This window comes from Ranitomeya imitator, chromosome 2 (genome assembly GCF_032444005.1).
Source record: "Ranitomeya imitator isolate aRanImi1 chromosome 2, aRanImi1.pri, whole genome shotgun sequence".
NCBI classification, from domain to species: domain Eukaryota; kingdom Metazoa; phylum Chordata; class Amphibia; order Anura; family Dendrobatidae; genus Ranitomeya; species Ranitomeya imitator.
This window is the reverse complement of record NC_091283.1, coordinates 378,176,859-378,321,037: the sequence shown is the minus strand read 5'-3', so window position 1 is coordinate 378,321,037 and position 144,179 is coordinate 378,176,859. Positions and strand designations below refer to the sequence as shown.

At 45.0% G+C, this 144,179-nt stretch overlaps 1 protein-coding gene across 1 annotated transcript; it reads right to left on the bottom strand.

The window, feature by feature from the left end:
- Positions 1-33,626: 33,626 nt before the first annotated feature.
- On the bottom strand, positions 33,627-139,590 carry LOC138667873 (oocyte zinc finger protein XlCOF7.1-like). The gene is made up of 4 exons (XM_069755955.1): positions 139,564-139,590; positions 139,429-139,519; positions 125,130-126,191; positions 33,627-34,240 (listed from the first exon to the last, which is right to left on the bottom strand). The coding sequence occupies exons 1-4, from the start codon at positions 139,588-139,590 to the stop codon at positions 33,627-33,629; spliced, it is 1,794 nt and encodes a 597-aa protein (XP_069612056.1).
- Positions 139,591-144,179: the final 4,589 nt, after the last annotated feature.

Genomic DNA, 144,179 nt, shown 5'->3' with positions numbered 1-144,179 from the left:
CTGGATTATGGGTTTGTAGCCATGGCAACCCCAACACGACCACATCATGCAGATTATGCAACACCAGAAAGCGAATAACTTCCTGATGTGCAGGAGCCATGCACATGGTCAGCTGGGCCCAGTACTGAGGTTTATTCTTGGCCAAAGGTGTAGCATCAATTCCTCTCAATGGAATAGGACACCGCAAAGGCTCCAAGAAAAACCCACAACGTTTAGCATAATCCAAATCCATCAGATTCAGGGCAGCGCCCGAATCCACAAACGCCATGACAGAAAACGACGACAAAGAGCATATCAAGGTAATGGACAGAAGGAATTTGGACTGTACAGTACCAATGACGGCAGACCTAGCGGACCGCTTAGTGCGCTTAGGACAATCAGAAATAGCATGAGTGGAATCACCACAGTAGAAACACAGACCATTCAGACGTCTGTATTCCTGCCGTTCAACTCTAGTCATAGTCCTATCGCACTGCATAGGCTCAGGTTTAACCTCAGGCAGTACCGCCAAATGGTGCACAGATTTACGCTCGCGCAAGCGTCGACCGATCTGAATGGCCAAAGACAAAGACTCATTCAAACCAGCAGGCATAGGAAATCCCACCATGACATCCTTAAGAGCCTCAGAGAGACCCTTTCTGAACAAAGCTGCCAGCACAGATTCATTCCACTGAGTGAGTACTGACCATTTGATAAATTTCTGACAATATACTTCTATATCATCCTGACCCTGGCACAAAGCCAGCAAATTTTTCTCAGCCTGATCCACTGAATTAGGCTCATCGTACAGCAATCCGAGCGCCAGGAAAAACGCATCGACACTACTCAATGCAGGGTCTCCTGGCGCAAGAGAAAATGCCCAGTCTTGAGGGTCGCCGCGCAAAAAAGAAATAATAATCAAAACCTGTTGAATAGGATTACCAGAAGAATGAGGTTTCAAGGCCAGAAATAGCTTACAATTATTTTTGAAACTTAGAAACTTAGTTCTATCTCCAAAAAACAAATCAGGAATAGGAATTCTTGGTTCTAACATAGATTTCTGATCAATAGTATCTTGAATTTTTTGTACATTTATAACGAGATTATCCATTGAAGAGCACAGACCCTGAATATCCATGTCCACACCTGTGTCCAGAATCACCCAAATGTCTAGGGGGAAAAAAAAAAGTGAACACAGAGCAGAAAAAAAAAAATGATGTCAGAACTTTTTCTTTCCCTCTATTGAGAATCATTAGTTGGCTCCTTGTACTGTTATGTTTGCTAATGACAGGTGTTATGAAGGCAATCCAGAAACACAGTGTGCTAGCGATCAGAGCGCACACAGTGATCTGACAAATACCCAAAAATACAAGAACGAGCTCTGAGACGTGGAAACTCTGTAGACTGCACACCTGATCCTATCCTAAACACAACTAAAAGCGGCTGTGGATTGCGCCTAACAACTACTAGGCAACTCGGCACAGCCTAAGAAACTAGCTAGCCTGAAGATAGAAAAATAGGCCTGACTTGCCCCAGAGAAATTCCCCAAAGGAAAAGGCAGCCCCCCACATATAATGACTGTGAGTAAGATGAAAAGACAAAATGTAGGGATGAAATAGATTCAGCAAAGTGGGGCCCGATATTCTAGGACAGAGCGAGGACAGTAAAGCGAACTTTGCAGTCTACAAAAAACCCTAAAGCAAAACCACGCAAAAGGGGGCAAAAAAAACCCACCGTGCCGAACTAACGGCACGGCGGTACACCCTTTGCGTCTCAGAGCTTCCAGCAAAACAAAAGACAAGCTGGACAGAAAAAAAGCAACAAAAAAACAAAAAGCACTTAGCTATACAGAGCAGCAGGTCACAGGAACAATCAGGAGAAGCTCAGATCCAACACTGAAACATTGACAAGGAGCAAGGATAGCAGCATCAGGCGGAGTTAAGTAATGAAGCAGTTAACGAGCTCACCAGAACACCTGAGGGAGGAAGCTCAGAAGCTGCAGTACCACTTGTGACCACAGGAGGGAATTCAGCCACAGTATTCACAACAGACACTGCTCATTTAAGGTCATGAATATGTGCATATTCATGGCCTTAATGAGCGGTGTCACGTGACCGCTCGTTCAGGACGAGCTGCAGTGCAGACGCCGAGACCATCGCTGGAGCAGGGTGAGTATTCAAGGCGGGCGGCGGGGGGGGCCCTGGAGCAGTGGGGGCCCTGCCAGTAGGCGTCAGTGCCAGGGCCCACCGGAGGATCCTCCGGTTCCCCGGTGGGCCAGTCCGAGCCTGGTCATATGCCTGGGGTGTTGGACTACGTCCTGAATAGCACCTGGACAGGTCATATGCCTGGGTGCCTGGGGTGTTAGATGAGGTCCTGAATAGTACCTGGACAGGTTATATGCCTGGGGTGTTAGACGAGGTCCTGAATAGTATCTGGACAGGTCCAAAGAAAAAAAAAAGGTTGTTGTCTGGACAATGCAGTAATCTGGGGCATTAAACTGAAGAGCAATGTACCTAATATGCGTGCCCTGGAGTCAGTGGGAGTGACTAAGGGAAAAGTAATAAAGTGCATCCCAATGCCCTTGAGCCAGTGGGAGCGGCTAAGGGTGAAGAAATCAAGTGCATTAACACGAAGGGCGATGTACCTATTCCCGATGCCTTTGTCCCAGTTGGGGAGGGTTAATGGTATATGTTATCAAGTGCCTGTAAAGCAATTAACAATGGCGTGGCAAGGTTATTAATCATGCCTTTGTAGACTTTTCTGCTATAGGCTTATTTCATTTACTATGTCCAAATATTACAGAAATTATATAAATTATTTAATGATCGGTTATAATGTCGATATTATATTGTGTACACTGCACTTCTCCAATGCAGGTTCTTCAGGCTCAACACTGAAATGGTCCACTGCAGGTGTTCATCCTCAACACTGCAATTCCCCTATGCCGGGTCTTCAGCCTCAACACTGACTTTCTCCAATGCAAGTTCTTCAGGCTCAACACTGAAATACTCCACTGCCAGGTGTTCATCCTTAACATTGCAATGCTCCAATGCTGGGTCTTCAGCCTCAACACTGCAATTCTCCAATGCAGGTTCTACAGGCTCAACACCAAAATGCTCCACTGCCGGGTGTTCAGCCTCAACACTACAATGCTCCAATGCTAGGTCTTCATCCTCAATACTGCAATTCTCCAATGCAGGTTCTTCAGGCTCAACACTGCAATTCACTACATAGGCAAATAATATGGGAGTACCAACTTCCTAATAATGGAAACTTTGGCTTCATGTGGCCATCCTGTACGTGGCTTCAAATGAGTATTGGGGTGTGTCTAAATTTGATGCAGGGCAGGCCTTGCATGCAATGAATAAGCAAACAGTATGGGAGTACCAACTTCCTAATAATGGGAACTTTGGTTTCAGCTTGCCATCCAGTACATCTGTTTAAAGAGTTATTGGAGTGTGTGTAAACCTTGGTGCAGGGCAGGCCTTGCTTGCAATACATAAGCAAACAGTATGGAGGTACCAACTTCCTAATAATGGGAAAAATGCTTTCAGGTGGCCATCCAGTACCTCTGTTCAAAGGGTTATTGGGGTGTGTGTAACTTTGAGGCTGGACAGGCCTTGCATTCAATGCACAGGAAAACAGTATGGGAGTACCTAATTACTAATAATGGGAATAATGGTTTCAGGTGGCCATCCTGTACATGGCTTCAAAGGGGTATTGGGGTGCGTCTAAATTTGAAGCAGGGCAGGCTTTGCATGCAATGCATAGGCAAACAATATGGGAGTACCAAATTACTAATAATGGGAATAACGCTTTCAGGTGGCCATCCAGTACGTCTGTTTAACCCCTTCACCCCCGGAGCTTTTTCCGCTTTTTCATTTTCGTTTTTTGCTCCCCTCCTTCCCAGAGCCATAACTTTTTTATTTTTTCGTCAATATGGCCATGTGAGGGCTTATTTTTTGCGGGACGAGATGTACTTTTGAACGATACCATGATTTTACCATGCCATGTAACAGAAAACGGGAATTCCAAGTGTGATGAAATTGCAAAAAAAGTGCAATCTCACACTTGTTTTTTGTTTGTTTGTTTTGCTAGGTTCACTAAATGCTAAAACTAACCTGCCATTATGATTCTCCAGGTCATTACAAGTTCATAGACACCAAACATGTCTAGGTTATTTTTTATCTAAGTGGTGAAAAAAATTTCCAAATTTTGCTAAAGAAAAAAAAAAAAAATTGAGCGATTTTCCGATACCCGTAGCGTCTCCAATTTTCGCTATCTGGGGTCAGGTGAGGGCTTATTATTTGCATGCCGAGCTGGCGTTTTTAATGATACCATTTTTGTGTAGATACGTTCTTTTGATCGCCCGTTATTGCATTTTAATGCAATGTCGCGGCGACCAAAAAAACGTAATTTTGGCGTTTTGATTTTTTTTCTCGCTACGTCATTTAGCAGTCAGGTTAATCCTTTGTTTTTATTGATAGATCGGGCGATTCTGAACGCGGCGATACCAAATATGTGTATGTTTGATTTTTTTTTTATTGTTTTATTTTGATTGGGGCGAAAGGGGGGTGATTTGAACTTTTATATATTTTTTATTTTTTTTATATTTTTAATCACTTTTTTTTTTTAATTTCAGCATGCTTCAATAGCCTCCATGGGAGGCTAGAAGCATGCATAACTCGAACGGCTCTGCTACATAGAGGTGAAGTACAGATCACCTCTATGTAGCAGAAATGCAGGGTTGCTTTGAACGCCGACCACATGGTGGCGCTCAAAGCAATCGGCCATCAACAACCATAGAGGTCTCAAGGAGACCTCTGGTTGTTATGGCGATGCACTGCTGACCCCCGATCATGTGACGGGGGTCAGCAGTGCGAGCAAATCCGGCCGCGCGGCCGGGAGCGCTAGTTAAATGCCGCTGTCAGCGCTTGACGGCGGCATTTAACTAGTTAATAGGCGCGGGCGGATCGCGATTCCGCTCGCGCTCATTGCGCGCACATGTCAGCTGTACAAAACAGCTGACATGTCGCGGCTTTGAGGTGGGCTCACCGCCGGAGCCCACCTCAAAGCAGGGGATCTGCCAGCTGACGTACTATTCCGTCAGCTGGCAGAAAGGGGTTAAAGGGTCATTGGGGTGCATGTAGCTTTGTTGCAGAGCAGGCCGTGCATGCAATGCATAAGCAAATAGTATGGGAGTACCAACTTCCTCATAATGGGAACAATGCTTTCAAGTGGCCATGCTGTACCTCTGTTCAAAGGGGTATTGGGGTGAGTCTAAATTTTGGGCAGCCCTGCACTCACTGCATTTGCAGTAACATGATAGGAGACCCACTATTTAATAATGTGAAAAACAAAGCATAACCGGCTGATGGCTCTCTAAGAATAGTGAGGTCCGACTGATGGCTCTTTAAATAGTAAAGACAGCCTGATCGCCCTATAAAAGTAGGATTTGTGACTTTCAGAGTCCCTCCTTCATAAATAAAACAGGATGTGTCTGATGAGGTGTCACACACCACATGGCCAGATAAGTTTGTAAAATGCTAAAATGACATTTCCCAGTGAATGCATTTGTCTTAGATGAAAGCAATGCTAAAGTTGAAAAACGCATAAAAAATAATAATAATAATCTTTATTATAGACTGAGCATCTCTGCAAGATAAATTGACATGCTGCGGTCTCGAAAGACACATCACATATCCATCTCTGCAGGGAAGCCGGGGGTGTCCCTGCACGCATAGTGGAGATGGGATTTCTTCAAATCCCATCCACTGTGCTGTAACATCAGGCAGCTGCGGATTGGACCCTGCGGATGTACGCAGCGTCCAACTTGCAGCATTTATTGACCGTAAGAACATACTCTTACACTATTTCTACTCTGGTGAAATTGATGCCACTTTGGTGGTGTCTATCCCTAATTATTTTAAATTTGAAGACTCCTGTTTGCGTCTCCATTTGCGGGGTTAGTTGTAGTGGAAGAGACGTCACTTCCCATTATGATGCCACTTTGTTGGGGTCTGCCACAAATTTTTGGGGAAATGTGAACACTCGTGGTTGGGTGTCCTGATTGGATCTCATTATTTGCTGGGTTGGCTGTAGTGGCAGAGATGTTGCTCCCCATTATACTATTTCTACTCTGGGGAAATTGATGCCACTTTGGTGTTATCTGCCCCTAATTATTTTAAATTTGAAGACTCATGATTGGATCTCCATCTGCAGTGTTGGCTGTAGTGGAAGACGTGTCGGTCCCTATTATACTATTTCTACTCTCGAGAAATTGATTCCACTTTGGTGTTGTCAGACCCTATTTTTTTAGATTTGAACACTTCTGGTTGTGTCTACATCTGCTGGGTTGGCTGTAGTGGAAGAGCTGTCACTTCTCATTATACGATTTGTACTCTGGTGAAATTGATGCTACTTTGGTGGTGTCTTTCTCTAATTTTTGGAAATGTGGAGAGTCCTGATTGGGTCTCTCCATTTGCTGGGTTGGCTGTAGTGGAAGAGGTGTCAATCCCCATTATACTAGTTCTACTGTATTGAAATTGATGTCACTTTGCTGGTGTCTGCCAATAATTTTTGTAAATGTGTAGACTTCTGGTTTGGTCTCCTTCATGTATGTTGCCTGTAGCAGTAGGCCTCCACCCCCCTTAGAGTCAACTACCCGTGTTACTATCCTTACATTTTTCTGACAATAGTAGTCTACAAAATTGATATTTGTGCCACCTGAGTATGGCTGAGCATAAAAGCAGGTTGAGCTGTTGCATGTGATATCAGGTCTTCCAACACAGCAGGCCTACACTGATGCCTCACCCACATCATCTTAATTTGAAGTTCAATTCAAAGCTGTAAACACTTGCCCAGACCATCATGCATGGCTGATTGCTGCCGTGCCACTCTAAATCTAAAATTTGTACTGTGGGTGAATTGAGGACACTTTTCTGGTGTCTGCCCCTAATTTGATGTGTTTTGGCAGCTTTTAGGCCCGTTTGAAGGTGTTGTGTATGCATTTGTTTTTGCCTACATTGGCGCTCGGCTGCAAAATTGGTGATTATAATCCAAGCCAAATATTGAAATATTTGCTCATCTCTAGTCACTATATGGTGGTAATATGTGGTCTTGTCACGGTGTGGTGGTATTTGTGGCTTGTATGTGGTATTATTCAGTAACTATATGGTGGTAATATGTAGTCAGCTCATGGTGTGACAGTATTTGTCACTTGTATGTGGCTTTAATGGTCATTTTAAAACATGTATGTGATTCCCTTGAAGAAAAGTAAATAAATATAACTAAAAAGAGTACAGGATATTTTAAGATATTTTTCATAAGTTGGAGTAGAGTAGGGCCCAGCCAAAAGAGTCTGCCTTGTTGTGGTGGCAGCTTAAAAAATCTTTTTGCCAAAAAAGCGGGTGGCTATATGTGTGATCTGGTGTTCAATGGGAACTTTTAATGTGTGATTGGTGAGGACATGGTGCAGAAGTGAAATTTTTCCAAGAGTGGGTTTTGGGAAGGAGGAAAGTTCAAGGGGTGGAGGTGGAGCTGTGGAGGAGCTTGGGCTCAGTCTCAAGGGGGCCCGAAAATTTTGCTACTATGGGCCCTGAAATTCCTAGTGGCAGAGATATATATAAATATGTATAATTATCAGGATGGGAGCCCCCAGTCTAAATATTTTACCAGGACCTATCAGACTCTAGTTATGCTACTGGCAAGAAAGCCTTCTGATGACTGAATATCTAGAATACAAGACTGTCTTTTGTGTCTGGCTGTACTTCAGCTTCACTAGCTAAACACTAAACATGTTATATCTTACAAATTATGCTTAAAAGGGGGCACATTCAGCTTCAGCGATAAGGACAGCATGAGCCCAGCAAAAGGTGGGATACACACTGGTCAACATTGAAGTTATAAAAATTACAAGATGCATAGACATGTTACGGATATTCAAATAATCAAATAATGGAAATTACATTTTCAAAAAAATCTTGATTTATTCAGAAATGTGTATGAGCACCAGGCACACACAAAGCCCAGCAACCATCTCATCTTCTAGAAATGACACGTCCTCCTGTTGAACTGTAGGCGATCACTGGAACCTTCAGTAGTTTAGAAATTTTTCTGTAACCAAAGCCATCAGTTTTTTTTGCATCAACAAGGTTGCAAATGTCTTGAGAAAGCTCACTGATTTTACCCATAATGAGATATTTCTTGTGTAGCAACTTGATAATGAGACACTTTTCTGTAGGCCATCTGTTGAACCAGCTGTTAGTAATTAGAAAGCAAACCTGCCACTTATTATTTTTCACTAATGGATTCAGAGGGTGTTGTGACTTTGCATGTCTTTTTATACATCTTTTTCATGTGTTCAATACTTTTTCCTTGTGTCAGTTCTCATTATTACATATAACTTAATTTATGGACGTCTATGGTTTGATTTCCTGGTCTGTATGGATTGGATGGGTTATTACCGACATCTGGTGAAAATATGCAGTCAAGAGCAGCTTTAGAAACATATTGTAGGCTGTGATCATGTGAGCAGAACATTGGCCCATTGTTCTATGAATAAATGCTTATTTTCATTTGATTTGAATCTGGACTATCTTGGTACTCAGCTTCATGGTTAGATTTACCACTGAGCACTAGTGTTGAGCGATACCTTCCGATATCGGAAAGTATCGGTATCGGATAGGATCGGCCGATATTCAAAAAATATCGGATATCGCCGATACCGATACCCGATCCCAATGCAAGTCAATGGGACCAAAATATCGGAATTAAAATAAACCCTTTCTTTCCTTGTAGGTTCATTCTACATGAAGGAAAACAACAAAGAATAATGCATGATGTATTTGGGGAGGTGGCGGAGACATTAAAGTCATAGAGGTTTAGCGCAATCAAATAGAATAGCCTTTTTTTTTTTTAAAGACGTTCGTAGTGACAAAGATATTAACTATGTAACTTTTTTTTAATTTTGTCAGATATTGATGTTTCACTATTCCACGCCCTTCCCCTTTTTTTTTTTTTACTTTTCCCACACTTTCATCTTCATCATCATCAGCATCTTTGACATCAACTTCTTCACCTTATTCATCTTCTTCTTCATCTTCTACCTATTTTTTTTTTTATTACATTCTTCATATTCATTTTCTTCAACTATTATTATTCTTCCTATTCTACTTCTTCATCATCATATTCTCATTTGTGACAGGCATTCCCGTAGTTGTTATCTATAAAAGTTTGAAGATTACACCTTCCGTTCTGCCAGTCACAAAAGTTACATTTGTCCGTGTTCAGTTTGGCCTGCAGCATCAGGCTTTATCCAGGGGCACCACGAGGAGGAACGGACTCACCCCCATACACTGCTTAGTCTTCTTCTGCATATAATTTAGATAATATCTTTTGCTCTGATATTAAGTGTTATGCTTAATGTTCTTCTGCTCTTTGTTCTGCAGCCTCTTATTCTTCTGCTTCTCGGTCTTCCATGTCGTCGTCTCCAGGGTCGTCGTCTCCAGGGTCGTCGTCTACGCCGTCATCGTCTCCGCCGTCGTCGTCGTCGTCGTCATCGGGGTGGTCTTCCGGGTCGTCGACTTTAGGGTCTTCAACTTGGAAATGTAGCAGAAGGTACAAGAAGGCTGAGAAAATGCCAAGAACCTGATGATGGAACTGGAACTCGGATGGCTACCCGAAGGTTCAAGAGCCTATGGAACTACCGAGGACCAGCTGACGTTACTGGAACCCGGTTACTAAGCAGGAGGTACCTGTGCTAAAAAGCACTACCAAGGACCGCCTGACGTTGGCGGAACTCGGATACCCAGAAGGAGGCACCTAAGCCAAACGCTCTGCCCGGCACCAGCTGACGTTACTGGAACCAGGATGGGGAGCCGAAGGTCCAAGAGCCAATGGAACTACTGAGGACCAGCTGACGTTACTGGAACCCGGTTACTAAGCAGGAGGTACCCATGCCTGAAAGCACTACCAAGGACCACCTGACGTTGGTGGAACTTGGATACCCAGAAGGAGGCACCTAAGCCAAAGGCTCTGCCCGGAACCAGCTGACGGTGCTGGAACCCGGATGCGTTGCCCCAGTGTGCAAGAGCCAATGGCACAACCGAGGACCAGCTGACGGTGCTGGAACCCGGTTACTAAGGTGTAGGTGCCTGCGCTTAAAAGCACTACCAAGGACCGCCTGACGTTGGCGGAACTCGGATACCCAGGAGGAGGCACCTAAGCCAAAGGCTCGGCCTGGAACCAGCTGACGGTGCTGGAACCAGGTGGTGGACCCGAAGGTCCACAGGAGAGGGGAGAACAGCTAGGCCGCGAGGCAGCCGCAGTTACCGAACCCCAACAGTCCTACAGGGGGAGCTTGGCCTACTGGCACTACAGAACCAGCCTTGACTACCAATTCACGCAGCCCACATAGAAGCTCCTAAACTGGAGGCACCCTGGAGTTGGCTAACCCGACCGCAACACGACGGGGCAAGCATAGGTGTCTCAGTGAGCTTGACACTACCCGGAAACAGCTGACGGTGCTGGAACCAGGCTGGGCACGAGGGAGTACCCGTGACAAAAACACTGCCGAGAACCAGCTGGCGGTGCTGGAACCCGGATGCGTTGCCCCAGTGTGCAAGAGCCAATGGCACGACCGAGGACCAGCTGACGGTGCTGGAACCCGGTTACTAAGCTGTAGGTGCCTGCGCTTAAAAGCACTACGAAGGACCGCCTGATGTCGGCGGAACTCGGATACCCAGGAGGAGGCACCTAAGCCAAAGGCTCGGCCCGGAACCAGCTGACGGTGCTGGAACCAGGATGTGGACCAGAAGGTCCACAGGAGAGGAGAGAACAGCTAGGCCGCGAGGCAGCCGCAGTTACCGAACCCCAACAGTCCTACAGGGGGAGCTTGGCCTACTGGCACTACAGAACCAGCCTTGACTACCAATTCACGCAGCCCACATAGGAAGCTCCTAAACTGGAGGCACCCTGGAGTTGGCTAACTCGACCGCAACACGACGGGGCAACGCATTGGTGTCTCAGTGAGTTTGACAGTACCCGGAAACAGCTGACGGTGCTGGAACCAGGCTGGGCACGAGGGAGTACCCGTGACAAAAACACTGCCGGGAACCAGCTGGCGGTGCTGGAACCCGGATGCGTTGCCTATTAAAGATTGTCTTCCTAGAGCCCTAACTAGCGGTGTTGGAGCAAAGGGTAAGCATGGGGAGCAGAGTGTAGGCCGAAGCCTGCACTGGAGGCAGCTTTGTGTCTGCGTTGCGTTTGCAGGACACTTTGCCGGCTACACAGTGGGGGAACAGCTGGCGTTGCTGAACCCCACTGACACATTGGCTGGTGTATTTCTCTGTGCAGCTAGCACTTCCGGGCAAAAACTAGCGGTGTTAGAGCCCAGGGGCAGCAGGAGGAGGAGAGGAGCAGAGTGTAGGCCGAAGCCTAGTTGAACCAATTTCAAAGGAAACCTTTAACCCCCCCTCAGGTGTTACAAAGTACAAGAGACACACCTTGTGCAGTATTAATGCTGCACAAGTGAAAGGTTGCTCTATTAATTTGTCTACTTGCACACGCTGAATGAAAGACGTACACAATTTAGCCCATTCTACAGTCAAACTGTAGTGGAGGCGTGACTTGTCTTTTTAAGAAGACGCAGCACAGGTTTCAAAATTTACACCTAGGTGCTGGGCGCAGATTCCTGAGCGTTGTTATTTGCTGTACAGTAGTCTGCGCTCTTGTGTTATCCCTTGGCAATGCCCTGTTAGCGCTGCCCGTCTTATGACCTCATTTCATGTTGGCCGGTGCGGTTAACGATGGCCATAAATCCCAGACCCACAGTGCCTTTTCATAAAGTCACACTGCGGTGCTGGGATTCGTGGCCTTGTGCAGTAAATATGTTCGCCGCTCACACATGTCCTTACACCTGCTTCAGACTGGGCGGCCTCAGCTGATCCCTTATCGCCTGCCACGGCCATGAGGCCGCACAGTCTGAAGAAGGTGGAAGGAGGGGAGTGAAGACAGGCGAAGATATGCACTGCTCGTGCCCATCAATCACACCCTCACAGTCATAATATATGAGACAACGAGGGGCGTTGTGTCGGGCAGGGCGGACGCACAGGCACAGCCAGCCAACCAATGATGTCAGAAGATGGGCAGCGCTAACAATGGGGGTGCTGCGTGTCATTAAAAAGGAAAGTCACACCTCAGGGACAGTGGAATGGTCTCAATGAGACACATTTAGTACGTGTTTAATTAAACGTGGGCAAGGAGAAAAAGTCAGCCACCTTGTACAAATGCAGCAGTACTGCTGTACAAGGTGGCTATTATACATAGAAACACCTGGGGGTGGGGGGCAGGCTCCCTTCAATTTCAGTTCATGTGCCTGCGTGGCGTTTGCAGGTCACGTTGCCGGCTACACAGCAGGGGGAAAAGCTGGCGGTGCTGAACCCCACTAACACATTGGCTGGTGTTCTTCTTTGTGCAGCTAGCATGTCCGGGCAAAAACTGGCGGTGTTAGAGCCCAGGGTCAGCAGGAGGAGGAGAGCAGCAGAGTGTAGGCCGAAGCCTGCACTGGTGGCAGCTTTTGGTCAGTTGTGCCAGCGTGGCTTGTGCTGGACACGATGCCGGCTACACAGCAGGGGAACAGCTGGCGGTGCTGAACCCCACTAACACATTGGCTGGTGTTTTTCTCTGTGCAGCTCGCATTTCCGGGCAAAAACTAGCGGTGTTAGAGCCCAGGGTCAGCAGGAGGAGGAGAGGAGCAGAGTGTAGGCCGAAGCCTCCACTGGTGGCAGCTTTTGGTCGGTTGTGCCAGCGTGGCTTGTGCTGGACACGATGCCGGCTACACAGCAGGGGAACAGCTGGCGGTGCTGAACCCCACTAACATATTGGCTGGTGTTCTTCTCTGTGCAGCTAGCATGTCCGGGCAAAAACTGGCGGTGTTTGAGCCCAGGGTCAGCAGGAGGAGGAGAGGAGCAGAGTGTAGGCCGAAGCCTCCACTGGTGGCAGCTTTTGGTCGGTTGTGCCAGCGTGGCTTGTGCTGGACACGATGCCGGCTACACAGCAGGGGAACAGCTGGCGGTGCTGAACCCCACTAACACATTGGCTGGTGTTCTTCTCTGTGCAGCTAGCATGTCCGGGCAAAAACTGGCGGTGTTTGAGCCCAGGGTCAGCAGGAGGAGGAGAGGAGCAGAGTGTAGGCCGAAGCCTAGTTGAACCAATTTCAAAGGTAACCTTTAACCCCCCTCAGGTGTTGCATGTTGCAAGGTACAAGAGCCACACCTTGTGCAGCATTAATGCTGCACAAGTCAAAGGTTGCTCTATTAATTTTGCTCCTTGCACACGCTGAATAAAACACGTACACTATTTAGCCCATTATACTGTCAAACAGTAGTGGAGGCGTGACTTGTCTTTTTAAGGAGACGCAGCACAGGTGTCAAAATTTACACCTAGGTGCTGGGCGCAGATTCGTGAGCGTTGTTATTTGCTGTACAGGAGTCTGCGCTATTGTGATCCCTTGGCCATGCGCTGTGAGCGCTGCCTGTCTTCTCACCTCATTTCATGTTGACCGGTGCGGTTAGCAATGGCCATGAATCCCAGACCCGCAGTGTGTTTTCAAAAAATCACACTGCGTGGCTGGGATTCGTGGCCTTGTGCAGTAAATATGTTTGCCGCTCACACATGTCCTTACACCTGCTTCAGACTGGGCGGCCTCAGCTGATCCCTTATCGCCTACCACGGCCATGAGGCCGCACAGTCTGAAGAAGGCGGAAGGAGATGAGTTAAGACAGGCGAACATATGCACTGCACATGCCCATCAATCACACCCTCGCAGCCAAAATATATGAGACAACGAGGGGGGTTGTGTCGGGCATGGCGGACGCACAGGCACAGGCAGCCAACCAATGATGTCAGAAGACGGGCAGCGCTACCAAGGGGGGTGGTGCGTGTCATTAGAAAGGAAAGTCACACTTCAGGGACAGTGGAATGGTCTCAATGAGACACATTTTGTACGTGTTGAGTTCCACGTTGGCAAGGATAAAAAGTCAGCCACCTTGTACAAATGCAGCAGTACTGCTGTACAAGGTGGCTGTTATACATAGAAACACTTTGGGGTGGGTGGCAGGGTCCCTTTAATTTCAGTTCATGTGCCTGCGTGGCGTTTGCAGGTCACGTTGCCGGCTACACAGCAGGGGAACAGCTGGCGGTGCTGAACCCCACTAACACATTGGCTGGTGTTTTTCTCTGTGCAGCTAGCACTTCCGGGCAAAAACTAGCGGTGTTTGAGCCCAGGGGCAGCAGGAGGAGGAGAGGAGCAGAGTGTAGGCCGAAGCCTGCACTGGTGGCAGCTTTTGTTCTGTTGTGCCAGCGTGGCTTGTGCTGGACACGTTGCCGACTACACAGCAGGGGAACAGCTGGCGGTGCTGAACCCCACTGACACATCAGCTAGTGTTTTTTCTGTGTAGACAACACTTCCAGGTGGCAACTGACAGTGTTGAAACCCAGGGAATCAAAGAGGAGCAGTGTGTAGGCCGAAGCCTGCAGTGGAGCAAGTTGAAAGGGAACCTTTAATCCCCCCCCCCCCAGGCATTTGTTGCTGAAAGAGCCATCTTGTACAGCAGTAATACTGCACATGGAAAATGGTGGCTCCGAAAATTATGCTCCTTGCAAACGCTGAAGTACACACTCATATAATGTGTCCCCTCACACCGTCAAACCGTCCCGGAAGTGGGACTTTCCTTTGTAATGTGACACAGCACAGCCGTCATTCCAACCCCCTTGGTGCTGTGCGCCACCTCCTCAACGTTGTTTGGTTCTGTCACGGAGCCTGCGCTGTAATGTTATCCCTTGGCCATGCACAGTTAGCGGTGCCCGTCTTCTGACATCATTTAGGTGTCAGGCTGGCAGTGCCTGTGCATCCAAGCTGCCTGAGATCCAACCTCGCAGTGTCATCTAATGTAATCCCACTGCGGGCCAGGGATCCATGGGCATGCGCAGTGCATATCATCGCCTCTCACTCACCTCCTTCCTGCTTCTTCAGACTGTGCGGCGTCACGGCCGTGGCATGCTATTAGGGATCAGCTGACGCCGCCTAGTCTGAAGAAGCGTGAAGAAGGGGAGTGAGAGGCTAGTATATGCACTGCGCATGGCCATGGATACCAGGCCCACTGTGGGATCACATTAGACGACACTGCGAGGTGGGATTTCGGGCAGCGTGTACGCTCAGGCGCAGCCAGGACGACAACAAATGATGTCAGAGGACGGGCAGCGCAAACTGTGCATGGCCAAGGGATAACATAACAGCGCAGGGTCCATGACGGAATCAAACAACGCTAAGGAGGCAGCGCACGGTGCCAAGGGGGTAGCAATGACGGCTGTGCTGCGTCACATTACAAAGGAAAGTCCCACCTCCGGGACGGTTGGACGGTGTGAGGGGACACATTACATGAGTGTGTAGTTCAGCGTTTGCAAGGAGCATAATTTCAAGAGCGACCTTTTCCTTGTGCAGTATTAGTGCTGCACAAGGTGGCTCTTTCAGTAACAAACGCCTAGGGGGGGGGGGGGGGGACAGGTCCCCTTACATTTTAGTTGTGCCAGCGTGGCGGTCGCATGACACGTTGCCAGATACACAGCTGGGGATCAACTGACGTTACTGAACCCCAATAACAGAGGAGCGACTGTTGACTGTGCAGACAGCACTTCCAGGCACCAACTGGCGGTGTTAGAGCCCAGGGACAGCAGGAGGAGCAGATTGGAGGTATTGCGGCACACACAGCTGGGGATCAGCTGACGTTACTGAACCCCAATAACAGAGGAGCGACTGTTGACTGTGCAGACAGCACTTCCAGGCACCAACTGGCGGTGTTAGAGCCCAGGGACAGCAGGAGGAGCAGATTGGAGGTATTGCCGCACACACAGCTGGGGATCAGCTGACGTTACTGAACCCCAATAACAGAGGAGCGACTGTTGACTGTGCAGACAGCACTTCCAGGCACCAACTGGCGGTGTTAGAGCCCAGGGACAGCAGGAGGAGCAGAGGAACAGAGTGTAGGCCGAAGCCTGATTGGAGCAAGTTGAAAGGGAACCTTTAACTCCCCCCCCCCCCCCCCCAAGACGTTTGTAGCTGAAAGAGCCATCTTGTGCAGCACTAAGGATGCAAAAGGAAAAGGTTGCTCTTTTAATTATGCTCCTTGCAAACACAGAAGTAAACACTAAAAATGTGTCCCCTTATACCGTAAAACCGTCCCGGAGGTGGGAATTTCCTTTGTAATGGGACGCAGCACAGCTGTCATTCCTATCCCCTTGGTGCCGTGCGCTGCCTCCTCAGCGTTGTTTTAAGCTGTCACGGAGCCTGCGCTGTTCTGTTATGCCTTGGCCATGCCCAATTTGCGCTGCCTGTCTTCTGACATAATTTGGTGTCAGGCTGTCAGTGCCTGTGCGTCCACGCTGCTCCAGATCTCACCTCGCAGTGTCGTCTATTGTAATCCCACTGCGGGCCTTGGATCCATGGACATGCACAGTGCATATCCTCGACTCTCACTCCCCTCTTCTTCAGACTGTGCGGCGTCACGGCCGTGGCATGCTATTAGGGATCAGCTGACGGCGCAGAGTCTAAAGAAGGCGGAGGGAGATGGGCGAGAGCCCGAGGTGAAGATATGCACTGCGCACGCCCATGGATCCCAGGCTCGCAGTGTGATTCAATCAGAAGACACTGCGAGGCGGGTTCTCGGGCAGCGCGGGCGCACAGGCACAGCCATCCTGACACCAAATTATGTCAGAAGACAGGCAGCGCAAACTGGCCATGGCCAAGGGATAACAGAACAGCGCAGGCTCCGTGACAGCTTAAAACAACGCTGAGGAGGCAGCGCATGGCACCAAGGGGGTAGGAATGACGGCTGTGCTGCGTCACATTATGAAGGAAAGTCCCAGCTCCGGGACGGTATAACGGTATCAGTGAACACATTTTATAAGTGTTAAGTTCTGCGTGTGCAAGGAGCTAAAATAAAAGAGCTACCTTTTCCTTGTGCAACATTACTGCTGCACAAGATGGCTCTTTCAGTAACAAACGCCGAGGGGGGGGGGGGGACAGGTTCCCTTACATTTAGGTTGTTGTGCCAGCGTGGCGGTCGCAGGACACATTGCCGGCTACACAGCTGGGGATCAGCTGACGTTACTGAAACCCAATAACACTGGGTCGTATGTTTAGACTGTGCAGCCTGCACTTCTGAGCCGCAACTGGCGGTGTTGGAGCCCAGGAATAGCAGTTCAGGTGGTAGAAAGATGAACACATCAGGAGACCTGGATGACACCCAATTACTTAATCAGGCAGAGGAGTGGCAAATTCCTGCGAGATCCAGGCCTGGTTCATTTTCAGGAAAGTAAGCCGGTCAATGTTATCGGAGGATAGTCGCATGCGACGGTCTGTTAGTACACCACCTGCGGCACTAAAGACACGTTCCGATAAGACACTAGCCACAGGGCAAGCCAGCACCTCCAATGCATACTGGCTTAGCTCTGGCCATGTATCCAGCTTAGAGACCCAAAACTTGAACGGGGAAGAGCCGTCTGGGAGTACACTAAGAGGGCAAGCCATGTAGTCTGTCACCATCTGACGGAACCGTTGCCTCCTGCTGACTGGAGCCGCCGGTGATGGTGTAGACATTTGGGGCGGGCACACAAAAGTTTGCCACAGTTGTGCCATACTTGGCTTGCCTTGGGCAGAGGCACTGCTTCTGCTCCCTCTTTGTGCAGAGCCTCCTCCTCCACTGCCTCGACGCACTGAGCTGCTTTGTAAAGCACTAGCAGCACTCCTCTCAGTTGGACTGGAGAAGATGATGGAATTCACCAGTGTGTCGTGGTACTCCCGCATTTTACGCTCCCGTGTCAACGCCGGGATGAGGTTTTGGACATTGTCATGGTAGCGAGGATCGAGGAGGGCGTACAGCCAATAATCAGGCACGTTGAGAATGTGGTCGATGCGGCGGTCGTCTCTCAGGCACTGCAACATGAACTCAACCATGTGCTGCAGACTGCCAACTGGCCCAGAAACGCTGTCCCCTGCTTGAGACATGATCTCTGCCCGCTCTTCATCACCCCACCCTCGCTGTACACACTGACCACTGGACAATGGTGGAACGCCCTCCTCTGGACGTAGCTCTTCCTCGTCCATTGACTCCTCCTCATCCTCCTCACAAAGGGTCCCCTGCCGACCCCTTTGTGAGGAACCACGTGGCGCTGACTGTCCAGAACCTGATGGAAAAGGTGACTCCTCATCCTCCACCTCTTCCACATCATCCCTTATCCCTTGCAGGGTTTCTTGAAGCAAGCAGATAAGGGGGACAGTCATGCTGACTAGTGCATCATCTGCATTTGCCATCCGCGTGGAATAATCAAAAGGACGCAAAACCTGGCAGACGTCCTTCATAGTGGCCCACTCTGTGGTTGTGAAGTCTGAGCGGCGCTGACTGCGACTTTTTTGCGCCTGATGCAGCTGGTACTCCATTACTGCTTGCTGCTGCTCACACAACCGCTCCAACATATGTAACGTGGAATTCCACCTGGTAGGTAGGTCACATATGATGCGATGTTCAGGAAGGTGAAACCGACGCTGCAGAGCAGCAATGCGGGATCTTGCCAAGCTGGAATGCCGCAAGTGAGCACACTCTAGGCGGGCCTTGTGCAGAAGTGCATCAAGATCTGGATAGTCCCTCAGAAAACTCTGCACAACCAAATTGAGCACATGTGCCAGACATGGGATGTGAGTGACGTTGCCAAGGCCTAAAGCTGCCACCAGATTTCGGCCATTGTCACACACTACCATGCCTGGCTGGAGATTCACTGGCACAAACCACACATCGCTCTCCTGCTTTAGGGCATTCCAGAGCTCCTGCACTGTGTGGCTTCGATTCCCCAACGAAACTAATTTCAAGACGGCCTGCTGACGTTTGGCCACGGCTGTGCTCATGTCAGTCATAACAGGTAAACGTTCACGGGTCCATGTGGAGGTGGACTGTGACGGATCCTGCAGTGAGGAATCTGAGGAACTGGTGTAAGAGGAGGAGTCAATACGTACAGACTGGATTCCTGCAATCCTTGGAGTGGGCAGGACACGTCCTGCGCCACTCGCACGGTCTGTACCTGGCTCAACAACATTAACCCAATGGGCAGTGACGGAAAGGTATCGCCCCTGTCCATGTTGACTGGTCCACGCATCGGTGGTGAGGTGGACCTTGCTACTGACGGCGTTCAGTAGCGCATGTTTTATTTGTCCCTCCACATGCTTGTGCAGGGCAGGGACAGCTTGCCTGCTGAAGTAAAAGCGGCTGGGCACCTGGTACTGTGGGACTGCCAATGCCATCAAGTCACGGAAGCTGTCAGTCTCCACCAGCCTGAATGAGAGCATTTCCAGGGACAGAAGTTTGGCAATGCCTGCATTCAGAGCCTGTGCTCGGGGGTGGTTTGCCGAGAATGCCGCTTTTTCTCCCATGCCTGTACTACCGATGGCTGTAGACTAGGCTGGGAGTGTGAGGATGACTGGGAACGTGGTGCTGTGGGTGGAATTACACTAGGTCTCTGGACAACAGTGCCAGAGGTTCTTCCATGGCGATCCAAGGAGGAAGCCGAACCAGCTGTGCGTGAGCTGGAGGAAGAAGCAACACGAGCTGAAGAGGTGGTAGCTGCCGCTGTTGGTTGACCTAGGTCTTCAGTGTGTTTTTGGAACTCCACTGCGTGCCTGGTCCGCACATGTTTCCACATATTTGTGGTATTGAGGTTGCTGACACTTTTACCTCTTTTTACTTTCTGATGACACAGCTTGCATTTGACAAAACAAATGTCATCTGCAACTGTGTCAAAAAAGGACCAGGCACTGCAAGTCTTGGGAGCGCCCTTTTTGGCTTTTGAAAGAGACAGGCCAAAGTGGAGGCTACAGGCTCCGCAGTCTTCCCCCTCCCTCTCCCTCTTTGGCCCCTTTTAGGGGAATCTCTTCCTCTGAGCTGCTCCCACCACCTTCCTGTTCCTCACGCCACGATGGGTCAAGGACCTCATCATCTCCACTACCCTCTGCCACCAACTGCTCCTCCTGGGTAGTCTCGGCAGCACAGTACGCACCAGAAAGCGGCACCTGAGTTTCATCATCAGATGCGTACTGCGCTGTGGTCACCGCAGGCACTGACCCACCCGCCTCTTCAGAGTCAGAGAGACAAAGCTGTTGTGCATCACTGCACACTGCCTCTTCTTCCATTTCTCCAATACTGCTTGGCTGGCCCCCTGTTTCCAAGCCAAGAGATTCAGAGAACAGAAGAAGAGACTGCTCCTGTCCTGGGCTCTCTGACTGCCTGGCCAATTTGGCAGGTGGTGAAGAGACAGATGGCTGCTCTCCAGTGGTCTGTGCCTAAGAGGATGTGGCACTAATTGAAGTCGATGCGTTAGCTGCCATCCATCCGACAACGGCTTCAATTTGATCTTCACGCAGCAGCGGTGCACGGCGCTCTCCGACAAAGCTGCGCATGAAGGACTGTTCCCTGCTGAAACTGGGTGATGGTGAGTCACCGGTGCCCGCAGCAGGCACAGAATCACCACGTCCTCTCCCTGCTCCACGCCCACGCCCACGACCCTTACTCCCTGCCCTCTTCATCTTGGTTGACAGATAAAGATAAGCAGAAAAGTACTAAGGCCTTAGTGTGCTTATTCCTGAAATGCTCCTCCTAACAGGTGTAAGAAACACTAATGTTGTAAAGTGTGGACTAGACTTTATTATTGATAAAATGTGGCCTACACAAGTGTTAAGTGGTGTTTGGTGAACTTTACTTTTTTTTTTTTTGTGCAGATCGGGCTACAGAGCGAGTTTAACTCACACGGAGACCGTGCAGACAGCCGTAAACGGCGCTGCAAGGCCCAAAAACCCTCCTCTAGGTTATCCTATCTAGTGTTTTTCCACTATTTAGCTGGAGATGGGTGGAAAGACACTAATAGGAATTTTTTAAATAATTTTTAAACAGGCTGCACTAGTTGAAAAAAATGAAAAGTTATTGAACGGTATGAGGCAGTGACAAACCCTGAGCTGAATACAACGGGCTGTCGCTGCACACAGACTACAGGGCAAGCTGCGCTCACACGGAGACCGTGCAGACAGCCGTAAACGGCGCTGCAAGGCCCAAAAACCCCCCTCTAGGTTATCCTATCTAGTGTTTTTCCACTATTTGGCTGGAGACGGGTGGAAAGACACTAATAGGAAATTTTAGAAAAAATGTGCAGCAGGCTGCACTATGAGCAAAAAAGGACAATGGATAGAACTGTGTGAGGCAGTGTGAACCCCCCCTGAGCTGAATACAACCGGGTATATGGCTGCACACAGACTACAGAGTGAGCTGCACACACACACACACTGAGACCTTGCAGAACGCTGTTAAAACAGCGCTGCAAGGCAAGAGCAAGGTGAACTGAACAGTGAACACAGCGTTTGCTAAATTAGCCTTGGAAAAGCAAAATAAAGCAATTAGCTATCTCAACTGGCCCTCAGTTAGAACACAGCGTCCTGTCCCTAACTGAAATCACAGCAGAGTGAGCGCAAAATGGCGGCAGCGTTTTTTATAGTGCAGAGTGACATCATTTCAGCAGCCAATCACAGCCTTGCCAGTACTTACATGCCCACCATGCTAAACAGGATGTGCCCACACTTCCATTCATTCCTCATTGGCTGCTGCGTTCAGTTTGAATTATGGGAACTTCCGATTCCGGTATCCGATACGCGGGAAGTATCGGAATTCGGTATCGGAATTCCGATACCGCAAGTATCGGCCGATACCCGATACTTGCGGTATCGGAATGCTCAACACTACTGAGCACCCAACTTATTTTAGCTGTTGGGTGCCTACCATAATTCACCACTGCTGAGAAATACAGGCAGATATTTATCTTTCGTGCAACACCAACACGGAGGTCAAACCTATTCTGTAGTAGGGCATTGACTACAAACATACAGCCAATGTCATTAGGAACGATCTTCAGCATAAAGAACAAGGAGTCCTAGCAGTGATGATACAGAGCCCTGATCTCAACATCATCTAGTCTGTCTGGGATAACATGAAGCAGAAGACGTGTGGTTAGTTCTCCAAGATGTTTGTTAAAACTTCCTTACTGAATTCCTTCAAAAATTGTATGCAAGTAACTAGAAGAATTTATGTCGATTTGAAGACAAAAGGCGGTCACCAAATATTGATGTGATTTAGATTTCTCTTTTATTCACCCACTTTACATTTCATTAATTGATAAAACAAAACTATTAACTCTTCTATTTTTGGAAGCTTCTTAGTTTGTAGCATTTTTCTACCCCTGCCTAAAACTTTTGTACCGTATATACTCGAGTATAAGCCGACCTGCGTATAAGCAGAGACCCCCTAATTTTGCCACAAAAAACTGGGGAAACTTAATGACTCGAGTATAAGCCTAGGGTGGAAAATGCAGCAGCTACCGGTAAATGTCAAAAATAAAAATAGATACAAATAAAAGTAAAATTAATTGAGACATCAGTAGGTTAAGTGTTTTTGAATATCCATATTGAATCAGGAGCCCCATATAATGCTCCATACAGTTCATAATGGGTCTTATATAATGCTCCACACAGTTTATGATGGGCCCCATAAGATGCTCCATATTAAAATATGCCCCATATAATGCTGAACAAATGGTGATTATGGCCCCATAAGATGCTCCATACAGACATTTGCACCACACAGTGCTGCACAAATGCTGATTATGGCCACATAAGATGCTTCATAGACACATTTGCCTGTTATGGCTGGCAATCAGGCAACACAGCGTGCAGTAATCAGCGCACATACAGAGATCTGGCAATAACCAAAAACAATAGGACGAGCTCTGAGACGTGGAATCTCTGTAGACTGCAGTACCTGATCTATCCTCACACAACTATAAGCAGCAGTGGATTGCGCCTATCACTACCTATGCAACTCGGCACTGCCTGAGGAGCTGACTAGCCTGAAGATAGAAATACAAGCCTGACTTACCTCAGAGAAATACCCCAAAGGAATAGGCAGCCCCCCACATATAATGACTGTTAGCAAGATGAAAAGACAAACGTAGGAATGAAATAGATTCAGCAAAGTGAGGCCCGATATTCTAGACAGAGCGAGGATAGCAAAGAGAACTATGCAGTCTACAAAAAACCCTAAAACGAAAACCACGCAAAGGGGCAAAAAGACCCACCGTGCCGAACTAACAGCACGGCGGTGCACCCCTTTGCTTCTCAGAGCTTCCAACAAAAGTTAATAGCAAGCTGGACAGAAAAAACAGAAAACAAACTAGAAGCACTTATCTAGCAGAGCAGCAGGCCCAAGGAAAGATGCAGTAGCTCAGATCCAACACTGGAACATTGACAAGGAGCAAGGAAGACAGACTCAGGTGGAGCTAAATAGCAAGGCAGCCAACGAGCTCACCAAAACACCTGAGGGAGGAAGCCCAGAGACTGCAATACCACTTGTGACCACAGAAGTGAATTCAGCCACAGAATTCACAACAGTACCCCCCCCTTGAGGAGGGGTCACCGAACCCTCACCAGAACCCCCAGGCCGACCAGGATGAGCCACATGAAAGGCACGAACAAGATCTGGGGCATGGACATCAGAGGCAAAAACCCAGGAATTATCTTCCTGAGCATAACCCTTCCATTTGACCAGATACTGGAGTTTCCGTCTAGAGACACGAGAATCCAAAATCTTCTCCACAATATACTCCAATTCCCCCTCCACCAAAACAGGGGCAGGAGGCTCCACAGATGGAACCATAGGTGCCACGTATCTCCTCAACAACGACCTATGGAATACATTATGTATGGAAAAGGAGTCTGGGAGGATCAGACGAAAAGACACCGGATTGAGAATCTCAGAAATCCTATACGGACCAATAAAACGAGGTTTAAATTTAGGAGAGGAAACCTTCATAGGAATATGACGAGAAGATAACCAAACCAGATCCCCAACACGAAGTCGGGGTCCCACACGGCGTCTGCGATTAGCGAAAAGCTGAGCCTTCTCCTGGGACAAGGTCAAATTGTCCACTACCTGAGTCCAGATCTGCTGCAACCTGTCCACCACAGAATCCACACCAGGACAATCCGAAGACTCAACCTGTCCTGAAGAGAAACGAGGATGGAACCCAGAATTGCAGAAAAATGGAGAGACCAAGGTAGCCGAGCTGGCCCGATTATTAAGGGCGAACTCAGCCAACGGCAAAAATGACACCCAATCATCCTGGTCAGCGGAAACAAAACATCTCAGATATGTTTCCAAGGTCTGATTGGTTCGTTCGGTCTGGCCATTAGTCTGAGGATGGAAGGCCGAGGAGAAAGATAGGTCAATGCCCATCCTACCACAAAAGGCTCGCCAGAACCTCGAGACAAACTGGGAACCTCTGTCAGAAACAATATTCTCAGGAATGCCATGTAAACGAACCACATGCTGGAAGAACAAAGGCACCAAATCAGAGGAGGAAGGCAATTTAACCAAGGGCACCAGATGGACCATTTTAGAAAAGCGATCACAGACCACCCAAATGACCGACATTTTTTGAGAAACGGGAAGGTCAGAAATGAAATCCATCGAAATATGTGTCCAAGGCCTCTTCGGAACCAGCAAGGGCAAAAGCAACCCACTGGCACGTGAACAGCAGGGCTTAGCCCTAGCACAAATTCCACAGGACTGCACAAAAGCACGCACATCCCGCGACAGAGATGGCCACCAGAAGGATCTAGCAACCAACTCCCTGGTACCAAAGATTCCTGGATGACCGGCCAGCACCGAACAATGAAGTTCAGAGATAACTTTACTAGTCCACCTATCAGGGACGAACAGTTTCTCGGCCGGACAACGATCAGGTTTATTAGCCTGAAATTTCTGCAACACTCTCCGCAAATCAGGGGAGATGGCAGACACAATGACTCCTTCCTTGAGGATACTCGCCGGCTCAGATAACCCCGGAGAGTCGGGCACAAAACTCCTAGACAGAGCATCCGCCTTCACATTTTTAGAGCCCGGAAGGTATGAAATCACAAAATCAAAACGAGCAAAAAATAACGACCAACGGGCCTGTCTAGGATTCAAGCGCTTGGCAGACTCAAGATAAGTAAGGTTCTTATGATCAGTCAAAACCACCACGCGATGCTTAGCACCCTCAAGCCAATGACGCCACTCCTCGAATGCCCACTTCATGGCCAGCAACTCTCGGTTGCCCACATCATAATTACGCTCAGCAGCAGAAAATTTCCTGGAAAAGAAAGCACATGGTTTGAACACTGAGCAACCAGAACCTCTCTGTGACAAAACCGCCCCTGCACCAATCTCAGAAGCATCAACCTCGACCTGGAACGGAAGAGAAACATCAGGTTGACACAACACAGGGGCACAGCAAAAACGACGCTTCAACTCCTGAAAAGCTTCCACGGCAGCAGAAGACCAATTAACCAAATCAGCACCCTTCTTGGTCAAATCGGTCAATGGTCTGGCAATGCTAGAAAAATTACAGATGAAGCGACGATAAAAATTAGCAAAGCCCAGGAATTTCTGCAGACTTTTTAGAGATGTCGGCTGAGTCCAATCCTGGATGGCCTGAACCTTAACCGGATCCATCTCGATAGTAGAAGGGGAAAAGATGAACCCCAAAAATGAAACTTTCTGCACACCGAAGAGACACTTTGATCCCTTCACGAACAAGGAATTAGCACGCAGTACCTGGAAAACCATTCTGACTTGCTTCACATGAGACTCCCAATCATCTGAGAAGATCAAAATGTCATCCAAGTAAACAATCAAGAATTTATCCAGATACTCACGGAAAATATCATGCATAAAAGACTGAAAAACAGATGGAGCATTGGCAAGTCCGAACGGCATCACCAGATACTCAAAATGACCCTCGGGCGTATTAAATGCCGTTTTCCATTCATCTCCCTGCCTGATTCTCACCAGATTATACGCACCACGAAGATCAATCTTAGTAAACCAACTAGCCCCCTTAATCCGAGCAAACAAGTCAGAAATCAATGGCAAGGGATACTGAAACTTAACAGTGATCTTATTAAGAAGGCGGTAATCAATACACGGTCTCAGCGAACCATCCTTCTTGGCTACAAAAAAGAACCCTGCTCCCAATGGTGACGACGATGGGCGAATATGTCCCTTCTCCAGGGACTCCTTCACATAACTGCGCATAGCGGTGTGTTCAGGTACGGACAAATTAAATAAACGACCCTTAGGGAATTTACTACCAGGAATCAAATCGATAGCACAATCACAATTCCTATGCGGAGGTAGGGCATCAGACTTGGACTCTTCAAATACATCCTGAAAGTCCGACAAGAACTCTGGGATGTCAGAAGGAATGGATGACGAAATAGACAAAAATGGAACATCACCATGTACTCCCTGACAACCCCAGCTGGTTACCGACATAGAGTTCCAATCCAATACTGGATTATGGGTTTGTAGCCATGGCAACCCCAACACGACCACATCATGCAAATTATGCAGTACCAGAAAGCGAATAACTTCCTGATGTGCAGGAGCAATGCACATGGTCAGCTGGGCCCAGTACTGAGGCTTATTCTTGGCCAAAGGTGTAGCATCAATTCCTCTCAACGGAATAGGACACCGCAAAGGCTCCAAGAAAAATCCACAACGTTTAGCATAATCCAAATCCATCAGATTCAGGGCAGCGCCTGAATCCACAAACGCCATGACAGAATACGATGACAAAGAGCACATTAAGGTAATGGACAAAAGGAATTTGGACTGTACAGTACCAATAACGGCAGAGCTATCGAACCGCCTAGTGCATTTAGGACAATTAGAAATAGCATGAGTAGAATCACCACAATAGAAACACAGTCTGTTCAGACGTCTGTGTTCTTGCCGTTCTACTTTAGTCATAGTCCTGTCGCACTGCATAGGCTCAGGTTTACTCTCAGACAATACCGCCAGATGGTGCACAGATTTACGCTCGCGCAAGCGACGACCGATCTGAATGGCCAAGGACATAGACTCATTCAAACCAGCAGGCATAGGAAATCCCACCATTACATCCTTAAGAGCTTCAGAGAGACCCTTTCTGAACAAAGCCGCTAGTGCAGATTCATTCCACAGAGTGAGTACTGACCACTTCCTAAATTTCTGACAATATACTTCTACATCATCCTGACCCTGGCATAAAGCCAGCAGATTTTTCTCAGCCTGATCCACTGAATTAGGCTCATCGTAAAGCAATCCCAGCGCCTGGAAAAATGCATCAACATTACTCAATGCAGAATCTCCTGGTGCAAGAGAAAACGCCCAGTCCTGTGGGTCGCCGCGCAAAAAAGAAATAATAATCAAAACCTGTTGAATAGGATTACCAGAAGAATGAGGTTTCAAGGCCAAAAATAGCTTACAATTATTTCTGAAGCTCAGGAACTTAGTTCTGTCACCAAAAAACAAATCAGGAATCGGAATTCTTGGTTCTAGCATCGATTTCTGATCAATAGTATCTTGAATCTTTTGTACATTTACAACGAGATTATCCATTGAGGAGCACAGAGCCTGAATATCCATGTCCACAGCTGTGTCCTGAAGCACTCTAATGTCTAGGGGAAAAAAAAGACTGAAGACAGAGCTAAGAAAAAAAAATGCTGTCAGGATTTCTTTTTTCCCTCTATTGGGAATCATTGGTTTGGCTCCTTGTACTGTTCTGGCTGGCAATCAGGCAACACAGCGTGCAGTAATCAGCGCACATACAGAGATCTGGCAATAACCAAAAACAATAGGACGAGCTCTGAGATGTGGAATCTCTGTAGACTGCAGTACCTGATCTATCCTCACACAACTATAAGCAGCAGTGGATTGCGCCTATCACTACCTATGCAACTCGGCACTGCCTGAGGAGCTGACTAGCCTGAAGATAGAAATACAAGCCTGACTTACCTCAGAGAAATACCCCAAAGGAATAGGCAGCCCCCCACATATAATGACTGTTAGCAAGATGAAAAGACAAACGTAGGAATGAAATAGATTCAGCAAAGTGAGGCCCGATATTCTAGACAGAGCGAGGATAGCAAAGAGAACTATGCAGTCTACAAAAAACCCTAAAACGAAAACCACGCAAAGGGGCAAAAAGACCCACCGTGCCGAACTAACAGCACGGCGGTGCACCCCTTTGCTTCTCAGAGCTTCCAACAAAAGTTAATAGCAAGCTGGACAGAAAAAACAGAAAACAAACTAGAAGCACTTATCTAGCAGAGCAGCAGGCCCAAGGAAAGATGCAGTAGCTCAGATCCAACACTGGAACATTGACAAGGAGCAAGGAAGACAGACTCAGGTGGAGCTAAATAGCAAGGCAGCCAACGAGCTCACCAAAACACCTGAGGGAGGAAGCCCAGAGACTGCAATACCACTTGTGACCACAGAAGTGAATTCAGCCACAGAATTCACAACATTTGCCCCCATATAATGCTAAACATTGCCCCATAAATTCTCCATAGAAATATTTGCCCCATATAACGCTGCACATGGCCCCATAAGATGCTCCATAGACTATTATACCCCATATGCTGTTGAAAAAAAAAAAAATCACATACTCACCTCTCATCACTCAGGCCCCCAGCATTTGCTATTGTCACATTTCCCCATTCCACCATCGGCGCCGCTGTGTTTTCCGCATCCTCTGCACTGAAGTTCAGGCAGAGGGCGGCACACACATACTAATCGCATCATCGCACCCTCTGACCTGAGCGTCACTGCAGAGGATGCGGAAGATGGAGCGGCGCGGACGGTGGAATGTGGGACAGGTGAATATGCCCCCGTTATACTCACCTGTTCCTGGCGCGGTCCCTGCATGTCCCTGGTTCTCCGGGCGCCGGCAGCTTCTTCCCGTATTGAGCAGTCACATGGAACCGCTCATTACAGTAATGAACATGCGGCTCCACCCCTATGGGAGTGGAGTCAGGTCCATATTCATTACTGTAATGAGCGGTACCATGTGACCGCTCAATACAGGAAGAAGCTGTCAACACCCAGAGAACCAGGCACCTGCAGGGACCATGCCAGGAGCAGGTGAGTATTATTAGACAACTGCCGCTCCCCCTCCCCTGCCGACCCCTGGGAATGACTCGAGTCTAAGCCGAGAGGGGCAATTTCAGCCTAAAAAAAAAATGGACTGAAATTTTCGTCTTATACTCGAGTATATACGGCAGATTGCTGCTTGTAAACAAAATATTTTACATACATGAAGGATATAAAAAGGTGTGTAAATTGGATTTTAGAAGTAGAAAATCTGGAGAGCAAATATAGCGCAAATAGGGTATTAACAGGTTAAAAACATGGGGTATGCTGGAAAGAGGTACGCTCACCTTGTTTTGTTGGAACTAAGCAACATGTAAATAGTATGGATCAGCTGCTTCAGGACACGGGTCCAGAGACCAAGGATAATGGTGAAACGGTGTATGTGTCCAAATCTGCTCTGCTGATAAAGATGAATGGCAGACAATATTCTTCAAAGCTTTATTTCAAACAGGTTAATAGTCAACGGGTTTCGAGGTCATGCAGGACCTCTCCATCAGGATAAAACCTTACAAAGCTTTGAATACCATCCGTCATTCATCTTCATCAGCAGCGCAGATTTGGACACATACACCCTTTTTCACCTAAACTGGATTTTATTCACTTTTCAATAAAACAAAAAAAGGCCTTTATTTCGTAAATACATTTCCCAATCATTGCTCGGTACTCTAAATTCCTTTCCTTTTTTATGTAATGTGTGACTTTACTTTGACTTCAGAAGTTTCTTGATAAATTTGTCAATAAAGAAAATCACTGCTTGTATGTGTGACTTCTCTGATGTTAATTAAAATGTGATTTGTAAGTAAGACTATCTGGACATGAATATGGCTTCCTCCCTATACGAGTTCTCTGATGTGTAACAAGACTCGCTTTATTTGCCAAACATTAACTTCATTCTGTACATGAAAAGGTTTTCCCTGCGTGAGTTCTCTGATATGAGCGAAGAGTTGTGTCGTCATTAAAACATTTACAGCAACATAGTAAAAGAAGTATGGACGTGCATAGGGATCACCACATAAAAGCCTTTATTATGAATGGCATTAGAAGACAAAAAAAGACAAAAAAATTTAAAATATTTAAAAAGCCAATAGGCCATTTATATGCAGATTAGAGGTGTCTATAGTTATATATTACCACCTCTCCTCAGATGCCTGATATACTACAGTTCACAGGATTTCTAAACAAAATCTTATATACAAAATAGATTAGTTTATACTGACATAGAATGACGAGCAAAGGAGTATGAACAATTTATAATGCCAAGATACCAAAAACAATAATTAACATATTCCTCAATTTCAATTAAAATTCATAAACCTTGAAGTGATATGCATGTCAGCGCACAAGGACTTATATTGAGCACAGATAATCATGAAAATAATAAACCAAATAGGGCAAAATAAGTATAACCAGGAACTTGTGAATGAAGCAAAAATAGAATGGAGGAGAGAAAATCCCACAGGTTTCGCCACTCAAGCTGTGACTTCTTCAGGGATAAGAATGAGTAATGGTGTCGGATAATGTCCCTTATATACACTTAAAAAATCGAATAATGAGGTAAATCATGTAATTACCAGGTGTGGGAGACAAATGGAGTAAATCAATGGGTTATATCAGACTTCGAAAATGTGAAATGCGCATGCGTGAACACAAAATATAAATAAAAGTTGATTTAATGAGTAGGTTCGAATATGCTATATTGATTGTTTGCTTGCAACACTCATTTCGCATGCCCGAACAAGAAGTGTCAAAGTTTCTAGAGTTCTAAATTCGCATGCGTGAACGAATTATCCAAAAAAGAGGGGCATGTGAAGTAACCATAATAGTCATAATTTGTTGAGAATCGGCGCATGTTTAGAAGAGTAATTATACACAATATAAGAAAGTTCAGTTGATCTATAGGGCAAGAGCACAAAGTACAATGTGAGATTTACAAAGTTATTGAAAAGCAAAGGTGGGGCATGCACAGAAGAGCTCTGCACCACTAATGATCTGTACATAGACTGCGCATGTGTAAAAAGAGAAATCCTTACATAATACATAGAATGTTCAATTAATCCATCGTGCGCGACTGCGTAGCACAAATTGTGAACATTGACGTGAAGTAAGATATGCTTAAAGAGGAACACATCAGACAACAATGAAAAATGAGAAATTTATACTGTAAGGGAATATGTCCATACAAAGTATATATGGAACATTCAGTAGATCTATAGCGCATATGATACAACATTGGTGCCGTAGTAGATAAGTGAGAGATATAAAGCAGGGGAGATCAAATATACAGTGGGGCAAAAAAGTATTTAGTCAGTCAGCAATAGTGCAAGTTCCACCACTTAAAAAGATGAGAGGCGTCTGTAATTTACATCATAGGTAGACCTCAACTAAGGGAGACAAACTGAGAAAAAAAAATCCAGAAAATCACATTGTCTGTTTTTTTAACAATTTATTTGCATATTATGGTGGAAAATAAGTATTTGGTCAGAAACAAAATTTCATCTCAATACTTTGTAATATATCCTTTGTTGGCAATGACAGAGGTCAAACGTTTTCTGTAAGTCTTCACAAGGTTGCCACACACTGTTGTTGGTATGTTGGCCCATTCCTCCATGCAGATCTCCTCTAGAGCAGTGATGTTTTTGGCTTTTCGCTTGGCAACACGGACTTTCAACTCCCTTCAAAGGTTTTCTATAGGGTTGAGATCTGGAGACTGGCTAGGCCACTCCAGGACCTTGAAATGCTTCTTACGAAGCCACTCCTTCGTTGCCCTGGCGGTGTGCTTTGGATCATTGTCATGTTGAAAGACCCAGCCACGTTTCATCTTCAATGCCCTTGCTGATGTTAGGAGGTTTGCACTCAAAATCTCACGATACATGGCCCCATTCATTTTTTCATGTACCCGGATCAGTCGTCCTGGCCCCTTTGCAGAGAAACAGCCCCAAAGCATGATGTTTCCACCACCATGCTTTACAGTAGGTATGGTGTTTGATGGATACAATTCAGTATTCTTTTTCCTCCAAACACGACAAGTTGTGTTTCTACCAAACAGTTCCAGTTTGGTTTCATCAGACCATAGGACATTCTCCCAAAACTCCTCTGGATCATCCAAATGCTCTCTAGCAAACTTCAGACAGGCCCGGACATGTACTGGCTTAAGCAGTGGGACACGTCTGGCACTGCAGGATCTGAGTCCATGGTGGCGTAGTGTGTTACTTATGGTAGGCCTTGTTACATTGGTCCCAGCTCTCTGCAGTTCATTCACTAGGTCCCCCCGCGTGGTTCTGGGATTTTTGCTCACCGTTCTTGTGATCATTCTGACCCAACGGGGTGGGATTTTGCGTGGAGCCCCAGATCGAGGGAGATTATCAGTGGTCTTGTATGTCTTCCATTTTCTAATTATTGCTCCCACTGTTGATTTCTTCACTCCAAGCTGGTTGGCTATTGCAGATTCAGTCTTCCCAGCCTGGTGCAGGGCTACAATCTTGTTTCTGGTGTCCTTTGACAGCTCTTTGGTCTTCACCATAGTGGAGTTTGGAGTCAGACTGTTTGAGGGTGTGCACAGGTGTCTTTTTATACTGATAACAAGTTTAAACAGGTGCCATTACTACAAGTAATGAGTGGAGGAAAGAGGAGACTCTTAAAGAAGAAGTTACAGGTCTGTGAGAGCCAGAAATCTTGATTGTTTGTTTCTGACCAAATACTTATTTTCCACCATAATATGCAAATAAATTGTTAAAAAAACAGACAATGTGATTTTCTGGATTTTTTTTTCTCAGTTTGTCTCCCATAGTTGAGGTCTACCTATGATGTAAATTATAGACATCTCTCATCTTTTTAAGTGGTGGAATTTGCACTATTGCTGACTGACTAAATACTTTTTTGCCCCACTGTATATATATATATATATATATATATATATATATATATATATATATATATATATATATATAAATTTGTTAATGACAAAGATGATGTGAAGGGATTAGGACGTCTCTAAATAAACCAATTTAGTTAAAAAAAAATATATGTAAGGGACATTATAATGGCATATAAATATAAGAAATATTATAGATGCAAAAATCTACCTACATCAAAGGAGGCCCAAATGTAGAGATGTAATTGTTGAAAACAGGAGAATATCAAGGTTTGTAAATTGCATTTCATCCCTTTTTGGATAATAGGCGTTAATTGGTAATTGCATGCATCTCCTGATCGTTCCTGGTGTTGTAAATGACTTGCCCTTTCATATGTAATGTATTTACTTTGACTTTAACAGATTCTGATCCATTTAAAAAGAAAAATCACTGCTTCCTTGTGTGATTTCTCTGATGGTAATGAAAATTTGATTTGTGAGTAAAACTTTCTGGACATCAAAATAGCTTCCTCCCTATAGGAGTTTTCTGATGTGGTACAAGGCTTGCTTTATTGTAAAATATTTACTACATTCTAAACTTGAAATATGTTTGTTTTTTTACTCTGTATGGGTTTTCATATGTGAGCTAAGAGTGAAGCCATCATTATAATGTTTCCCACATTTTTACATGAAAATGGCTACTCTTTTCTGTGAATTCTCAGATGTACAACCAGGTGTGATTTGCTTCTAAAACATTTCCCACACTCTGGGCATGAAAATGGTTTTTCCTTTGTGTGAATTCTCTTGTGAATAGCAAGATCTCCTTTCTGAGTAAAACATTTCCCACATTCCGAGCATGAAAATGGTTTCTCCCCAGCATGAAATCTCTGATGACAAACAAGAGTTCCTTTAAGTGCAAAATGTTTCCCACAATCAGAACATGAAAATGGTTTCTCCTTTGTGTGAATACTCTGATGTCTAACCAGGTTAGATTTGCATATAAAACATTTCCCACATTCTGAACATGAAAATGGTTTCTCCCCTGTGTGAATTCTCTTGTGTGTAACAAGATCTCCTTTCTGAGTAAAACATTTCCCACATTCTGAGCATGAAAATGGTTTCTCCCCAGTGTGAATTCTCATGTGTGTAACAAGATCTCCTTTCTGAGCAAAACATTTTCCACATTCTGAACATGGAAATGGATGCTCCCCAGTGTGAAATCTCTGATGACGGGTAAGAGTTTGTTTCTGTGTAAAACGTTTCCCACAATCAGAACATGAAAATGGTTTCTCCCCAGTGTGAATTCTCTTGTGTATAACAAGATCGTGTTTCTTAGTAAAACATTTCCGACATTCTGAACACGAAAATGGTTTCTCTCTTTTGTAAGTCCTTTCATGTTGCATATCTGTTCTGGTATTTTTACTATGCTCAACAGTCTGTGATGAATCAGAAAACAGGACTTGTTGAAAAGAATCAGTTGAAAGCTTTTTGATGTGAGGACTTGGATCTGGATCAGGGATAATGATCTGCTCTTCACATGAATCATGTGTGACGCCACGATCATCTGCTTTAAAATGTGAAGATAACAGATTTTCCTCTGAGCGTCGGCTACAGCCATCTGCCAAGAATAGCATGGATTTTAATTTTAATTCAATACCACATTTTTTACAATATTAGATATTTTAAATCAATTCTATTGAAGCATTTCTATAAATATTTTGGTAAAATTCAATTGAGTAGGAGAAAGTTGACATTAGTAGATGGCAAAGCAAGGACTATTTTATGATTATGTTTAGTCACCAAGTTGTGCACTTTCAATAGTTCACTTCTCTGAAGCTTTATCATAGGTTCAGGTTTCTTTGTGCCTTTCTGTGTAGTACTGTCTGGTGCAGGCGCAGTGAGCTTGCCCAGGAATCCCAGCCCCGCACTGTGCATAATGCATAACACACTGCGGGGCTGGGATTCCCAAGGTGGGTGGCCGCACTGGCCGCACAGGCACAGTCTGCAAGCCTGGCTGTGACGTCAGAGGGCCAGAGCTCACTGCGCCTGCACCAGACAGTACTACACAGCGCACGAGCCGGATTTCATGCAAAAACAGCATGGAGGGGCGGCGCCAGGCGCCCCTGTAGATTTGAGTGACGGCAGTGTGGCGTTTCAAGCACAGGGGTGAGGACCTGCCTCCCTGGCTAAAGACAGGTATTTTGGAGAAGTTATAAAACGCTTTATTTTGGGAATAAATACACCAAAAACTAAAAGAGCCACCTTGTTAGAATGCAGCATTACTGCTGCACAAGGTGGCTCTTTTAGTTTATAACGGCTGGAGGGGGTGACAGTGGCCATTTAATAATGCCAGACATTTAGTAGTCCCAGGGACATGAGCTATTGTTCATACGAGTCTGAACGTTGACTCTTTGTGGATTGGTTTGATATTTGTGAATTGTTGAATGGCTGTTTACCTATTATAATCAGCTCCTATAGCTTATTATGTTGCTATCTTTGGATAACAGCGACACAGGGTAATTGAACAATTGATTTTTGCTAATATATCGATTACCCATTGTAACAGTCCATGTAGCATGTTGACCTCCAAACAGTGAGGGACAAACTTTACAGATTATTTGAATACTTGAACAATGAAAGGTTGACCTCATCCCACCTTCCCCTTGACCTGTTGATGACCTGGAGGGCCCCTACACTTCTGCAGAGACGCTACAGAACAGCAGCCAGCACACCATGGCTTCATCAAGAGGAATACGAATTTAAGGCTATACTGGATGCCAGTTTAAGGGACTACGGCCGCAGCTGGAGGAATACAGATCTACTCCATTGAACATCACTGAACCCATGGAGATGTTCGGATGGTTCAAACCTGGCTTCTCCTGACACCTGGCCCAATGGAGACATTGAGAGAAGCCAGATTGGGACCAACTGGTCACCTGGCCATGTACCTGAATGGATGGTCAGATTCGGAAGCGTCACCTTCTCTCTGTGGGTGCCTGCCAAAAGCGGGGTAGTTGGGTTGGTTGGCACTGGAAGCCCTGAAGTCACAATTGATCTAATCAGAGTGAGCTAGCAGAAGGGTGAGACTAACTTGACTCATCTTCAGTATTTTCTGGGACTGTACTATATGCTATTGTCTGTTGGTGGTTCAATAAAGTATTGCCACATGGTTTCACCCCCAACTTGTGTTGTCTGACACCTTGGACTCACTGTCTGGTTTTGTCAAGTACTGAGCTGATGGAACCTTGTTCCACCTTGCTGGTAAGTACAATCACAGCAGAAACAATGTACACTATACATAAAGGCCTCATACAGACATCTGTGATTTTTCACATATGCATACTTGTTCCGGGCGTCATCAGGGTTTGTCATCCAAATTTCCATAGTGTTTGGTCAAAGTTTAATTTTTTTCCATGAGCTTTTCATCAGAGATTTTTTAATTATGGTAAAAGAAATTGCAAGGCTTCTCCTATTGATTGCAAATCATGGACATCCCATGAACTAAACACAGCTGCCATCCATGTGTTGTGCAAGATTTCATGATTTTTACAGACCCATAGACATGTATAGGCAATTTTGATTTGTCACTCAAGAACATGTGAATAACATCACTTTAATTGTGATGTATTCTGTCCATGAAAAGAACACTGGATGTTTGTATGAGGCGTAAGATTGATAGTCTACAACTAGTGTTGAGCATTCCGATACCGCAAGTATCGGGTATCGGCCGATACTTGCGGTATCGGAATTCCGATACAGAGTTCCGATACTTTTGTGGTATCGGGAATCGGTATCGGATCCATAGTGATGTGTAAAATAAAGAATTAAAATAAAAAATATTGATATATTCACCTCTCCGGCGGCCCCTGGACATCCCTGCTGGTAACCGGCAGGCTTCTTTGTTTAAAAGGAGCGCGTTTAGGACCTGAGAATGACATCGTGGCTTCTGATTGGTCGCGTGCCGCTCATGTGACCGCCACGCGACCAATCACAAGCCGCGACGTGATTCTCAGGCACTAAACTCCTCATTCTAGGAATTTAGGACCTGCGAATGACGTTGCGGCTTCTGATTGGTCGCGTGGCGGTCACATGAGCGGCACGCGACCAATCAGAAGCCGCGACGTCATTCTCAGGTCCTAAACGCGCTCATTTTCAACAAAGAAGCCTGCCGGTTACCCGCGGTGATGTCCAGGGGCCGCCGGAGAGGTGAATATATCAATATTTTTTATTTTAATTCTTTATTTTACACATTAATATGGATCCCAGGGCCTGAAGGAGAGTTTCCTCTCCTTCAGACCCTGGGAACCATCAGGATACCTTCCGATACTTGGTGTCCCATTGACTTGTATTGGTATCGGATATCGGTATCGGCGATATCCAATACTTTTCAGGTATCGGCAGATACTATCCGATACCGATACTTTCAAGTATCGGGCGGTATCGCTCAACACTATCTACAACCAATGCTGGATTAAGAACATGGATTCTCTCAGGTGAAGCATGAAATGGCGAACAAACATCTCAAAGAATCCTTTATCCTTTTCCCATAATTTTTCCCTCCCTTTCTTTAAGCCCTTGCCCCGAGCCTGTTTTCATCTTCCTGACTAGGTAAAATTTTACAATTCTGATCACGGTCACTTTATTTTGTATTAACTCTTGAACGCTTCAACTTATCCCTGTGATTCTGTGATTGTTTTTTCATGACACAGCATACTTCATGTTAGCTGTAAATTTAAGCAGATATTTCTGCATTTATTTATGAAAACATCAGAATTTGTCAAAAATAGTTAATAAACAACATTTACAGCATCATTTTTTAAACATTTCTTCTGTTAGGATGTTAGAAGGGTTAATCATTGATCTGCAATTTCTCACTTTTCCAACAAGATTTACAAAACCAGATTTTTGTAGGCATCACATCACATTTGAACTGACTTTGAGGGGCCTGTATGACAGAAAGTACCCAAAAATGACACCATTTCAAAAATTGCACCAATATACTGTAAGTGCTAAAAACGACATTTATTAACCATTCAGGTACTTCACATTAATTAAAGCAATGTGGAAAGAAAAAAACTAAAATTTTACTTTTTCCAACAAACTTAATTTTGCCCCAAATTTTCACAAGGGTAACAGGAGAAAATGGACCATATAATTTGTTGTGCAATTTCTCCCGAGTACGACGATACCCCAAAGGTGGTGGAAAACAGTTTGGGGGCACGCAGGTATGGACTGGGACTGAAATTCAGCCCTGGCATTTGAAATCACACAGGCCCATGTTGTCCCCATCCCCATGAACCAGATAGGCTATATTACTAATTTTAACCTGGATGGAGGAAAGGAAGACTTTTTACAAGGCCGATATTTCTAATAATTCCCATGGCCTGCTGGGGTAAGTGACAAAGTCAGCAACTTTGTGCTCCATCACAACTTTAACAGTATGGGTATCTTGAGAACACCAATTCTGTTAATAACGTAGCAGACAAGGAATCCCGTGACCAGACAGGCCCATCTGGCATTTGCCATTATTGCCAGATGGCTAGTCCAGCCTTGGGGGCACGGTAGGGCTCAGAATACACCATTTGATTTTTGGAATGCAAAATTGGCTGCAATAGATAGCAGACGCCATATCTAGAGATGATTGAATATTTCAATGTTCAATTTGGATTACAATCACTGAATTTGCAATATTCACCAATTAATCGAATATTCACCGAACATAACCAAACGCCATTTATGTCTATGGGATACAAAAACAAATGCATGCACAACACTTTATAACGGCCCCAAATGCTGCCAAAACACATAAAATGAGGGACAGACACCAAGAAAGTGGCCTCAATTCACCCACTGTACAAAATTGTAGCTTGGAACTGCAGCAATCAGCCAGGCATGAGGTATCGGGGTCTGGGACAGCTTTTATAGCTTTCAAATGAATGTCACAGTAAGATGAGGTGAGTGAGGGATCAGTGTAGGCCTCCTTTGCTGGGAGCCCTGATACCATATGCAACACCTCTACCTGCGATCATGCGGAGCCATACTCAGGTGGCACAAATATCAATTTTGTAGACTACCATGGTCAGAAAAATTTAGGGATAGTAACACAGGTAGTTGAGTTCAAGGAAGTGGAGGCCTGATGGTCTCAGAGGCCTACTGCTACAGGCAACACGCATGAAGGACACAACCAATAGTGGTGTCTGACAATATTTTTTTGGAATTTTGAACACTAAAGTGGCATCAATTTCACCACAGTAGAAATAGTATAATCGGGACCGACAGGTCTTCCACTACACCCAATCCATATAATTGGGACTGACACGTCTTCCACAACAGCTAACCCAGCAGATGTAGATCAACCATTACTGCTCACATTTCCACATGTTTGTGTGAACAGCAGCAGCCACACTAAAGATATCACAGAGTGCAGTTACGTGACATTAATGCATCACACTAAAAAATGCAATATCACTTAGTCTGTACGGTCTGGTGTGATTGGGGTGCAAAAGTCCTTGGAGATCCATGACTTGTTCATCTTGATGAAAGTTAGCCAGTCTACACTTATCCATCAAGACACCCAGGCCCGGATTTAGGGGTGGGCCCAAGGGGCTCGGGCCCTGGGCCACCCACCAAGCAGGGGCCTCCCAACAACATAGGGATAAATATCTCAAAACATGTAAAATACACGCCTCTTTGCTGTGAACCATTTCTAATGATAAGGGACATTTAACAAAAGAGAAACTATTGAAAGTGTAGAGACCTAGCTACGGTCCTACATCTCAGTGGCTGGAACAGAGCGGCAGAGTCATGGCACCTGACCTGCGTCAGCATCCACTGACCTGGCTAGCCTAGCCAGACTTCCTTAGTACCCTCCCTGTACCTATTGCTTAGCTTATGGCATGCGGCAGCCTTCTCCGATCCCAACAGAAGCTTCTAGGCGCTACCTATTCAGCTATATGATCGCTCTCGGATTAGATCAGGTGAGAGTTTGTTCAGCTACCTTCGAGGAAGGCGGTGGAGACACTATGTCAGCGGGAGAAGAGGATTCTCCACCGCGGAGAGCAGCAGGACTTCACTCTGGATCTTCAGTCACTGAAGAACCAGAGGTGAAGTGGGTCAGTCTTCACAGTGTCGTGGTGAGTATGATCTGTGTCTGTCCGTCTGTGTGTCTGTCTGTATATCTTTCTTGCAGCTCCTGTCTTACACAGTACCATACTGTATATACAAGTCCACACTATATCATGCATTACAGTGTGTCTGTATACTGTATGTATATAGTGTGGACCTGTTTACATTATAGTGCTGTGTATACACTTTATACAGCCCCTCAGCCTCTATTCTGTATACAGCCAGCACAGCAACAGCCTCTGATATATACAGCCCAACAGCAGCTTCTAATATATACAGCCCAGCAGTGTGTGTGTATAATATATATATATATATATATATATATATATATATATATATATATATATACACACACACACACACACACACACACACACACACACACACACACATATACACACATATACACACACGTGTAAATCCCCAACCTTACCGGCCGATGTAAGTACCACTAACAAGGCTGTCTTTAATGTTAGTACTTTATCTGATGTTGTATTTAACGGTTCAAAGGGGCTTTCTGTCAAAGCTGTCAACACTAAATTTAGATCCCATGGTGGAGGAGTAGGGGATGGAACAGAGTCAGCTCTACTACAGGCTCGGATAAACCTCATCACCCATCTATTGCTTGCCAGGTCACAGTTGAATAAGGCTGCTAAAGCTGAAATGTGTACTTTGAAGGTACTAACAGCTAATCCCAGATCTAAGCCCTTTTGCAGGAACTCCAGTATTGCCACTACCGGGACCTCCTCTTCCCGTATTGGCCCTGAGCTCGAGAGGAATTTCTTCCATATTGGATATTTCCGGAACAGAGATTCAGAGAAGGCTTCAGGTACCAACCTTACAGCACATGAGTGAAGGACCTTCCCGCATGTCAGCACCGGACACAGATTTCCTTTTCTTTGATATTAAGGTAAACACATCTTGTTAATCACAGTCCTGTATGGGGAACCTTGTTTATGACATTTCCCAGTATTTTAACTATTTATGGCTTCATATAGGTGAACTTAGCGCAAATATCACATATAGTTTTCTTTCATTAACCACTTCTGGGACGATTGGGAGTGATCTTGTCCATATATTTGCTGCTTATTCACCTGGAGCAACTAAGCAGCGCCGTATGGTTCATTTTTAGACATACAGGTCCTTCTCAAAAAATTAGCATATAGTGTTAAATTTCATTATTTACCATAATGTAATGATTACAATTAAACTTTCATATATTATAGATTCATTATCCACCAACTGAAATTTGTCAGGTCTTTTATTGTTTTAATACTGATGATTTTGGCATACAACTCCTGATAACCCAAAAAACCTGTCTCAATAAATTAGCATATCAAGAAAAGGTTCTCTAAACGACCTATTACCCTAATCTTCTGAATCAACTAATTAACTCTAAACACATGCAAAAGATAATGAGGCTTTTATAAACTCCCTGCCTGGTTCATTACTCAAAACCCCCATCATGGGTAAGACTAGCGACCTGACAGATGTCAAGAAGGCCATCATTGACACCCTCAAGCAAGAGGGTAAGACCCACAAATTTCTCAACAAATAGGCTGTTCCCAGAGTGCTGTATCAAGGCACCTCAACGGTAAGTCTGTTGGAAGGAAACAATGTGGCAGAAAACGTTGTACAACGAGAAGAGGAGACCGGACCCTGAGGAAGATTGTGGAGAAGGACCGATTCCAGACCTTGGGGAACCTGAGGAAGCAGTGGACTGAGTCTGGTGTGGAAACATCCAGAGCCACCGTGCACAGGCGTGTGCAGGAAATGGGCTACAGGTGCCGCATTCCCCAGGTAAAGCCACTTTTGAACCATAAACAGCGGCAGAGGCGCCTGACCTGGGCTACAGAGAAGCAGCACTGGACTGTTGCTAAGTGGTCCCAAGTACTTTTTTCTGATGAAAGCAAATTTTGCATGTCATTCGGAAATCAAGGTGCCAGAGTCTGGAGGAAGACTGGGGAGAAGGAAATGCCAAAATGCCTGAAGTCCAGTGTCAAGTACCCACAGTCAGTGATGGTGTGGGGTGCCATGTCAGCTGCTGGTGTTGGTCCACTGTGTTTCATCAAGGGCAGGGTCAATGCAGCTAGCTATCAGGAGATTTTGGAGCACTTCATGCTTCCATCGGCTGAAATGCTTTATGGAGATGAAGATTTCATTTTTCAGCACGACCTGGCACCTGCTCACAGTGCCAAAACCACTGGTAAATGGTTTACTGACCATGGTATTACTGTGCTCAATTGGCCTGCCAACTCTCCTGACCTGAACCCCATAGAGAATCTGTGGGATATTGTGAAGAGAAAGTTGAGAGACGCAAGACCCAACACTCTGGATGAGCTTAAGGCTGCTATTGAAGCATCCTGGGCCTCCATAACATCTCAGCAGTGTCACAGGCTGATTGCCTCCATGCCACGCCGCATTGAAGCAGTCATTTCTGCCAAAGGATTCCCGACCAAGTATTGAGTGCATAACTGAACATTATTATTTGATGGTTTTTTTGTTTGTTATTAAAAAACACTTTTATTTGATTGGATGGGTGAAATATGCTAATTTATTGAGACAGGTTTTTTGGGTTATCAGGAGTTGTATGCCAAAATCATCAGTATTAAAACAATAAAAGACCTGACAAATTTCAGTTGGTGGATAATGAATCTATAATATATGAAAGTTTAATTGTAATCATTACATTATGGTAAATAATGAAATTTAACACTATATGCTAATTTTTTGAGAAGGACCGGTAGTTTTTAGAATAGTGTCACTTTTGGGCATCTGTCATATAGGCCCCTCAAAATCCCTTCAAAAGTGAAGTGGTCCCCTATCAAAAAAAAAAAAAGGTTTCCAAATTTTGTTGTAAAAATGAGAAATCGCTGCTCATCGGTTAACCCTTGTAACTTATTAAAAAAATAATATGTTTCAAAAATTGTGCTGATGTAAAGTGAGAAATGTTAACTATTATGATTGATTTAATAGCATAAAAATTAAATTTTAAAAATGTGAAGTTTTCTCCAAAATTTAAATTTTTTCACAATTAAACGCAAGTTAGATACATTTTACCACCATCATGAAGTACAATATGTCATGACAAAATATTCTCAGAATCAGTGGGATCCATTGAAGTATTCCAGAGTTATGACCTCACAAAGTGACAGTGGTCAGAATTGTAAAAATTGGCCTGGTCAGGCTTCGGGGCGAAAGAGTTAATAGTGCACCTTAACAGGCCTGAATAATTACAAGGAAACAAACAGTTCCTTTCTAGTGGCCAGTGTTGTGGTCATATGTATCCTGGGACTCTTTATGGGGGGGTGGAAGGAGGACCAGGTTGAGGATTCTGAGGCCCAGCCTCTTGGCTACTGAGACTGGACCATGTGAAAGACTTGGTGGTGCTGCTTTTCAACACACGGAGCCTTTGTCTGCTATCCAACCCACAACATCCTCACACTTGTCTGGGTTCGACAGTCGTTACCGAATTTTGACAGGAGGCTAGAACGAGATACAGTCACCTTCTGATCTGTCACACAACCTTGGCGGGCACCACTATGTCTACATCCCTTAACATCACCCTTTCCCACATTGAATTAGTTCTGTAAAAAAACAATTCCAGGCTTTATTTTTCACAAATACTCACAGAGGTGTTATGTACAAATTCTGTGTATCTAGCAATGTGTGGGTATTTTTTTTTCAGATATCAGCTTTATTACATAAGGCAACAGCAGACTCTGGAAAATTACAGGTACAAGGGGCATTCATTAAAGACTTCCCCTTACCCACTTATATTTATCACAGGAAGATGAAACTGTACAAGCGTAATGATATAAGTTTGTATAGGTTGCGTGCCAATTTGCAGCTTAGAACCAGTAATGGTCTTGATTTTACAAGTGCTGAAGTGGTGTGAGGATTGATAATGGACCCAATGGAATACAGAGCAGTCCATTTACTTGAAATGCCACACCCCAAAAGACATTTGATGAGATGAAAGAGGTTAATGGTGATGATTCCCCATCATATGATGTAGTCAAGAACTGGCATCGTCAATTCAAATGTGGTCGGACTTCGGTGCAAAGAGCTGCAATTCCAGGGCGACCCCACTCTGCCATTGATGAACACACCATCCAGCAAGTGGAGGTCACCATTTCGGAAAATTGCTGTGTAACCATTCACCATCTAGCCCAAAATGTCAAGATTAGTGTGGGGTCCATGGAAAACATAATCTAAGACCATTTTCACAAGCATAAGGTATCCGCTCACTGGGTTCCCTAGCTGCTCACACATTTCCAGAAGCAGGAATGAGTCAAATGCTCTCAGGCTCCATTGACAATGTGCCATGGAAACCAGGAGGACTTTTTCAACAGATCACACAGTATGAAAGCTGGGTCCGGTGATTTGATCTTGAAACTAAAGTCCAGTCGATGCAATGGAAGAATCATGACTCACCGCCTCCATACAAGGCACACGCCCAACCCTTGGCAGGCAAGGTCATGCTCACAGTATTTTAGAACCAGCACGGAGTAGTATTGATGGATTTCCTAGCAAAGGATACATGATCACTTGGGAATACTATGCTTCACTGCTGCATAAATTACAGGAGGTCATCAAACCAAGAGACGTGGCATGCTCTCCAAAAGTGTTCGCCTTCTACAAGACAATGCACCAGTTCACAACTCGCATGTTGCCAAAATGGAAGCATGCTCCTGTGTCTTTGAAATTGTACTGCATTCCTCTTATTTACCCGACCTCGAACCATCAGACTTCCACCTTTTCCCAACAATTAAGTTATTTTTGAAGGGCTAGCATTTTTCAGATTATGAGACTCTGATTTCTGATGTCACAATGTGGCTTTTAGAGCAACCTGTCAACTAAAAGCAAGTATGTGTCCCTAGGTAGACAAGGATTAATTATTTCAAATTCCATCTTTTAAATTACAGATTTTTAATTACTATGAATTAGACTAGAATTGGACTGGAATTGACTGGAAAGTAAAGGAATAGAAAACTACTATAATGTTTCAGCTTCTTTTAACATTCACCCCAATACTACTTTATTTCTTCCTATCTCCTGTAATCCCTCCACCCAGTAAGGAACTAGTCACTTTTTCCTCCATCCTCCCTAGCCACCTCACCTCCACCACAGAACTGTTCCTTCACGTACAATCCTTTTTCTCTAGACAAATACATAATGTCCTATCCTGCTCCCACCTTCTAACGCTCTGTCTGCTGCTCCTCATTGCTGGCGACATATCCCCTAATCCTGGCCCTCCTCAACACATCCCCACACTCATTTCTAATCCCCTGCCATGATCCTCTACACGTCTTCGCAACCACAGTAACCTCATACCCATTCATCCAGCCCCCACTCCCCGGGCCCCCTATCTGGAACACTATAGAACGCACGCTCTGTCTGCAATAAACTGTCATTTATCCATGACCTCTTTATAAATAAACTCTCCTTCCTCGGCATCACTAAAACCTGGCTCACCCCCTCCGACAGCCTTTCCAGCAGCACTATCCTATGGTGGATTCCACCTCTTTCACACCCCTCACCCCAGCAACAAATGTGGTGGAGGGGTTGGCTTGCTCCTGTCTGATACCTGCTCCTTTACCCAAATTCCACTACCACCCTCCGCTACTCTTTTCTAGTTTGAGGTGTACTCCATCTGCATCTATTCCCTCTCCAACCTGCAGCTGGCTGTCATCTGCCGCCCCTCCCCCAGAACTAGCCATCTCCCGCTTTCTTGACCACTTCACCACCTGGCTATTTCATTTCCTCTCAGCCGACATCCCCACTATCATCATGGGTGACTTCTATATCCCCATTGACACTTCCACCTCATCCGCCTCTAAACTTTTATCGCTCATTGCCTCCTTTGGTCTCACTCAATGGTCATCTGCAGCCACCCATAAAGATGGCCACACATTGGACCTCATCTTCACCCTCCTGACTAACTCATCCCTCCCCCTGTCTGACCACAACCTACTGACATTTTCTTCCCTCTCCCCTCCTAGTGCGCAACCTCCACCCCACAAACTTTCTCACTCTTGCAGAAATCTCAAACACCTCAATCTGCACTCACTCTCTGAGTCCCTTCTCCCGCTTAGATACATAGCTTCCTTCCATGACAGATGCTGCTGACACTTTATAACACCACAATAACAGCAACATGCGATTCGGCTGCCCCGCTCATGCATAGCAAAACTCGTAGAATCAACAGGCAGCCCTGGCTAACCAGCCTGACCAATGAACTGAGATGGGCTTCCAGGGTCGCTGAATGGAGATGGAAGAGATTTCATTCAGCTGAGCACTTCACTGCATACAAGCAGTCCCTCACCAGCTTCAAGTCCACGCTCACTGCCTCAAAACAAACTTACTTCTCATCTCATATCCTCCCTGACTCACAACCCTAAACAGCTCTTCAACACTTTCAATTATCAACTCCCCCAGCATCTCATCCCTCCCCTCATTTCTGCTGAAGAATGCCTCTTTCTTTAAGCAGAAGATTGCTAACATCAGACATAGCTTTGGCCCGCAGCCCCCATCGCCCCTCTTCTTGACTTTTTAGCCCTGTTCCAAAGCCAGTTTCTCCACCATAACAGAAGATCAGCTCTCCATCCTTCTGTCAAGATCACATCTCACCACTTACACGCTCGACCGGCTCCCGTCCCACCTCATCCCTAACCTCGCAAAGTCTTCATCCCAACCCTAACACAACTCTTCAAACTCTCACAAACTGTCTTCCCCTCATCCTTCAAACACGCATCAATCACACCTATCCTCAAAACACCCTTCCTCAATCCATCATCTGTGTCCAGCTATCACCTGATATCTCTTCTCCCCTATGCCTCAAAACTACTGGAACAGCATGTCCATCTTGAACTGTCCTCCCACCTCTCCTCCTGCTCCCCATTTGACCAGTTACAATCTGGCTTCCGACCACATCACTCAACTGAAACTGCCCCAACTAAAGTGACCAATGACCTACTAACCACCAAGAGCAAGTGACACTACTGTCCTCCTCCTCCTGGACCTGTCTTCTGCCTTTGGCACTGTGGACCACTCCCTCCTGTTACAGATTCTCTCATCTTTTGGCATCACAGACTTGGCCCTATCTTGGATCTCATCATCTCTAACAGACCGTACATTGTTGTGAATTCTGCTCCTGGGCTCCCTCCGGTGGTTGTAAGTGGCACTTTCGTGAGTTCTGCTCTTGGGCTCCCTCTTGTGGTTTCAAGTGGTATGGCTGCTCCTTGGAGTTAGCTGTATTCAGCTGCCTCCACTTATCGTCTCCTCTCTCGCCTATTTAAGCCTGGCTGTTCCTTCAGCTAGTGCCACTTGTAAATGGTTCCTGGTTGGATTCAGATCTCTGGAGTTCCCTGTTATCCTGACCAGTTCAGCAAAGCTAAGTTTTTGCTTACTTTTTCTGTCCATAGTTTGTGGACTTATCCATTCTGTGCTTTCTTTGTTTGTCCAGCATTTTCAGTTTGAATTGTTTTCTGTCTTGCTGGAAGCTCTGGGAAGCAGAGTGACCCTCCACACCTTTAGTCAGGTGTGGAGATTTTTTGTTTACTCTGCGTGGATTTTTGTAGTGTTTTATACTGAACGCACAGTGTTCCATCCTGTCCTATCTATCAAGCTAGACTGGCCTCCTGTGCTCATCCTGGTTTCATTCTGTGTATGTCTTTTTCCTCTCCACTCACAGTCATTATTTGTGGGGGGCTAATCTATCCTTTGGGGATTTTCTCTGAGGCAAGATAGTTTCCCTGCTTCTGTCTTCAGGGGTAGTTAGCTCTTAGGCTGTGACGAGATGCCTAGGGAGAGTTAGGAGCATTCCACGGCTGCTTCTAGTGTTGTGTTGAGCTTAGGGTCTGCGGTCAGTACAGTTACCACTTCCCTCAGAGCTCGTTCCATGTTGCTCCTAGACCACCGCATCATAACAGTACAAGTGGCCAAAAATAAATTAATTGCATCTCAAAAGAAGGAAAAGAAAGTTCTGAACCATTTTTTTTTCTGTGCTCTAGTTTGTCTTTTTTTTTCCTCTTGATATCTGGGTGGTTCAGGATATATGCTTTGGCATGGATGTTCAAGGTTTGTTTTCTCATGTGGATCAACTTGCTGCAAGAGTACAGAGCATCCGGGACTATGTTGTCCAGACTCCGGCTTTAGAGCCTAGAATTCCTACTCCTGATTTGTTTTTTTGAGGACAGATCCAAGTTTTTGAACTTTAAAAATAACTGCAGATTGTTTTTTGCTTTCAAATCCCGTTCTTCTGGTGATCCCATTCAACAGGTAAAAATCATCATATCCTTGCTGTGGGGTGACCCTCAAGACTGGGCTTTTTCTCGTGAAGCAGGGGATCCGGCATTATTGAATGTTGATGCATTTTTTCAAGCGCTCGGATTATTGTACGACGAACCTAATTCTGTGGATCATGCAGAAAAAACCCTGTTAGCCCTGTGTCAAGGTCAGGAAGAGGCAGAGTTATACTGCCAGAACTTTAGAAAATGGTCTGTGCTCACTAAATGGAATGAAGAGGCTCTGGCTGCTATTTTCAGAAAGGGTCTTTCTGAAGCCCTTAAAGATGTTATGGTGGGCTTTCCTACGCCTGCCGGTTTGAGCGAATCTATGTCTCTAGCCATTCAGATCGATCGGCGTCTGCGCGAGCGCAAAGCTGTGCACCATATGGCAGTATCCTCTGAGCAAAGTCCTGAACCTATGCAATGTGATAGGATTTTGACTAGAATAGAACGGCAGGAATTCAGACGTCAGAATAGGCTGTGTTTCTACTGTGGTGATTCTGCTCATGTTATCTCTGATTGCTTTAAGCGTACTAAGAGAGTCGCTAGGTCTGTTACCATTCGTACTATACAGCCTAAATTTCTCTTATCTGTAACCCTGATTTGCTCATTGTCGTCCTTTTCTGTCATGGCATTTGTGGATTCAGGCGCTGCCCTGAACTTAATGGACTTAGAATTCGCCAGGCGCTGTGGTTTTTCCTTGCAGCCTTTGCAGAGCCCTATTCCCTTGAGGGGTCTTGATGCTACACCCCTGGCCAAGAATAATCCTCAGTACTGGACACAGATGACTATGTACATGGCTCCAGCACATCAGGAAGATTGCCGTTTTCTGGTGTTGCATAACCTGCATGATGTTGTTGTACTAGGTTTCCCATGGTTACAGGAACATAATCCGGTGCTGGATTGGAAAACTATGACTGTGACTAGTTGGGGTTGTCAAGGGGTACATAGTGACATTCCTTTGATGTCAATTTCCTCTTCCCCCTCTCCTGAGGTTCCTGAGTTTTTGTCAGATTTCCTGGATGTATTTGATGAGCCCAATTCCAGTTCCCTTCCTCCGCACAGGGACTGTGATTGTGCTATTAACTTGATTCCTGGTTGCAAGTTCCCTAAGGGCCGACTTTTCAATCTGTCTGTGCCGGAGCATGCCGCCATGCGGAGTTATGTTAAGGAGTCTTTGGAGAAGGGGCATATTCGGCCCTCTTCATCACCTTTGGGAGCGGGTTTCTTTTTTGTTGCTAAGAAGGATGGCTCCTTGAGACCCTGTATTGATTATCGTCTTCTTAATAAAATCACGGTCAAATTCCAATACCCCTTGCTTACGGATTTGTTTGCTCAGATTAAGGGGGCTAGGTGGTTTACTAAGATTGACCTCCGAGGGGCATATAATCTTGTTCGTATTAAAACAGGGTGACGAATGGAAAACTGCATTTAATACGCCCGAAGGCCATTTTGAATATCTTGTGATGCCATTTGGGCTTTCTAATGCTCCATCTGTGTTCCAGTCTTTCATGCATGATATTTTCCGCAATTATCTTGATAAATTCATGGTCGTATATTTGGATGATATTTTGATTTTTTCCGATGATTGGGAGTCTCATGTGAAGCAGGTCAGGATGGTGTTCCAGATCCTTCGTGATAATGCTTTATTTGTGAAGGGGTCTAAGTGCCTATTCGGAGTTCAGAAGGTCTCTTTTTTGGGTTTTATTTTTGGGCTTTGCTAATTTTTATCGCCGTTTCATTGCCAACTTTTCCAGTGTGGTTAAGCCCCTTACTGATTTGACGAAAAAAGGCGCTGATGTAACGAATTGGTCCTCAGAGGCTGTTGAGGCCTTTCAGGAGCTTAAATGCTGATTTACTTCTGCCCCTGTGTTGCGTCAGCCGGATGTTTCTCTTCCTTTTCAGGTTGAGGTCAACGCTTCTGAGATTGGGACAGGGGCTGTTTTGTCTCAGAGGGAATCTGATGGTTCTTTGATGAAACCGTGTGCTTTTTTTTCCAGAAAGTTTTCGCCTGCAGAACGCAATTATGATGTCGGCAATCAGGAGTTGTTGGCTATGAAGTGGGCGTTTGAGGAGTGGCGACATTGGCTTGAAGGAGCTAAACACCGTGTTGTGGTCCTGACCGATCATAAGAATCTGATTTACCTCGAGTCGGCCAAGCGGCTGAATCCTAGACAGGCTCGATGGTCCCTGTTTTTCTCCCGTTTTGATTTTGTGGTCTCGTATCTTCCGGGATCTAAGAATGTTAAGGCTGATGCCCTCTCTAGGAGTTTTTCGCCTGATTCTCCTGGAGTCCTTGAGCCGGTTGGCATTCTTAAGGAGGGGGTGATTCTTTCTGCTATCTCCCCTGATTTGCGGCGGGTGCTTCAGGAATTTCAGGCTGATAGGCCTGACCGCTGTCCAGTGGGGAAGCTGTTCGTTCCTGATAGATGGACAAGTAAGGTTATTTCTGAGGTTCATTGTTCAGTGTTGGCTGGTCATCCTGGGATTTTTGGTACCAGAGATTTGGTTGCTAGGTCCTTTTGGTGGCCTTCCTTGTCACGCGATGTGCGTGCTTTTGTGCAGTCCTGTGGGACTTGCGCCCGGGCCAAGCCTTGCTGTTCCCGCGCTAGTGGGTTGCTTTTGCCTTTGCCGGTCCCTGAGAGGCCCTGGACGCATATTTCCATGGATTTTATTTCGGATCTTCCTGTTTCCCAGAAGATGTCTGTTATCTGGGTTGTTTGTGACCGGTTCTCTAATATGGTCCATCTGGTACCTTTGCCTAAGTTGCCTTCCTCCTCGGATCTGGTTCCATTATTTTTTCAGCATGTGGTTCGTTTGCATGGCATTCCGGAGAATATTGTGTATGACAGAGGTTCTCAGTTTGTCTCTAGATTTTGGCGGGCCTTTTGTGCTAGGATGGGCATTGATTTGTCTTTTTCTTCGGCGCTTCATCCTCAGACTAATGGCCAAACTGAGCGAACTAATCAGACCTTGGAGACCTATTTGAGATGCTTTGTGTCTGCTGATCAGGATGATTGGGTGTCTTTCTTGCCGTTGGCCGAGTTTGCCCTTAATAAATCGGGCTAGTTCGGCTACTTTGGTTTCACCTTTCTTTTGTAATTTTGGTTTTCATCCTCGTTTCTCTTCTGGGCAGGTTGAGCCTTCTGATTGTCCTGGTGTTGATTGTGTGGTGGACAGGCTGCAGCAGATTTGGACTCATGTGGTGGACAATTTGACGTTGTCTCAGGAAAGGGCTCAACGTTTTGCTAACCGCCGTCGGTGTGTTGGTCCCCGGCTTCGTGTGGGGGATTTGGTTTGGTTGTCTTCTCGTCATGTTCCTATGAAGGTTTCCTCCCCTAAGTTTAAGCCTCGGTTTATTGGTCCTTATAAAATTTCTGAAATTATTAATCCGGTGTCTTTTTGTTTGGCTCTTCCTGCCTCTTTTGCCATTCACAATGTTTTCCATAGATCTTTGTTACGGAGATATGTGGTGCCCGTTGTTCCCTCGGCTGACCCTCCTGCCCCGGTGTTGGTTGAGGGGGAGTTGGAATATGAGGTTGAGAAGATTTTGGATTCTCGTTTTTCGAGGCGGAGGTTTCAGTATCTTGTCAAGTGGAAGGGGTATGGCCAGGAGGATAATTCTTGGGTTGTTGCCTCCGATGTCCATGCCACCGATTTGGTTTGTGCTTTTCATTTGGCTCGTCCTGAACGGCCTGGGGGCTCTGGTGAGGGTTCGGTGACCCCTCCTCAAGGGGGGGGGTACTGTTGTGAATTCTGCTCCTGGGCTCCCTCCGGTGGTTGTTGTAAGTGGCACTTTTGTGAGTTCTGCTCTTGGGCTCCCTCTTGTGGTTTCAAGTGGTATGGCTGCTCCTTGGAGTTTCGATATATGAATAAGAGGGTGCTCGACTGTACTGTAGAGGTGCCAGGAGAAAAAATCAACTATTATATTAAAATAGAAACTCCGGCACACAATAAAAATGCATATATTAAATTGTTCATCAATTTTATTCCAAAGGAAAAATGGTTGGTGGGTTCCACATGCAAAAGAAACTTTAAACAGCTTATATGTAGTCTCAACGTTTCGGCATATAATTTTAAAGCCTTTTTCAAGAGATCTGTAACATACATAAGCAAATATATAGTTGAAACACAACTTGAAATGGCATGACATCAACAACATAACAATGAAAAGAATTATACATAAAATATGCATAGCTCCGTATAATTATGAGCGCAATCTGTAGCCACCAACATATACAAATTCATTTTAACTAAATAATATATTGTTGTCTGACATAGATTAGAAATGGTAAAACTAAAGAGGAAAAGAAAAAATAATAATAATGAAAAAACAATAGGTAGCATGAATTTCTCCCATAAAACAAGTGAAAAACATCAAAAATTGCGAAGAGAAAAAAAAAAAATTCAAAGAAAAAATTGCAAAGAAACAATTGCAAAGGAAAAGTAGCGAAGAAAAAATTGGACCTGATGAAAATATCGAAGAGAAAATAGCCTCTAAAGAGCAGTATAAAAGGAAAAAATCCCTTTATCTCTGTGAAAAAAATAAAAAATGGAAAAAATAATTAAGCGTCATATGATGTGGAATAATATAGAGCAACGGCACCCCATGGTAAACTGATGCACTGACCTGTATATACTCAAGGGGAGGTAGTAAAAAGAAACTATATGTATTACCAGCACCTCCTAATAAATCTATATGGACACCACTTTTGTGTTTTAGGTAAATAAAAAAAGTTCTTACTTATAAGTATATAAAGCAAGGGTGGAACTCCCACTGTAAAAACAAAAAAAGGGAACTTAGAAAAAGTAACACGATACATCAACTCCCACTGAAACAGTAGGGGAGCCTGTAAAGGGATATTACCATAGCAGAAAGACGCCGCTTATGAGTCCGGTGTGGAGGTCCGGGAGAAGTCTGTGACCGCTCAATGTGGAGGTGAGAGTGTGAGGTATACTGCTGGTTTTTATAGACCCGGTAAATTAAAACAGGTGTGTCACCTCAGTGCATGAAGCTGAGTGCACCGAGGCTCTGAAAGAGCCAAAATATACCGAAGGGAGCCGAATGCCCAAAGAATCACGCATGCGCCGTGTGATAGCGTCCTGATCTTAGTTGCCGCCCGTGTGCTGAAAGAAAAAGAAAAAAATGTGTGAAATGCAGGTAATCTCGCTGCATAGATTAATGACACAACATGACATGAAAACACACGAACCATATGCCAAGAGAAAAAGAAAGAATACTATAAAAAATACTATAAAAAAGGGAAACAAAGAAAGAAAAAATGGAAAGACAATAGATCGTTATCACGGTTATGGTGATGACATATGAAAAATTCTCATATTTAAGGAAAAAATCCTATAAAGACTGGAAATATTCGCTAAAGCTTGAAAAAGGAACCCTTAGTCCATACTACTGACGGGTTCCTGAGTAAATAGAAACAGGGAACCACTAGATCAAGTACTGTAACAGTATAATAACTATTACATTTTTTTATGTTACAACATTAAACCATTTATTATTACAATACAACCAGTTTTATCCTATATCATACACGGGTTATATCATATATGAGATATTATAGTCTATCTGAAATATTATATAAGAGATATCATAAGGGAAAGAAAAACCTAATATGACACCTCATACTCCCTATTAAGTCCTAAAGGAGTAAGGGTTTGGAGCGTGTGGATCCAAAAGGATTCCCGCTCTTTCAACTTCTTGATCCTATCTCCCCCTCTTCTGGCTAGTGGCACATGTTCTATCACTTGATATCTCAGTTGGGCCACCGTATGGTTATTCTGTATGAAATGAGCCGGAATTGGAAGTAGAGTTTTACAACATCTAATAGTTGATTTATGTTGTGAGATGCGGTCTCGGATATGTTGGGTAGTTTCACCAACATATCCGAGACTGCACGGACATTTAATTAAGTACATAACGAACGTAGTGTTACATGTGAAGTGACCTTTAATTGAAAAGCTCTTCCCTGAGCGAGGATGTGTAAAGGAATCCCCTTTAATTATATTGGAACACTGGAGACAACCCAAACAAGGAAAAGTTCCATTCCGGGGTGTGGAGAAAACGCTCTGTGTTAATTCTCTCTTGGAGGAACCCACATCTGCTCTAACCAATTTATCTCTTATACTTGGACATCTCTTGTTGCTAATAATTGGTATGGAGTTAAACTCCTTAATATGTGGATAAGCCTTTTTGAGAATGTCCCAATGTCGAGTCACACATGTGTTGATGAGATTATTAAAGGGATGATAAGTATTCACAAAAGCTAACCGGGAAGCATTCTGATCCCTCTGAGATCGTGTAGTATATACAGAATATGAGGTGGATAGCCCCTACTGAGAAACTTTAAATCCATTTCTTTATGTCTCATACGACTAACCTCTGGTTTGGATACTATTCTTTCAACACGATCATGTTGAGATTTAGGTAAAGATTTTTTAATATGTTGTGGGTGACAGCTGTCATACCTAAGCAAGCTATTACGGTCAGTGGGCTTGACATATAAATCTGTCTCTAAGAATCCCTCACTATTCACATTCACCATGGTATCTAAGAAATTCATAGAAGATCTACTATGAGAGATAGAGAATGTAAGGCCTGGTAAACTGGAATTGAGATCCTGATGAAATGCGACAAGGGTTTCGATGTCACCCGTCCATATTAAAAAGACGTCATCTATGTATCTGCGCCAATAACTTACTGATGACTGAAAGCTAGGGTGTGAATAAACATACGCCTTTTCAAAGCTATCCATAAAAATGTTGGCATATGGGGGTGCCATATTGGACCCCATGGCAGTCCCCCTCTTTTGAATAAAAAATTGATCCTCAAAAATGAAAAAGTTTTTAGTTAGAATTAATGTAAGTATATCCCTACAAAAATCTCGTTGATGATGAGAAAAATTTATATGCTCAGTAAGGAAGGACATAACCGCTCTTATACCATCCTCGTGGTTGATACTCGTGTACAGGCTATTCACATCCATGGTCACCAATAGGCAACCTTCGGATATGGGTCCTAAGTCCCGAAGGGACTTCAGAAAGTCGGAGGTGTCCTTCAAATATGATTTAATGAGGGGGATAAGGGGGGACAATATTTTCTCCAGTGTAATAGCAAGTGGAGACAATAGAGAATTAGTAGAGGCAACTATAGGTTGTCCAGGAGGACGCGAAGGAGGTTTGTGAATCTTGGGGAGGGTATACAAGACAGGTAAAACAGGATGTTGATTGAGTAAATAATTGCCCAATTTCTCATCAATTATTCCCAATGTCAGATAATGAGTTATAAATTTCTTTATCTCCCTCGCTATCTCAAAAGACGGATTACTGTTAACCAATTGGTAAGTATCTACATCACCAAGCTGTGTATATATCTCCCACTGACCGTAATAGCTTGCTTAGGTATGACAAATTCACATTAAACAGAATTTAACTAGGGATGAACATAATGCTTTAATCGCCCTAAGAAATAATAAAACGACTAATAATAAAACCGGCGGACAAGGGGGGCTCAATAGTGGTATTAGACCGGGACTATTATATACAGGAGATATATACACAGCTTGGTGATGTAGATACTTACCAATTGGTTAACAGTAATCCGTCTTTTGAGATAGCGAGGGAGATAAAGAAATTTATAACTCATTATCTGACATTGGGAATAATTGATGAGAAATTGGGCAATTATTTACTCAATCAACATCCTGTTTTACCTGTCTTGTATACCCTCCCCAAGATTCACAAACCTCCTTCGCGTCCTCCTGGACAACCTATAGTTGCCTCTACTAATTCTCTATTGTCTCCACTTGCTATTACACTGGAGAAAATATTGTCCCCCCTTATCCCCCTCATTAAATCATATTTGAAGGACACCTCCGACTTTCTGAAGTCCCTTCGGGACTTAGGACCCATATCCGAAGGTTGCCTATTGGTGACCATGGATGTGAATAGCCTGTACACGAGTATCAACCACGAGGATGGTATAAGAGCGGTTATGTCCTTCCTTACTGAGCATACAAATTTTTCTCATCATCAACGAGATTTTTGTAGGTATATAGTTACATGAATTCTAACTAAAAACTTTTTCATTTTTGAGGATCAGTTTTTTATTCAAAAGAGGGGGACTGCCATGGGGTCCAATATGGCACCCCCATATGCCAACATTTTTATGGATAGCTTTGAAAAGGCGTATGTTTATTCACACCCTAGCTTTCAGTCATCAGTAAGTTATTGGTGCAGATACATAGATGACGTCTTTTTAATATGGACGGGTGACATCGAAACCCTTGTCGCATTTCATCAGGATCTCAATCCCAGTTTACCAGGCCTTACATTCTCTATCTCTCATAGTAGATCTTCTATGAATTTCTTAGATACCATGGTGAATGTGAATAGTGAGGGATTCTTAGAGACAGATTTATATGTCAAGCCCACTGACCGTAATAGCTTGCTTAGGTATGACAGCTGTCACCCACAACATATTAAAAAATCTTTACCTAAATCTCAACATGATCGTGTTGAAAGAATAGTATCCAAACCAGAGGTTAGTCGTATGAGACATAAAGAAATGGATTTAAAGTTTCTCAGTAGGGGCTATCCACCTCATATTCTGTATATACTACACGATCTCAGAGGGATCAGAATGCTTCCCGGTTAGCTTTTGTGAATACTTATCATCCCTTTAATAATCTCATCAACACATGTGTGACTCGACATTGGGACATTCTCAAAAAGGCTTATCCACATATTAAGGAGTTTAACTCCATACCAATTATTAGCAACAAGAGATGTCCAAGTATAAGAGATAAATTGGTTAGAGCAGATGTGGGTTCCTCCAAGAGAGAATTAACACAGAGAGTTTTCTCCACACCCCGGAATGGAACTTTTCCTTGTTTGGGTTGTCTCCAGTGTTCCAATATAATTAAAGGGGATTCCTTTACACATCCTCGCTCAGGGAAGAGCTTTTCAATTAAAGGTCACTTCACATGTAACACTACGTTCGTTATGTACTTAATTAAATGTCCGTGCAGTCTCGGATATGTTGGTGAAACTACCCAACATATCCGAGACCGCATCTCACAACATAAATCAACTATTAGATGTTGTAAAACTACTTCCAATTCCGGCTCATTTCATACAGAATAACCATACGGTGGCCCAACTGAGATATCAAGTGATAGAACATGTGCCACTAGCCAGAAGAGGGGGAGATAGGATCAAGAAGTTGAAAGAGCGGGAATCCTTTTGGATCCACACGCTCCAAACCCTTACTCCTTTAGGACTTAATAGGGAGTATGAGGTGTCATATTAGGTTTTTCTTTCCCTTATGATATCTCTTATATAATATTTCAGATAGACTATAATATCTCATATATGATATAACCCGTGTATGATATAGGATAAAACTGGTTGTATTGTAATAAATGGTTTAATGTTGTAACATAAAAAAATGTAATAGTTATTATACTGTTACAGTACTTGATCTAGTGGTTCTCTGTTTCTATTTACTCAGGAACCCGTCAGTAGTATGGACTAAGGGTTCCTTTTTCAAGCTTTAGCGAATATTTCCAGTCTTTATAGGATTTTTTCCTTAAATATGAGAATTTTTCATATGTCATCACCATAACAGTGATAACGATCTATTGTCTTTCCATTTTTTCTTTCTTTGTTTCCCTTTTTTATAGTATTTTTTATAGTATTTTTTATAGTATTCTTTCTTTTTCTCTTGGCATATGGTTCGTGTGTTTTCATGTCATGTTGTGTCATTAATCTATGCAGCGAGATTACCTGCATTTCACACATTTTTTTCTTTTTCTTTCAGCACACGGGCGGCAACTAAGATTAGGACGCTATCACACGGCGCATGCGTGATTCTTTGGGCATTCGGCTCCCTTCGGTATATTTCGGCTCTTTCAGAGCCTCGGTGCACTCAGCTTCATGCACTGAGCTGACACACCTGTTTTAATTTACCGGGTCTATAAAAACCAGCAGTATACCTCACACTCTCACCTCCACATTGAGCGGTCACAGACTGCTCCCGGACCTCCACACCGGACTCATAAGCGGCGTCTTTCTGCTATGGTAATATCCCTTTACAGGCTCCCCTACTGTCTCAGTGGGAGTTGATGTATCGTGTTACTTTTTCTAAGTTCCCTTTTTTTGTTTTTACAGTGGGAGTTCCACCCTTGCTTTATATACTTATAAGTAAGAACTTTTTTTATTTACCTAAAACACAAAAGTGGTGTCCATATAGATTTATTAGGAGGTGCTGGTAATACATATAGCTTCTTTTTACTACCTCCCCTTGAGTATATACATGTCAGTGCATCAGTTTACCATGGGGTGCCGTTGCTCTATATTATTCCACATCATATGACGCTTAATTATTTTTTCCATTTTTTATTTTTTTCACAGAGATAAAGGGATTTTTTCCTTTTATACTGCTCTTTAGAGGCTATTTTCTCTTCGATATTTTCATCAGGTCCAATTTTTTCTTCGCTACTTTTCCTTTGCAATTGTTTCTTTGCAATTTTTTCTTTGAATTTTTTTTTTTTCTCTTCGCAATTTTTGATGTTTTTCACTTGTTTTATGGGAGAAATTCATGCTACCTATTGTTTTTTCATTATTATTATTTTTTTCTTTTCCTCTTTAGTTTTACCATTTCTAATCTATGTCAGACAACAATATATTATTTAGTTAAAATGAATTTGTATATGTTGGTGGCTACAGATTGCGCTCATAATTATACGGAGCTATGCATATTTTATGTATAATTCTTTTCATTGTTATGTTGTTGATGTCATGCCATTTCAAGTTGTGTTTCAACTATATATTTGCTTATGTATGTTACAGATCTCTTGAAAAAGGCTTTAAAATTATATGCCGAAACGTTGAGACTACATATAAGCTGTTTAAAGTTTCTTTTGCATGTGGAACCCACCAACCATTTTTCCTTTGGAATAAAATTGATGAACAATTTAATATACGCATTTTTATTGTGTGCCGGAGTTTCTATTTTAAGATAATGCTCCTTGGAGTTATCTGTATTCAGCTGCCTCCACTTATCGTCTCCTCTCTCGCCTATTTAAGCCTGGCTGTTCCTTCAGCTAGTGCCACTTGTAAATGGTTCCTGGTTGGATTCACATCTCTTTGGAGTTCCCTGTTATCCTGACCAGTTCAGCAAAGCTAAGTTTTTGCTTACTTTTTCTGTCCATAGTTTGTGGACTTATCCATTCTGTGCTTTCTTTGTTTGTCCAGCATTTTCAGTTTGAATTGTTTTCTGTCTTGCTGGAGGCTCTGAGAAGCAGAGTGACCCTCCACACCTTTAGTCAGGTGTGGAGATTTTTTGTTTACTCTGCGTGGAATTTTGTAGTGTTTTATACTGACCGCACAGTGTTCCATCCTGTCCGATCTATCAAGCTAGACTGGCCTCCTGTGCTCATCCTGGTTTCATTCTGTGTATGTCTTTTTCCTCTCCACTCACAGTCATTATTTGTGGGGGGCTAATCTATCCTTTGGGGATTTTCTCTGAGGCAAGATAGTTTCCCTTCTTCTGTCTTCAGGGGTAGTTAGCTCTTAGGCTGTGACGAGATGCCTAGGGAGAGTTAGGAGCATTCCACGGCTGCTTCTAGTGTTGTGTTGAGCTTAGGGTCTGCGGTCAGTACAGTTACCACTTCCCTCAGTGCTCGTTCCTTGTTGCACCTAGACCACCGCATCATAACAGGACATTCAGTGTCTCCCTCTCCCACACCATCTCCTCATCTCGCCCCCTGTCTGTGGATGTTACCTAAGGCTCAGTTCTAGGACCCCTACTCTTTTCCATCTACACCTTCGGCCTGGGACAGCTCATAGAATCCCACGGTTTACAATATCTCTACGCTGATGACACGCAGATCTACCTATCTGGACCCAACCTCACTAACTTACTGACCAAAATCCCACAATGCCTGTCTGGCATTTCATCCTTCTTTTTGGCTCGTTATCTAAAACTGAACATGGACAAAACAGAATTCATCATCTTTCCCCCACCTCACTCTACCCCTTCACCCGATCTATCCATCAATGTCAATGGCTGCTCACTTTCCCCGGTCCCACATGCTCTGTGCCTCGGGGTGATCCTTGACTCTACCCTCTCTTCCAAGCCACATATCCAAGCCCTTGCCTCCTCTTGCTGATTCCAACTCAAAAACATTTCCTGGATCCGTGCATTTCTTGACCATGAAACCACAAAAACACTAGTACATGCCCTTATCTCCTGCCTTGACTACTGCAACCTCCTATTCTCTGGCCTCCCCTCTAGCACTCTGGCACCACTCCAATCCATCCTAAATTCTGCTGCCCGACTAACCCTCCTGTCTCCCCGTTACTCCCCAGCCTCTCCTCTCTACCAGGGCCTTCACTGGTTTCCTATTGCCCAGAGGCTAGAGTTCAAAACACTAACAATGACATACAAAACCATTCACAACCCGACTCCTCCATACATCTGTGACATGGTCACCCGGTACCTACCTGTTGTGAATTCTGCTCTTGGGTTCCCTCCAGTGGTTGTTAGTGGGAATGCAGTTGTCTCTGACTCACAGCCCTGGCCAGGTGTATCGGATGATTACAATTCTGACTGGGATATTTAGGTGTGCAGGATCCTTTAGCCCTTGCCAGTTGTCAATGTTCTTTGTGAAGTATTGGATCTCTTTCTGGCTTCTCCTGCTGGCTGCCAAATTCAGCAAAGATAAGGGTTTTGTTTTTGCATCTGTGGCACACTACTGTGTGCTTGTTTCAGTTTATTCCTGCTCTGTTTGTAGGATTCACTGGAGTTGCAGATATACGCTCCTACATCTTAAGTTAAATGTAGGAAGTTTTTTAGTATATTCTGCTGTGGATTTTTTGAAGGGTTTTTTAATACTGACCGCACAGAACTCTGTCCTATCCTGTCCTATCTAGCTAGAGTGGCCTCCTGTGCTAAATCCTGTTTTTTCTGCCTGTGTATGTTTTTTCCCTCTCCGACTCACCGCCAATATTTGTGGGGGGCTGTCTATCCTTTGGGGATTTTCTCTGAGGCAAGATAGGAAAACTATTTCCATCTTTAGGGCTATTTAGTCCTCCGGCTGTGATGAGGTGTCTAGGTGTGTTAGGTACACTCCACAGCTACTTCTAGTTGCGGTGTTAAGTTCAGGTTTGCGGTCAGTATAGTGGCCACTTTCTCCAGTGAAAGTTCTCATGCTGCTCCAAGGCCACCATATCATAACACCTACCTAAACACAACCTTGGATCTTCTCATGATCTCCTTCTCTACTCCTCTCACATCTCTTCCTCCCACAACTGCATCCAAGACTTCTCCCGTGCTTCCCCTATACTCTGGAACTCTCTACCCCAACACATCAGGCTCTCGCCTACCACGGAAACCTTCAAAAGTAACCTGAAGACCCACCTCTTCCGACAAGCCTACAACCTGCAGTGATCCCCAGTCTACTGAACCGCCGCATGACCAGCTCTACCCATCCCCTGTAGACTGTGAGCCCTCACAGGCAGGGTCTTCTCTCCTCCTGTACTTGTGTGTGCCTTGTTTTACTTATGTTTATTGTACTTGTCTATATTTGCCCCGTTCACATGTAAAGCGCCATGGAATAAGTGGTGCTATAAAAATGAATAATATTATTATTATTATTATTATTATTAACAACTGTGCCAAGTTTCATTGCACTCAGTCCCTTGTAAATAGACACATTTTCATATCTCAGCAGGCTTTGCGCCAGTTGCAAAACTGCTAGAAAAATATACTGTATTTATTTAACCTATAGAAAATTTGCATTTTTTATATCGCCTTTATGACACACGCCAACAGCAGAGTAAGGAAAATTATTGGCACTGATAAATAGTGACGTTTTCATATATATGCAGGTTTGCGCCAGATATTAGCTATTTCAGCAATAGTGAGGAACGTTATTTAGCAATTATTTTTTAAAAAAAGATGTTAACTACATACTGGCACTGACGAATATTATTCCACTGTAAAAAAAAAAAATGTTTTATATGCAGGAATATTATGTAGCGCCAAAAAAAAAAATTGTTTAGTATATGCTGGTACTAAATATTAATATTTGGCTCTAAAAAGAGCCGTTTTGTATCAAGGTTGGAGAAGAGTGGAGTATCAGTCTGGAAGAAGAGTGGAGAGGCACACAATCCAAACTGCTTGAGGTCTAGTGTGTTTCCACAATCAGTGATGGTATGGGGAGCCATGCCATCTGCTGGTGTAGGTCCACAGTGTTTTATCAAGACCAAAGTCAGCGCAGCCATCTACCAGAAATTTTAGAGCACTTCATGCTTCCCTCTACCGATAAACTTTTGGAGATAGAAATTCCATTCTCCAGCAGGACTTGGCACCTGCCCACACTCCCAAAAGTACCAATACCTGGTTTAAAAACAACAGTATTACTGTTCTTGATTGGCCAGCAAACTCGCCTAACCTTAACCCCATAGAGAATCTATGGGGAATTTTCAAGAAGATGATGAGACACCAAACCCAACAATGCAGATGAGCTGAAGGCTGCCATCAAAGCAACTTGGGCTTCCATAACACCTCAGCAGGGCCACAGGCTGATCGCCTCCATGCACACCGCATTGATGCAGTAATTGATGGAAAAGGATCCCCGACCAAGTATTGAGTGCATAGACTGAACATACATTTCAATAAGCCAAGATTTCGGATTTTAAAATCATTTTACAAGCTGGTGTGAAAGTATTTTAACCCCTTTCTGACCTTGGACGGGATAGTACGTCCAAGGTCAGAACCCCCCACTTTGATGCGGGCTAAGTGGCCCCACTTTGATGCGGCTACATGGCTGCCTATGCAGCATCAATAGCAAAAAGATCTAATGTTAAAAATAATTAAAAAAAAAAAAAAAAAGCATTATATTCTCACCTTCCGGTGCCTTTCCCGCTCCTCGCGACGCTCCGGTCTCAAGAATGCATCGCGGTCTCGCCAGATGATAACGTAGTGGTTTCGTGAGACTGCTATGTCATCATCTCACGAGACCACAATGCATTCTTGGAACCGGAGGGTTGCGAGGAGCATCGCTAAACGCCTGGCCTGGATCCGGGGGCCGCCGGAAGGCGAGTATATAACTTTTATTTTATTTTTTATTTTTTTTAACAGGGATATGGTGCCCGCTGTGTTATATACTGCGTGGGCTGTGCTATATACTATGTGGCTGCGCTATATTCTACGTTGGCTGGGATATATACTACGTGGCCTGGCAATATACTACGTGGCCTGTGCTATATACACTGCGTGGGTTGTGTTATATGCTATGTGGGCTGTTATATACTACGTGGCTGTGTTATATGCTACGTGGCTGCTATATGCTACATGGCCTGTGTTATATGCTATGTGGCTGTGCTATATGCTACATGGCCTGTTATATACTACTGGGGCTGTGTTATATGCTACGTGGGCTGTGCTATATTTCTCTGCTGTATCTGTGCATCATGAATCGTGGTATGTGTTAAAGAGGGGGGCCCACTGAGACTATCCCCAGGGGCCCTCAAAAACCTGGAGCAGGCTCTGGCTTCACCGATTGTTCGCGGTCAGCAAGGCGTGACCAATCAGCGACAGGCGCAGTCCGGCCGTGAATTGGCGGGGAATTTGAACCACGCTTCGCTAATTGGTCGTGCCCGGCCGGCCAAATCCTGTGTATAAATTGAATTATTCTGAAAACTTCATAAATAAACTACATACATATTCTAGAATACCCGATGCGTTATATTAGTCACTAGATGGTGGCCCGATTCTATGAGTTTCACTTTTTACATTGAAGAACTGAAATAAATTAACTTTTTGACATTTTAATTTTGTCAGAAGCATCTGTATGTTTGAATTAGGAGGGGAAGACACCAGTTGTTAGTGACAGGTTGAAGAGGTGGGTTAGGCTTGGGATGCAGATTGTGGTAAGGTTTGGAATGAGGTGGGACATTATTGGATCAAGCTCACATGTTGTGAGGCAAAGTCTTCAGCCGAGATGAGAGAGGGGGAGCTGGTGGATGTAGTAAACAATTTAAAGTATTTAATAGCCATTTAGATTTGTGAGACTGGTATGATATGAGAGATTAGAAGTAGGTTTGTTTTGCTGCAGTGAGCAATTGTGTAGCATTTTTACAACTTCTGTTACATGAGGGGCTATTCCACTGCCTTTGTTTGGCAGCTGCACAGTGGTACGCTTTGTAAATGCAGATCAGAAAAAACATGTGCTCCAGTAGATGGCAAGCACTGCATCAAGTGGCCTTTTCTCTTCCTCCACCTTAACATCACACACAGTACAGTCCTCAGAGGGGGCACCCCAATTACCCTCGTTTCCCCCACGTTACAAATCTCCAACTGCCCAACTGACTGTAGGGAACCACCATTGGCAGAGTCTGCAGATCTGTTCACACTTTCTATGCCATGGCCATTGGAAGTGTACTCCAAAGAAAGTCAAGAAGATGAAATCATCCGCACCGATGCCTAACTTTTTTTTCAGTTTGATCCATGGCCGGACAAAGTAGAGTCTGAGCAGAATCCAAACTCTCGTCAGACATTAACCCCGGGGGTGGAGGTGATAATGATGAGACTCAGATGCTTGAGGCACCCACGGACTGTACTGTGCAGAGTTATGCAACCATATCAATCAATGCATCCTCAGCCCCAACTCTGTCAGTTGCCAGCAGCATTCATGGGTCTGCAGTTGCCTAGCTTGGGTCTTTATTTTAGACCACTAAAAATTACACAAATCACATTATCTGCCAACTTTGTTAACAACGACAGAGTAGAGCTTAAAAAAAAAAAAATTTGACTACTACATGCATGAAATGACACATGATCGATTAACATGCATTAATCTGAGAATCTTACTGTGCTAAAATGCAGACTAGCAGGCCTCGTCATCCACCGTCCACCCAAGCAACAGCATCTTCTGATTCTTCCTCCTCCCTTTTCTCAGCAAGTGTTGTCACAAAGGTCTCCAGCTGCAGAACCTCCACTTTTTTCCCGCTACAGTCGGGTGGAGTGAGAGCCCATAAGCTGATATGGAAGTGGACACGCCTGCTGTTTTTACTGATCTTGAATACAAAGCACACCCAGTCTCTCTCAATCCACCATAACATCTCCGCCTGCACTTCTCTCACTTGTCCAGCTGCTTGTCATGTCACCCCACTCCACCCTCTGTCAGCACAGCAGCCAGCCCTCATTTGTACAGTTGTGCTCATGTAGATTGTTTCCTCCTACACATTGCAAAGAGAAGACCTTGAAATTTCACCATCTTCAATCTACTACTAATAATAGCTTTTATTTCTATAGTGTGACAGCATGGGAAACACTGGCGTGGTGGTTCAGATCAGCGGTAACGTTACCGCAGGTAGATCGTTACCGCCATCCGTGCACTATGGGGTCATGCTGTCAGATGTTGGCGTGACTTCGTGGTGATACTTTGGCCCAAAGCTTATCACAGTTCAGCGGGCATGAGCTAATGGGAGACAACTTATTCCATCAGGCTAGTCTGCTGTCACTGATAACAGTGATGGCAGGAGCCGCTGATGGTAAAGTAGTTTCTCATCAGCCAACGCCTGTGTTCAAGGTTTTAAAAAGGAAAAACACCCACGTAAAATAATGAAATACGTATTCAAATAAAAATAAGAAACATTATACTCACCTAACACTCAATCACCGATGCCCAGGTCTCCTATACAAAAAAAAAAAAAAAAAAAAAATCATACTCACTTGTCCGCAGTTGTCCAATTAATCCTGAGTGTACCACGGTGTTCTCACATGTATTACAGTCACATCTGGAGATGTGACTGCTCTAACCGGCCGCTGGCAATACGCTGACAGGAGCGTAATCACTACCACAGTGTACAGCGCTGAGCTGCAGTGAGAGGTCACAAGAGTTCATCAGCTGATGAAGTCCAGTAAACTTTCTCACCGCAGCTCAGTGCTATACACTAAAGGAACGATTACTTCCTGTGTATGAGAGCAGTCACATCAGTCTCTCTCTCTCTCTCTCAAAGTCAATCAAGATTGTCATCGGACATTATGGATTATCATCTTCTCGGCGGACAGGTGAGGAATATTGTGGTTTATTATTTTATTTCTTGCTATATGAGACATTGGCTTCAATGAATTAGGCGTTCAGGGAGTATGGTTTAATATAGATTCAATAAAAGGAGTGTGTCATTTCAGTTAAAGAAATTTATTCTGGGTGTGTGTTTTTTATAATATCACTATGGGGTTAGTAATGGGGAGGTCTTATAGATGCCTCTCCATTACTAACCTATGGGCTTGATGTCACCTGACAATACAAAGGTGACATCAGCCCCCCAACCATTACCCCACTTGCCACAGCTACAGGGTGAGTGGGAAGAGCAAGGCTAAGCGCCAGATTTGACGCATCTTATAGATGTGCCTTTTCTGGGGTGGCTGAGAGCTGCTGTTTTTAGTCTGGGAGGGGCCAATATCCACGGCCCCTTCCTAGGCTATTAACAGCCCCCTGCTCTCTGCTTAGCCTTTGCTGGTTACTAATTATAAGGGGACCCTACATCTTTTGTTTTTGGGGTATCCCATTTTAATAGCCAGTAAAGGCTACCAGTGATGAGGGAGCATACTCGCCAAAAATTGGTGCTTGCACGAGCATTGAAGAGCTCGACGAGTATTTCTGTCATTGCTCGGCGGGAGCTCGGGTCACTGCCCTGCATTTTTAGCACTCTATAAAGAGTCAATAAACATGCGGGGATTGTCTGCCACACAATAATGCTGCAGCCATGTTGAATGTGGCATTAAAGCGATTGGCTGTCTGCACAGCATCATCAGGTCTATATCAGAGCTGACTCTGCCATGCTTGTGAAAGTCTGTTCCGGAATCAGGCAGTGTAGGGAGAGTTGCTGCTGAGCTAGGGATAGATTTATTTGCTTTGTACTTAGTGTGGGTATACCATAAATAATACACGTATCCATCTAAAGTATGAGGGCTAAAAGCTGCATAGATATCAGCGCTAGGCAGGCAGGCAGTGTACGTGGCAGAATTCAGTGCATATAGCAAGAGGGTCCATTCCAGTTAGGCCTACTGCTGTTGCTTCCTATTACAGATATTTGTAGATGCAGCTCCAGATATCAGGGGCTAGGAATAATTTTTTGGGGATCTTAAACCTTATTATTTGCTTTTAAAGCAATCCAGAGAACACCATTTTTCTGTTCCATTTGCTTGTTCGCACAGACAGATCCTTTCCATATTACAACGCTAAAAATCCAGCTATTTTAAACTGGGGTTAGTCCTTCACACAGATCACATATCAGTGCATTGAAAATTGTGCCATTTCAGGCCTACATTTAATTTTTTTGCAGTGTCTTACCCAAGATAATGTCATTAGTTTGCTGGAGAAAAAATAGCTACCTACAGGTCAGATATTTTAAACTGTGGTTTAAAGCCATTTGTAGTGAATGTGGAAAATATTGTCTTCTATTTAAAATGGGCAAGGCACGTGGCAAGGGATGGGGAATTGTACATGATGGTGATGGTACATGCAAAGGCAGAGGCCGTGGGCAAGCTGAATGTGTGCCACGAAAAACACCCACATCTTCTCGCTCGACCTTCCTGTCCCAATTACTAGGGGTTGCAGCAGCACACTACTATTGTACCCAGAGCAGTGTCAAAAGGTTGTTGGCTGGATAGCGGATAATGCTTTCAGTCACTTTATTATTATTATAGTGCAGCGCCCCAGAGACCTGGTCGTTGCAGTAATGTCGCTCTGCCACTAAGGGGAGTGATGGTACGTCTGATGGCACTAAAGAAGTTCACCTGACCAGGTATCACCAGCACACATTATACTTCACATTCCGGCCACTAGGGGGAGCAAAAGCTTCTATTTATTAGGCCACTCCTCACACTGGTAAAACTGGGGGTTGGATAGGAAGTTAGTCAGAAGCTGACTGGGTTTTGTCCAGGCAACATCCCGTGGCAGGGGGTGTTGCGGGGAAGATTCAGGGGGGTCCCTGTCAGGCGTGGGAACCTGGCAGGTACCTAGCGACAAGGCAGAACGTTACGAAGCCGCGCCTGCACTACCTTGCGGCGGCATCTAAAAAAAGGACACGAAGCGAAGGATATTGTGGACAGTGAGAAAGGAGAGCCAGTAGGAGTCGTGCCCGGAGAACGGCAACATCCTAATGAGATGCGTAGCCGGTGCCCGGAACACCGGGGAACTAACTGACTTTATGCCTTACTTCAAATACCGCAGGACAGTTAATTATAGGTCGGCTGTCTACCTTACATCACCTAAGCAGAAATAGGGGGCAACCGTGGAGAGGGGTGTCGCTAGGGTCCCGGAAGAGGTCTGAGCCTACCCATCAAACGGGTGCATCCTAGCCATAACAAACCTGGGGGACGGAGAATAGAAAGAACGAGAATAGAAGTTGTGAGGACTATCCCGAATGCTCAGCAGGGAAGCACTACAACACACATGCGCTAGTGGTAGGCAACGATTTCCACCTGCAAAGGGAACTCTGGATGTGCCTTCGGACCGGCCGGTCTCAGACAGCCCTGTTGACAGTGCTCTGGATTGAGGATCCTGAAGTCATCAGTAAAGAGGTAAAGAGACTGCAACCCTGTGTCCTCGTTATTGACTGCACCTCATACCATCGCTACCAACACTACTGGGAAGCCCTGGGGACATAACTTCCCACAGGTGAAGTATACCATCTAGCTGCCATCACATCACCCCAGTGGACCCCAAGCAGCGTCGGTCACCCTGACCGAATACCACAGGTGGCGTCACGATACCTTGACAGACTTGTATCACCTTTTATTGGACGCCCCTTAGCAGGGTCATGGACCGGGTCCAGCCACCGTGACAACCCTTGAGCCTGACAGAGAGGACCGGTACCGAGTAACCCGCGGCCCTGCGTCTGGGGGCACTCCAATAGCGTCATACAGTATATTCCATGGCGCTTTACATGTGAGGAGGGGTATACATAATAAAAACAGGTACAATAATCTTGAACAATACAAGTCACAACTGGTACAGGAGGAGAGAGGACCCTGCCCGCGAGGGCTCACAATCTACAAGGGATGGGTGAGGATAGAGCTGGTCGTGCAGTGGTTTGGTCGATCGGTGGTTACTGCAGGTTGTAGGCTTGCCGGAGGAGGTAGGTCTTCAGGTGCTTTTTGAAGGTTTCGTTGGTAGGTGAGAGTGATATGTTGTGGTAGAGAGTTCCAGAGTAGGGTTGATGCGCGAGAGAAATCTTGTATGCGATTGTGGGAAGAGGAGATAAGAGGGGAGTAGAGGAGGAAATCTTGTGAGGATCGGAGGTTGCCTGCAGGAAAGTACCAGGAGACGAGGTCACAGATGTATGGAGGAGACAGGTTGTGGATGGCTTTGTATGTCATGGTTAGGCTTTTGTACTGGAGTCTCTTGGTAATGGGGAACCAGTGAAGGGATTGACAGAGGGGAGAGGCCAGGGAATGGCGGGGGGGACAGGTGGATTAGTGGGGCAGCTGAGTTTAGAATAGATTGAAGGAGTGCGAGAGTGTTAGAGGGGAGGCCACAGAGCAGGAGGGTACAGTAGTCGAGGTGGGAGATGATGCCATCACCACCACCCTGTCTTCCACATGGTCAAGTCTCATGAGCCGTGAGCCTGGACCGCATATTCCTCACCCTAATCCTCCTTCCTCCCACGATGCCGAGTGCTTGAAGACAACTGATCCCACACTTCGAAGAGCTGTACACTTTTCCATTTATAGGTTCGTGCCTCTCGCCTAAAGCGGGGCAAGAGGAGATCGTATGTAGCAACGCCCAAATATTTAAAGCAGCCACGGTCACACAATGGTGATGGTGGGAAAGTGTCACAAGAGGTGGACAATGAGACAATTGCCAGAAAGTCAGGAAGAGGACCAGGGTGTGGAAGTGGAAGAAGAGGTGGTGGATGATATAGTAATTGACCCAACCTGGCAGGAGGACATGCAAGGTAGGACAGCAGCACACAGGGGAAGGGAGGCATAGTACCCCAACATGCAGGAGGAAGCAGTGCGGTGGCCGTTGCCAGTCCAACTGTTAGGTCTTCCTGAGTCTGGTTGTTTTTTAAAGACTCTGCCGATAACCAAAAAAGGCCATTTGCATCACTTGCCAGGCCTGCATCAGCAGGGTTACCTGCCTGACTTTGTGGGCCAAACCCCAGGCTCCAGAAACAGTGTCTGCGGGTGACACCACTGCTTCTTCTGTTATGCGTGCAAGCCAATCCCCTGTCCTTGGTGCATGCAAAGATGCCTCCTGCCCTGCACCTGTCATTGCACACAGTCAACTAGCACCATCAGCAAGCAAGTCCACGTCCTTGTTCCAGTGCAGCATTCACTTATCCATACCCCAATCCTTGGAACACAAGCCAAATATGCAGCCAACGCCACACAGAACACGCTACTAAGTTCACACATTTTGCAACTGCTTGCGCTCCAAATGTTGCCTTTTAGGCTCGTGGAAACGGAAGCTTTCCACAGCCTGATGGCGACAGCCGTCCCTTGGTCCTCGGACCCCAGCCGCCACCATTTCTCCCGGTGTGCCGTCCATGCATTACACAAGCACGTGTCAAATAATATCAGCTGTGCCCGCAACAATGCAGTTACTGAGAAAGTCCACCTAACCACGGACACGTGGACAAGTGCTTGACGGTACATCTTGCTGATGGCACACTGGATTAACAGTGCCAGCCGGGACCCAGCCATACTTTGGGATGGAACACATCCTCCTGATGCTGAGGATTGCGGGCCCATTCTCTATCAGGGTTGCCCCCACAGTCTACAGCTCTTGCACCTCCTCCTCTTCAGCCTCCATCTCCGAAATGACCACATCAGTCACAAGCTGGGAGCACTGCCTCAGCCAAGCGGCAACAGGCTGTAATGAAGCTAATATGCTTAGGTGACAAACTGCACTATGCTGAAGAGTTGTGGACAGCTCTGAAAGAGCAGGCAGATCTGTGGCTGACACCGCTGAACCTACAGCCAGGCATGTTAGTGTGTGACAATGGCTGGGAACCTGAGGCGAGGGGAGCTCACGCACACACAATGCCTTGCCCGTATGCTTAACCTTGTGGTTCAGCGGTTTCTAAAAACCTACCCGGAACTGCTGGATCTGCTTGTCAAAGTGCGCCACCTGTGTGCCCATTTTAGAAAGTCAGCTACAGCTTCCGCCTCCCTTGCTTTACTTCAGCAGTGTTTGCAGCTTCTCGCTCACTGACTGGTGTTTGATGTCCCTACGCATTACAACTCTACACTGCAGATGTTGGAAAGCATTTGTGAGCAGAAGAGGGCAGTTGTTGACTGCCAGCATCAACAAGGCCATCGGTATTCAGTTCAGACTCCTCACTAGACCTCAGGACTGGACATGGATGTCAGACATATGTACCATGCTCCAAAACTTCGAGGACTCCACCAAGATGATGAGCAGTGATGACTCCATAATTGGCATCACCATCCAGCTTCTCTGTGTTCTGAAATGCTCTCTGCTCACAATCAAAGAGGATGCATTGCAAGCGGAGCACGATGAGATGGAGCAAGGAATCATACAGTGTGATTACACACAGCCCAGCCTCATCTCATCCCAAATGTGCATTGGGTGACAATGAGGAGGAAGAACAGGAGCTAGTTTCATGCGCTATAGACGGTACTACCTGCACAACTGTCTTACCGTCTTTTCAGTGTGGATGGCCGTGGAGGAAGAGAGCTTGGCCAGTTGTCCTCTTGGTGAGGACATGGAAGTCTTGCCTGCTAGCAGTCTGGCTCGCATGACTGAGTTTATGTTACTCTTCCTTTCCTGTGATGCTTGCGTTCTCCAAAGTTTGGGTGACAGGCATTACTGGTTGGTGACACTTCTAGACCCACAAGGAGAAACAGGGGAAGGAGAACTTTGTATACAAGTATAGCTTTGCATCTCTTATTCCAGAGGTGGACAGGTCTACTTAAATGAGGCAGTACCATAATGCCGTTGTTGATGAATTATTAAAAAAAATTCCCATCTTCAAATGCTGGCGGCAAAGGTCACACTTCGTTGGAAAACCAAGGAGTACAGGCGAGAGAAACAACTCTGTGGAGAAACGGGGTCAGTCGGTGCTCTTGTCTGCTGGCCCGGCTGTCTTTAGCAAGACTGCATGGACCATGGTTCATACCACTAAATGCTTGCTCTATCTCCCAGTGGGCAATAAACTACACAGACAACACAGGGTTAAGGTAAAACAGTGTGGCAATACTTTATAGAACCACAACACACCATAGCAAGCAGAACAATCTCAGCAACTACACCCTGCACATAACAGGGCCTCACCCTTCCGCTGACTCACCAAGATAATGGTAGATGTTATGTCAGAGCTCCCAGGGTCGCTACTCCGTCTGTGTTATGCATGCAGAGAGGAGATAATGACAAGCGTAAGGAGAGATCTAAGAGCAGTCCTGTGTTCTTGCAGCTGGGTCCGATGCACCCTCAGCTGAGATCCTGAAGAGAGTCCGGTTAGTAGCTTGGTGTTACTTCAGCTCTAATGATGTGATCTCTGAGTATTTTATACCCAAGGCATGCAAGCTATTTTTAGAATTACCCAGTGTCCTTCAGTCCAACATCAAGATAAGGTAAACAATGGTGATGAGATCATGTAGCATTACTTGACCATTCAATCTATTTGCACAGTCTTTCCCACTCTGCTTTAGAAGTCACCAAGCTGGTTCCAGAATTCAATGCACAATTAGCATATCAGCACACATCAATAAACAAAGAAACACACACTATGTACAAGTCACTATTACAGACTTACACAGTATGTTAAATGGTATATCAGTTTGCATGTCTGTCTTCCTGAACCACCAGACATAAGCACTTAAATCCACAAGCCAATATACAGATGAAAAGTCAGTTCTTATTGGTTTGTAAAAACATAGCTGTTTGGGCAATTAAGATATACTCTGGTTTCTTCACAAACTCCAATCCAGCAGAGGCATGGGAACACTGGCACAGTTCTGGGAGAGTTTTCTCAGACCCTCTCCTCGAACAGGACCTGAGGCACGGGGCACTCTCACAAGGAATGCAATGTTTTGGAAGATGATGAGGGAGTACCTTGGTGACCGTATCAATGTCCTCCATGATTCCTCTGTGCCTTATAATTATTGGGTATCCAAGCTGGACATGTGGCATTAACTAGCTCTCTACACCTTGGAGGACCTTGCCTGCTGTTGTGAATTCTGTGGCTGAATTCACTCCTGTGGTCACAAGTGGTACTGCAGCTTCTGGGATTCCTCCCTCAGGTGTTCTGGTGAGCTCGTTGGCTGCCTTGTTATTTAACTCCACCTGATTCTGTCTTCCTTGCTCCTTGTCAATGTTCCAGTGTTGGATCTGTGCTTCTGGATCTTTCCTGTGGCCTGCTGCTCTGCTTAGATAAGTGCTTCTTTGCTTTTGTTGCTGTTTTTTCTGTCCAGCTTATCTTTTCGTTTTTGCTGGAAGCTCTGAGACGCAAAGGGTGTACCGCCGTGCCGTTAGTTCGGCACGGTGGGTCTTTTTGCCCCCTTTGCGTGGTTTTTTGTTTTAGGGTTTTTTGTAGACTGCAGAGTTCTCTTTGCTATCCTCGCTCTATCTAGAATATCGGGCCTCACTTTGCTGAATCTATTTCATCCCTACGTTTTGTCTTTTCATCTTGCTAACAGTCATTATATGTGGGGGGCTGCCTTTTCCTTTGGGGTATTTCTCTGAGGCAAGTCAGGCTTGTATTTCTATCTTCAGGCTAGTCAGTTCCTCAGGCTGTGCCGAGTTGCATAGGTAGTGTCAGGCGCAATCCACAGCTGCCTTTAGTTGTGTTTAGGATAGGTTCAGGTATTGCGGTCTACAGAGATTCCACGTCTCAGAGCTCGTTCTATTGTTTTTGGGTTATTGTCAGATCTCTGTATGTGCTCTGATTACTGGCACACTGTGTTACTGGATTGCTTCCATAACAGCCTGCCCTGCCACTAGCATTTTGTCAGAGCAGGTTTTTAATTTCGCTGGTGGAATTAGAACCGAGAATCAATCTGCCTGTCAACTGAAAAATCTATACATGCAAAAAAAAGAGGGAATAATTCAGCTCACCTCAAAGTTCCCAGTGGAGCGCAGAAATTGAAGCAAGGACCGCGTCTCCGCCAGATGCTGTGAAGAGCACTTTAGAATGAGGAGATCCAGCTTCAGGAAGTAAAATCCAAATGTTTTATGTTGTGAATTCTGCTCTTGGGTTCCCTCCAGTGGTTGTAGGTGGGAATGCAGTTGTCTCTGAGTCGCAGTCCTGGCCAGGTGTATCTGCTGATTGCAGTTCTGACTGGGATATTTAGTTGTGCAGGGTTCATTAGTCCTTTCCAGTTGTCAATGTTTCTTGTGAAGTGTTGGATCACTTTCTGGCTTCTCCTGCTTAGCTGCCAATTCAGCAAAGATAAGTGTCTGGTTTTGTTTCTGTGGCACACATGCAGTGTGCTTATATTCTGTGCTATTCTTTTGTTTTTCTCTTGTCCAGCTTAGACTATGTCAGTGTTTTCTCAGTCTTATTGGATTCTCTGGAGTTGCAGATATACGCTCCACATCTTTAGTTAGATGGTGGAGATTTTGTATTTTCTGCTGTGGATATTTTTGGAAGGATTTTTAATACTGACCGCTTAGTATCCTGTCCTATCCTTTCCTATTTAGCTAGTGTGTGCCTCATTTGCTAAATCCTGTTTCCTGCCTGTGTGTGTCTTTTCCTCTACTACTCACAGTCAATATTTTTGGGGGGCTGCCTATCCTTTGAGGTTCTGCTCTGAAGCAAGGTAAAAATTCCCATTTCCATCTATAGGGGTATTTAGTCCTCCGGCTGTGTCGAGGTGTCTAGGTTTTGTTAGGCACACCCCACGGCTACTTCTAGTTGCTGTGTTAAGATTAGGGTTTACGGTCGGTATAGTTACCACCTACTCCAGTGAAAGTTTTCATGCTTCTCCAAGGTCACCTGATCATAACAGTTTTATTTCGATCAAATATACAATAGTAACATGACTGCTATGTACATCGGAGCCGGTATGCCCAGCTGGGATTACCGGAGGAAGATTGCCCGGAGAGGACCTGAACGCATTTTGAACACCATGTGTTCATACAATACAAATATTTTCCTCACTTTTTATTGAATGTTTCAGATTTTTTTCTGATTTTATAAAATTTTACTTGTATTTCCAATCACGAATCGGAATGTGCCATATTGGTGCCGAATTTATATTTGGCGATCGTTTTTTGAACAAATTAGCTCGTCATTAGTAATGTACTTATCACCTCTCAGCGGTCTCATCACACAAGATGCCATCATTGAAGTAGATTCTATGATATTCAATAAACCTTATCACTTAGTCACAGTTTCCCTGACATAATTATTAATGATTTGCAATATAATTACTTCAAACAGCTGCAAGTCTGACACTAAAGTGCCTCTTTCCTTTACTACATCTTTCATCGGGTTCTCAGTCATATACAGTTTTCTTCAAGGTTTTGGAGTGAACTCTGGAATATTACAAGCCAAGCTCAATCTTCAATCATAGGTTAAATTGAATGAGTCAAGAACTGGTGAAGCTCAAGACTTATGGAAAAGGTCACTGTAATGGGATTTTCCATTATTTCATGTGTCTTCTCTTTAGCCACTAATTCTAAATGCAGGTGCTTCTCACAAAATTAGATCATAAAAAAGTTAAATTTCAGTTCAATACAAAAAGTAAAACTCATATTGTAGAGTCATTAAAAACAGAGTGATCTATTTCAAGTGTTGATGATTACGGCTTACAGCCAATGAAAACCCAAAAGTCATTATCTCAGTTAATTTGAATAATTAACAGAAATTGGGGGGAGATTCACAAGGAGTGGACTGCTGCTGGAGTCATTGCTTCAAGAGCCAACCACACCACGTATCCAGGACATGGGTTACAAGTGTTGCATTCCTTGTGTCAAGACACTCATGACCAATAGACAACGCCATAAGGGTATGTGCACACGTATTCTTGAGGTCTGTGGATTTTTCCGCAGCGGATTTGTGAAAACCGCAGGTAAAAGGCACTGCGTTTCACCTGCGGATTTCCTGCGGAATTACCGCGGTTTTTGTTCAGATTCCACTGCGGTTTTACACCTGCGGTTTTATATTATGGAGCAGGAGTAAAACCGCTGTGGATTCCGCACAAAGAATTGACATGCTGCGGAATGTAAAGCTGCGGAAACACTGCGGATCCGCAGCAAAATCCGCAGAGTGTGAACATAGCCTAAGAGTTCAAAACAGCTGACATGTTCCAACTTTGATGCGGGCTCACCGCCGGAGCCCACATCAAAGCGGGGGTACTGCCATCGGACATACTATTCCGTCATATGGCAGAAAAGGGTTAAAATCATTTTTCAAGCTGGTGTTCTAAAGTATTTTAATTTATTGAGATAATGACTTGGGTTTTCATTGGCTGTAAGCCATAATCATCAACATTAACAGAAATAAACACTTGAAATAGATCACTCTCTTTGTAATGACTATATAATATACAAGTTTCACTTTTTGTATTGAAGAACTGAAATAAATTAACTTTTCGATGATATTCTAATTTTGTGAGAAGCACCTGTAGTTTCTCTAGAAGTTCCTCTGTTACTTTGGAGTTCAGCATGCATCAAAATAATAGAATACACAACACTAACATTAACTACCCCCATAAAGTTTTGTTTTGTTTTTTTACGATGTTGCCCAGGTACCCTGTTAATATCTGTATTTCCTGTTCTAAGTGGAACAACATGTCACTGATCGCTGACCACAGCGGTAACCAATGTTTCGTTGCTGCTGCCAGATATTATCTCGGCCTACTGCCATTACTTTTATTTTTTTAAGTTTTCTGTATGCGACCATGTAATGCTGTTTAATTTACTATATGGAAATACTAAGATTTAATAAGCTGGAGGGACGCATTGTTAACATATTTGCCAAAAAGCAAAATGGAATTAAAGTGTCTCCTGTGGCCTGTGATTGGGTGCAGAAACCACATTTGTGGCATCAACCATGGATTTTTATTTTTGCTTGTTGTAAGAAGACAGCATTTCAACTTTACCAATACAAATAAATGCAAAACAAGTTTTCAAAACTTGTGTCACATTTGTAGCATCCAGTGGCTCAAAAGAATTTGTGACTTCTGTCAAGTTAGCAGTTACTACTCACCTGTGCTGTCATCTGGAGGAATCTCCTCATTTCTCTGCTCATCGCCCCTCACATATGTCTCTGTAGTATCAATATGGGTCAGATCTTCACCCTGAAACCAATATTGTAAAAGTCACAGATGGAGAAGTCACATCTATGATCAGCTCTAATCCTGCCATCTCCACCGTTCTAATTAGACCAGTATAAAACATATAATACTGGTGGATAAAATAAGACTGAACACATGACCTTCACAGCCGGTCTACATATCATAGAGTCACGCCCGCAGGTGGAGCATGTGGTTAGTGGACTCACTGAGCCACGAGGCCGAGTCTGCTTAGGAAGAGGCATAGCTAAGCAGCTACTAGGAGCTCCTGAAGGTGAAGACAGACTGAGCTACAGGTAGCCACTAGGTATCATTCCCAGGCAGACATCGGTACTGCAGCTGCCGATCCCATGTGGTCGGGTTCGCTGGACAAGGGGACGTGACCGGAGTCACTGACGAGAAGGCTTCGAAGACAGACAAATTGGGTCATGAAGATAACTGCATGTGTGAACAAGACACTATCAGGAAACAGTTTGGTAGCTGGCCGCAATAGGACTAGGGACTATAGATTCAGGACTGGCAGCACAGAGACCAGGGGTCCAGTTCAGGTGCTGCCAACGCAGTTTCAGAAATCAGATATGGATAATACCGAAGAGGCCACAAAATAAAGAACACACTATACTGTACTAATGGAATGACAAGGGAAAGTGAATAATTTTAACATGCCAAGGACGGGGGACCTGACAACATACAGCTGCACACACCAACCCAGTTAGCACTAAACTATAGGGGTTGTCAGGCACTTCCCTATTGTGGAAGGTTAATTTTATACCTATTTTCTGGGGGCTTTTGACTATGTGCGCCTGCTGCTTCTCTAAGAGCAGGGGAGCGCGTGCATAAGGCATGCTGCCGGGAATTGCACCCACACAGGAAGCAGTGAGAACAACGAAAGCTGGGAAGGCAACAATGCATCCACGGCAGTGAGCATGTCGGCGTCCCTGCATGGGAGGGGAAGGGAAGCCATGCAGGGGCGACTGCATTAGCATTGAAATAGGGGATATTTAATGGCACCTTCTTTCCATCTACCTGATGATCCTTGGGAAGATTGGGATTTTCTTGTTCACAGTCCTGTGGAAGAAGAGGACTGGAACATCTCTCTGGTGTTGAACTTTTACTGGATAGATCTGGAGGAAACACAGAGGGACTGAATTCATTCTTTACATACAGATAATTATAGGCCGTGTGTATTTAGTCCTATTACCTGGTGATGTGGGGGGCTGGGGAACCTCCATCATGACGTCCTTGTCCTTCTAAATACTCCCGTTCCTCCATGGAGAAATAGATGGCGACATCCTGACACCTTTTAGAAACTTGACACAAACAATAATAAGAATGATGTAATGTGACATCAAAAGTCTCTCACCTCTTCAGTAAGCTAGAAGAGATCTTTAGGGTGCAGTGTAATATCCTCTCCATCATCTTGATGGGTCAGTTAGGAAAATTCTCTTAGGGCTCATACTCACTTGAGCAAAACTCGGATGAGTCTCGCATGTTAATACCCGGCGCTGCTGTTGGCACTCAGATCGGAGCGTATGGCCGCATACTAGTACATGCAGCCGTACACTCCGCTCCTCTGTGCCAGGTGCAGTGCCGGGTATTGCCATGCAAGACTCATCCGAGTTTTGCGCAAGTGAGTATGAGCCCTTATACAGAAAATCTGCACTGAGAGGATCCAATTTTGTAGGAACCTGAATGAAAAAATAAAAAATGAAATCATACAAAACCTAGAAGTGAACCTAGGTTTTCCTGCAGTCAGGGCAAAAATTCAGTTTGGTGCCCACTCCTACATACAGAAAAAGTAGTTTGAGAAAATCATATACAAGTGGTCACATGATGACCACTGGTATCTGCAAGCAGAGCCAAACACTGACAGTGCATATATTTCAAACTTTTAGGATTTCCACACTAGGGTGATGGTATTTTCTTAGTGATGAGCGAGCATACTCGGTACTTGCCCGAGCATCGCTGTACTCGCCGAGCATTTCTGGGATTGTTCGGGTCCACGCCCTGCATGTTTGGTGCTCTTTAGAGCGCCAATCAACATGCAGGGATTGTGTGGAATGCACCTTAATGCCGCAGCCATGTTGGTTGTGGCATTACAGCGACTGGCTGGCCACACAGCATCATCATGTCTATATCAGACCTGGTGCCGCCATGCTCGTCGCATTCCGCTCCAGAATCAGATAATGTAGGGAGAGGTGCTGCAGAGATAGGGTCAGATTTGGTGGTTTCAAAGTTAGTGCGGGTATATCATAATTGAATACACAAATCCAGCTAAATCAACAGTTCTTCTAAGGACTAATTACAGGGTATATAGATTGCAGTGCTAGGTAGGCAGGGAGTGTATGTGGGTATATACATATCAGTGCAAGGCATGCAGGCATATACAGGGTGGGCAATTTATATGGATACACCTAAATAAAATGGGAATGCTTGGTGATATCAAATTCCTGTTTGTGGCACATTAGTATATGGGAGGGAGAAAACTTTTCAAGATGGGTGATGACCATGGCGGCCTTTTGAAGTCGGCCATTTTGGATCCAACTTTAATTTTTCAATGGTAAGAGGGACATGTGACATCAAACTTGAGAATTTCACAAGAAAAATAGTGTGCTTTGTTTTAACGTAACTTTATTCTTTCATGAGTTATTTACAAGTTTCTCTGTTTACAGCTATTGACATGTCGCAGAGATTAACACGTGAGGAGCGGATAGAAATTGTGTTGATGTCTGGTGAACGCAGTACCCTGGTTATTGCAGCAGATTTCAATGGAAGACACCCTATGAGACCACCCATCTCCCATGCTACAGTTAGCATACTGCTTGCCAAATTTCATGAAACAGGTTCAGTGTTGGATTTGCCAAAATTTGGACGTGAAAGCTGTTACTAATGAAGAAAAATCAGTGGCTGAAGATGCACTGAAGATGGCATGTTCCCTGAGTTTTTCCAGCAAGATGGTGCACCACCACATTAAGGGTGACAGGTCCCAGCATTCCTATATGAACAGTTTCCTGGAAAGTGGATTGGTCGTCGTGAGCCAGATGAATGGCCACCATGGTCTCCCAATCTTACACCCTTAGACTTTAATCTTTGGGGTCATATAAAGGCAATTGTCTATGTTGTGAAGATACGAGATGTGCAGCATCTGAAACAACGGATACTAGAAGCCTGTGCTAGCATTTCTTCTGCGGTGTTGCTATCAGAGCGTCAAGAGTGTGAGAAGAGGGTTGCATTGACAATCCAACACAATGGGCAGCACTTAGAAAATGTGTTCAAAGTGGACATAAACTTGTAAAATAACTAATGAAAGAATAAAGTTACGTTAAAACCAAGCAAACTATTGTTTTTCTTGTGAAATTCTCAATAAGTTTGATGGGTCACATGACCCTCTTCCCATTGGAAAAAAGTTGGATCCAAAATGTCCAGCTTCAAAATGGCTGCCATGGTCATCACCCATTTTGAAAAGTTTTCTTCCTTTCATATACTAGTGTCCCACAAACAGGAAGTTGACATCAACCATTCCCATTTTATCTAAGTGTATCCATATAAATGGCGCACCCTCTAGATATCACTGCTAGTCAGGCAGGCAGTGTATGTGGCATAATTCACTGCATACATCAAGAGGGTCCATTCCATTACTGTCTGCTGCTGTTGCTTATTACATATATTGACCGTATATACCATAGCCCAGGTATCAATGGCCAGAAATAATTTTTTTGGCATCTTATTCCTGATTATTTTATTAAAAAGCAATCCAGAGCACACTTTTTTTTCTTTATTTGCTTGTTGACACCTCAAAATACAGCCAGATCCTTTTCATACTACCGTGTATACAGCTGTTTTATACAGGTTTGCCCGTCCCAGTGATCACATCTGAGTGCGCATTAAAATCTGCCGTATTTGTGGTACTATCAAAAAAATTTTGGGAGTGTCTTATACAATTTCTTGACCCCGTTTTGCTGCCAAAAAATATTTAGCTGCAAATACACTGGGTTTTGTCCACCACAGAGATCGCATATCATTGCGGTCAAAATTGTGCCATTTCAGGCCTCCATAGAATTGTTTTTGTTGTGTCTTAGCCTACTTAAAGGGACTCTGTCACCTGAATTTGGCGGGACTGGTTTTGGGTCATATGGGTGGAGTTTTCAGGTGTTTGATTCACCCTTTCCTTACCCGCTGGCTGCATGCTGGCTGCAATATTGGATTGAAGTTCATTCTCTGTCCTCCGTAGTACACGCCTGCGCAAGGCAAGATTGCTTTGCGCAGGCGTGTACTATGGAGGACAGAGAATGAACTTCAATCCAATATTGCGGCCAGCATGCAGCCAGCAGGTAAGGAAAGGGTGAATCAAACACCCATAAACTCCGCCCATATGACCCAAAAACAGTCCCGCCAAATTCAGGTGACAGGTTCCCTTTAATGACAATTTTGCTGGCAAAAAAAAAAAAAGAAAATGCAGGCCACATTTTACAGTCTGGAATCTCCGTCACATGCCTCATCTATCTGTTGGTTAAAGATTGTGGCATTTCAGGCCTCAATTCAACAGGTTTTTTTGCTGTGTGTTAGTGTAGGAAGCTGGGGCCAGGGCTGTTGTCATGGCCGACAGTAATCCCTGTATCATCCGCTGGCCCCTTCCTTTCCCAATACCTCAGTGCTGCTCCTCTACGCCATCTGGGTTCTCCCGGTATAGGGTTATTTCCTCTGCAGATTGTTCCACAAATAAAAGTCACAGCCCGGCTTCACTTTAACTTCAACTCTTACTAAGCACAACATCATCCAGGGCACAATCAATCACAGCAATTGGCAACGTTTTCCCTTGCCTCTTCTTTCTGTTGCTAAGCCTGTCCCCGGGATGGACAGTATGTTCCAGTCCCTCAGTGTCCTCAAGGTCCAGAACTTCTTCTGCTCTTCTCTGCCATCTCGTCCCGCTCCTAAGAATAGCGTCCCATGCAAAAATCTGCCACATGTTGGATTACTTGCTCCCACTCTGCTTAGCCTTCTTTCTCAATGCTACAGCCCCAGTCACTCTGCGTGGGCTAGCTCTGCTGCAGCTGTACTTTCTTCTGTGCTCTGGGCCCCGGGATACTAGATGCTGGGCCCCACTCTTCAAGAATGTCTCATGGCACGGTATATTCCTGGGCTAGATGGCTGTAGTGTGCTACAAAGGCGCCCTGGCACCAACTAACTAAAACCGGCAAGACCTCACTTATTTATCCCACCGTGCCCCTCCTACAGTTAACTATTCGCTATCCCAACCACCTCTCAACTATAAGGCTACCATGCAGTGCCTAGTTAATACAGTGAATGGTAATACATATGAGATGTAGCAGTACCAATATTACAAACAATGGTAATACACAGTGGTGTAGCAGTACCAAAACATAATAACATTTAACGTAAGGACCTGTTGAGAAGGAAAGTCAAGAAGGAACATTCTCTTCCTCCCCCTTACGTTGCCCTAGTTCTTGACACTATTTTCCTGTAAAAAAAATAAAAATACAGGCCACATATTTTACAGTCTAGTATCTCCTTAACAGGCCTCATCTGTTGGCTACAAGTTCTGGCATTTGAGGCCTCCATTCAACGCCCCCAGAAGAATTCATCGAAACGCGCGTAGGGGTTGGCTTAGGTCTCGTGCTCTCCTTTGTGGTAAATATGTATTGAGTTTCTCCATGTTTTATAAATCAATCCATATTGCTCTAGGTACATTATCCGGGTGTTTCTTCAGGATTTAAGTACCATATGCAGGGTGAAGCCCCTGGTACTACTACCTGTAGCCCTTTAAATAGTCCTATTGCATGCGGGCTTGGTATATTTATACATTCAGCACTGTTCATATGGGAGGTTTTCTTTTAGGTTTTTCATACATATACCCATTACCACCAAGTGGATTTAGATTATACGGAGCCAGCGTTTGGCCCATTCTATATGTATGGTTTGCACGTGACTTGAATTTTTTGATCGGAGGCACTTGTTTTCATCATGTTTGGATTGTGTATACTAGCTTCAGGCTTTTTATTGTTGTAATATAAATAAATTGTAAACTTTTTGAACCGTACATTCATTGTGGCCTGTCTTAAATTCTTTGGGAGATCTTTGTGTTTATCATGTTCAAATGTGTTCTTTTGATCTATTTATTGACTAATACGTATACCCAAAATAGTATTTAGGTAAACAGGCGGTGTAGCTTGCTTCATGGGTGACGTACGCTGCTGGGTATCACCAAATTCTACTAGGCCCAAAAGGATTTCCTGGACTAGATGCCGTTAAAAATAGTACTTAGGTAAACAGGCGGTGGGTGGCTGGGCTGCTCTGCTGACTAGTAGACACTGAAGCTTTGTAGCAGACCTCTGAATCCCAGGCCATAGTATGAGTAAACAACTCTGCAGATGACCCCACCCACCTGGAATTGACGATGGCAACGTCATGTAAAACTCAGCAAGGGGACTAAATAAAGAGCCTCCATTTTTTTCGAAAAATTCGGCCACAGACACCACTTAAGTGGAATCAATTTTGACAGAGTTTTTTTTAAAACGATTGGTGAGGAAAGTTTCAAAAATCATCAAGCTTTTAGTCTCCCCAGGATGACACAGGGAGAGAAAAGTCCTTGCGGATCCAGGATTTGTTCATCTTGATGAACTTTAGTCTGTCTACATTGTCACTGGACAGCCGCGTGCGCTTATCTGTCAGCTCCAACCAGGTTCAAAATGTGAGCCATACAAGGCACGTGTGTGACATTGCCCCGGTGAAGGGATGCACCCAGGTTTGCAGCATTGTCGCACACAGCCTTCCCTGGCTGCAGGTTGAGTGGAGAAAACCATTGATGGAACTCGGTCTCCAGAGCTGACCACAACTCCTCAGCTGTGTGACTCACATTTCAATGTAAACACTGCCTGATGCCGTTGAGCCCTGGTGACAGCATAGTGAGGAGGTTTGCAGGATTCCTTCTGCGCAGTTACAACGCGGGTGGCATTACCAGACAGGCTTTAGGTGCAGGTGGAGGACCGAGAGGAGGTTGAGGAGGCAGAAGCAGTGGAGGAACTTCTATATACAGAGGATCAACGAGCAACTCGTGGGGATGGCAAGACTTGGACAGCAGCCCCTTCTCGTGATGTCGCCGTAGTTACCCAGTGCCCAGTCACTGACATGTAATGCCCCTGTCCATGTCTACTCATCCAAGTGTTTGTAGTGAAATGCACCCTGTCACACACAGAGTTTTTCAAGGAAGCGGTGATGTTGTGTGCGACATGCTGGTGTAGCGCAGGCACAGCTTTCTTTGAGAAGTAGTGGCGACTGGGCATCTGTACTGTGGCACTGCGACGGACATAAGGTCTCGAAAATCCTCTGTGTCCACCAGGGGGAAAGGCAGCATTTCTGTAGCCAACAGCTTGCTGATGGAGAAATTCAACCTCTTAGCTTTGTCATGGCTAAGAGGAAATGGTGTTTTACTTGTCCACATCTGAGGGACTGAGGGCTGGCTGCCGTGTTTAGTTGAGTAGGGTGTCCCCGGCAAACTGCTGGTCTGTGAGGAAGGTGCAGGCGGAGATGTTATGTTGCCTTGATCAAAATGTGGTGTCGATGTCGGAGAGCGTTCAACACCAACAGGCGTTTCCACTTGCAAATGTCCTGACGACCTGCCAATCACACTGGCTGTTGCGGGTAAAGAGGTGGAAGGTCTGCATCCAAAACCATGTGTGACTGCTGTCCCCACAGTCACAGAGGATGAAGAGGATGCGGATGCACTTGATGGGGCAGACTGTGGTTGACCCGGCCCACTAGGCCGCATTGTAGCACAGTGAGCTTCCCACTGCAACTTATGCCTCATATCCATGTGACGGTTCATGCATGAAGTACTCAAGCTAGTCATTTTTTGTCCTCTACTGAGATTTTGTTGACAAATCTTACAGACAACATGAGTTGATGAGGGTCATCCTTTGCGATGTCAAAAAATGCCCAGGCTATGCAAGGCTTAGAGCCCGTGCGACCTGAAGAGCCACCACGACTTCAGATCTGAGGCACAGTTGGGGTTGAGGATGCAGTTGTTGACGTGCTTCCAGTACTCCGTCTATGTCCAGGAAGGTGCAAAGTTACCTCATCGTTAGACTCGTCACTAGCATCCTCCTCCACCTCCTCTGCTGACCTCATGGACTGGCGGACTGGGGGTTGACAGTAAGTGGGGTCTGCAACCTCATCAACATCATCCTGTGTGTTCTCACACCCGTCCTCAGAGCCAACCTCTTCCTGCCCTGACCGAAAAGTCAAGTTTTCGTTCCAATCAGGTATCTCAGACTCATCATCATCTTCCTCATTGTCTCCACCAACAGGAGTTACAGTTTGGGAACGAGGGTCTACATTATGCTCAGAACCTTCTTCATCTGGTCCTGGATCCGACTCACAAAGATTCTGGGCATCAGTGTAGATCATTTCCTCGTGTGGATTCACAGAAGCTCTGGAGCAGACCTCTGATTCCCAGGCTACAGTATGCGTAAACAGCTCTACAAACTCAACCATGTGTGTTAGCCCATGCCCAGACGTGCAGCTGGAGACTTGGGAGCTGTGAGGAAGCAAGTGCGATTGGGGTGACAACTGAGGACTGGAGTAGTTGTGATGTTGAAGTTGACATGGAGGAGAGCACACTTGAAAGAGCACTTGATATCCGTTCAAGCACATGTTGTTTTTGTGCCTCATCTGGAATTTTTGGCGATGCTTGTAGCAATGGTCGTAAGAAAGGTATCATATCAGTCTGTCCATGAAAAGAAGTAGACATCTTACTTTGGCTGGAAGATGGTCTTTCTTCTGCAGATGTTACTGTTGCTTTACCACCTACCCCACGGACACAACCTTTTTTTCCCCCTTTCCAACACGCCTATTCTTCCCCTTTCCACCAGCAGCAGGCCTTTTGCCACTCATTTTAGTGCTTAACTAATTGGCAACTCTGTATCTGTAGTTGTTGGGACAACAACCGATGGATGAAAACTGAGCAGAACTGAGTGGCCAAACTGTGGTACTAGGCCAAAACTAATAACTGGATTAGATGCAGTAAAAATAGAGATACACAGGCGGTGTAGTTAGTTTCACAGGCGGCTACTCTGCTGACGTGCAGACACTGCTCCTAGGCCCAAAAGGATTGGCTGAGCTAGATTACACCAAATGCTGTGACAAACACTTGCACAGCACTAGCACAGACCTGCCTGGCAAACAGTGTTATGAACTGCTGTAACCTACCCTGAAAAAGGGCTGATGTTACAGCTAGTCCCGACTCCCTAAACCTATCTCTCTGAAAATTCGCTCCAAAAAAAACAAACAAAAAACCCCAAAAAAACACAACACACTCTTAGACTGTATAGCGCCCACAGCAGCAGCGGTTCTGTCTAACACTAAGCTGCAGCAGTGAGGAAATGGTGGTGACGGGGCAAATGGCTGGTTCTTATAGGGTAAGGACATGTGACATACACAGCCAGTGACACATGCCCTTGCTTGTGTGCATTACATGCACATTGCTGTGTGTGTGTGCACTGCTGATAGGCTGAGAGACAGCCCCACCCCACTTTAAATGCGGGGGAAAAAAAATGGAGATCGGCGTTATTTCAGCACAGATCTATCCCCCGCCCACTATACACTGAAACAGTCTATTAACAATGATAACAGTTTTAATGTGCAAATCAAGTTAGGCTTTTGGTGAACGAACAGTTATCAAACAGAAACTCGAACAGACGAATTTTAAGCAAATTGTTCGCGTTCGAACGATTCGAACACCGCCCAAAACAGCTTGAATTTGAAATTGGCGAACAGTTCGACTCGAACATCGCTCATCTCTACATATTAACTATTTCTTTCTACCCTGACAGGTGGGCTGAGCAGTGAGGGACATTCAGCAGACCACCGGGAACACAGGGCCTAGCAGTGGCGTATCTAGGGGGGGGGGCAGCCGGGGCATGTGCCCCGGGCGCAGCCGGCAGGGGGGGCGCAGTTGGGCCGCCTGATTCGGCGGTCCGCAGTGTCTCCCCCGGCGGCGGCATTCTGCCGCCCCCGATCTGGGAGTCAGCTGTTCTCTGTGCCGACTGTCAAGCTGACAGCCGACACAGAGAAGCTGCAGAGCGGAGGCTCCCAACGTGTGCAAAGGTGGAGGGGAGCCCCCGCAGAGTGGCTGCGGCAGGCAGGGAGAAATCCCTGCAGCTCCGCTGCCCAGCGATCTGTTTTCCTGCTTCCTCTCACACAGACGCGCCGCTGGATGACGTCATCATTCAGCGGTCGGCTGTGTCAGAGGAAGGCGATGAGATGCTGCGGCAGAGCGCTAGGAGAGGTGAGTGTGTGAGTGTGTGAGTGTGTGAAGGGGGGAGGAGAGAGCAATGATGGGGATGGTGGAGGAGGAGAGGGCAATGATGGGGCTGATGGGGAGAGAGCAATGATGCGGATGGTGGAGGAGAGGGCAATGATGGGGCTGATGGGGAGAGAGCAATGATGGGGATGGTGGAGGAGAGGGCAATGATGGGGCTGATGGGGGGCATATGTCCTTGGGTGGGGGGGGGTGGCGCGGAAATGAATTCTTGCCCTGGGTGCCAGAAACCCTAGATACACCTCTGGGACCTAGCCCCAAATCCAGGACAGACCCTCTGTATCTGGGACGGTTGGGACCTACGGGTTTATTCTTTGTTCATTCATTCCTAGTTGTAGCAGCAAAAACTTTACATTTTAACAGAAACTTCACTATGTGAGGTCTTGTTTTGGGGCGTCTGTAAATTTGTGTTCACACGTGTAAATGCTGTGTTTTTTCTCTCTATTCCATGTTTTCTGCAGATGTCCATATTGAACTACGCAGTAAGTCTCCTCCGGTTATTGGATTTTTATCCATTTTCCCTTTTATTAGCAGCAGCGGATTGAGACTATGTGCACACATTGCGGATTAGGCTTAGGAATTTCTGGTGCGGATTCTGCCTCTCCTGGCAGCAAAAAAAGCACCTGCGGATATGTCCCGTTTTGTGTGCGTTTTTGCTGCATTTTTTACTCCTGCGGTTTTCTATAATGGAATGGGTACAAAAACGCTGCAGATTCACAAAAAAGAAGTGACATGCTACTTCTTTTAAACCGCAGCGGATTTTCCACAAAGTGTGCACAACATTTTTTTTTTCTCATTGATTTACATTGTACTGTAAATCAATTGCGGATCTGCAGCGTTTCTGCACCTCAAAAAGCGCTGTGGATCCGCAGAGAATCCGCAACGTGTGCACATACCTTAACGTGTTTTTTGTTTTTTTGTTTTTTTAATACTACAGAAATGCTTCACAGTGTATCTTTTTTTTAATTTTTTTTATTTTACATACATATTTTTTCAGGCTAGATTCTAAACTATAGAGAGAAAAAAAAAATTACCAAATATGCACAGTTCAGCCACGTCTTCAGATGTACAGGGGGTCGGCGTCATGAAATCAATTCCAATTTGCTTAGACAGACATGCGTTTTTAGTGCATTTCCGCAGCAGAAAATCATCAAGAACACAGGTAAATCCGCACATGATTGTATCAGTAAAGTTTTGACAAAGTCATAACAGGAAGAATCAAAAACATGAAATGCCAGAAAGATAAAAAATGCAATGAAAAAACCCACAAATAACCTAAATTACCTAACAGGTACAGAAATAATGCAGAAAAAATAATAAAAAAAAATAAAAATAAAAAAAACACACCAAAACATCATAGTGTGAATGCAGCCTGAAGATGCTGCTGAACTGTGCGCAGTAATCAGAGAATATTGTTAGTAAGCCGTGTGGACAACACACACTGAACAGAGTCATGTGTGTACGGGGCAGAGCAGCATGTGTATGAGGTGCACTGAGCGGGGTAATTTGTGTGCATGGTCTATGTAAAGAGCAGAGACACATAAGCATGGAGTGGAGCCACATGTGCATGACGTGCGGAGCAGAGCTGGGTGTGCATGTCGTACATTTGGAGAGACGCTACACATGTACGGCGTGTGTACAGAGAGCTGTGCATGTATGATGAATAGCCGCGCATGCACAGTGTGAGTACGGAGCAGAGCTGCACATGTACAAATGGAGCAACACAGATACACCTACCTTGTGTCAGCATTGAGGGGGTTACTGGCCAGTAATGGGGAATCTCCAGCACCTACCTCCACCTGCAGAGCCGCACACCACATATATGGCTGTTCTGTGCGCACAGGAACCGTGATGAGGTCACAGGTGAGGAGGAGTCAGGGGTCACATGATCAGGGGCCTCAGCGTATGCTAAGAATGGAGCGGAGTTGTACATGTAGGATGAGGAGTCGCGCATGTACAACGCATGCATATGGCATGGAGCTATGTGAGAATGGAGAGGAGTGAGCGTATGTGTACACTGCGCATGTGTAAAGAGATGGAAAAACTGCCCACGATCCCCCGTGAATATAATGTAATTTGCTGTGATTGATAGTGATGAGCGAGTGCACTCGTCACTTTGGTTTTCCGAGCATACTTGGGTGTTCTTCGAGTATTTATGGTGTGCTCGTAAATTATGTTTCAATCCCCGCAGTTGCATGATTTGCGTCTGCTAGACAGCCTGAATACATGAGGGGATTCCCTAATAAACAAGCAATCTCGACATGTATTCAGGCTGTCTAGCAGCCACAAATCATGCAGCTGCGGCGACTGAAACATAATCTCTGAGCACGCCCTAAATACTTGGAGACCACCTGAGTGTAAGGGGTGCACAAGGACTAGCTGTGCCCACTTTCCCTGACCCATGTTTTTACATCCATGACAAGCTGGCATAATTCATACGCTATGCTGTGAACTGTATAATGCTGCTATACGTATTGTAATATGTTATGTGTATTATAAGATTGCTAATGCCATGTACATACAGTGGGGCAAAAAAGTATTTAGTCAGTCAGCAATAGTGCAAGTTCCACCACTTAAAAAGATGAGAGGCGTCTGTAATTTACATCATAGGTAGACCTCAACTATGGGAGACAAACTGAGAAAAAAAAATCCAGAAAATCACATTGTCTGTTTTTTTATAATTTTTTTTGTATATTATGGTGGAAAATAAGTATTTGGTCAGAAACAAACAATCAAGATTTCTGGCTCTCACAGACCTGTAACTTCTTCTTTAAGAGTCTCCTCTTTCCTCCACTCATTACCTGTAGTAATGGCACCTGTTTAAACTTGTTATCAGTATAAAAAGACACCTGTGCACACCCTCAAACAGTCTGACTCCAAACTCCACTATGGTGAAGACCAAAGAGCTGTTAAAGGACACCAGAAACAAAATTGTAGCCCTGCACCAGGCTGGGAAGACTGAATTTGCAATAGCCAACCAGCTTGGAGTGAAGAAATCAACAGTGGGAGCAATAATTAGAAAATGGAAGACATACAAGACCACTGATAATCTCCCTCGATCTGGGGCTCCACGCAAAATCCCACCCCGTGGGGTCAGAATAATCACAAGAACGGTGAGCAAAAATCCCAGAACCACGCGGGGGGACCTAGTGAATGAACTGCAGAGAGCTGGGACCAATGTAACAAGGCCTACCATAAGTAACACACTACGCCACCATGGACTCAGATCCTGCAGTGCCAGACGTGTCCCACTGCTTAAGCCAGTACATGTCCGGGCCCGTCTGAAATTTGCTAGAGAGCATTTGGATGATCCAGAGGAGTTTTGGGAGAATGTCCTATGGTCTGATGAAACCAAACTGGAACTGTTTGGTAGAAACACAACTTGTCGTGTTTGGAGGAAAAAGAATACTGAGTTGCATCCATCAAACACCATACCTACTGTAAAGCATGGTGGTGGAAACATCATGCTTTGGGGCTGTTTCTCTGCAAAGGGGCCAGGACGACTGATCCGGGTACATGAAAGAATGAATGGGGCCATGTATCGTAAGATTTTGAGTGCAAACCTCCTTCCATCAGCAAGGGCATTGAAGATGAAACGTGGCTGGTCTTTCAACATGACAATGATCCAAAGCACACCGCCAGGGCAACGAAGGAGTGGCTTCGTAAGAAGCATTTCAAGGTCCTGGAGTGGCCTAGCCAGTCTCCAGATCTCAACCCTATAGAAAACCTTTGGAGGGAGTTGAAAGTCCGTGTTGCCAAGCGAAAAGCCAAAAACATCACTGCTCTAGAGGAGATCTGCATGGATGAATGGGCCAACATACCAACAACATTGTGTGGCAACCTTGTGAAGACTTACAGAAATCGTTTGACCTCTGTCATTGCCAACAAAGGATATATTACAAAGTATTGAGATGAAATTTTGTTTCTGACCAAATACTTATTTTCCACCATAATATGCAAATAAAATGTTAAAAAAACAGACAATGTGATTTTCTGGATTTTTTTTTTCTCAGTTTGTCTCCCATAGTTGAGGTCTACCTATGATGTAAATTACAGACGCCTCTCATCTTTTTAAGTGGTGGAACTTGCACTATTGCTGACTGACTAAATACTTTTTTGCCCCACTGTATGTTATTGTCTAGGGAAAGTGTAGTTTTCAGATTAGCCCACTAGAGGGGGGCACGATAGTATAAGACAGCAATAGGATAGGATGATAAGAACTAGTTAACTAGGAGGGGCCAACTTAAAGGGAGTCTGTCACCTGAATTTGGAGGGAACAATCTTCAACCATAGAGGCGGGGTTTTCGGGTGTTTGATTCACCCTTTCCTTACCCACTGGCTGTATGCTGGCTGCAATATTGGATTGAAGTTCATTCTCTGTCCTCCGTAGTACATGCCTGCACAAGGTAATCTTGCCTTGCGCAGGCGTGTACTATGGAGAACAGAGAATGAACTTCAATCCAATATTGCAGCCAGCATGCAGCCGGCGGGTAAGGAAAGGGTGAATTAAACACCCGAAAACCCAGCCTCTATGGCTGAAGATTGTTCCCTCCAAATTCAGGTGACAGAGTCCCTTTAATGTGTAGAGAGCTTCCTGCATTTAGTCAGACTCAGAAGGGCCTCAGAGCCCATGCAGGGCAGTTGAGCCACGTAACGTTCTTTAAGTAAAGGAGCCCAGCTCATGCAGGGCCTAAGAGTAAGGGTATGTGCACACTTTGTGGATTTTTCTGCACTGATTTTGGTAAATCTGCATGAAATCCGCACTGCAGATTTACTGCGGAATTACCACGGTTTTTCAGCGGTTTTTGTGCGGATTCCACCTGCGGTTTTACCCCTGCGGATTCCTATTATGGAGCAGGTGTAAATCGCTGCGGAATCCGCACAAAGAATTGACATGCTGTGGAATAAACAACGCAGCGTTTCTGCGCGGTATTTTCCGCAGCATGTGCACTGCGGATTTTGTTTTCCATAGGTTTACATGGTACTGTAAACTCATGGAAAACTGCTGCAAATCCGCAGCGGCCAATCCGCTGCTGATCCGCAGCAAAATCCGCAACGTGTGCACATACCCTAACGATTGCCATTGAAGCAGAGGAATACAGGGCAGCTTTGTCATGATGGTGGTCATCTGTGAAACAGACCAGGAACTTCTACAGTTAGTCAAACTGGTCAGACCAAATGCTGCGGTACCAGGGACAACAATGCGACCCGCAGGTATTCCTAAAGAAGAGAGGGACAGCACAGGGACAGAAAATTACGTGTCTTGTAAAGTAACTTGTGCTGTACCTAAATGTGAACTGGACGAGCTGAGAAAGGAACTGAGTAAAACCGTTTGTTTTAAGTTGGAAATTGACTATGTCTCTCTTTATCTGGAATCTCAAGAAAGAAACTCCCAGCGAAACAGAGAGGACTAAGATGGACAGGAAAGTGGACAAAAAGGTACACTACCACTGGGAATTTGTGTGCCCGTGATGGAGGGCCAGGGTGTGCTTAAGCAGTAGTGTTGAGCGATACCGTCCGATATTTGAAAGTAACTGTATCGGATGGTATCGGCCGATATCCGAAAAATATCGGATATCGCCGATACCGATATCCGATACCAATACAAGTCAATGGGAGACAAATATCGGAAGGTATCCTCTATGGTTCCCAGGGTCTGAAGGAGAGGAAACTCTCCTTCAGGCCCTGGGATCCATATTCATGTGTAAAATAAAGAATAAAAATAAAAAATATTGATATACTTACCCTCGGACGCGCCCTGGTTGTAACCGCTGCAACCGCCATGATTCCCTTCCTAAGAATGAGCGCGTAAAGGACCTTTGATGAAGTCGCGGCTTGTGACTGGTCGCGTGACCGCTCATGTGACCGCTCACGCAACCAATCACAAGCCGCGACGTCATCGAAGGTCCTTCACGCGCTCATTCTTAGGAACAGAAGCATGGCGGTTGCAGCGGTTACAACCAGGGCGCATCCGAGGGTAAGTATATCAATATTTTTTATTTTTATTCTTTATTTTACACATCAATCTTCATCCCAATACCGATTCCCGATATCGCAAAAATATCGGAACTCGGTATCGGAATTCCGATACCGCAAATATCGGCCGATACCCGATACTTGCGGTATCGGAATGCTCAACACTATTAAGCAGTCACCATTTAAAGCCAAGACTACAGCCCTGGCCCCCATTACACTTTTCGTAGTTCGACAGGATCCGGTAACCTTGCAGTGTGCGGATGCCTTTAACACGATAAAGAAATGCGCCTTTAGGCTGCCGTCACACTAGCAGTATTTCGTCAGTATTTTACATCATTATTTGTAAGCCAAAACCAGGAGTGGGTGATAAATGCAGAAGTGGTGCATATGTCTATTATACTTTTCCTCTATTTGTTCCACTCCTGGTTTTGGCTTACAAATACTGATGTAAAATACTGACCAAACACCGCTAGTGTGATGGCAGCCTTAAAGTGACTGATCTCCTGTATGTGACCCATACCCTGGATGTGACTGATACCCTGATTGTGATAAAGATGGCAACTCTGAATATGGTGGAAAATGGTGCAAAGATGGAGGACAACTTTAACCCTACCCTTCGTGGGCATCCAGACCTGAAAAGGGCACGAAATTCTGTCTGGCAGAGTCAGCGGCCTAATGGTGGGCGCAATGGAGGAGAAGAAGGCCTCGCCCCTTGCAACAGATCACAGAGAAATGGGTGGAGCAGCCAAAAGCGGCTCAACCCTGGAACAGGTGGGCACCATTACGAGGTACAGCTTCGGCAGCGATGAATCACTCGTGCACCCATTGTTGTTGCGGAGTAGGATGCATTGAGTGGAGATGGCAGCGGGAGGAAGAAAGGACCCGACCCGGAGGGATGAGGGGATTCGCTGACGATGTCTGGACTAACAGATTGCCCGTGCCTGTGGAGGAGTGGTGGCTGCCGGAGCCGAAGCGACATCACCTCGTACAGGAGAAGGCTGGTGAAATGGAAATCGAGACTGCTCCAGAGAAGCCCACTCCAGAAATGGAGAAGTCTGAGTTGGAGAACAGGTCCATGCTTGATGGCACCTTGTCCCTCGGTCGGTCCCATTTCCATCAAGAGACTTTCCGTCCCCTGGACAGGCCACGTGGATCGCAGGGGTAATTGAGCACAAAAAGGAGCGGGAGAAGGAGGTATGGTCAGAGCTGCACCAACCAAGAGGGGGAGCCATGGCCGTACGACGCACCAGCAAGCAGCTGGTCTATACTGACACAGACCATGGATATGGTTTCATCTGTGAGGTGGGCACCAATGCGAATGTCTATGTATGTGAATGCTGCCTCAGTTATGTACGGGAGGCCCGAGAGGGAAGGAGACTGGGTTAATTTCTTTGAGGATGGCCCTCAGGGGTACTTCACCTTGGCCGTTGGCTTGCACCAGGAAGATAATCTGGTACTCTATGCGGGCCTGGAACAGGCATAATCAGCCCCCTGTTCCCTGGCCATTGCACGGCCAAGTTCTGCCCCTCTCCTGTCACTGCGGCAGGAGAACACAACCCCTGCAGGATCATCTATTGGAGCACGGGCGCAGAGCCCGATGTGGAATGGAGTGACATAGGACGTGTGTCACTGAAGTGATGTCTGAACTTTAGAAAGGAAAATAGTGCTTGTTGCACAGTATAAGAATGGGACTGTTCTGCAGGCCAAGGAGCCCTGGAGCACCCCGAAGCCGGGTGTAGTGTGACCGGTCCGGATCACGGTTAAAACGTTGACTATGTGTTGTTTCCCCTACCTATCCCAATTCTTTTGTGCTTGTTGCGCTTCCCCTGCTGGATTGCAGGAATTTAACCCTATGGGAGTTATGGGTCCATTGACTGAACAAAGACCGTGTGTGGTTGTTGAGCTTGCAACACACTTGTGCTTAAAGGGCCTTACTCCATGTAAAGGAGAAAGAGGGAAGACCCCCAAGAACTGAGGACCTGATGGGAAGTTCCAGATGATTTAATATGGACTGTGTTAATGTGCTTGAGTCCCCAAATATAAAAGGGATAGGAGCCATATTGGCTTATGGTGCCAGTTGAGGGACTGTCACTAAGCACCTGTTTAGAATTGCCATGGGAAAATGGACTTTATTGTGGAGCAAAAAGACTTTCTCCAACCACAAGTAGTTTTTCTATGACAATAGACTACATGTTTTTTAATGGATTCTTATATGGGACAAAGACTTTTTGTGGCAGGTGATCTCTAGCACACTATGCTTAGCTGAAAGACATCCTACCTCATTTAATTGTTTGCCTCCCTGCATGGAGTATTATATTGTACATATTAAAGTTATATCCAACAGCACTACATGGTCGGGGACAACGATATTTAAAAGAGTAAGGGGTGCACAAGGACTAGCTGTGCCCACTTTCCCTGACCCATGTTTTTACGTCCATGACAAGCTTGTATAATTAATATGTTATGCTGTGAACTGTATAATGCTGCTATATTGTATATAACTGTTAAAAGTTATGTGTATTATGAGATTGCTAATGCCATGTACATATGTTATTGTCTAGGGAAAGTGTAGTATTCAGATTAGCCCACTAGAGTGGAGCACAATACAGTAAGACAGCAATAGCATAGGATGATAGGATATAGTTAAATAGGAGGGGCCATCTGTGTTAGGTGTAGAGAGCTTCCTGCGTTTATTCAGATGGGCCTCAGAGCCCGTGCAGGGTAGTTGAGCCATGTAATGTTCTTTAAGTAAAGGAGCCCAGCTCGTCAATGGCCTAGGAGTAACACTTGCTGGTGAAGCAGAGGAATACAGGGCATCTTAGTCATGATGGCGGTCATCTACTTAGGAAGACGCCTGCGTGTCTGGGGCAAAATGGATCGGGAACTCCTACAGCTAGTCAGACTGGTCAGACTAAATGCTGCGGTATCGGGGACAGCGGTGCGACCCGGAGGTATTCCTAAAGAAGAGAGGGACAGCACTGGGACAGAAAATGACATGTCTTGTGAAATAACTTGTGCTGTACCTAAATGTGAACTGGACAAGCTGAGAAAGGAACTGAGTAAAACCGTTTGCTTTAAGTTGGAACTTGATTCTGTCTCCCTTTATCTGGAATCTCAAGAAAGAAACTGCCAGTGAATCAGAGAATACCCAGATGGACAGGAAAGTGGACAAAAAGGAACTGTGACTTGTGTTAATGATATTGGTGACAATGTGTGTAGTTTGCTAGTGAAGATATTATCTTTAACCGTTTGGAATTATCCCAGATTGGGAGGGGCTAAATTGACAGTTTCCAGTCAGGGAGTCCTATAGAGCTTTGAGGGCCTTAGAGAAAGAACCTAAGGTCCAGTGTGAGCCACATACTGGTGTGTCCCAAAATGTAGAGCAGACCGTGGCAGAGATAGTGATATCCAGAGTAAAAGTGAGAGAAGGAGTGATTTGTCGGAAACCGGTCCTGGGAAAGGACATCAAACAGTAAGGCCCAGAGGTTATCGCTCCTGAAGATAACAGGCCCAGACAGCACTGAGTACACAAGATGAGTAGAGTTCCCTGGGCGGGAGTTCCAGAGGGTCAGTATCAGAGAAGATAATTACAGGCCATACTGGCACCATAGCTCCTCTAAGGGGAAATGAGAAGTGGAACCACGAGTGGAGTAAAGGGCCCATTCTAAACAGGACTATAGTGTCGAGCTGGGTTGTGGTGAAGTAGTGGAAAATGGTACCAAGTAAAGAGAAACAGTGAGAACAGAAGACAAGGGAGAGTAAAGAGGCAGGAATCTGTGTATGGAAAATGATCTGTGTTGAAAGAAATGTTCACCAAGATATGTACCTGCTATCTCCTGTATACAAACCTCCCCATGTTAATGTTCAGTAAAAACTTTATTTTTTACTGGTGGTCTCCCTAATTGAACTGTCCAACACCTGGTCCTGGCAAACCAGCAACATCGGATACATGTGGCCAGCACGGGTGTAATGCCCTCACAGCACAAGTCCACACCACCAGCCAGAACTCTCACACCTCCATATATCTCGAGATCTTATGAACTCAGACCCCAGAAGGTCCCACACAACCCTGGAAGTGGTCCCCAACCAACCCTGAAGTTGTCCCCAACCCTGGGAGCACACTTATTGATACTTGGGTGGATTGCATTGTGGGTGTAGAATGGGACAAGAACAGGAGAGAGGGGTATATCCAGGCCCAGCTGAATGGACTAACTGGAGAAGAGTTTACACAGTAGATGACTCAGGGACTGGTGGTCTACTTTGACCTTGGAAGGGGCTTTGGCTTCTTTATGGAGAGCACCTGGGACAAAGGTTTATGTAAATGCTAGGTCTCTTCTCCGCTGTCCCAGTCTACAGCCCAGAGAACGGGTCCAATTCTTGAATGAGGATGGGCCACTGGGGTGCTTTGGATTTGTTTTTTTGGGTTCTTCTGGATATCATCAGGAGGCCTGCGGCAGTGCAGCATCAACGAGAGATGTCAGTTCATAGGACCGTAATCCGAGAGGAGAGAACGTAGCATATTCAGATTCGTGTTCAGATTCCCAAGCTTTTTTCCTAAAAATCTGCAAAACTCAGCCAAAGTTCAGTAAATGACAGAATTCACTAAGGTCTCTTTCAAACGTCATTGTTTTCAGAAGCAGCACAGGTTGCAAAATGTCCCGCACACATACACTCTGATAACATCGCTGTGTCAACATTGTGACACCTACCAGAGCCTGGGAATCAGCAGTACTTTACATGCTGTTCATAAGTGCTGAAGAAGACAGCTCACATCACTGTCTCCTGCTAGTGCTGTGATCAGCACTAGCATGGGACAATGATGAGAGTTGTATTCAACTGTTAACAGTGATAGAAGGCGGTGGCTAATTTAAGTTTTCATCAGCCACCGCCTGAACTGTAAATAAATCTAAAAAAAAAAGACATGGGCTTTGCCTGTATTTTTGATAACCAGTCAGGCAAAACTGACTATTTTTAGGCTGGGAAGACAATATCCATGGCCCCTTACCAGCCTGACAAAACCAACCCCCAGCTGTCAGCTTCAGCTTGGCTGGCTGTCAAAAATAGGGGGATCCCATGTCAATTTATTAAATTAATTAAAACACAGCGTGGGGACCCTTGATTCTTGATAACCAGCCTTGCTAATGTTAACAGCTAAGGCTTGCAGCCCGCAGCTGTCAGTTTTGCCTGGCTGCTTATCAAAAATACAGGGGAACTCACATAATTTTTTTTAAATTAATTATTTATAGTGCAATTGATGGGCCAATTGATGCCACTTGTCCTGGTATCTGTACCCAAGTGTAGCTGTTTTGGCAGCCCTTTGTCCCCTCAGAAGTCATTGGTGTTCGGGTATGTTCGGCGAACATCATGACGTTTGCCAATCCAAACAGAATTTTGAAGGGTTTGCTAATCTCTAACCTTGACTCCCTGGTCCAGAGGCTCATGTGAGGAATTATAGTGGAGGGAAAGACCATCGGAATACGGAAGGTAGTAGCCAATACAGCCATGGTATGTGTGGCTAGGGTGCCAATTCCATTATGTACACACAAGGAGAATGGAGGCCAAGGAGAACTAGGTCTGAAAATCAATGATTGGGAACCTGTTTTTGAGAAGAAGGAATGGAGAGAGAGCTGGATAATACCATGCTGTGCCAGTTGTATTTAATAAGAGCAACAGTTCGAGCTTTCTGCAGGCCAAGGTTACAACAGGTTAGTGACCCATTTGTCTTGGACTCCTCCACAGTTATGGCCAAAGTTTTTATTCCCCCCCTTGTTTAGTTCCTTGCGCTTCTTGCAAATTCCCCTGCCGGATTAAGAGACACTGCAGCCACTGAAGGTAATCGCATCCTCAGTCAAGAACTCAACCTCATTCAGTGTGTACTTCATCCTTAAGGGACTATGCGTATGTTCCTGCCTCAAGGATAGGAGAGGAGTTAAAGGACTGTAATAGGCTGTGCCCTTGCACAAGGGAGCTACTCTTAGGCCGGGGTCACACTAGAGTGGAATACGGACGAGCAAGAGGCGCAAAAACAATGCATTGCACACGGACCAATGTTTCTCTATGGGGCAGCCGTATTTATCCTCCCCGTGAGGAAGACAGCACTACTGTGGTACCTGAACTCCTGGGGTGCCACAGGTACATGCAGTATCTATGAAAGGAAAGACAAGACCAAGCTCCCCTATAAGCACTATCCACTGCAAGTATTGTGGGAAAAGACATGAGAGAAAAACACCAAGGTTACTTACTGGTAGCCGGTTTTTCCGGAGCCCATGACAGCACACCTGAGAGAGGGATCCGCCCAGTCGGGACAGGAAACCTACTGAAATAAAAGGGCGGTACCTCTCCCTCGCTTCAGTTGGTTTTCAGAGCATGAGAGGCCCCCTTGGTTAGTACACATGGCAATCTACCACCACATCATAATAATAACAAAAAACACCCAGCTAAAAGTGCGCACCAAAGGGTGAAAAAAGAAGGGAGGAAATATACAGGTGCTGTCATGGGCTCCGGAAAAACCGGCTACCAGTAAGTAACCTTGGTGTTTTCCCGTCTCCCATGACAGCACACCTGAGAGATTTTTGGAGAAAGAAACACCTTAGGGAGGGACCACCACTTGTAGCACCCTTCTACCAAAGGTAATGTCAGTTGAAGAGGACAGATCTAGTCGGTAGTGTCTAAAGAAGGTAGACGGTAAGGACCAGGTAGCGGCCTTACAAATTTGATCAATCGATACCTCTGCCTTTTCTGCCCAGAAAGTAGCCACAGCTCTGGTGGAGTGAGCCTTGATGCCTTCAGGGATCGGGGCACCATGAGAAGCACAGGATAAGGAAATGGCCTCCCTAATCCACCTAGCAATAGTACCCTTGGACACCCCATATCCCTTCCTGCTACCCTGGAAGGCTACAAATAGGGACTGATCCTTCCTCCACTGACTGGTCAAAGATATGTACTGCAAAATAGCTCTTCTTACATCCAGTGTATGAAATTTCTCTTCCCCTGGGTTCTTGGGATTATCACAAAAAGAGGGTAATACAATTTCTTGACTTCTATGGAACTTAAGTACTATTTTCGGCAGATATGCCGGATCTGGTCTGAGTACTACTCTGTCATCAAATATTTGCGTGTAAGGAGGGGAGATAGACAGGGCTTGCAAGTCACTCACCCTACGGGCTGATGTCAACGCTACCAGAAGCACTGTTTTAAGAGTGAGTATTTTTACCAATGATTCCTGCAAAGGTTCAAATGGACTTCTAGTTAGAGCCTCTAACACCAGATTCAAATCCCACGGAGAAACCCTCTGAATTACCACTGGTCTAGACCTACTACAAGATTTTATAAAGCGGGACACCCACCTATTGGAGGCCAGATTACAATTATACAAGGCTCCTAATGCCGACACTTGAACTTTGAGCATATTAGTTGCCAACCCTAGTTGTAAACCCGCTTGTAAAAACTCTAAAATAGTACCTACAGGAGCCTCGTCCCCCAAAGGTTGCCCTGAAAAATCCAGAAACTTTTTCCATGTTCTACCATATATTCTCGATGTGACTGGTTTTCTACTTTTCAACAGGGTGGAGACTAACCCTGGTGAAAACCCCTGCCTACTCAGTAATGACCTTTCAAATTCCAGGCTGCAAGATGGAAACCCTTCACCTGAGAGTGGCATATTGGACCCTGGGTAAGCAGGTCCGAAATTTCTGGTAGAATCCATGGATCGGTTATTGACATCTGTCTTAGGAGGGAAAACCAAGGTCTTTTTGCCTTTCTCAATGTCATTACAGGGTGTTGAATTGCTGACTCCACAAGATTTTGAATTTTGACCAATTTGTTTTCTGGTAGGAGACAAAGCTGACGCCTGGAGTCCAGAACTAAGCCCAGAAAGGACTGAACTAGCTCCGGCGTTAACCTTGATTTGGTGAGATTTATTTTCCACCCCAACACCTCTAGCATTGCCGTGACCTCTTTTATTTGTGCCAGGCAGTGTGCTGCTGAATTCCCTATTATAAGGAAGTCATCTAGATACGGAACTATAACCACGTTCCGAGAGCGGAGGAAGGACATGACCTCTGACATTAGCTTGGTAAATATTCTTGGCGCTATTGACAGGCCGAATGGGAGGGCAGCCTATTGATAGTGCCTGAGACTTCCTTGGACATAAACTGCTACTCTTAGAAATTTTTGGTAGTCCCGATGGATTGGGACATGGTAGTTGGCGTCCTTTAAGTCTATAGCAGCCATGAAGCAATTTGGGAACAAGAGTTTTATCGCTGTATTTACAGACTCCAGTTTGAAGGAGCAGTTTACTACCGACTGATTGAGATTTTTTAAATGGACAATGGTTCTTAGTGACCCGTCCGGTTTTCGTATCAAAAAAAGAGGGGAATAAAAACCTTTTCCCTCCTCTTCCCCCGGGACTTCTACCAGAACTCGCTTTGACACCAGCTCCAATACCTCTGCTTCCAAGGCTAGCTGTTCTTTCGGGGTTTTTCTTTGGGATGTTAAAACAAAAGTCTGTCGCGGTGGATAAACAAAATCTATTTTTAGGCCGTCTTTGACAACCTTCAGAGTCCAATGACTGGGAAATGTTTATCCAGGCTGGGAAAAAGGATGAAAGCCTTCCCCCCACCTCTGGCCTGGTGTCATTGGGAGGGCTTTTTTGCTGATGTCGAGGGACCTTTAAACATATATCCAGATCCTTTTCTGTCTCTGGAGTCCCAATTCCTCCTATCTGCCGGGGGGTGGAGGGGCGGCCCCTACTAAATTTGCCCCTCCGAAAATAAGGTCTTCTAATGTGCACTGGAAAGCGAGGAAAACCCTTTTTCCTATCCCTTGCTTTCTCCAAAATATCTTCTAGTTTTTGACCAAAGAGGAAATGGCCGTCACATGGTTTGGAACAAAGTCTATTCTTTGAAGGTAAGTCGCCCGGGCACCCCTTCAACCAGAGAGCACGTCTAGCCGCATTGGATAAACTTGCTGCTCTAGCCGCCAGCCTCTTGGAGTCTGCCAAAGAATCTGCTATAAAGGCTGCTGCTCATTTAGCCATAGTTACATTGGTTAAAATCTCTTCCCTTGGAGCTTTAGATTTCAATTGCTCCTCTATCTGCTGTAGCTAGACAGTAAGAGAGCGCGCAACACAACCCCCTGCGGTCGCTTCCCAGGTGTGTCTTAGGAACCCATCTGCCTTTTTGTCTAAGGGATCCATTAACACGCCAGAGTCTTCTAAGGGAAGGGATAATGTTTTAGTTGATCTAGCTACCGCACCATCGATTTTTGGAACCTTATCCCACATCTCCGAATCTTTCTCCTCAAAGGGTTAACGTCTTTTAGAAGCCGAGGATAGATTACCCGATTTCTCCGGCTTCTTCCATTCCTTCTCTATAAGGGCTTTCACTTTGGAGTTAACTGGGAAAGTATGCTTTCTCTTTTCCTCTAAACCCCAAACATAATGTCCTCCAGGGATTTGGCCGCTTTTTCATCTTTTAGGCCCATTGAAGCTCTGACGGCTTTTATTAGCTTATCCGTGTTCTGTTAGAAAGCACGGACGGCCCCCAACATCGCTATCTGAAAAGGAGCCAGAGGACATAGAAGAGGAGGAGCAGGGAGATAATGGTTGCTCCTGACATTCCGCGTCAGAATGAGAAAACTCGGAAACAGAAACCGGTTCTGGGTTTTTACTACCCTTTTTCTGAAGGGCTGCTTCCAGGACGTCCCTCCTGACAGCACCACCAGGAGGTTGTCCTTCTTATCCTTGATAGGGACAGGAAACACAGAAGAGGTTAAATAGCCCCTCCCCACCTCCACCCCTCGGTGTTTTTCCTGTCCCTATCAGGGACAGATGCAGAGGAGAGTGGCACGGCTTACCGTGCTGAAGATTCCAGGTAACTGGTTGAGCAGAGCTCCCGGAGCGGCCTCATCCCTCATCCCGAGGGCTCTGAGCAGGCTGAGCAGGTTTCTGCATGACAGCACTGATACCGCTGGAGGTCCCTCAGCGCCGGTTGAGCTATGCTCCCGACTCCGGTGCATCCCTCTTCAGAGGGCTCTGCACCTTCTTGCTGCACCCGGATACCGGCAGTGATCCACCCAACTCACGCCAGGGAGCGCGCCGGGTTGGGCCTGCGGGGAGCGTCCTGGTCTGGTAGGAGACAAAGCTGACGCCTGGAGTCCAGAACTAAGCCCAGAAAGGACTGAACTAGCTCCGGCGTTAACCTTGATTTGGTGAGATTTATTTTCCACCCCAACACCTCTAGCATTGCCGTGACCTCTTTTATTTGTGCCAGGCAGTGTGCTGCTGAATTCCCTATTATAAGGAAGTCATCTAGATACGGAACTATAACCACGTTCCGAGAGCGGAGGAAGGACATGACCTCTGACATTAGCTTGGTAAATATTCTTGGCGCTATTGACAGGCCGAATGGGAGGGCAGCCTATTGATAGTGCCTGAGACTTCCTTGGACATAAACTGCTACTCTTAGAAATTTTTGGTAGTCCCGATGGATTGGGACATGGTAGTTGGCATCCTTTAAGTCTATAGCTGCCATGAAGCAATTTGGGAACAAGAGTTTTATCGCTGTATTTACAGACTCCAGTTTGAAGGAGCAGTTTACTACCGACTGATTGAGATTTTTTAAATGGACAATGGTTCTTAGTGACCCGTCCGGTTTTCGTATCAAAAAAAGAGGGGAATAAAAACCTTTTCCCTCCTCTTCCCCCGGGACTTCTACCAGAACTCGCTTTGACACCAGCTCCAATACCTCTGCTTCCAAGGCTAGCTGTTCTTTCGGGGTTTTTCTTTGGGATGTTAAAACAAAAGTCTGTCGCGGTGGATAAACAAAATCTATTTTTAGGCCGTCTTTGACAACCTTCAGAGTCCAATGACTGGGAAATGTTTATCCAGGCTGGGAAAAAGGATGAAAGCCTTCCCCCCACCTCTGGCCTGGCGTCATTGGGAGGGCTTTTTTGCTGATGTCGAGGGACCTTTAAACATATATCCAGATCCTTTTCTGTCTCTGGAGTCCCAATTCCTCCTATCTGCCGGGGGGTGGAGGGGCGGCCCCTATTAAATTTGCCCCTCCGAAAATAAGGTCTTCTAATGTGCACTGGAAAGCGAGGAAAACCCTTTTTCCTATCCCTTGCTTTCTCCAAAATATCTTCTAGTTTTTGACCAAAGAGGAAATGGCCGTCACATGGTATGGAACAAAGTCTATTCTTTGAAGGTAAGTCGCCCGGGCACCCCTTCAACCAGAGAGCACGTCTAGCCGCATTGGATAAACTTGCTGCTCTAGCCGCCAGCCTATTGGAGTCTGCCAAAGAATCTGCTATAAAGGCTGCTGCTCCTTTAGTCATAGCTACATTGGTTAAAATCTCTTCCCTTGGAGCTTTAGATTTCAATTGCTCCTCTATCTGCTGTAGCCAGACAGTAAGAGAGCGCGCAACACAACCCCCTGCGGTCGCTTCCCAGGTGTGTCTTAGGAACCCATCTGCCTTTTTGTCTAAGGGATCCATTAACACGCCAGAGTCTTCTAAGGGAAGGGATAATGTTTTAGTTGATCTAGCTAACGCACCATCGATTTTTGGAACCTTATCCCACATCTCCGAATCTTTCTCCTCAAAGGGTTAACGTCTTTTAGAAGCCGAGGATAGATTACCCGATTTCTCCGGCTTCTTCCATTCCTTCTCTATAAGGGCTTTCACTTTGGAGTTAACTGGGAAAGTATGCTTTCTCTTTTCCTCTAAACCCCAAACATAATGTCCTCCAGGGATTTGGCCGCTTTTTCATCTCTTAGGCCCATTGAAGCTCTGACGGCTTTTATTAGCTTATCCGTGTTCTGTTAGAAAGCACGGACGGCCCCCAACATCGCTATCTGAAGAGGAGCCAGAGGACATAGAAGAGGAGGAGCAGGGAGATAATGGTTGCTCCTGACATTCCGCGTCAGAATGAGAAAACTCGGAAACAGAAACCGGTTCTGGGTTTTTACTACCCTTTTTCTGAAGGGCTGCTTCCAGGACGTCCCTCCTGACAGCACCACCAGGAGGTTGTCCTTCTTATCCTTGATAGGGACAGGAAACACAGAAGAGGTTAAATAGCCCCTCCCCACCTCCACCCCTCAGTGTTTTTCCTGTCCCTATCAGGGACAGACGCAGAGGAGAGTGGCACGGCTTACCGTGCTGAAGATTCCAGGTAACTGGTTGAGCAGAGCTCCCGGAGCGGCCTCATCCCTCATCCTGAGGGCTCTGAGCAGGCGGAGCAGGTCTCTGCATGACAGCACTGATACCGCTGGAGGTCCCTCAGCGCCGGTTGAGCTATGCTCCCGACTCTGGTGCATCCCTCTTCAGAGGGCTCTGCACCTTCTTGCTGCACCCGGATACCGGCAGTGATCCACCCAACTCACGCCAGGGAGCGCGCCGGGTTGGGCCTGCGGGGAGCGTCCTGGTCGGCGCTCAGAGAGCGTGCCGCGCCATCGGGGCGCGTCGCGTCATCGGGGCGCGCCGCGTCTCTGGGGACGCGCTGTGTCACTGGGGCGTGCCGTGCCGGCGGGTGCACGGCGTCTCGGGGCGTGCCGCTTTAGCGCTGCAATCACCAATGAGTTCCAGTGGCGTTCCTGAACAGCTGAGGCCTCGGGGACGCCGGAAGTTGGTGTCGGGCTGTATCATACAGCCGAACAGTCCCGCAGTGATCACCGGCAGCTGAGCTCGGAAGGAGGATGAATCAGATGTTCTGAAGACAGGTGAGATACCTATTTAATCACGAACATCTGACTGCACACTGATCCTAGAGAGATGGAGGGTGCAGATCGTCCAGAGATCCTGTCCTCAGAGCTCGCCCCTGTTCATGTAAGTTATACATAGGGGGTCTTTATCACATTGCAACACAAAGCTATAGGGCCTCTCTGTATCTATTCCAGGAGGCATCCAAGCGCCCAGCGTCAGGCCAAAAGCGCAGGACAAGTAAATGCCCTCTGTGCTCCAATAGGCTACCAGAGGGGCATGGAAAGAAAGTATGTGATAAATGCATGGCAGGACTGCTGGAAGGAGAACAGGCTTTCCTTCTAGATAATATTAAAACTATGATCAGAGAGGAAGTACAGTCCACAGTATCAGCGCTGTTGCCAGTCGACCCTCCCCGTCCTAAGAGACCTAGGTGGGATCAGGATCTTAGTTCAGAAGAAGGGGAGCTTTCAGCTTACTCCGTATCCGATTCCATGGAGGGAGAATCCTCTTCAAATATCCTCCCAGAGGAAAAGAAGAGGTATCTATTTGCCTCTGAACACACAGAGACACTACTACAGGCTGTCAGAGATACCATGAAGGTAGAGGAAGCTACAGAACCCCTTACAGTCCAAGACGAAATGTTTGGGGGGCTCAGAGCTCGTAGGAGCAGAGTGTTTCCCGTAAATTGCCATATTCAGGAAATGATCTTGGAAGAATGGAGCGATGTGGGGAAAAAACGGATAGTACCAAGGGATTTCAAATATCGTCTGCCCTTTGACCCAGAGGAGACCAAGATCTGGGAATCCGTTCCTAAAGTGGATATACCTGTAGCTAAGGTCTTGAAAAAGACCGCCATCCCTTTTGAAGACTCCTCGGGCCTTAAAGATCCGATGGACAAAAGATCTGAAGATCTTCTCAAAAAGGCCTGGGAAGCTTCAGCCGCTGTCATGAAAACCAATATTGCAGCCACTTCTGTAGCCAGGTCAATGTCTCTGTGGGTAGAGAAACTAGAGACCCAAATTAACAATAAAACTCCTAGAGACGAGATCCTAAAATCTTTACCACTCTTGAAGATAGCAACAGACTTTATGGCCGATGCTTCGGCAGAGTCAGTGCGGTTTGCTGCAAGAAACAATGCCCTGTCTAATGCGGCAAGAAGAGCTCTATGGCTCAGATCATGGTCTGGCGACACACAATCAAAAAATAAGCTGTGTTCAATACCCTTCTCTGGCTTTCATGTCTTCGGTCCAGTATTGAACGAATTGCTTGAAAAAGCAGCGGACAAGAAAAAGGGTTTCCCGGAAGAGAAACCGAAAAACATACCGTCCTTTCGTAGGTCTCGATTTCATCCCAGGCAAGACTATAGAGGAAAAGGGAAGGGCGGAAGATGGAGCTACCCGAAGGGTGGTAGAGGCAGGGGTGCCTTTCAGGACCAGAAATCAAGAACTAATAAACAATGACGCCAACTTAGTGGGTGGAAGGCTTCAACACTTCCTACAGGGTTGGCAAAACATTACTCGGAACCCATGGATCCTAAGTTTGATAGAACATGGGTACAAGATACAGTTCAACCAAACACCTCACAAAAGGTTTTGCCTAACTCAGACCCAGTCTTTATCGGTTCAGCAGAGACTTCTAAAGGATATTCAGGAACTTATCCAGATAAAAGCCGTCATTCCGGTACCCCATGCTCAGAGGTTCAGAGGACATTATTCGAGTCTGTTCTCCATAAAAAAACCAAGCGGAGAATTTCGTACTATCATAAACCTGAAACCCTTAAATCGGTCAGTCACTTACAAACGATTCAAAATGGAATCCCTCAAAACTGCAATACCTCTGATCCAGAAAGGTTCAGTAATGAGCACATTAGATCTAAAAAGCGCCTATTACCAGGTTCCCATCTCCGCCTCACACCAACAGTACCTCAGATTCGCCATAAAAGACCAGGGCCAAATTCTACACTATCAGTTCACATGCCTGCCATTCGGCATCTCGTCAGCTCCCAGAGTTTTCACCAAACTCATGGCAGAGGTAATGGCATTCTTGAGAGAGAAAGGAATACTCACCGTCCCCTATCTCGACAACATACTACTAATAGCAGACTCTCCACAACAGATGGAAGAGGACTTATCAACAACTCTTTCACTCCTGGAAGAGCTAGGATGGCTTATAAACTTCAAAAAGTCAAACCTCAAACCCGAAACAAAGAAATCCTTTCTCGGGGTAATCCTAGACTCGGTTCAGGAACATATGTACCTCCCACATCACAAGCAGGAGTCATTCAAAAAAGAAATTCAAAAATTTCAAAAGCAAAAACAAACATCCATAAGGAAGGCCATGCGGGTATTGGGCTTGATGACTGTTATATTCTGGTGGTTAGAACAAATAGTGGACCTGATAGTTAGAGCACCAGAAAAGACCTGATAGCACATTAATACAGGACAAGCTCTGGGAAGTGGAACCTCTGCTGACCGCAATCCCTAATACTATCACGTACACTAGAAATAGCCGTGGAGCGCACCTATCATGACCTAGGCGCCTCGTCACAGCCTCAGAACTAGCTAGCCCTAGAGATAGGAAAAATAAGCCTATCTTGCCTCAGAGAAGATTCCCCAAAGGAAAAGGCAGCCTCCCACATATATTGACTGTGAGTAAGATGAAATCACAAACACAGAGATGAAATAGATTTAGCAAAGAGAGGCCCGACTTACTAAACAGACAGAAGATAGGAAAGGTCACTTTGCAGTCAGCACAAAACCCTAAAAAAGCCACACAGAGAGTGCAGGGAAAAATACCTCTGCGCTCCAGAGCTTCCAGCAAGCAAGGCAAAATTCACATAAGCATGCTGGACAGAAAAAATAGCAAACAAGAAAAAAGCAAGCAAAACTTAGCTTCAGCTGGAGAAAACAGGTAACCAGGAAGATCCAGGAGCGAACTAGACCAATGCTACAACATTGACAGCTGGCATCGGACAAGCATCCAAGTGGAGTTAAATAGATCATCCCACTAATGAATTAGCCTCGTCACCTGTGGAAGGAAACTCAGAAACACCCACAGGCATCAGAGAAAGTCCATGGACAGAACCAGCCAAAGTACCATTCATGACCACAGGAGGGAGCCCGAAAACAGAATTCACAACAGTACCCCCCCCCTTGAGGAGGGGTCACCGAACCCTCACGAGAGCCCCCAGGCCGACCAGGATGAGCCAAATGAAAGGCACGAACCAGATCGGCCGCATGAACATCAGAGGCAAAAACCCAGGAATTATCCTCCTGACCATAACCCTTCCACTTGACCAAGTACTGGAGTTTCCGTCTCGAAATACGAGAATCCAAAATCTTCTCCACCACATACTCCAACTCCCCCTCAACCAACACCGGAGCAGGAGGGTCAACGGATGGAACCACAGGCGCCACGTATCTCCGCAACAACGACCTATGGAACACATTATGGATGGCAAAAGAATCTGGAAGGGCCAAACGAAATGACACAGGATTGATAACCTCAGAAATTTTATACGGACCAATGAAACGAGGCTTAAACTTAGGAGAGGAAACCTTCATAGGAACATAACGAGACGACAACCAAACCAAATCCCCAACACGAAGTCGGGGACCCACACAGCGCCGGCGGTTAGCGAAACGTTGAGCCTTCTCCTGGGACAATGTCAAATTGTCCGCTACATGAGTCCAAATCTGCTGCAACCTATTCACCACAGTATCTACACCAGGACAGTCCGAAGACTCAACCTGCCCTGAAGAGAAACGAGGATGGAAACCAGAATTGCAGAAAAACGGCGAAACCAAAGTAGCCGAGCTGGCCCGATTATTAAGGGCAAACTCAGCCAACGGCAAAAAGGACACCCAATCATCCTGATCAGCAGAAACAAAACATCTCAGATATGTTTCCAACGTCTGATTAGTTCGTTCGGTTTGGCCATTTGTCTGAGGATGGAAAGCCGAGGAAAAAGACAAATCAATGCCCATCCTAGCACAAAAGGATCGCCAAAACCTCGAAACAAACTGAGAACCTCTGTCCGAAACGATGTTCTCCGGAAAGCCATGTAAACGAACCACATGCTGGAAAAACAATGGCACCAAATCAGAGGAGGAAGGCAATTTAGACAAGGGTACCAAATGGACCATCTTAGAAAAGCGATCACAAACCACCCAAATGACCGACATCTTTTGAGAGACGGGGAGATCCGAAATAAAATCCATAGAAATATGCGTCCAGGGCCTCTTCGGGACCGGCAAGGGCAAAAGCAACCCACTGGCATGAGAACAACAGGGCTTAGCCCGAGCACAAGTCCCACAGGACTGCACAAAAGAACGCACATCCCGTGACAAAGAAGGCCACCAAAAGGATCTAGCCACCAAATCTCTGGTACCAAAGATTCCAGGATGCCCAGCCAACACCGAACAATGAAGCTCAGAGATAACTCTGCTAGTCCATTTATCAGGGACAAACAGTTTCTCTGCTGGGCAACGGTCAGGTCTATCAGCCTGAAATTTTTGCAGCACCCGCCGCAAATCAGGGGAGATGGCAGACAAAATTATCCCCTCTTTGAGAATACCTGCCGGCTCAGAAACAGCCGGAGAGTCAGGCACAAAACTCCTTGACAGGGCATCAGCCTTCACATTCTTAGAGCCCGGAAGGTACGAAACCACAAAATCAAAACGGGAGAAAAATAATGCCCATCGAGCCTGTCTCGGATTCAACCGTCTGGCAGACTCAAGATAAGTCAAATTTTTGTGATCTGTCAAGACCACCACGCGATGCTTGGCTCCTTCAAGCCAATGACGCCACTCCTCGAATGCCCACTTCATGGCCAACAATTCTCGATTACCAACATCATAATTAAGCTCAGCAGGCGAAAACTTTCTAGAAAAGAAAGCACATGGCTTCATTCCGAGCCATCAGAACTTCTTTGCGACAAAACAGCCCCTGCTCCAATCTCAGAGGCATCAACCTCAACCTGAAACGGGAGCGAAACATCTGGCTGGCACAACACAGGGGCAGAAGAAAAACGACGCTTCAATTCCTGAAAAGCATCCACGGCCGCAGAAGACCAATTGACCACATCAGCACCCTTCTTGGTCAAATCAGTCAACGGTTTAGCAACACTAGAAAAATTAGCGATGAAGCGACGATAAAAATTAGCAAAGCCCAGGAACTTTTGCAGGCTCTTCACAGATGTCGGCTGAGTCCAATCATGAATGGCCTGGACTTTAACAGGGTCCATCTCGACAGTAGAAGGGGAAAAAATGAACCCCAAAAATGAAACCTTCTGAACTCCATAGAGACACTTTGACCCCTTCACAAACAAGGAATTAGCACGAAGGACCTGGAACACCATTCTGACCTGCTTCACATGAGACTCCCAATCATCCGAAAAGACCAAAATATCATCCAAATACACAATCAGGAATTTATCCAGGTACTCTCGGAAAATGTCATGCATAAAGGACTGAAATACTGATGGAGCATTGGAAAGCCCGAATGGCATCACCAGGTACTCAAAATGGCCCTCGGGCGTATTAAATGCTGTTTTCCATTCATCGCCCCGTTTAATACGCACAAGATTATACGCCCCTCGAAGGTCTATCTTGGTAAATCAACTAGCCCCTTTAATACGAGCGAACAAGTCGGAGAGCAACGGCAAAGGATACTGAAATTTGACAGTAATTTTATTAAGAAGGCGGTAATCAATACAAGGTCTCAAAGAACCATCCTTCTTGGCCACAAAAAAGAACCCTGCTCCCAACGGTGATGACGATGGGCGAATATGGCCTTTCTCCAAGGATTCCTTTATATAACTCCGCATAGCGGCGTGTTCTGGCACAGATAAATTGAACAATCGGCCCTTAGGAAACTTACTACCAGGAATCAAATTAATTGCACAATCGCAATCCCTATGAGGAGGTAGGGCACTGGCTTTGGGCTCATCAAATACATCCTGATAATCCGACAAAAACTCCGGAACTTCAGAAGGAGTAGAAGACGAAATTGACAAAAATGGAACATCACCATGTACCCCCTGGCAACCCCAGCTGGACACAGACATAGATTTCCAGTCCAATACTGGATTATGGACCTGTAGCCATGGTAACCCTAAAACGACCACATCATGCAGATTATGTAACACCAAAAAATGGATATCCTCCTGATGTGCAGGAGCCATGCACATGGTCAATTGGGTCCAGTACTGAGGCTTATTCTTGGCCAAAGGCGTAGCATCAATTCCTCTCAATGGAATAGGATGCTGCAAGGGCTCCAAGAAAAAACCACAGCGCCTAGCATACTCCAAGTCCATCAAATTCAGGGCAGCGCCTGAATCCACAAATGCCATAACAGAGTAGGAAGACAAAGAACAAATCAGTGTAACGGACAATAAAAATTTTGACTGTACCGTACCAATGGTGGCAGACCTAGCGAACCGCTTAGTGCGCTTAGGACAATCAGAGATCGCATGAGTGGAATCACCACAGTAAAAACACAGCCCATTCCGACGTCTGTGTTCCTGCCGTTCAGTTCTGGTCAAAGTCCTATCACACTGCATAGGCTCAGGCCCATGCTCAGATAGTACCGCCAAATGGTGCACAGTTTTACGCTCACGCAAGCGCCGATCGATCTGAATGGCCAAGGACATAGACTCATTCAGACCAGCAGGCATGGGAAATCCCACCATGACATCTTTAAGGGCTTCAGAGAGACCCTTTCTGAAAATTGCTGCCAGGGCACATTCATTCCACTGAGTGAGCACAGACCACTTTCTAAACTTCTGACAATATATCTCTGCTTCATCCTGACCCTGACACAGAGCCAGCAAGATTTTCTCTGCCTGATCCACTGAATTAGGTTCGTCATAAAGCAATCCGAGCGCCAGGAAAAACGCATCCACATCGCGCAATGCCGGATCTCCTGGCGCAAGGGAAAATGCCCAGTCTTGAGGGTCACCACGCAACAAAGAAATAATGATCCTTACTTGTTGAGCAGGATCACCTGAGGAGCGAGGTTTCAAAGCTAGAAACAATTTACAATTATTTTTGAAATTCAAGAACTTAGATCTATCACCAAAAAACAAATCAGGAATTGAAATCCTAGGCTCTGACATCGGATTCTGAACCACAAAATCTTGAATGTTTTGTACCCTTGTAGTGAGATTATCCATCCAAGAGGACAGACCTTGAATGTCCATGTCTACACCTGTGTTCTGAACCACCCAGAGGTAAAGGGGAAAAGTGAGACAGAACACGCTGCAAAGAAAAAAAAATGGTCTCAGACTATTCACTTATCCCTCTGTTGAGATGCATCAATACTTTTGGCCAGCTGTACTGTTATATTCTGGTGGTTAGAACAAATAGTGGACCTGATAGTTAGAGCACCAGAAAAGACCTGATAGCACATTAATACAGGACAAGCTCTGGGAAGTGGAACCTCTGCTGACCGCAATCCCTAATCCTATCACGTACACTAGAAATAGCCGTGGAGCGCTCCTATCATGACCTAGGCGCCTCGTCACAGCCTCAGAAATAGCTAGCTCTAGAGATAGGAAAAATAAGCCTATCTTGCCTCAGAGAAAATTCCCCAAAGGAAAAGGCAGCCCCCCACATATATTGACTGTGAGTAAGATGAAATCACAAACACAGAGATGAAATAGATTTAGCAAAGAGAGGCCCGACTTACTAAACAGACAGAAGATAGGAAAGGTCACTTTGCAGTCAGCACAAAACCCTAAAAAAGCCACACAGAGAGTGCAGGGAAAAATACCTTCCGCACCGACTAACGGAGCGGAGGCACCCCTCTGCGCTCCAGAGCTTCCAGCAAGCAAGGCAAAATTCACATAAGCATGCTGGACAGAAAAAATAGCAAACAAGAAAAAAGCAAGCAAAACTTAGCTTCAGCTGGAGAAAACAGGTAACCAGGAAGATCCAGGAGCGAACTAGACCAATGCTACAACATTGACAGCTGGCATCGGACAAGCATCCAAGTGGAGTTAAATAGATCATCCCACTAATGAATTAGCCTCGTCACCTGTGGAAGGAAACTCAGAAACACCCACAGGCATCAGAGAAAGTCCATGGACAGAACCAGCCGAAGTACCATTCATGACCAAAGGAGGGAGCCCGAAAACAGAATTCACAACAGATGACCTCTTGTATTTCCAGCGTCCAGTGGAGCCAATATCACTCAAGACCCCTGCAGAAAGAAATCCTCTCACTTTGGGACGGCAGATACGTGACCCTGGACAACAAGATACGTCTGTCACCAGATACAAAGAATTCACTGACATGGTGGACCATAACCAGAAATCTCGAAAAAGGAAGGCCTTGGAGAACATCTCCGTGTATAAACATCACTACAGATGCAAGTCACAGCGGCTGGGGAGCCCACATAGAAGAGAGTTACTCCCAGGGAACTTGGCCTGTATCCGTGCAAAGCAGGTCCTCAAATTACAGAGAACTCAGGGCAGTCTGGGAGGCCTTAAAGGCATTCCAGGGAAAGTTAATAGACCGACACATCCGTATTTTCTCAGACAACTCAACAACAGTAGCCTTTCTTCTGCACCAAGGAGGTCCAAAGCATCATCACCTACAAGATCTATCAGACACGATATTCTCTTGGGCAGAACAGACAGTCAGGTCGATAACGGTGGTTCACCTGAAGGGAACCCAAAACCAGATAGCCGACTTCCTAAGCAGACAGAAATTATGTCCCACAGAATGGTCCTTAAACGAAGAAATCTTCCTCCAGATAACCCAACGTTGGGGATTCCCGGAAGTAGATCTATTCGCCTCAAGGAAGAACGCAAAAACAGGGAAATTCTTCTCACTAAACCCAGGAGACAGGCCATCAGGAATAGATGCACTGGCTCAGAACTGAGACATGAAATTGGCTTATGCTTTTCCTCCATTGGCCCTAATACCGAGAGTACTGAGGAAGATTCAGGAGAGCCAGATATCAGTTATCTTAATAGCCCCTTACTGGCCCAAAAGGAGCTGGTTCTCTCTACTAAAGAAGATGTCCTGCGAAGATCCAATCCATCTACCAGTCGTACCGGACCTTTTGTCTCAAGGGCCCCTAGTCCATCAGAACCCAGGCCTACTACAGTTAGCAGCATGGATCCTGAAAAAGAGATCCTAAGATCAAAAGGTCTTTCAGAGCCAGTCATTGCTACCATTCAAAATAGTAGGAAACCTGTAACTTCTGCAATATACAGGAAGATATGGAAAAAGTTCTGCTCTCAGAGTCCAGTTCCCGTATCGGTCTCTCACGGTCCGGATATTCCGAAAATTCTAGATTTTCTCCAGTTGGGGTTTGATAAAGGACTGAGGCCTAGTACTCTGAAGGTACAGATCTCAGCCCTCAGTTCCTTCACGTCCAGCTAGCCTCTCATCCATTGATAGTGAGGTTCGTCAAGGCCATTCAGAGACTTAGGCCTACAATTCGCAGTACAGTGCCTCCCTGGGATCTAAACCTGGTCTTGAATGAACTCTGTAAAGAACCATATGAGCCACTAGCTAAAGAAAACCTGAGAGCCATAACCCTTAAAGCTCTCTTCCTGGTGGCAATAACGTCAGCACGACGCGTTGGTGAGATCCAATCTTTCTCTATTAAACATCCATACTTAAAGGTTCTGGATGACTGTATCATCCTTAAATTAGATCCCGGGTTCCTTCCTAAAGTGGTTTCGGACTTCCACAGAAGTCAAGAAATTGTCTTGCCTACATTCTGCCAGAACTTCTCTAATGAAAAAGAGCGTTCTCTTCACGCTTTGGACGTAAAAAGGACAATTCCACACTATCTAGAGATCACAGATAGTTGGAGAATCGACTCTAACCTCTTCGTTCAGATGACCGGGAAGAATAAAGGGAAGAAAGCATCCAAAGCTACTCTAGCGAGATGGATTAAATCTACCATCACGGCAGCTTACATCTCGGCAGGAAGAACTCCTCCAGAAGGCCTCAAGGCGCATTCATTGAGAGCAATCTCGGCCTCATGGGCAGAAAGCGCTGGGGCTTCTATGGACCAAATATGCAGAGCTGCAACATGGTCGAGGTCAAATACCTTTTGTAGACATTATAAGTTAGACGTAACTGTGAATCAACAGACTACATTTGGGAGGAAAGTCCTCCAGGCTGTAATCCCGCCCTAAAAAATTAAGGAGTGATTTGGTATTCCTCCTGGTGGTGCTGTCAGGAGGGACGTCCTGGAAAGTAGGAATTAGTCCTACCAGTAAGTATGTTTCCAGGCGTCCATCATGACAGCACCCCTTATATACCCTCCCTTGAGTTCCTGTCTGATATGTGATATAAACATGTGTAGAAGGAATTTCAATAAAATAGAGTTGCATCCATCCTGGTGTGGTACTTGGAAAATCACTGAGGGGTGGAGGTGGGGAGGGGCTATTTAACCTCTTCTGTGTTTCCTGTCCCTGTCAAGGATAAGAAGGACAACCTCCTGGTGGTGCTGTCATGATGGACGCCTGGAAGCATACTTACCGGTAGGACTAATTCCTACTTTTTACAGAGCCTTCTACTTCCGCTCTGATTATTTCCCTAAAGGTACCTTCACACATAACGATATCGTTAACGATATCGTTGCTTTTTGTGACGTAGCAACGATATCGTTAAGGAAATCGTTATGTGTGACAGCGACCAACGATCAGGCCCCTGCTGGGAAATCGTTGGTCGCTGAACAAAGTCCAGAACTTTATTTCGTCGCTGGATCTCCCGTGGACATCGCTGGATCGGCGTGTGTGACACCGATCCAGCGATGTCTTCACTGGTAACCAGGGTAAACATCGGGTAACTAAGCGCAGGGCCGCGCTTAGTAACCCGATGTTTACCCTGGTTACCAGCGTAAAAGTAAAAAAAAACAAACACTACATACTTACCTACCGCTGTCTGTTCCCGGCGCTCAGCTTCTCTGCACTCCTCCTGTACTGGCTGTGAGCGTCGGTCAGCCGGAAAGCAGAGCGGTGACGTCACCGCTCTGCTTTCCGGCCGCTGTGCTCACAGCCAGTACAGGAGGAGTGCAGAGAAGCAGAGCGCCGGGGACAGACAGCGGTAGGTAAGTATGTAGTGTATCCGTTATGCTCCTCTCCCCCTCCTGTATACTGCCGGGAAGCATGCATTGCCTCCGGCGTTCGTTCCATGGGCGCCGCCATCTTAGATCCGGTGCGCCGCTCTGACGTCACGCAGGCACGCCCATTCCCAGCATGCCTTGCACGCAATGTCAGCCGCGCACCCGGAAGTCGCCCAGAGGGGGAGAGAGCGGCGTGGCAGACACAGAATGGCCCCAAGAGTCTGGACTGCGCTGGTCCGACGCCCACACGTGCGCAAGAGCCCGCAGGACCTGCGAACGGCGCTACCCTCACCTGAAGGCCGACATACAGGCGCCCTGCCTGCGCTTCCAGCGCCGGGACAGGAGTGGGTAAGTGGAAATCCTCGATCAAGATACTGCCGTGATTCAGCACAAGGGTTCCCATCAGGACAGCAAACCCAACTGAAGCGAGGGAGAGGTACCGCCCTTTTATTTCAGTAGGTTTCCTGTCACCTCTCTCAGGTGTGCTGTCATGGGAGACGGGAAAAAACAAGTGTCCAGCATATGGGGAAACCTGCAAGTCATGTGGCAAGCAGAACCATTTTTCAGCTGTCTGCAGGCTGGGAACAGGCAAACAGTACAGACAGCTCCACACTGACACCAGACACTGACAGTGCAGAGGACATTACATGGCTACAACTGCAGCCAAGAAAGTCAGTCATCAGGCAGCCGGCAGTCAAGAATGCCAAGCAGCTTTATGCAACATTCTTGTTGGCTGAGAAGCCCATTAGATTTCAGCTGGATTGTGGAGCAAGCTGTAATATCATTCCATGTGCTCTGCTGAACAAACACGTTTCGATTGAACCAACTGACAAGGTACTGGTGATGTACAACAAAAGGGTTCTGAAACCGATGGGGACATGTAAGCTCAAAATACAGAACCCATGTAACAGAAAGAGTTATAGAGTTGTATTACCATGTTGCGTGGTGGTAACCATGTACCGATATTGGGAGTAAAAGCAGTTCAGGTAATGGACTTAATAAAAGTACAGTCTCAGAACATTATGTCTGTTGAAGTTTCCCAGAATATACAAGATACCACACTAAACGCAGAGAGCAATTTGGATATTCAGAAAAGAAAAACAAAGTATGCTGATTTATTTGAAGGTGATGGGTGCTTTAAAGGTAACTATAGCCTAGAAATTGACAACACCGTGCAGCCTACCAGACTACCTACAAGAAGAGTGCCTGCAGCTTTAATGCAACCACTGAAAATAGAATTGCAAGATTTACAAAGAAGAGGCATGATAGCACCAGTCCATAAGAGCTCAGATTGGATCAGCGGCTCGGTCATAGTGCAGAAGCCATCAGGCAAGTTAAGAATATGCATTGATCCCAAGCCACTCAACAAGACGCTAAAAAGATATCATTACCCAATGCCGACATTAGATGATGTTCTACTAGATCTATCAAAGGCTAAAATATTTTCTGTATGTGATGTAAAAAAATGGATTTTGGCATGTGGAAGTGGCTAAAGAATCAAGTTTACGAACAACATTTTCTTCACCATTTGGACGCTTTAAATGGCTGAGAATGCCCATGGGACTAAAACCTGCTCCAGAGGTGTTACAGCAGAAATTGATGGAGGCTTTGGAAGGAGTTCCTGGAGTAAAAACAATAGCAGATGATATCCTAATAGTGGGAGAAGGTGAAGATATGGAATCTGTAACAAAGGATCACGATCAGAAGAGGATACAATTTTTGACAGATGCAGAGAAAGTCAAATAAAGCTGAACATTCACAAACTAAAAATGACAGAAGTTGCATACATTGGCCATCGTCTGACTTCAAACGGTGTAAAAGTCGATCTTGAAAAGGTAAGAGCGATATAAGAGTTGCCTCACCCTACTGATGTTTGTGGAGTACAGCGATTTTTGGGCATGATAAATTCTCTCTCCAAATATTGCAGACATTTGTCAGACATGTGTGAGTCACTGTGACAGTTAACCCACAAAGATGTACTCTGGGAATGGACAGAATGCCAGGAAACTGCTTTCCGATCAGTAAAGAAGGCTATTGCAGATGAAGCAACCCAAAAGTATTTAGATCCAGAGCGAGAAGTGGTGGTACAATGTGATGCTTCAGAAAAAGGCCTTAGAGCTACATTAATGCACAACAAACAGCCACTCACATTTGCAAGCAGAGCCCTTACACCAACAGAGCGCGGATTTGCTCAGATTGAGAGGGAACTACTGGCTGTGGTATTTGGGATGGAGAAGTTTTACGAGTACACCTATGGTCGACGGGTAACAGTACAGTCAGATCACAAACCTTTGGAGAGTATTACAAAGAAACCATTACTAAATGCCCCAAAGAGACTACAGCGCATGCTGTTACGACTTCAAAGGGGGTTGAATTGTTGCAGGGCACAGGTGTGAGAACAGTGATTAAAAAACTCAAGGCCCATTTTGTCAGGTATGGCTTTCCAGATATCTTTTTCTTGGAAACTGTGGTGCAGTTTACTTTGAAAGAGTTCAAAGCTTTCAGCAAGAAATGGGAATTTGAACACCAGACGTCTTCTCCAAGATATCCTCAGAGTAATGGGAAAGCAGAGTCAGCAGTAAAAACTGCAAAAAAAACTCATGCAGAAAGCAAAACAGGTAGGTATGGAGGTATATCTGTCTATACTGGATCATAGAAACACACCCACCCAAGGCCTAGACAGCAGTCCGGCACAGAGGCTCATGAGTAGGTGAACAAAGACACTCTTACCAACTGCTAGTCATCTGTTAAAGCCAAAGTTGTTGGGAAACAAAGTTAAATTACAGAAGAATCAAGATAGGCAAGTTATCTATTACAATAAATCCGTAAAGTATCTGTCTGAGCTCCAGAGAAATGACAACATTCGGCTGCAACCAATCAGGACCATTGACAAATACTGGCAAAAGGCAATGGTTGCCCAGAAACTAGGACCTCGGTCCTACAAAATTGTAACAGAGGAAGGAAGAAGACAAAGGAGGAATCGTAGATATCTGGGGAAAACCCAAGAAAGAGTGGATTCATGGCCTTTTGAACAGTATCCGGACACCCAAGAAAATGAGCTAGCAAGTACAAGTCAAGTACCAACAGTGACAGCTGACCATCAGGGTGAGGATTTGGGCCAGAGACAGGCAATATCAGAAGGCATATTAACAGAATCAGAAGAACTACAAGATGTAGACAATGACACATCTTATGTTACTATAGTTGGCAGAATTCTCAGAAAGCTGGCACACCTCAAGGATTATATCTAACTGGACTTATTATTTTAGATCTCCAACTTGGTCATGTTATCCATTGTTTTATTAGTTTTCATTGTTCTTCCAGTTAAGAGAAAGGATGTAGCAATATGCTATATGATCACTTGGCCCCTAGGGCTCTCATGTAATGGAGGATGACACAGCATGTAATAAACAGCCTGTAATTACCAACACAGTGTGATCCATGACCGGAAGCAACTAACAGAATAGATACATGTCACCAAATCTGTATTATCACCCACTCCTGGTTATGGTTTACAACGGAGGTAAAATACTGAATATGTAAGCATGGCCTTATTTTGTATATAAGCACTTCTCCTGTCTTGTTGTTGGACAGGCTTCATTGCACTTCTGAATTGTCATTATTGGTTTGTTTTTTATATTCTTATGGCCAAACAAAAATAAATCTTGGAAAACCTGTTTAAATTCACTACCCCAAGTAATCGTCTGTCCACGGGATATGGGATAACTTACCAACCTCTGGGACCTCCATAATCTTGAGAACCAGAGCTCTGAAGAGCACCATGTAAATAGAGCTGTGGTTGATCTGGCACACTGCGGCGCTATTCACATGTGGCTCCTCATATAACTCCTTTAAAGCACTACGCCAGCATGTTTTTTTATTGCACGGCTGGAGTGGTACTTTAAATGGAAGTCCGCTGCCCCATCTCATACTCGCCTTCCGCTGCCTCATTTGTTTCCATCGTTGCTCCAGTTTGTCTCCTGTAAAAAGTGACCTGCTCGCAGCTCTAGTGTTTCATGGAGCCGTGCAGAGGTCACTTTTCAGTACAAGTCTATGAGAGCCTCATTCTGGCCTTTTTCCGGGTCTCATAGCCTTGTATTGAGAGCTTGTGATGTAACTTCTGACTTCTGGCTGTCAGAAGCTGCGCTTACAAAATGGCACCGTGGGATCGGAGTGGTGCTGAAAAGCAGCGAAGACACCGGAGGTTGAGGATATCACTGAGGTTAGGTGGCTTACACTTGAAGTGCCACTCCAGCTCTGAAAAAAGAAAAAACATGCTAGAGTAAGTAAATAAAAATCCACTGATCGGGGGTGGGACGTGTCATAGTATGTGGGCTGGTGGGATTTTTGTGGCAGGGCTGCTTTTTTGCCCCAGTCCGGCCCTGCTGTCTGGGTTTTACATAAAGCAGAAGTTCTGTGGTTAGTTCAAGATTTATGGAAAAATTTCCTTGCTGAATTCCTTCAAAAATTGTATGTAAGTGTACCTAGAAGAAATGACCTTTTGATGTCATTTTGACGACAAAAGCTAAATAAGGTTGTGATATAGTTTTCTTTTTTGTTCGACTCACTCTGCATTTTAACAATTGCTAACAAACTAACACTATTTTGGAAGCTTCTTAGTTTATAGCATTTTTTCCACCCTTGTCTAAAACTTTTGCAGATTGCTGTATGTAAACAAATTATGTTACACACATGTGAGGATATAAAAGGTGTATAAATTGTATTTGATTTTTGATAAGATTTTTATTGATAATTACATACATTTCCTAATCATCAATCAATAGCTCTAAATTACTTTTCCTTTCTTATTTAATGTCCCACAAGCATGTGGTTCATGGGCCCGCTATGACACGGAGTCGGGCTTACTTAGGAGGGGGCATAGCTAAGCAACTGCCTGGTGTCCACTGGAGCTCCTGATGATGGAGTCAGGCTTGAGCTGCAGATAGCCAATAGGTACCACTCTTAGGCAGCCCCCGATACTGCACCTACTGACTACAGGAGGCAGGTTTGCGGACACAGAAAGGACTTGCAAGTACTGGCAAGACAGTACACAGAGTCTGTTCAGACTGCACAAGTTCTAGATCCTTTGGCAGAACGGATACTGATGCAGTCATAAACAGGGCTAGATTCGGATACTGGAACAGGCTCTGACAGTATGGATTCTGAACACCAACGAGGCTTCAGGTTCCGTCCCCTGGCCAAACAAGCACCACGAGATCAGGATCACATTAAACTACACAGTATACTAGGACAGGGGACCTGGCAAAACACACTTTCACACACAATATACAAAGAACTACAGTGATTGCTCAGGTACCACCCTACTGGGGAGGGAGCCTTTTATACGTGATGCTTCCTAGTTATTGGCTGGGGACATTGTTAAATTACGTGCGCTGCCCTTACGTGCACTGTTCTGAAGCCTGTGCAGGTTGAAAAGAAAGCAGGAGACGTAGAGGTCACCTCGTGGCCCAGGGAGGTATGTTGGTATCCCTGGATGGATTAGGGAAGGGGAACCATTCAGGGGCACCAGCATTGATGTTACACATAATATATGACTTTACTTTGACTTTAGCAGTGTCTTGATGAATTTATCAACAAAAAGAAAAATCGCTGCCACCATGTGTGATCTCCGATTTTAAGGATAATGTGAGTAAACGTTCTGGACGTGAATATGGCTTCCTCCCTATACGAGTTCTCTGAAGTGTAACAAGACTCACTTTATTTGTAAAACGTTTACTACATTCTGTACATGAAAATATTGTTTTCCCCTGTGTGAGTTCTCTGATATAAGCGAAGAGTGAAGCAGTTATTAAAACATTTACAACAACATAGAAAAAGTAGTATGGACACGTATAGGGATCACCACATAAAATCCTTTATTATGAATGGCATTTAAAAAAAAAAATACAAAATTTAAAAACATTTAAAAACACAATAGGCCATTTACATGCAGATTAGATGTGTCTATAGTTAGATTACCGCCTATCCTCAGATGCCTGATATATTACAGTTTACAGGATATCAAGCAAAGAAAATCTTATATATAAAAAAAAAAATAGAAGGTGAATTTATACTGATCTAGAATGACAAGCAAAGGAATATGCACAATTTGTAATGCCACAATACAAAAAAAAAATTGTGAAAAACAAATATACATCAATTTTAATTAAAAAAAGCACTCAAGTGATATGCATATCAGCACACAAGGACCTATACTAACTACAGATAACGGTGAAAATAAATTAAAATGGGAAAAATATGTATAACAAAGAACTTGAGGAATGAGGCAAAAAAATAGACTGAGGAAAGGAAAACCCCATGCGTTTCACCACACAAGTTGCAGCTTCCTCAGGGGTAAGAATGAGTAATGGTGACAGATAATGTCCCTTATATACACTTAAAGGTAATAGAATGGAAAGGTAAATGATTACCAAGAGTCGGAGACAGAGTAAAACAATGGATTATATCAGGTCCCGAAATGTGTAATGCGCCTGTGTGAACATTAAATATAAATAAAATTGATTTAAAATTGCCACTGCGCAGGCATGCTATGTTGATACAGTTTAATTGAAATATTCATTGCATATGCGCAGACAAAAAGTGTCAAAGTTTCTAGAGTTATCAAAGAGTATTCCTGAGCGAAACATTTATCAAAAAGAGCTGGGCATGCACAAAAATGTGGACTGCTCGTAATTTGTACACAAGCAGCTCACGCATGCAAGAATAATCACACAAAATATAGGAATGTTCAGTTAATCTGCAGCACATGCACTCAAAGTACTATGTGAGTGACAAAAGTTATGCAAAAGAGAAGACGCAGTATGTGAAGAAGAGCTCTGAGCCACTAATGATTTGTAAGTAGAGTGCAGATGTGTCATAAGATAAACTCTTACATAATATGTAGAATGCTCAATTATTCCATAGCACAGATTACAAATCAAACACTCATGTGAAGAAATATATATGTTTAAAGTGGAAAATGCTTTTAAAAAAAAGGAGGATATAAAACTTATGTAAATTGGATTTCATTTGCTTTTCAACATCAGATGTTTATTGGTAATTGCATATATTTTCTAATCATTATTCTATGCTATAATTTGCTTTCCATTTCTTATGTAATGCATGGCTTTACTTTGACCATATTAATTTCATTAGTTTTTGATGAATTTGTCAATAAAATAGAAAATTGCTGCATCCATGTGGGATTTCTCTGATGTTAATAAAAATATGATTTGTAAGTAAAACATTCTGGACATTAAAATGGCTTAGGAGTTCTACGATGGGCAACAAGACTTGCTTTGTTTGTAAAATGTTTACTACATTCTGAATGTGAACATTTTTTTATTTTTTTTTTACCTTGTACGATGTCGTTTCTTATGTTTCCTAAGAGTGGAGCTATCACTGAAACATTTCCCACATTCTGGACAAGAAAATGGTTTCTCCCCTGTGTGAACTCGCTTATGTCTAATCAGGTGCCATTTGTTTCTAAAATATTTCCCACAGTCTGGACATGGAAATGGTTTCTCCCCTGTGTGAATTCTCAGATGTCTATTCAGGTGCGATTTGGTTCCAAAACATTTCCCACAGACTGGACATGAAAACGGTTTCTCCCCTGTGTGAATTCTCCAATGTACAAGCAGGTATGATTTGTTGTTAAAACATTTTCCACAGTCTGTACATGAAAATGGCTTCTCACCTGTGTGAATTCTCATATGTCTAACCAGATCTCTTTTCTGTTTAAAACATTTCCCACAATTGGAACATGAAAATGGATTTTCTTTTGCGTGGATTCTCTCATGTCTAATCAGGTGCAATTTCTTTGCAAAACATTTCTCACATTCTAGACATAAATATGGTTTCTCCCTTTTGTGAAGTGTCTGATGTTTAGCAAGATTTGCTTTCTGAGAAAAACATTTCCTACATTCTGAACATGAAAATGGCTTCTCACCTGTATGAATAATCTCATGTGTAACCAGCTTTGATTTGCTTTTAAAACATTTCCCGCATTCTGGACATAAATTTAATTTCTTCATTTTGTGAAGTCTCTGATGTTTAACAAGATTTGCTTTCTGAGAAAAACATTTACTACATTCTGAACATGAAAATGGCTTCTCGCCTGTGTGAGTTCTCTGATGTCTAACCAGCTTTGATTTGCTTATAAAACATTTCCCACATTCTGAACATGAAAATAATTTCTCCCCTGTGCTAGTTCTTTGATGTTGAACATCCATTCTGATATTTTTTCTAAGCTTTACAGTCTGTGATGAATCAGAAGACAGGACTTGTTGCAAAGGAATAGTTGAAAGATTTTTGGTGTGAAGACTTGGAGGTGTATCCGGGATAATGATCTGCTCTTCATTCGAATCTGGTGTGACACCATGATCTTCTGCTTTACAATGGGAAAATAACAGATGTTCCTCTGAGCTTCTGCTACAGCCATCTGGAAATAATAAAATGGTATTTTTATTCAGTAACAGAATATTATTTCTTACAATATTAGATAACCTGGTCCGTGGTCCTGGGCACCCAATTAAAGGGGAAAGGTCTTTAAAGGGTTATAAAGTTTGTATTCGTGATGCCGTCTATGGTTCTTGGTCAGAGGGGACCGACACTGCTTAAATGGGTCCTCTGGGGCGATGTTACTGCAGCATAGATGGTAACGCTTCCCACAGGTGAAGCGGGGTCCCCAGGGCTCCCAGTGTGCTGGGCGGAGATGGTGTATGCCGGCAAATAAATGGAGGACACAGTTGTAACATCTTTACCTGGTTTACTGGTTGAATTAGGCCACAGTCCAGGGTACCAGCAACAGGTGGTGATGTGGTCTGGCCTGCTTGGAGGCAATGGTGATCCCTCTCCTAGGTGAGGTGCGTAAGCCTCTGATCCTCACTCACATTCCAACCCTTCAGGTTATCTTCCTTTCTTGGAACTGCAGCTCACAGGTCTGCTGCACAGCCCCACTAGTACTTATCACTGCTCTCTTCCACTTTCTGCCAGGAGCTGCAGACTCCCACGTCTGCTCAGCTACACACCTCTCTTACCAGCTCCACCTAGCTAATGTTCCTCGACAAGCTCCCCTCTGGCAATCTCTGTCCTACTCTCTTCCCTTCCAAGGACTGCACCACTTTTTTGTGCATGCACGGCCCCTCTGCTCTCTGTCCTCACTCTTCCACTGTCTCTCCAGACTTCCTTCTCGCCTGGTCTCACTGGACCAACTGTCTCTCCAGACTGAACTAACTCCTCCTCCAGACCAGAATAATTAAAGCTGGGGAAACTCCCCTGAATCCGGGTTCAGAGCTCCCCCTTCTGGCCTGGATTCAGAATGTGTTGTATGTAGGTGCGTTACCTGATAAAGGGAATCCTCCTTGCCTCCAAGCATGATATTGCCCTCCCCGAAAGGAAGGCAACATCACTGTAACAACCGGTTACCTGGGGTGTTAAACATTTCTATACATATTGAGGTAAAATGGAATAGAATTACAGTCAAAGCACATGAGCTAGGGCTTTGGAATAAGAACAGTGCTGTATGTTGTGAATTCAGCTTTTGGGCTCCCTCCGGTGGTTGTAGAGGGTAATGCAGTTGTGCCTGGATTGCAGGAGTGGACAGGTGTATCTACTAATTGCAAAACTGACTGGGGTATATAGCTTTGCAGGATCCTTTAGTCAGTGCCAGTTGTTCATTGTTCTTGAAGGAGTCACTTCCCTGCTGGCCTCTCCAGTTTGCTGTGCTTTTCTACAAAGATAAGTCCGGCTTGGTTTTTGCTGTCCACCTGCTGTGGACCTTATAGCTCTGTGCATTTTCATGTTTTTGTCTTGTCCAGTTTTGTCTGTGGGGGATTTTTGCAGCCTAGCTGTTTCTCTGGAGATGCAGATGTGCCCCCCATGTCTTTAGTCAGATGTGGTGATCCGTATTTTCTGCGGTGGATATTTTCTGGTGTTTTTATGCTGACCGCGTGGTGCTCTGTTCTATTCTTTCTTTTTAGCTAGTATGGCCTCCTATGCTAAAATCTGATTTCATATCTGCGTATGTTATTTCCCTCTCCTCTCACAGTCAATATTTGTGGGGGGGCTATCTATCCTTTGGGGATTTTCTCTGAGGCAAGATAGGTTTCCTGTTGCTGTCTTTAGGGGTAGTTAGATCTTAGGCTGTGTCGAGGGGTCTAGGGAGTGTTAGGTACCCCCCACGGCTACTTCTAGTTGCGCTGCTAGGTTCAGGGTTTGCGGTCCGTACAGGGACCACCTTCTCCAGAGTCCGTCTCATGCTGCTCCTAGGCCACCAGATCATAACAGCTGTAGTACCAAATATGCTTTTTTTTTGCAAGGTAAAGAGTGGAAGATAAGTGTTTGTGGTTTGGGTTTTGCCTGGCTTGTTACTTGACCTGACTTATGGATTCTCTCCTAATCTGTCTCTCTAGCTGTAGCTACTCTACATAATGTGACTTCTCTTTTGCCTGCCTTACTTGGACTTGAACTGGTGCTATTAATCTTAACTTAATAATAATGATAATCTTTATTTTTATATAGCGCTAACATATTCCGCAGCACTTTACAGGTTGCACACATCGCTGTCCCCGTTGGGGCTCACAATCTAAATTCCCTATCAGTATGTCTTTAGAATGTGGGAGGAAACCGGAGTACCCGGAGGAAACCCACTTTAACTTGCATCCATCCTGCTTCTCTCTGCTTAGCAAGGACATGAATAGAACAGACAGACATCTGTATGAGGCCTAAAATGAAGAGTGTGACCAGTGGGGGTCATGGAATCTCTAAGGTGAAGTATGAAGTGGTTGAAGGAATGAAATCTCACAAAGTATGCTTTATCCTCTTGATGACAAGGCAATTTTTCAATCTTTCGTTTTTCCTTCCCCTTCTTTAAAGTCATATATCTTTTATTTTTTTTCATGGACATCGCCATATGGAGACTTGTTATTAAGAGGAACAAAAATTACACCATACTTTTTATCATTTAATGCATAAGAAAATATTCCAAAAAAAATTCCAAAATTGTGAAAAAAAATACAGATGTAGAATTGTGTTTTCTAAGTTTTGCTTTTACAGCATTTATTGTGCTGTAAAAGTGACTGGCATGATTTTTATTTGAGTGGTGGAAAAAAATCCAGAAATGTACTAGAAATTAGAGCAGCACTGAGGGCAGCACTGTGGCTCAGTGGTTATTACTGCAGCCTTGCAGTGCTGGGGTCCTGGGTTCAAATTCCACCAAGGACATCTGCAAGGAGTTTGTATGTTCTTCCAGTGTTTGCGTGGGTTTCCTCCGGGTTCTCCGGTTTCCTCCCACACTCCAAAAAACATACTGATAGGGAATTTAGATTGGGAACCCCAATGGGGACAGCGATGATAATGTATGTAAAGCACTTCTGAATAAGATAGTGATAAATAAGCAATGCATAATAAGTAAAGAAAAAAAAAACCTGTAAAGCTGGAATTCTGGCTTTTCAATTTCTTCTCTCGAAGGAGTTTACCAATTGGGTTAAATAAAGTTATATTTTGATAGATCAGACTTTTATAGGTACAACAATATCAAATGTGTTTTTTATTCAAATTATTTCTTTACTTTCATAGGAAAGGCATTTTGTTATATATATTTCAAAGTAGTTTTAACAACTATTTCTTTGCCTTTTTAGGGAACTTGAAACTGTGATCATATGATTGCTTGTACTTGGTATGGAAATACCTCAGTATTCAAGAATAGTAAAAATCAGTCATGGCCGGCATGGGGGCCATGAGCGTGGTCATACCAATCCACAGGAACCCCACAATTAAGCAAGTTGATAAGCGCCACCTGGATCATGGGCTGTACTGACAACTAACTCCTGACCCAGCATCACGTGACATAGGCTTTACAAGGACATTCAATGATGGTGGAACTGGCGAATGCTGACATTGCACCAGAGCATAATCCTGAACTCAAGGTTCATTTATCTGACTTTCTAGAATTTAGTAATTCACTGAATCTTTGCTTATAGGAGAATAAAAAGTTACCAACAGTATTTACTTAAATTTATCTTGGCCACTGCCTTTTTTAGTGGTTACTAGCTGCATAATTTATTCTTTGTATCCTTTGAGTCCTGTTTCTGTGGCCCTTTGTAAAAGGAGGGGTAATGTCATGTACTTATCACTAGTGTTGAGCAATACCTTCCGATATCAGGAAATATCAGATCGGATCGGACCGATACCCCAAAAATATCGGATATCGCCGATTCCGATACCGGAAACCAATGCGAGACAATGGGACAAAAACATCGGAATGAAAATAAACCCCTTCTTTCCTTGTAGGTTTATTCTTCGTTGTTTTTCTTAAATGTAGAATTATGTAGAATGTATTGGGGAAGGTGGAGGAGACATTAAAGCCAAAGAGGTTTAGCCCAATCAAATGGAATAGCAGGAGTTAATTTTTTTTTTTTTTTTAGATGTTCGGAGTTACAAAGATATTGACTATGTTAAGCTTTTTTATATTTTGTCAGATATTTATGTTTCACTACTTCCATGATCATCACCTTCTTTTTTACTTCTCCCACACTTTCTCCTTCATCATCCTCAGCAGCAGCATCTTTTTCATCAAATTCTTCTTCACCTTATTCCTCCTCTTCTTCACCTTCTTCCTATTTTTTACATTCTTCATATTCTTCTTATTCAACTATTATTCTTCTTCATATTCTACTTCTTCATGTTCTTCATATTCTTCTTCATCATATTTTTATTTGTGACAGGCATTCCTGTAGTTATCTATAAAAGTTTGAAGATTACACCTTCCATTCTGCCTGTCACAAAAGATTTACAACAGAATTTGCCCACGTTCAGATTTGCCTGCAGCAGCAGGTTTTTTCCAGGGCCCCACGAGGAGTAACGGACTCCCCGCCACACACTGCTTAGTTGTCTTCTGCTTATAGTTTAGATAATATCTTTTGCTCTGATTTTTAGTCTTGCGCTTAATGTTCTTCTGCTTTTTGTTCTGCAGCTTCTTGTTCTTCTGCTTCTTGCTCTTCTGTCTCTTGTTCTTCTGTATTTTGGTGGTTGTCTTCTTATTCTTTGTCCTTTTGGTCATTTTCTTCAGGGTCATCTTCTTGGTCTTCTTCGGGGTGGTCTTTAGGGTCGTCATCAGGGAGATCCAGAGTGATTACCAAAAAACATTTCAAAAAGCTTGAACTTGGAAATGTAGCAGAAGGTACAAGAAGGCTGAGGAACTGCCGAGAACCAGCTGACGGTACTGGAACCCGGATGGGTAGCCGAAGGTACAAGAGCCAATGGAACTACTGAGGACCAGCTGATGGTACTGGAACCTGGTTACTAAGCAGGAGGTACCCGTTCCAGAAAGCACTACCAAGGACCACCAGACGTTGGTGGAACTCAGATACCGAGAAGGAGGCACCTAAGCCAAAGGCTCTGCCTGGAACCAGCTGACGGTACTGGAACCCTGGGAGACCTAGTCAAGATTGACTTCCAAAAAACCAGCTAATGGTGCTGGAACTCAGATAAGCAGCAGATGGTCCACATGAAAAAAAAATTGCAAGGCTGCGGGCTGGCCGGGAGTTACCGAAAACCCACAGTCCTACAGGGGGAGCTTGTCCTATTGGCACTACGGAACCAGCCTTGATTGCCAGAGCCCGCAGCCCACATAGGAAGCACCTAAACTGCAGACACCATAGAGACGGCTAACTCGACCGCAACCCGACAGGACAACGTATTGGAAGCAAAGTGACCTTGACGCTACTCGGAAACAGCTGGCGTGCTGTAACCAGGCTGGGCAGGAGGGAGTACCCATGCTAAAGACACTTCTGAGCAGCAAATGGCGGTGTTGGAGCCCAGGGTCAATGCTAAAAACCGAGTGGAGGCAGAGGCGTAATTGGAGCAAGTTTAATATCTCTTGTAGTGAGTGTGGACGGAGCAGGAGAAATTGCCGGATACACAGCAGGGGATCAGCTGACGTTACTGAACCCCAATAACACAGCAGCAAGTGTTGACTGTGCAGACGGCACTTCTGAGCAGCAACTGGCGGTGTTGGAGCCCAGGGATTACAGTTCAGGTGGTAGAAACATGAACACAACAAGAGACCTGGATACTGTTACCAACCTATTATTTAATCTGGAAGAGGACTGGCAAATTCCTTCGAGATCCAGGCCTTGTTCATTTTCAGAAAAGTAAGCCGGTCAACGTTATCGGAGGATAGTCGCATGTGACGGTCTGTTAGTACACCACCTGCGGCACTAAAGACACGTTCCGATAATACACTAGCAGCAGGGCAAGCCAGCACCTCCAATGCATACTGGCTAAGCTCTGGCCAGGTATCCAGCTTAGACCCAAAACTTGAAGGGGGGGGGGGAAGAGCCATGTGGGAGTACACTGAGAGGGCAAGACATGTAGTCTGTCACCATCTGACGGAAACGTTGCCTCATCCTGACTGAAGCCATCTGTGATGGTGTAGACATTTGTGGCGGGGACACAAAACTTTGCCACATTTGGGTCATACTGGTCTTGCCTTGTGCTGAGGGACTGCTTCTGCTCCCTCTTTGTGCAGAGCTTCCTCCACTGCCTCGACGCACTGAGCTGCTTTATAAAGCACTAGCAGCACTGCTCTCAGTTGGAATGGAGAACATGATGGAATGCACCAGTGTGTCTTGGTACTCCCGCCTTTTACGCTCCTGGTTCAGCGGTGTTATGAGGCTTTGTAAGTTGTCCCGATAGCGAGGATCTAGGAGGGTGTACACCCAATAATCAGCCATGTTGAGAATGTGGGCGATGTGGCGGTCGTTTCTCAGGCACTGCAGCATGAAATCAACCATGTGCTGCAGACTGCCAACTGGCCAAGAAACGCTGTCCCCTGCTTGAGGTGTCATCTCTGCCTGCTCTGCATCACCCCACCCTCGCTCTACATACTGACTACTAGAGCATTGTGTAACTCCCTCCTCTGGACAGATATCTTCCTCCTCCATTGACTCATCCTCATCACAAAGTGTCCACTGCCTAGGCCTTTGTGAGGAACAACATGGCGCAGACTGTCCAGAAGCAGATGGCATTTGTGACTCTTCATCCTCCACCTCTTCCACAACCTTCTCCCTTAGTGCTTGCAGTGTTTTTTCAAGCAGGCAGATAAGGGGGATAGTCATGCTGACTAGTGCATCATCTGCACTCGCCATCCGCGTGGAATCATCAAAGGCACGCAAAACGTGGCAGATGTCCTTCATAGAGGCCCACTCAGTGGTGGTGAAGTGTGAACGGTGTGCAGTGCGACTTGTTTGCGCCTGATGCAGCTTGTACTCCACTACTGCTGCCTGCTGCTCACACAACCGCTCCAACCTATGTAATGTGGAATTCCACCTGGTGAGTAGGTCACATATGATGCGATGTTCCGGAAGGTGGAATCGGTGCTGCAGAGCTGCAATGCGCGATCTTGCCATGCTGGAACGCCGCAAGTGAGCACACTCTAGGTGGACCTTGTGCAGCAGTGCATCAAGATCTGGATAGTCCCTCAAAAAAACTCTGCACGACCAAGTTGAGCACATGTGCCAGACATGGGATGTGAGTGAGGTTGCCTAGGCCCAGAGCTGCCACCAGATTTCGGCCATTGTCACACACTACCATGCCTGGTGGAGATTCGCTGGCACAAACTACACATCGTTCTCCTGCTTGATGGCATTCCAGAGCTCCTGCACTGTGTGGCTTCGATTCCCCAAAGAAATTAATTTCAATATGGCCTGTCGATGTTTTGCCATGGCTGTGCTCATATCTGTCGTAACAGGTAAGCGTTCACGTGTCCATGTGGAGGTAGACTGACGGCTCCTGCAGCGCTGATTCAGAGGAACTGGAGTATGAGGAGGTGTCAATGTGTACATACTGGATTCCTGCAATCCTTGGAGTTGGCCGAACACATACAGCCCCACTCAAGATCTGTACCCAGATCCACAACATTTACCCAATGGGCAGTGAGGGAAGGGTATCGTTCCTGTCCATGGTTACTGGTCCACGCATCGGTGGTCAGGTGGACTTTGCTACTGACGGCGTTCAGTAGCGCATGTTTAATTTTTCCCTCCACATGCTTTTTCAGGGCAGGGACGACTTGCCTGCTGAAATAAAAGCGTCTGGGCATGCTGTATTGTGAGACTGGCAATGCCATGAAGTTACGGAAGGTGTCAGTCTCCACCAGCCAGAATGAGAGCATTTCAAGGGACAGTAGTTTTGCAATGCCAGCATTCAGAGCCTGTGCTCAGGGGTGGTTTGCCGAGTATGGGCACCTTTTCTCCCATGCCTGTGCTACCGATGGCTGTAGACTGGCCTGGGAGTGTTAGGATGACAGATAACATGGTGCTGTGGGTGGAATTACACTGTCTCTGTACAACAGTGCCAGAGGTTCTTCCATGGCGATCCTGTGAGGAAGCCGAACCAGCTGTGTGTGAGCTGGAGGAAGAGGCTACAACACGAGCTGAAGAGGTGGTAGGTGGCGCTGTAGGTTGGCCTAGGTCTTCAGTGTGTCTTTGTAACTCCACCATGTGCTTGGTCCGCACATGTTTCCACATATTTGTGGTATTGAGGTTGCTGAAACTTTTCCCTCTTTTCACTTTCTGATTACACAGCTTGCATTTGACAAAGCAAATGTCATCTGCAACGGTGTCAAAAAAGGACCAGACACTGCAAGTCTTGGGAGCACCCGTTTTGGGTTTTGGAAGAGGCATGCTCCTAATGGTGCCGAAGTGGAGGCTACAGGCAACTCAGTCTGCCCCCTCCCTCTCCCTCCTTTTTGGGCCATTCAGGGAATCTCTTCCTCAGAGCTGCTCCCACCACCTTCCTGTACCTCACGCCATGATGGGTCTAGGACCTCATCATCTACACTACCCTCTTCCAACAACTGCTTCTCCTGGGTAGTCTCGGCAGCACAGTACACACCAGAAAGTGACACCTGAGTCTCCATCAGATGCGTACTGAGGTGTGCTGACCGTAGGCACTGGCCCACCTGCCTCTTCAGATTCAGAGAGACAAAGCCGTTGGCATCACTGCATACTGCCTCTTCTTCAATTTCTCAAATGCTGCTTGGCTGGCCCCCTCTTTCCAAGCCAAGAGATTTAGAGAACAGAAGTAGAGATGGCTCCTGTCCAGGGCTCTCTGACTGCCTGGGCAATTTGGCAGGTGGTGAAGAGACTGATGAGTGCTCTTCAGCGCTCTGGACCTGAGAGGACGTGGCACTAATTGAAGTTGAATAAATAAGGCAGCACACTGTAGCGCTAAAACATGCAAACATGAAAGTTGAACTGCATTGCTGCACTAGAAATATGAAAAAAATGAGAGTGTTTAGCGCATAAATTGGCCAATTGATGTGTACCTGGTAGCCACATTAGGGCATCTCTCTTATACCAGGTCCTACACTTATTTGACTGTGTACGAGCTGGTGACTCTAGGTTCAGCACCTGTTCACACTTGATCTATGTTTGGATGTGACGGTCAGTTTTTTTAAATTTGTATTCACTAGCCTTCTGACCGAGCACTCCGCCTCCTAGCCACAGGTGTTTTAATCGCAGCAGGTCCATTACCCCTCCACAGAGAAAGAGAAATTTAGTCTAAGAAGAGGTTTCACAGGTACCCATTCAGATGAAGACATTTATTCTCAGCGAGGAAAGGAAAGTGTAGGACCTGGTATAAGAGAGATGCCCTAATGTGGCTACCAGGTACACATGAATTGGCCAATTTATGCGCTAAATGCTCTCATTGTTTCATATTTCTAGTGCAGCAATGCAGTTCAACTTTCATGTTTCATCTTTGCATGTTTTAGCGCTACAGTGTGCTGCCTTATTTATTTAACTGTGTACGAGTTGGTGACTCTAGGTTCAGCACCTGTTCACAGTTGATCTATGTTTGGATGTGATGGTCAGTTTTTTGAAATTTAAATTTACTAATTAAAGTCGATGTGTTAGCTGGCATCCATCCGACAACGGCTTCAATTTGTTCGTCCCACAGCAGTGGGGTACGGCGAACTCCTACAAAACTGTGCATAAAGGACTGTTCCCTTGTAAAACTTGGGGATGGTTATTCACTGGTGCCCGCAGCAGGCACAGAATCCCCACGTCCTCCCCCTGCAGAAACTCCACGCCCACGACCACGTGACTTGCTCCCTGCCTTCTTCATCTTGGTAGACTGAAAGATAAGCAGAAAAGTACTAAGGGCTTAAGGCCCCTTCACATTTAGCGACGCTGCAGCGATACCGACAACGATCCGAATCGCTGCAGCGTCGCTGTTTGGTCGCTGGAGAGCTGTCACACAGACCGCTCTCCAGCGACCAACGATGCCGGTAACCAGGGTAAACATCGGGTAACTAAGCGCAGGGCCGCGCTTAGTAACCCGATGTTTACCCTGGTTACCATGCTAAAAGTTAAAAAAAAACAAACACTAGATACTTGCCTACAGCCGTCTGTCCTCCAGCGCTGCGCTCTGCTTCTCTGCTCTCCTCCTGTACTGTCTGGGAGCCGGAAAGCAGAGCGGTGACGTCACCGCTCTGCTTTCCGGCTCACAGCCAGTACAGGAGGAGTGCAGAGCACAGCGCTGGAGGACAGACAGCGGTAGGTAAGTATCTAGTGTTTGTTTTTTTTTACTTTTAGCATGGTAACCAGGGTAAACATCGGGTTACTAAGCGCGGCCCTGCGCTTAGTTACCCGATGTTTACCCTGGTTACCAGTGAAGACATCGCTGGATCGGTGTCACACACGCCGATCCAGCGATGTCTCCAGAGAGTCCAGCGACGAAATAAAGTTCTGGACTTTATTCAGCAACCAACGATCTCCCAGCAGGGGCCTGATCGTTGGTCGCTGTCACACATAACGATTTCATTAACGATATCGTTGCTACGTCACAAATAGCAACGATATCGTTAACAATATCGTTATGTGTGAAGGTACCTTTAGTGTGCTTATTCCTGAACAGCTGCTAACAGGTATAAGAAACACTAATTTTATAAAGTGTGGAATAGACTTTAATAAGAGCTAATGTGGCCTACACAACTGTAAAGTGGAGTGTTTGGTGAACTTTATTAACGTTTTGTTAACCTTTTGTAGTTATTACAATGCAGGAAGGTAACCTACAATGCAATAGATGAGGCTCCAAAAAATAGGCTAATACTAATGTGGCTGGGGCTGCAGGGCACAAGGCTGCAGAAAGGCTCCTGTATCTACTCCTATATAGTGTTTGCACGCAATCAAGCTGGATACGAATGGAAACACGCTAATAGGAGAAATCAGGAAAAATGTGCAGCAGCACTAATGCAAAAAAGGACAATAAAACAGTATGAGGCAGTGACGCACGCTGAGCGGACTACAACCAGATGTGGCTGCAGAACAGACTACAGCGTGAGCTGCAATCACACACAGAGACCTTGCAGACAGCCGTGAACAGCGCTGCAAGGCCAAAAAAAAAAGCTTCTCACACAGCGGTTGCTACAGTAGCCTGGGTAAAGAACAATGAAGCAAATCGCTATCTCAAACTGTCCCCTCAGTCAGCACAGCAGCGTCCTGTCCCTAACTGAATTCACAGCAGAGTGAACCCAAAATGGTGGCGGCGGCTTTTATAGTGCATCATGACATCATTTTAGCAGCCAATCACAGCCATGCCATTAGTTACATGCATAACAGGATGTGCCCACACTGCATTATGGGAACTTCCGATTCCAGTATTCGATATTGCAAAAGTATCGGAACTCAGTATCAGAACTCCGATACCCAATATTTGCAGTATCAGAATGCTCAACACTACTTATCACTTCTGAGTAGTTTCATCAACCCAGATGCCATCATGGCAGCAGATTCTACAATTGTCCAATCCCAGTTTCCCTTACATATCTGTCATTATTGATTTACAAAGTGAATACTTTTGGGGACAGAATATATTGATCTTTATTCACAGCAAGCTGCTAGTATTTAGTGGTGAGACTTGATAAGTCTGCTGGCTTTGGTTGTTCTACTACTTTGCTTTCTTCTCTTTTTCCTTCTGAACAAAAATATTAAAACAAATGCCTTAGGCTAGGCTCAGATTGCGTTAGCGCAATCCGCTAGCGCTAGACGCTAAACGGATTGCACTAACGCAATGTGATATAAAGGGGTCGCGTTAAATGTCTCCGCTCTCGCAGATCTCCGATCTGCGAGAGCGGGGAACGGACCGCGGGCGCACCTCGGACGCTGCAAGCAGCGTCCGCGGCGCGCCACAAAACACTGGCACACGCTAACGCGTGCCGAAAATGGCACGTGCTAGTGATGCGCGTCCCCATTGCTGTTAATGGGCACGCTAACGGACGCGTTGCACGGCGTTAATTTCGCCGTGCAACGCTGTCCGTTAGCGCGGTCCCATTAACGCAATGGGAACCTAGCCTTAACTTGTTCCTTCGACCCTACAGACCAAGCTATGGACCATTAGTTGATCATTATGCCTGTCATATTATCCAAGAGACCATTGTCCGCATCCGTGATATTCCACCTGGAAAGATCATCATCATTCAACAGAATCTAAGAAAAAAGGTTCTATCATTGGAACATTTCATCAAGTTGGCTGACATCTAGGTGTGCAAAAATCATTGGATTTTCTTTGTTAACATTTCTGTTGGCCTAGGTTAGCTTGAGAAGTTAAGGACTTTGTGGTGGCATGTTTTACTTTTACACAGTACAAAAGTTCTCACCTCAAACCTGCCAGCTTGTTATCTTCTGTGTCTACTTCATCATGGTCCCTTATTATGGACTTTCTAACAGGTTTCTCCAGCTTTACTGATTAGTTAGTTGAATGTTTGGAGACAGTTTCAGCAGAATTGGTGCACTTTCTTCTTCCTTTTGGTTTTCCAACAGTTGCAAGTCTGATATTTAAGTGCATCTTTCCTTTTCTACATCTCTCATCGGTATCTGATCGTCATATATAGTTTGCTTCATGGTTTTGGACTGTGAATTATTGCAAACCAAGCTCGATGTGGAGTCAAAATTGAAATTCAAGTGAGTCAATCCATATCGGACTAGAAACAAGGATGGCACAACTCAAGACATATGAAAAAAAGGTCACTGTAATACGATTCTCCATTATTTCATGTGTCTCCTCTTCAGCCACTAATTCTAAATCTTTTCTCTAAGAGTTCCTCTGTTCTTTGTAGTTCAACGTGCACCAAAATAAATGCAGCACACTTACCTTATCGATCCCAGAAAGCTTTCCTTCCTATGTTGACAGGTGTCCTACCAATATCTACATTTCTTCCTCTCGGTGTAATGACACGTCACTGACCACTGACCAAAATCGTTGACTGAAAAGTCTCTGCTGCAGTTATTTAGTATTATCCTTGCTCATTGCCATTACTTGTAATTGTGGTTTTGTGTATGCGATGATCTAATGCTTTTGAATTTAACAAATCTAAATAAATGCATAATTTTAATATGGCAGAGGGAAGCATTGATAATATATTTGCCGAAAAGCAAAATAAAATTCAAGTGTCTCTTGGGGCCCATGATTGGGTACAGAAACCACATGTGTTGATCAAGCATGAAATTTATTTTTCCAAGCTGTAAGAATAATATGGCATTTCAATTTTACCAATAAAAATGCATAAAAACAGTTTTCAAAAATCAGTGTCCCACACTCAAAATCATCACATAATTGTAGCATCCAATAACACAAAAGAATTTGTGACTTCTCTGCAATTAGTGGTCACTACTCACCAGTGCGGTTATCTGGAGGAATCTCCTCTGTACACCGCTCATCACCTCTCATATATGTCTCTGTAGTATTACTATGGGTCAGATCTTCACCCTGTAATAAATATTGTAAAAGTCACAGACAGATGGAGAAGTTACATCTATGATCAGCTCTAATCCGGCCATCTCCACCAGGCTCATTACACAAGTATACAAGTGGTCAAAATTGTTGGTATCCCTAGTTTAATTACAGAAAAACCCACAATGGTCACAGAAATGACTTGAATCTGACAAAAGTAATAAGTTTAAAATCTATGAAAATGAACAAATGAAAAAGTCAGACATTGCTTTTCAACCATGCTTCCACAAAATTAAGAAAAAAAAATAAAACTCATGAAATAGGATTGGACAAAAATGATGGTACCCTTAACTTAATATTTTGTTGCACAACCTTGAGGCAATCACTACAATCAAACTATTCCTGTAACTGTCAATGAGACTTCTGCACCTCTTGACAGGTATTTTGGCCCACCCCTCAAGGGCAAATTGCTCCAGTTGTCTCGTGTGTGAAGGTTGCCTTTTCTAGATGGCATGTTTCAGCTCTTTCCAAAGATGCTCAATAGGATTTAGGTCAGGTCTCACAGAAGGCCACTTCAGAATAGTCCAATGTTCTCCTCTTAGCCATTCTTGGGTGTTTTCAGCTGTGTGCTTTGGGTCATTATCCTGTTGCAAGACCCATGACCTGTGACTGAGACCAAGCTTTTTGACACTGGGCAGAACATTTATCTCTAGAATCCCTTGATAGTCTTGAGATTTCATTGTACCCTGTACAGATTCTAGACACCCTGTGCCAGATGCAGCAAAGAAGCCCCAGAACATAACAGAGCCTCCTCCATGTTTCACAGTAGGGACAGTCTCCTTTTCTTGACATGCTTCATTTTTCCATCTGTGAACATAGAGCTGATGTGCCTTGCCAAAAAGTTCAATTTTTGTCTCATCTGTCCATAGGACATTCTCCCAGAAGCTTTGTGGCTTGTCAACATGAAGTTTGGCAAATTCCTGTCTGGCTTTTTTAGGATTTTTTTTTTTTTTCAACAATTGTGTCCTTCTTGGTCGTCTCTCATGAAGTTCACTTTGGCTCAGACAACGACGGATAGTGCGATCTGACAAAGATGTTCCTTGAGCTTGAAGTTCACTTTTAATCTGTTTAGAAGTTTTTTTCTGGGCTCTTTTGTTACCATTCGTATTATCAATTTCTTTGATTTGTCATCAATTTTCCTCATTTCTGTCCAGGCCTGTTTCATGAGTTTTATTATTTTTTTTTAATTCTGTGTAAGCATGGCTGAAAAGCAACGTCTGACTTTCATTTGTTCATTTTCATAGATCTTTTATTTATTATTACTTTTGTCAGATTCAAGTTATTTCTGTGACCATTGTGGGTCTTTCTGTCATTATACGAGAGGTACCAACAATTTTGACCACTTGTGTATAAAACATATAATACTGGTGGATAAAAGACTGTACACAAGACCTTCACAGCCTTCTACACATCATAGGTTGAGATTGCACGATACCTTCTCTTCATCTACCTTTTGATCCTCAGGAACATTGGGATTTTCTTGTTTACAGTCCTGTGGAAGAAGACTGTGACATCTCTCTGGTGTTGTCCTCTCACTGGATAGAACTGGAGGAAACACATACAGGGGCTGAATTCATTCTTTTCATACAGATAATTATAGGCTGTGTGTATTTAGTCCTGTCTATTACCTGGTGATGTGAGGGGCTGGGGAACCTCCATCATGACGTCCTTGTACAGATCTCTGTCCTTCTAAAAACTTCCACTCATCCATGGAGAAATAGATGGCGACATCCTAACAAGTTATATGAACCTGACACATGCAATAAGAAGAATTATTTAATGTGAAGTCATCAGAATCTCTCACCTCTCCAATAAGCCGGACTAGGACAACATGGTGACGTGTAATATCCTCTCCACCATCTTGTCCCAGTCCCTATCCATCCTTGATGGGTCAAACAAGAACATTCTCTTATATAGAAAATCTCCACTGAAATGATCAGCTATTTTATGGACCTGAATGAAAAAAAAAAAAAGTAAAATCATACAAGGCCTAAGAGGAAACTTTTGATGAGATATCAGAATTAAAGGTTGACTGGACCCGTGGATGACCGGGTTCAGCCAGACTTTTTTTTTTAAACCCCTTAATGACCAAAGCTTTTTTAGGTTTTGCGCTTTCATTTTTCACTCCCCTCCTTCCCAGAGCTAAAACTTATTTATTTTTCTATCAATATGGCCATGTGAGGGCTTATTATTTGCGGGACGAGTTGCACTTTTGAACAACATCATTAGTTTTACCTTGTCGTGTACTAGAGAATGGGAAAAATATTCCAAAATTGCAAAAAATAGAATTAGACTTACTGGTAATTCGGTTTCTAGGAACTTTCCACGACGGCATACAGACGTTGTCTCTTTGCCCTGATGGGGAACAGGAAATAAGGAGAGGTTAAAAGGCCCTCCCACTTACCAGTGACTTATAACTGAAAACCATAGCACTGGTTTACCTTGGAATCCCAGATTTTTTATCCAGTAATATAGGGAGGGAACTAGCACTGTCATGGATGGTTCCTAGAAACCGAATTACCGGTAAGTCTAATCCTATTTTCTCTAGTCACCTTCCACGACAGTATACGGAGGAATCCCAACTAATTTGACGCTAGGGAGGGACAACGGCCTGGAGAACTTTACGGCTGAAGACTAAATCTTTGTTGGGCAATATGTCCAATCTATAATGCTTGGAGAAAGTATGTAACAAAGACCATGTAGCTGCCCTGCAGATCTGTTCTGCAGATGCACCTGCTCTTTCTGCCCAGGAGACTGAAGGGGATGTAGTTGAGTGGGCCTTGATCCCTACTGGGGGAGTTTTGTCTTGAGCAAGATATGCTTCTGCTATAGCTCTTTTAATACAGTTAGAAATAGTGCTTTTCACTACTTTTTTCCCCTTTATTCTGTCCAGAGAGATGGACAAATAGATTTTGGTTGATTCTGCAAGAGCTGGTTTGCTCTAAATAATGTAGTACAATACGTCTGACATCAAGAGTATGGAATCTTTCTTCTTTTGTATTTGCTGTATTTTGGCAGAAAGAAGGTAGAACAATTTCCTGAGAGTGGTGGAATTCGGAGACTACCTTTGGAAGAAAGGAAGGGTCGAGACAAAGTACTATGGAGTCATCCCTAATAGACAAGTAGGGCTCTCTTATTCATAGGGCTTGAAGTTCTCCTACTCTTCTTTCCGTGGTTATAGCATTAGCCACCAGAAAGATTGTTTTGTAAACAAGATTTTGCGGAGAACAAGAGGATAAGGGCTCAAATGGTGGACCTGTAAGCCCCTGTAGTACTAAGTTAAGGTCCCATAAGGGAACCACCAATTGTGTTTATGGGTTCATTCTGCAGGCTGACGTCATGAACCTCTTAATCCAGCGATGACCTGCCAGATCCTGGTCGAAAATGGAACTGAGGATGGAGACCTGGACCTTTAATGTACTAGGCTTGAGGCCTATCTCTAAGCCTTTCCGTAGAAAATCTAGAATTTGCGACAAATTTGGACAGAGGGGATCTGGTAGATTAGGGAGGCAGAAAGATAAAAATTTCTTCCAGACTTTATTGTGTATAGCGTTGGTTACTGGTTTTCTTGATCTCTGATGTGTAGCAACTACTGGGTCCGATAGCCCTTTAGCTCTCAGCACCTGGGCTTCAGTAACCATGCCACTAGATTCCATTTCTGGGGATCCAGGCGATGAATGGGTCCTTGCAAGAGCAGTTTGTTCTCTACTGGCAATTGGATTGGGCCGTCTACCTGTAGATCGATGATCAGGTTGTACCAACTCCTTTTTGGCCACAACGGGGCTACTAATATAGTCGGAGTTTGTTCTTCTCGGATTTTTTGTAAAACCTTCGCCAAAATCGGAACTGGTGGAAACGCGTAGGCCAGGTGAAAATTCCACTTCTGGGCTAGAGCATCTACTCCCCTAAAGCCGTCACTGGGATTTAGGGAGAAGAAGGCTTCGACCTGGGTGTTTTGACGAGATGCAAAGAGGTAGATTTCCGGCAGACTCCACATGTCTACAAGCATCTTGAAGCTTCGACTGTTCAGGCTCCATTCTCCTGGCTGTATATCCTGGTGACTCAGATAGTCTGCCTTCTATGGACTTCTGTCAGATAGTAGGTATTTCTCTGCCCAGGAGCTTATTCGGGTGGAGACATTTTTTAAGTTGTTGAACTTTGTAGTGTCCTGATGTCTGACATGAACAACCGCAGTCATATTGTCCGAATATACTCGAACATGTCCCATGATAAGTTGTCCTGCTGCTAGAAGGGCCTCCTCTACAGCTTTTAGCTCTCTGTATTTGGACGACTTTCTGCTCGTTGTCTGGTCCCAAGGCCCTTGGAAAGGGATGTTTACCATCACTCCCCAGCCCCGCTTGCTGGCGTCTGTTGTGATTGTAGTCAGCGGGACTTGAGTCCAGCTGACACCTTTGTGAAGATTTCTTAGGTTTATCCACCATGCTAGGAAGGCTCTGACTTGACCTGGCATGTGTAGCCTTTTGTTTAAAGAGCTGGGATGGCCGTTCCAGTTCTCTAGAATATGAGCTTGAAGGATCCTGGAGTGGGCCTGAGCCCAGGGTACTGATTGGATGCAGGCTGTCATGGAACCCAGAAGTGACATGCACTCCCTGAGCATAGGAGATCTCGTGTCTCT

Coding starts and splice junctions, on each gene's coding strand:
- LOC138667873 (XM_069755955.1), bottom strand. CDS start 139,590: ATGGCCGGATTAGAGCTGATCATAGAT. Junction 126,192..139,428: donor TCCTCCAGATAACCGCACTG/GTGAGTAGTGAC, acceptor TATTATTTCCAG/ATGGCTGTAGCAGAAGCTCA. Junction 34,241..125,129: donor TAGCTCCACTCTTAGGAAAC/ATAAGAAACGAC, acceptor ATCTTGTTATAC/ACAAGAGAATTCACACTGGG.